Raw genomic sequence first — 143,715 nt, 5'->3', positions numbered from 1 at the left:
TTTGCAAACTGTGTATGGGGGGAGGGGAGTAGTTCAGAGCAATAGTTAAAACAAGAAGACATTCTCAGGAGCAAAAGGAAAAAAAGTAGTCCAGCCTGTGCATAGGCTGCCCTCTTTATTCTCTTTGTGCACACATGCATACACACGTACACACACACTCTGATGACAGGCCACCAGCACTCTATGCCCTACCTTCAGCCCTAAGGCAGATGTTCCCACAGGGGCTGCCCCCTAGGCAGTAAGGAGGTACCCCCAAGATTCCCCAGCTTTGGAAACAGACTCACATACTTTATTCATGGCAGGACATGTTCTCGTTGGCTGCCTGGGGCTGCTTTTTCTTCCTCCTCCCCCAGGTGAGGCAGCCAGCACCTCTCAGGAAGCCTCTCAGAGATGGTAAAAATCCATGCCTCTGAGTGGAAAGAGCTCTGCAGTCTTGTGATTTAGGTTTGAATTCACTGACTAGCTGTGTGATCTTAGGCAAGTCATTAAACCTCTTTGAACCCCAGTCTCCTCATCTCTAAAATGGGCAGAAAAAATTATTTGCCAATTGTTGACATGTGCAGTTCTTGGCACCTGGTAGGTACTAAAAGTGCTGTGCTAAGTCGTGTCAGTCGTGTCCAACTCTAAGACTCTATGGACTGTAGCCCACTAGACTCCTCTGCCCATGGGATTTCCCAGGCAAGAATACTGGAATGGGTTGCCATGCCCTCCTCCAGGGGATTTTCCCAACCCAGGGATTGAACTCCCATCTCTTGTGTCTCCTGCATTGGGAGGCATGTTTTTTACCACTAGCATTAGCCCATACCTAGTAGCTATTACTGTATCCACGTGATGAAGTGAGGGGAGTCTAGCCATTCTCCTCACTCTGCTTCTCCAGATGGGGTCCCCAAGCAAACAGCAGTAACTGTTAGCACATTAGGAAGACAGGTCTGCTGAGTTACACTTGGCACTAAACCAGATCCCCAGGTTCACTCTTCTGCATGTTAGCCTGTGGGAGAGCTACAGCCGTGGCTGGTCCAGCTGTGCTTAGTCTTGTGGGACCCCTACAGGCCTGTATCTCAAGTTGAGCATAGCCTCCTCTTTAGCCCCCTCCAGAATCCAGCCACATGACACACTGGCATGTGCTACAGGCTTCGTGTTTAATCTTCATGAGTCAGCTCATTTTACCTTCAAACAGTCCTAGGAAGGATTGCTGTTCTCTCCCATTTTCCAAATGGGAAAACCAACTCTATGAGATGAAAATATCTTCTCTGTCATCACCCAGCTCATCTGTCACAGAGGCAGGGTTGAAACCCAGGGTCATCTGAATCCAGAAGCATAACTGACAAAGAGCCTCTCCCTGACTAGACTCTTGCTAGGCTTCTCTAAGCACTCTTGCTGACTGGGCCTCATCCTCAGCCTACAAAAACTACAGGCTCTCAGTATGAATGATGTGGTCTACCCCCACCACATCTGAAGACCTGAACAGACACTAATAGTTTCTAGCAGCTCAAGGCCACATCCCTGTGATGGCTGGAGCCTGGCAAATGTGCCTGCCTGAGGAAACTCAAGGCTCCCAGAAGCTACTGCCAGTTTATTCCAGCCAGTGTTTCAAGATCGGACCCTGCCTTCCTGTCTCCGTGGGAGGCTAGGAGCCTAGCTTCTTTAAGCGCCAGTTAGCAAACCCAGATACATTTCATGTGGACTGGTGCCCTCCACCTTCCTACTTTCTGTTGATTTAGCAGGAATTTCCCTGTGTAAACCCTGCCACTGCCCCTCCCTGCTTTCATTCTCTCCCTAAGATGCCCCCTGTACAAATGGAAGCTGAGGTCAGTTCATGCTGGGCCCTCATTCTTACTGCAGTAGAGTATAACTAATTAATATTTGTCCTTAACACTTTAGTGTCTATGTTTTTCTGTGACAGCTCTTTACCACTAGGTTATCTATCTAATACTGATAAAAATTCCCTGAAATAATTTCTCTATTCAGCCATCTTGATTAAAAGAACTCTGCCCCCAGAGTTTTTGTCCAATAGATGGTCACAGGTTTGGACCCCTGTTTGCTGGAGCCTGGGACTCTCTGTCTTTCTGCTGTGACGCTTACCTGCATTGGCAAGTTCAGTGGTGGGGAGAGGGCTATAGCCTCATGGCACCATGGAGGGCAGGCCTATAAATACTGATTCAGAGATCCCAGAGAGGCTCAACCGAAGCTTCACCTCTGGGCTTGCCCTCCGTTTCCCTGTGACTACGGAGAGGCCAGCGGCAGCACAGCCCTGCCTCCCCAAGGCATCCCTGGGGAACTCAGAAGCTCTGGGTAGTGACAGGAGCCCCCTCTTAGACGAACACTGGGGACTCTGGAATGGGAATGCTGGCAGAGAATGCAGGAGCCTATTCTTTCAACATCACTTCCAGTGACATTCTCCTGAAGGGGCCCCAACCAGAGAAGTTCTCTGGAATCCAGTCTCTTTCTTACAGCCTTTCTAGGATTATTCTGGAATTATCTGATAGTATATGAAATCAGGGCTGGGAGGAACACAGGCAGCTGTGGATGCCAGGACCACACATAACTGCAGGGAGCATGAGGTGGGAGAGAATGGGAAAAGAGGGCTAGATGCCCCATCACAGCGGGCACTCTAGATGGAACCCTGAGCCCTGCAACTGTCATGGGGCTACTGGGGAGGGCTCACTCCAATGGGAATCTAGCCTCTGATGCCAAAAGATGAGCAGAGGAATCATGTGTTCAATTGCTTTGAGACAAAGTCGATGTGAGAAAAAATCATTGTATGTTATGATGACATTTTGTTCCCATACCCAAGACAGGCTAATAAGAAGGCAGACCCAGCCACATAGAGATTGTGGCAAGAGATTAAGTGTGCCACAAATAAAGCTGGTCAGGCACCTGCATCACCCGCCAAGCTTGTTCATGCCCAAGCATGCATCTACAACCATATACAGACTCCTACTGCAGCAAAGCAGAATGCTGTCACAGCACCACACTAGTTAGCACATTTGGCCAACCAGAAATGCCAACTGTTTGCTAAAGGTAGAGGAAAAAAGAGAGATAAAGACCAGGTTAAATTTCCTTTATTATTCAGACTTTTTGCTCATAACTTGTTAAGACCTCTGCCCCTCATCCTCCACCTTTCCTTTTTTTTTTTTTTTTTAATTTTAACTTTGTGGGTGTTTTTTTTTTTTTTTTGCAGCCCTCTGCAGCATTAGGGAACTTTGAACCAGCTCTAATCTTCCTTTATTTCTTCTTTATCCTGGTGAACTTTGGAGAGCAGAAGCAGCTTTTAAAAACTCAAAGTGTCACGCTAAGACCTAAACTTACTGTTTTGTCACATTTAGAATCAACACCAAACTCCCCACCAAAGGCCTCGAGGTCTCACATGGCCCAGCACCTTCTACCTTCTGGTATTCAACACCCAGACACACTGGACTGCCCTGCAGGGCCTCTGCATCTGCTGTTCCTTCTTCTGAAGCACCCTTGCCCATTCTTATCATGCAGGTCTTGCTCAAATGCCTCTTCTGGAATGAGTTTTCCCTTCCTGAGCCCCCGGCTCCCACCCTCCAGCAGTGCCTATTAGAGCACCCACATCACCCACCACCATCTCAGATACTCGCCACCATCCTCTACTTGAGAGAACACCCACCTAGGGCAGTTACAACCACACGCCTTCAGGGCACCAGGGAGTCAAGGGGCCAAGGGCCCCCTGGTGTCAGCAACTGGGCCAGTTTGTTCTGCACATTCCCCAGGGCCTAGACGAGTGCCCAGCTAAGAGGAAGGGTATAGTTGATGCGGTGAGTGGAATTATTTCACAGGCTGGGAGATCCTGGATGAGGGGCTGCTGGCGGTCGCATCTCTGTGAGTCACATCCTTTAAGCACGCTCACTGTCCCACCCAGGGCTTCCCCTTTCCCCACAGAACCTGAGGGGGACGTGCAGTTGCCCCACAGTTTCTATCTGCATCCCTGCAGCTGCACTAGTTAACAAGCAAGGTTAACTTCTGAGGCCATGAGAGAAACCTGAGGGTCACGTGATACACATGCCAGAGCACTTCCTTTTTCAAACCCCTCCTTACTAAGACTCAAAGCAAGAATTCAGGCTGCTAGAACCCTGCCACAGTTTTCAAAAGGTTGTTTGCCAGTGCAGCCGGTGTTGTGATAGCAATTCATTGTAGGGGAGGAGTTGAATTTAACTATCTTTGTGAACAACAAGCAGTAGAGGAGGGCTTGCCTCCCCAGACCACTAAGGCAAGGACATCTGAGGAGCATTTTCACAAGCCCCCCATGCCTCCCCGGTACCCTGAAGGCATGGGGTTGTAACTGCAGCAGGTGGGTGTTCTCTCTGGTAAAGCAGTTCCTTGAGGGGGCCAGGTCTGCAAGGCAGCAGACAGTGAAGGGTGATCCCTGCCCATGTGATCTGACCTGAAACAGGCAGCTGTTGGTCACATCATCCCAGATCATGAGATTAGCAGATCAGGCCCTAAGAGCCAATGGCTTATCTCCACCCACTGCCTGGGCTCATGGGCACCCATTCCTTGAACTCAGACCTCAAGTGATCAAGCATGTCCACCATTCTCTGTGGGAAAAGTACTGCTCTCTGGACTTTAATGGCATATTGCCCACCACCTCCTCTCCCCACAAATATTCTGACTACAGAGCAGATGGAGGATGGCCCTCACACACCAGAACGCCATGGTCTTTTGCTGACCTTTAGAGGAGTAGCATTGAGGTGGCTGATTTGGGACCTATGGGTCACTGCATCTCTGCCCTCCATGTGTACAGGTAGGCTGATGCACTGGGCAGGATCTTGTGTAAACTCAAATATGTGGAGGCAACTGACATCACTGAAACAGGGGTTGTAGTGATAGCCCTCATTCTCCATTATTTTTATACGATATAGAGCATTCATGATGTCTCTGAAGTATACATTCTTATTCTTTCACGTTTGCAAAATTTCTTTCTAAATTAACATTTCAGTGTTCTGTGTTTTGGATATTCAAAGAAAGAAAATCAGACGGCAGTGGCTTCATGATTTGGGTTTCATTCCTTTTTCCCAGGAGTTCTACCCCAGGTTTGTAGGCTGCAGCCATCAGCTGGGAGAAGCGGTGGGGAGGGACAGAGCAGCAGGCCCTGTACTGGGAGCAACCACAGGCCCAGCAGGTCTCCTGATACTCATGCCGATGCCCACAGCCTTTGCACACCACAGCCAGAGAGAAGGGGCCTGGCTGCCCATCCAGCTCCTGGCCTAAAGACCAGCTCTTCAGGCTCTGTGCCAAAACCCACTCAGCTCTTGGTTACTCCTCTTCCTCCTTGCCTGAAACAGGCAACTCCAGGCTTCTTACAGAAGTGTGTTCTGTGGGGACCCACCAAGGCTGAGTTCACAAGGGTCCCAGGACAGAGCTGCCAGGCAGGGTGCATGGAGCGCACACACCAGGCCTTTCAAAGCACGTCATTTAAACATTTGGGCACAACAAGCCTGGTGGGGATGATCTGGCTCCTGCAGGTCTAACTGCGGTGCTTCAGCTCCATCTTGGCCACCGCTGCTCGGTGCACCTCATCAGGGCCATCAGCAAAGCGCAGGGCTCGGGCCCCAGTGAAGAACTGAGCCAGTGGGTGGTCGCTGCTCAGCCCTGCTGCTCCAAAGGCCTGGCAGACACAGGGCAGGAGGGGAGGAAGCCCTGGGTGAGCCCTCATCCCTGAGAGCCCCACGAACAAGTGCCTGCTCCTAAGATGTGAGGACAGCTCAGAACAGCCACACTGCAAGGCTGTCCCCTGACACCTGTGTGACAACAGTGTTCTGGAAGACTCCAGATGGGGCCTCACTAGCCATCCCAGGGACACCAGGTTCCCCAGGTCTGCTCTGCTAGGTGACTTCTGCTGTTGGGAAGTCCCTCTCTAGGGGCCATGGATTGAGATTTGGGAAGGAGGCATCTCTATGTGGTTAGAAGGCTGGGCCTGGTGTAAGTAGGACCTAGGTTCCCCAAAATCTGAGCTCAGCTCCTTGCAAGCTGAGTGACCTTCGACAAATCACTTTCCTGTGCTTCTGCTTCCATGTATTCAAAATGGAAGCAGGAATAGGACCCCTCATAGGGTTGTATCTGAGGAGGAAAAGGACAGTCATGTATGGGGGTTGTGCAACAAAGGGCTGTTATTAGTTTATAGGAGGTTGGGCAGCTAAAGGAGAGGAATTCTGAATCTTATGAATGATTCAGAAGAACCAGCGATCCATCATCTGTGCTCACCTGAATAGCACGATCAATCACTCGGGAAGCCATGGATGGGGCCACCATTTTAATCATGGCAATATCCAGAGCTGCAGCCTACAAGGAAGAGGAACTACGGTGAGGAGGGCAAGACCCCAGGATGGAATGCGTGGAAGACTGATCAGTTTCACAGGGAGGAGTAGAAACAGCAGCTCCAAACAGAGATCTGAGCTCCTGGTGGACCACAAGCCTTGCCTGGTACATGGACCCTACCCAGCACCAACGGGTGGAGAGGCAGGGTGGGTGACAAGGAAAGTGACGTAGGATGCTGTGTGGTGTGGGAAACTGCCTTGTCAAGGAAAGACAAGGGGCATCTTCCCAGGTGACAGGCAGCATCACCACACACTCAGTGCAGAGTGGGGACTGGCCTGAGCCTCAACTGGGGTCACGACCAGCTCTGTCTCCAAAGGAAAGGTGGCATGAGGCCAGCCAGGACTCTGGGGAATTGAAGTACAAGCATCTTCCCTGAGTTTGGGATTTCAATCAAAGCCCCTGAGAGCCCTCATACCTGGCACTAGATGACCAACAAACCAGGAACTTGAGCCTGGGTCACCCCCTGCTACCAAGGCCTCTCAGCTAAGGGTTAGAGACCCAGTAGAGAGATGGAGAAGGCAGGGATTGACATGGCATCATGCCTGGTGTTAGGAGGCACTCAGAAAGAGCCATTTAAGGAATAATGTCACGTTGAAAATAAAGCTTTTCTGGTTAACTCCCTGGCTTATTCTCAGTTTGCCTGATGCCTGGAAGACCAGGCAGGTCTGTAGCTCAGGCCGGGGCCATATGGACCTGTCAGGCCTGCTGACAGATGGTCACTGGGTCAGTAAAACAGAAAGGTCAGTCCTCGTTATTGTACCTTTTCCGTTTTTGAAAAGCTGCCAGGCAGTTCCAAGGAGAACTGAAGCAAAGTTATTTATGTCAAGGAGCCAAGCGCTTTCTCTGTGGTTTGCTGAGTGGGGAGGGAAGAGTCAGCATCTAGATTTCCGGGCTGGCATCCCTCACCGTGTCCTCTGGACCTGTCCTCTGTGAGGTCCCTCGGCCTCCTACCTTATTTCCCGCCACATCCATGACGTGGGCAGCTTTCAGCACCAGCAGCCGGGCCTGCTCGATCTCCACACGGGACAGGGCAATGTCTGCGAGGACAGTGCCCTGCTCTACAAGGGGCTTCCCAAAGGCCACGCGGGACTTCGCCTGTGGACACAGGAGACAGGATGGGAGGCATGGATGGTGCTCTGCAGAGGAGAGGGTGGAAGCACAGCAGAGGGCGGGGGCGTGGGGGAAGCTAGACAATGTGGTGGCTGCACAGATTATCTCCAGGAACCCCTTTACTCCAGCCCTTCTGCCCCATCTGGGCAGGCCTGGCCTCCAAGCAGGACAGAGCTTGGTCTGAGTTGCCTGTGGCCCAGGGCTACTCTGGTAACCAGGCAGTGACTGTGGGTGCCTCACACAGGCCAGGAGGGCGCCCTCTGCTGACAGCAGGGCCTGCTTCACATCCTGAGGAACTCTCAGGGGCAAAGTCTGGGTGCCAGAGCCCTCTTGTGGACAACTGTTATTGCAATGGGGATTCTAGAGTCTGAAAACTACAATCAATCAGAAGAACTTAAGGGATCTTTTCTCTGCCCTACTTTTTAACTAAAAACAGATAATGACACCAATTATATTACTAATGGCATAAAAGTATACATTTTCAGACCAAAAAAAAGAAAAACCACAACACAAACAACATGGTATTCCATCATCTAGTCACACTTTAAATTTTGGATACTTCTCCGTATGCATAAACATACATATGCATTTTTTTAACAAAAAAATGGAATCATATCCTTTATAATGCTTTTGTAGCCTGCTTTTTTTTCATTAAGGGTTATCTCTTTACATATATTAAGAAACAGATTTCTACAGCATTGCTTTGGAATTTCACTGCATGCCCATAACCAGGGTTATCTGACCAAGCTCTACTTGTTAGCCTCACAGGTTGTTTCAAAGTATTATAATCATGGTTGTGGTGAAACTCCTAGTATCAAATCTAACTACTCCTTATGATCAGGTCCTATGAGTGGGATGGCCACATCAATACTTGGCACCTTCTAAGACTTCTGGCATGTACACTTAAGCTGCTGTGCAGGATGAGACTAGACACTATACCTGAGCCCTTAAAGGGAGCATTTTCTTTAAAAAAAAAAAAACAAAACTAAACTAAAAACAAAAACACAAAACAAAGAAATTGGACAGTAAAAGGGTGTGACTATCAGATTTGCTCAGTGACCTATGCACACATGACCATCTCTGTTCTTTGGACAGTATCTTGTGAGATATTTTGGGGGCTCAAAGATTCCTTCAGTTTTCTTTGCAAAATTGGTATCACTGATTTGAATTACCATTGCCAGCAAGAGCTTTCATTTGTGTGGACTTGCAACCTTCGAGGGGTCACAGAAGAATAAAGTTTTAAATGTGCTTTGGGAGGAGGATGGTGCAGGGCTGGATGCTAGAACCCCAAGTTCTCTCTATTACCTAATTTTTAAAGATGAACTAATAGAAGAAATGGTCATCAGTAGACCATGACCCTGTGGACTTGGAACCTTGCCCTCTGCTGTCACAGAGCTTGGCCTTTTCCTTCTGGTCACCTTGACAGGGCGAGGCGCATTCTTCTCTGAATTTGAAACTTTAGCAAAGTAAAAGAGGCAGAGCAAACACAAGGACACAGCTTCTTGTAAAGAACATCACCTTGCTTCACCTGCTAAGTCTGCTCTCAGAAAACAGTTAGGATTAGAAGTCTGAGAGGAAGACAGATGGGTCATTCTGATCCAGAGACAGGCACAAAGGGAAGTACTTACTCGGGCCTTCATGAGTGCCAGCGCCCTCTCTGAGCAGCCAATCAGCCGCATGCAGTGATGGATCCTGCCGGGACCCAGTCGGCCCTGGGCGATCTCAAAGCCCCGGCCGGGGCCCAGGATGATGTTCTCTTTGGGCACGCGCACCTGCTCAAACAGGACTTCACCGTGGCCACCTGAAAGACACAAAGGGTTCTCCGAGTGATCTGCCTACACATTTTTCTTGATGTATTTATCTCATCTGAGGCAATATTCCTGCCCTTTTGTAGTCTTAACAGGAACGTGGTTGAACAGTGAGGGAGAACAAAATGGAGCCTATTAAAAATAGAAAATAAGTCACTAATTTACATGATAACAAATGAATAGTTTGGCATTCCTTTTCTAAAACATAACTCTAGGGATTTCCTGGTGGTCTAGTGGTTAAGAATCCACCTGCCAAAACAGGGGACATGGGTTCAACCCCTTATCTGGGAAGATCCAAAATGCCTCGAGGCAACTACATCCATGCACCACAACTACTGAGTCTGCACTCTAGAGCCCAAATCACAACTATTGAAGCCTGTGCACCTAGAGCCTATACTCTACAATAAAAGAAGCCACCAAAATGAGAAGCCCACACACCATGATGAGGAGCAGCCTCTGCTCGCTGCCACTGAAGAAAGCCTGAAGGCAACTATGAAGACCAGGTACAACCAAAAATAAAGAAATCTTAAAAAAAAAAAAAGTAACTCTAACTAAAACTGGAACTCCCTAGCAGTATTGTGACTCTAACAGTGTATTGACCATATGGGAACTCTGAAGTCAAAATGTAGACAAAATCAGCAGAGAGAAAGAGCCCCTGTGAGAGGCCCTCCAAGCTGGGAAATCGGCTCTCCACACTGAGGTCTAGAAGAGAAGGTCTGGAGGCCACTTCCTGCCTCCATCCTCTGTGGCCTCCTTACCTCCTAGACTCCTGCTTGTCTTCTGTGATTAAAAGAGAAAAAAACAACAGATGAATGCCTGTCTGAACCTTGCCTACACAGTTGATACTCGTGAACTGAAATGCAGGAGCACGTGGCCTTCCAAATGTCCTCAGACTCATCCAGGTGTTACTTTTGCACTGGAGCAAGCGTTACCCAAAGCCTTTTCCCCAGACCCAGACCCACACAGAGAAGCAAGCTGTTCCCGAGGGGCCAACCTGGTGCGTCCTCCAGCCCATACACCGTCAGTGGCCGGATGATTTTTATCCCTGGAGTATCCATGGGAACCAAGAGTATGGACTGCTGCTGGTGGCGTGGGGCATGTGGGTCTGTTTTTCCCATAAACACGCAGAGCTGGCAGCGAGGATCCAGGATGCCTGCCAGGAAAGGATAGAGACAGACCCGCATCATCTGACACCAGGGCCATCAGCTCTGCTTAAACACTCACTCCTGGCCCAGAGAAGCTGAAATCAGCGAGCAGATGGGGCCCTTTAAGATGTCACGTGATCAGATGAGGACATGCAGCCCTTTGACCAGCAATAAGAGCAACTGGTTTCTGTCCCAGTGAGGAAGGAATCCAACATCCTAAGAACAGTTGATTTGTAAAGCACCACATCGGGTTGAAAATATAATTTGGAGACAAGAGTCTGAAAACTGCTGAAAACTGCTACTTTATCAGTGGCAGCCTGTTGTGCTTTGTTCCCACAGGAGGTGGAAACATGCTGGCTTTGGGCACAGGCTTCAGAGTCAGGCCAGCCTTGAACTCTGGGTGGTTCCCTACTTGCCAATAGGGGGGCTAGTACCTTGGGCAGTGACTCAAGTCACTTCTCCATCCTAGTTTCCTTCTCCGTGAAGTGGGGATAATACCACAGACCTTCTGGGGAAGGGTGGAGACTCAGTGAGGGGAGATCCCCACAGCATGTACCGCGGGCCCTGGAGAGTTAAAGCCTAGTGAACGATAGGATTATCACCAGCCCTTCTGCTATAACACAGCTGACCTCACAAGAGGGGGCACCATTGAGGAAGTGACCTCCAGCCTGTCTAAAGGGAGACACCCACAGCAGAATGAGCAGAGTGGGGAGTGGAGAAGAGATTCCTGGAACTGTCACATGTGGGGTCACCTGGAGTCCATGTAGAACCTTTGGTTCTCTCAGAGTTTGCTGCCTCTTCTGGAAACAGAGACAGAATCTCCTTTGTGTTAACTGGAAATGAAGCTAGTCCCGCCCACAGTTTCTCAGACAACAGCAGGGCAGAGAAGACATGCTTATCAGGCTAGACCCACATAAATGTGATTGAAAAATGAATTTTAGGCCAAATACCTGTGATCCACCACTTGTGACCATTGATGACGTAGAAGCCATCTTCCTCTTGGATGGAAGACTCAATGTTGGTGGCATCTGAGGAGGCGACCTGAGTGAGAGCACATTCTGATTAGAGCTGGCAAGGGTCCCGAGGTCCCTGATGGCAGACCCGATGGGGCTGGGTGAGGGTCTGGCCTGATGAGGAGCGCCTGTGGGTGACCCAAGGTAGGTACCTGGGGCTCAGTCATAGCGAAACAGGAGCGAGCCTTTCCCTCCAGCAATGGAACCAACCAGCGGGCCTTCTGCTCCTCGGTGCCGTATCGAACCAGAAGCTCCATGTTCCCTGTGTCTGGAGCAGAACAGTTAAAGATCTAGAACGAAGAAAAATCATAAGAGTGACTTTACCTTCCATATTTAAAATTCAAACATCTCAGAAGCATGGACTCTTTCATGTCATAGATCCTCTGACACCGTCAGGAAAGTCCTTCCTCTCCCAAGGAAATGCAAAGACCCACAACATTCTGAATACAGTAGCTCAGAGGCCTCTGAAGCTCAACTTCGGAGCTCCTTGGGGAGAGAAAGTAGATTGGAGCTGTTGGATTGAGGCTCCACAGAAGCCAGCTGCCAGGCTGTGTTCAGCCAGGCCCTAACTTCCTGAGAAGACACCACCCCGGCTCCTTTCCTGCTCAGGCTCCAGCCACCTGCCTGCAGTGTCTTTACTCATAAGAAGTCTGAGTTTGCGTCAGAGCTCCTGAGTCCAGTGCTGCTGCAGAGAACCCCGTCAGCCCAGGAGGATAAGTCTCTGGAGGACAAGGATTTTCTCCCATGCTGAGGAAGACGGTAAAGAAGGTACCTCGGGAGCATACAGAGACGTGCCCATGACCTCACACAAATGTGCGTACTCCATGTTGGTCAGCCCTGCTCCATATTTCTTCTCGGGATCAGTCTCCAGGGGTAGAAAAAGGTTCCAAAGTCCTTCGGCCTTGGCTTTCTCCTGTCATGGCAAAAAGAAATCAAGGATTCACACAGGGTGGCCTTCATTTTATTTTGGCCCATGAAAAATAATAAGTCCAAATCATCAGGCTGGATACAACCTTGCAGATCTGTGGGAGGAGAATGGGAAGTGTCCGGGGACAGCCCATTCCTAACAGGGATGGTGTAATCAGTTCACTTCCCCGTGTCTATATCCCAGATGGCCCACTAGCCCACTTCCATCACTGCTAGCATCACTACTGTCATCACAACACAGCTAGACCTCACATCATGAACACAAGAGAGTGAAGCTCCTTGAGCGAGTCTGCAGGGAACCAGCCCAGGAGATCTGGAGGCAGTCTCAGCGGCTTTGAGAATAATATAATGATGATGGGTGATGAGATACTTAAGGAGATGCCCTGTCCAGCTTTCTTCATGAGGCACAACTTTGTTCCTGGGGAAGTACCCCTAAGTTTCTGAACATAGCTCCTGACAGGGAAACCAGGGAGTCCAGCCTGGGTATCAGGAACCCAGGCCGTGAGTCAGACTGCCTGATTCAGACCCTGCCCCACCACACCTGCTGGGAGACCTTGGGCAAGATAGTGGAGCTCCCCGTGGCAGTTTCCTCATCCCTGACAGGGGACGTCACCAACCACCCTACCAGTCACAGCTACTGAGTGAGACTAGGAATGGAGGTGACTGACTGGAACAAGGATCCGAATGGGAAGATTATCAGGAGTTCAGGTTAGAGAAGGAGGCTCAAAAATGGATGGGAATCCAGGCAGCTTAGAGAATGGCAGCAGGACAAACACTCAGTAGTCCTGCTGTTCAGTGAGTGAGTGCCAGCTGTTTTCTCTATCGAAAACACTTCACTCTTCCGGTTCCAGGTAGGGACCTTGGGGCTGCCCTAGCTTGGCTCCATGTGCCCAGTTCCTGTCCGGGCATTGTGGGGTGGGTTGAGCTGGCACCTTGACTACAGTTCTGCCAGACTGTCCAAAGGCAGGGAGGGAGGCACCCAAATGACTAGGGTGCTACTACCCAAAGAAAGGAGAAGAGACACTAGGTAGCCAATCTATGTCCAAAACGCATCTCACTAGAATGTTGGAAAGATTAGTTAGGTAACACAGAGTGTTGGACTCAGAAGCTGGGGCTGCAATAAATATTAGTGATGATGCAAAGTCTTCCCACTGGGAGGGTACCACTTGGCTGGCTCTTCCATTACATGGGGGCTGCGCTCTAGAACATATACTTCTAGAATCAGCACATACACTCGTCTCATGACTATGTTAAGCTAATCAGCTGAGACTGCAGTGACCAAGGAGAGGAAGGACAGATTAACTGGAACAAATGAAGCAGGAACGGAAAGGAGAATTAGGAAAAGAAGCAAGGGAGTTCTGAGAAGAGGAAGAATAAGGAAGTGAATAGAATCATCTCCTTGTGGGAGGGCAAAACACATAGACTTGAGCCCAGAAGATCTGGATTGAGTCCAGGTGATACTATTTCTAATTGTTTCCCTGGACAAATTTGATTTCTTACCTTTAAATTGAGGTTCATAACGCTTACCTCATAGGATTTGTGAGATGTAGTATAAATACCAAATACTTCTCACTTATGCATAGTAATGACACTTTGGATAAAAGCTGTGAGCCATTCTTCCATTCTTTTACTACTCTCCCCAATAATCTTAGTTGTCCTTATGATTCCCATTCAGGTATGACCACAAGTAGAACATCCTCTAGGTTTTTCTTATACATTCACTTAGAAACTAGAGGTGTCCATGGCAATAATGTCTGCTTTTCCAACACTTCTGTGCATTGAACGGGTACATTTAATGAGTGAGGATTAAGTGTGCAGGTCAGCAGGTGGGGTATAGGACATTTCATAAGGTAATAGGAATATAGAATGGTATGCACCTTGCTGATAAAAAGGACCTAAAATGGTCTCATTCAGGAATTCCCTGGTAGTCCAGTGGTTAGGACACAGTGCTTTCACTGGGTGGGGGAAAGGCAGGCGGGGGGAGGGTGTCAGGTTCGATCCCTGGTAGGGGAACTAAGATCTCGTGTGCTGTGGGGCAACAAAGCCGGAAGGCTGCAACTAGAGAAGCCAGAGCACTTTAGGGTCCGTGCGCTCTAGAGACCATGAGCCACAACTACTGAGCCTGTGTAAGAGATACAACAAGAGGGAAAAAAAAGTCAACACATACCACTAGAGAAAGCCCATGCACCACAATGAAGACCCAGCCAGCCACAAGTTAAAAAAAAAAGACACTGTAGAAACAGTAAGTGGACACAGAAGCATTTAACAGCATTTGACGCGCCTGCCTGCACAGGATTCTTATTCTGGGCTGCTCTCACTGTAGAAATTTCACAGGCATCAACACGTGAGCATGGGACCTACACATGACTGGCTGAAAATTCCCACCACAATCTCGGTGTCCTGGGGAAGCATCCAGTGGAGACCTCCTGGCCATTGCCCTATGACAGCTGTGGCCACACTCCTGGCAGCCAGTATTCCCTTGGCTTCTACTGTCTTGTTCAGCTGGCTCTTTAGCCTCCCTGTCCATGTTAGCAGCTAGCTGCTCACTCTGCTGCTTTGGTGACCTGGAGTGACCTACACTGAGATCCCCACAGTGTCTCTCAGCCGGGGGCAGGGTAGCCAAATTACAGTGCATCCCCAATGTGGTCCCCTCGGGGATCCATCTCCAGGCACTGACATGGGATACATCATTAAATAACATAAGCCAGTGGGAGATTCAAATAATTGAATAAAACAGTTTCATTACAATAGGATGTGGAAATATATATATATATTTCTATATATATTATAGGAATAATATATATATTACTATGTACTAGAAGAATGGAACTGGAAGCCTATAAATGAAATTGTTGACAGTCACTATCTCAGAGGCCTGAGAATTTTATAGAACCCTTTCTATGTCATGAATTCTTTCTAATCTTGCCATGTTTGAACTCTGGTTAATTTGAAACAGGTTTGAAAGTAGAGATAATGCCAATTCATTTTAAAGTAGGTTGTATCACAGGTAGAATATGTGCTCCTGAAGACCTCAGATAACTTAAGAACTAACACAAGCCAAGACCAATCTTGAAAAAGTATAGCCGGTATTTCCATTATACACTAAACTGATGTCACTGTATGTCAGGAGCATAAATATAGTTTACAGTTGATGTGGCCCTTCAGGTTTAATGTTACGGATTCTTTAAAAAGAGCGTCATTTAACTGATGCACTTTATATCACTCAGTCTCAAATTTACATGATTCAGACATGTATAAAATGAGTCCACCTGCTTCAGAGTTATAAGCCACAGACTCGGCACTCCCCTGCCTGGGGTGAGTATCAGGCCGAGACATGGTCACACAGAAAGAGCAATGAAGTGAAACTGAGTGATCTGGGGCTGGCTCTTTCTGGTGGTGGCAAGCAGAGACCATCGAACTCAATCTTCCATCTCTTCACTGCCTAAGAAGGAACAGATATGGCCAGTGGACGAGCTGAGGTTGGGCTGTGCTAACGAAAGGCTGCTTTACCTTGAGATCTTCGACCAGAGGGGAGGGGGTCCACCTCTCGGCCGAGGCCTGGTGACGCTGTAGCTCCGGCTCAGCAGGGTACACATGTCGTTCCATAAACTCCTTCAGCCGCTGATACAGCTCCCTGACTCGGGGGGGTAGGTCTTCTGGAGAGAAGATCAGAGCTCCCTTTGAAGCATGAGCTAGAGAAGAGTCTGTGGAGGCAACATAACTCCTCGTGCTTGGGGTCCTCAGCAGGGACCATGTGTGGTGGGACCTCATTAATGGTTTGGTGGCCGGCATTTCCTTAAAAACCTGGAACCCCTCTTTGATTGCAAAATCCCATGCCAGGTTAGACATAAATTCTGTCAGCTTCCCAGTTTGTTTCGCAGTCGCTGAGCTTGCTTGCCCTACGCAGAAGCAAAGAAAACCAGTGAGAACCCCTTAAACAACCCTTAATAGTACTAATGTATAACAGTATTGTTGTTCCATCAGCAGCTACCACCATTGCTGAGCACTTGACATGTACCAGACTTAGTGCTGAGTGTCTGATGTGCAACTCACTGAATTCCTGGAGGTACATGACTGTTGTAATCCCCATTTTACAAAGATCAATAATCAGATTGATTACATTCTTTGTAGCCAAAGATGGAGAAGCTCTATACAGTCAGCAAAAATGAGACCAAGAGCTGACTGTGACTGAGATCATGAATTCCTTATTGCCAAATTCAGACTTAAACTGAAGAAAGTAGGGAAAATCACTAGACCACTGAGGTATGACCTAAATCAAATCCCTTACAATTATACAGTGGAAGTGACAAATAGATTTAAGGGACTAGATCTGATAGACAGAGTGCCTGATGAACTATGGATGGAGGTTCATGACTTTGTACAGGAGGCAGTGATCAAGACCATCCCCCAAGAAAAAGAAATGCAAAAAAGCAAAATGGCTGTCTGAGGAGGCATTACAAATAGCTGTGAAAAGAAGAGAAGCGAAAAGCAAAGGAGAAAAGGAAAGATTATACCCATTTGAATGCAGAGTTCTAAAGAATTAGCAAGGAGATGTAAGAAAACCTTAGTGGTCAGTGCAAAGAAATAAATAGAGGAAAACAACAGAATGGGAAAGACTAGAGATCTCTTCAAGAAAATTAGAGATACTAAGGGAACATTTCATGCAAAGATGGGTTCAATAAAGGACAGAAATGGTATGAACCTAACAGAAACAAAAGATATTAAGAAGAGATGACAAGAATACACAAAAAAACTGTACAAAAATGAGCTTCACGACCCAGATAATCACGATGGTGTGATCACTCACCTAGAGCCAGACATCCTGGAATGTGAAGTCAAGTGGGCCTTAGGAAGCATCACTACAAACAAAGCTAGTGGACGTGATGGAATTCCAGTTGAGCTATTTTAAATGCTAAAAGATGATGCTGTGAAAGTGCTGCACTCAATATGCCAGCAAATTTGGAAAACTCAGCAGTGGCCACAGGACTGGGAAAAGTCAGTTTTCATTCCAATCCCAAAGAAAGGCAATGCCAAAGAATGCTCAAACTACCACACACTTATACTCATCTCACATGCTAGTAAAGTAATGCTCAAAATTCTCCAAGCCAGGCTTCAGCAATATGTGAACCGTGAACTTCCAGATATTCAAGCTGGTTTTAGAAAAGGCAGAGGGAGCCAGAGCTCAAATTGCCAACATCCACTGGATCATGCGAAAAGCAAGAGTTCCAGAAAAACATTTTTTTCTGCTTTATTGACTATGCCAAAGCCTTTGTGTGGATCAAAATAAACTGTGGAAAATTCTGAAAGAGATGGGAATACCAGACCACCTGACCTGCCTCTTGAGAAATCTGTATGCAGGTCAGGAAGCAACAGTTAGAACTGGACATGGAACAACAGACTGGTTCCAAATAGGAAAAGGAACACGTCAAGGCTGTATATTGTCACCCTGCTTATTTAACTTATATGCAGAGTACATCATGAGAAACGCTGGGATGGATAAAGCACGAGCTAGAGTCAAGATTGCCGGGAGAAATAACAATAACCTCAGATATGCAGATGACATCACCCTTATGACAGAAAGTGAAGAAGAACTAAACAGCCTCTTCATGAAAGTAAAAGAGGAGAGTGAAAAAGTTGGCTTAAAGCTCAACTAAGATCATGGCAGAAAACTTAAGATCATGGCATCCGGCCCCATCACTTCATGGCAAATAGATGGGGAAACAGTGGAAACAGTGGCTGACTTTATTTTGGGGGGCTCCAAAATCACTGCAGATGGTGACTGCAACCATGAAATTAAAAGATGCTTGCTCCTTGGAAGGAAACTTATGACCAACCTAGATAGCATATTAAAAAACAGAGACATTACTTTGCCAACAAAGGTCTGTGTAGTCAAGGCTATGGTTTTTCCAGTAGTCATGTATGGATGTGAGAGTTGGACTATAAAGAAAGCTGAGCACCGAAGAATTGATGATTTTGAACTGTGCTGTTAGAGAAGACTCTTGAGAGTCCCTTGGACTGCAAGGAGATCTAACCAGTCCATCCTAAAGGAGATCAGTCCTGAGTGTTCATTGGAAGGACTGATGCTGAAGCTGAAACTCCAATACTTTAGCCACCTGATGCAAAGAGCTGGCTCAGTGGAAAAGACCCGGATGCTGGGACAGATTGAGGGCAGAGGTGAAGGGGATGACAAAGGATGAGATGGTTGGATGGCATCACTGACTCAATGGACATGAGTTTGGGTAAACTCTGGGAGTTGGTGATGCTGGTGTGCTGCAGTCCATGGGGTCACAAAGAGTCGGATACGACTGAGCGACTGAACTGAACTGAACAAAGATCCAAATCTTAGGAAGGAAATGGGCCCAAGCTTATATTAGGGAGTTGGGAGCCAGAAGTTGGACTCAGTCAGCCTGCTCCCTGCTCTTTATCTCTTTTCCTAAAGAATCTAAATTAAATCAGGAATTCTCCAAAGCACTTCTGCTGTCACCTTGGGCTACAGGAAGCCCTGCCATGAAACTGATAACAGTGTCACAGGGGATTGGATTAATGGCTAGTTTCTGCACGCCATTCTGTCTAGATCAACACCACTGTCAGCACTGCAGAATTCACTCTAGTCATGCTTTTTTTTTTACTTGCATGAAGGCTTTTTTGAAAAAATTGTTAAATTAAGATATAGTGTACATACATCCTCTTTATAAAGTGTACAATTCTTTAAGTTTAGTCAGGCAGCCAACAGTACCATCAGGATATAGTATATATATTCCCATCATCCCCAAATATCCACGGCGTCCGTTTGTAGTCAAGCCTTTACCCTTGCCCCTAGGGTATAACACTGATCTATATTCCTGTAGTTCATTTTTTCCAGAATGTCATATAGATTTGTACATCATATTCTTTTCAGTGTGGCTTCTTTCACTCACTCAGTGTATCTAGGATATATCCTTGTGTCTCCTTATACTGTGAATATTCCCTTTTTATAGTGGGCTTGGAGGCCTAGCATGCTGCAGTCCATGGGGTCGCAAGAGTCTGACATGACTGAGAGACTGAACTGAACTTTCATAGCCAGTTCTCCTGGATTATTTTTAGAATTTCTATGTTTTAAAGAGACTGTTTTCATCATTTACTTTGTATCAATAAATGGATCTTTGCAGAGGCCTGGACTTCCCTGGTGGCTCAGATGGTAAAGTGTTTGTCTACAATGTGGGAGACCTGGGTTTAATCCCTGGGTTGGGAAGATCCCCTGGAGAAGGAAATGGCAATCCACTCCAGTACTATTGCCTGAAAAATCCCATGGACAGAGGAGCCTGGTAGGCTACAGTCCATGGGGTCACAAAGAGTCGGACACGACTGAGCGACTTCACTTGCAGAGGCCTATTTTACTTCTGGCTCCTGCCATGGTCAAGTATTATTTCTCAAAAGAACCATTTGCATGCAGCTTTGGTTTTAAAGATATTAGGCTAGGCTATTCCTTACAAATTGAAAACCAGATCCATCTGCTACACAGCAGAAGATGCAGCCCACTGGACCTCAGCAAGTCTTTACTTAATCACCTTCTGGGTAATGAGTATGGACCCAGGCACTGGGGGCCAGTTGGAAAGCAGGCAGCCTCTTCCCTGGGTCATGGACTTACAGACTTTATTTTCCCCTCCTAACTCAGACTGTACATATCTCATTGAAAGAAAAGACAGCCCCCCACCTTGCATTCATTGTTATTCATAGTGATTTTCTTTTCTAACAGAAGGTACAAAGAATTTTTTTAACATTTTCATCCCCTTAATTGGATATTACTCTCACAGTACTGCTTTGTCTCTTTGAAAGTCATTTGTATGAGCTTGGATTGATTTAAAGTGATCATTTCTGATATATTTTCCTGAATGTAGTCCCAGAAGAAGAGACCACATCCATGGCATCTTCCTAAATTGCAGCCACCAGCACTTATCTTTCTAGAATTTTAGCATCCATCTATAAGAAATCTAAACCTCAGCATCCACTTATTAATGAAGGAAAATCATATGTGGGGTCGCCTGGTACAGACTATAAATCAATCCCTAGGCTCTGGTCATTGTTGTCCCCCTGCCAACCTAAGGATGAACCCAGATCTCCTGTGATGATATCACAGAGAGAATGCCTTTGAAACACATCCTTTTTCTCCAAAATCCACTTTCCCAGGGCAATACCAAGTATCTCTATAAGTGCTATTCACCTGAAGCTATCACAACATTGTTAACAGGCTCAACATTCAGAAAACTAAGATCATGGCATCCGGCCCCATCACTTCCTGGCAAACAGATGGGGAAACAGTGGAAACAGTGACAGACTTTATGTTTTTGGGCTCCAAAATCACTGCAGATGGTGACTGCAGCCATGAAATTAAAAGACGCTTGCTCCTTGGAAGAAAAGCTATGACCAACCTAGACAGCATATTAAAAAGCAAAGACATTACTTTGCCCACAAAGGTCTGTCTAGTCAAGGCTATGGTTTTTCCAGTAGTCATGTATGGATGTGAGAGCTGGACTATAAAGAAAGCTGCTGCTGTTGCTGCTAAATCACTTCAGTTGTGTCCAACTCTTAGCGACCCCATGGACTGCAGCCCACCAGGCTCCTCCGTCCATGGGATTTTCCAGGCAAGAGTACTGGAGTGGTTTGCCATTGCCTTCTCCGAAAGAAAGCTGAGCACCGAAGAATTGATGCTTTTGAACTGTGGTATTGGAGAAGACTCTTGAGAGTCCCTTGGACTGCAAGGAGATCCAATCAGTCTATCCTAAAGAAAATCAACTCTGAATATTCATTGGAAGGACTGATGGTGAAGCTGAAGCTCCAATACCTTGGCTACCTGACATAAAGACCTGACTGATTGGAAAAGACCCTGATGCTGAGAAAGGCTGAAGGCAGGACGAGAAGGGGACGACAGAGGACAAGATGGTTGGATGCCATCACCAACTGAATGGATATGAGCAAGCTCTGGGAGACGGTGAAGGACAAGGAGGCCTGGCGAGCAGTCCATGGGGTCGCAAAGAGTCAGACACAACTGAGCAACTGAACGACAACAGCAAGGTGTTGCTGGCATGGTGCCTGACCTAGCAGAGGCTCTTGGGAGTGAATGCATGATCAATTCCCCTACTGCAACTGCCTTTCTCAGAAGGTTTTGACACCCTGGCTGAGAGCAAAATGCTACCAGAAAGCCTTGGGTACTGATGAGCACAAAGCTAAGATGTCCCCATAGTACTAGCAAACCCACTGCTGGGCTTCTTTCTATTTGCCTTTTTAAGTTTTGATTTTGGAAAATTTCAAAGACAAACAAAACTAGAGAGAAGAATTTAATGTACCTACAGGTTTCTGCCACTCAGTTCAATAATCATCAAAGCATGGCCAATCCTGTTTCATCCTCTGCCTTTCCACCCCACTGCCCTGGATTTTGCTGCAGTAAATCCCAAACACCACATCTTTATATTTATATTCCATTTATATCTAAAAACAAAGACTTAAAAACATCCACACAATATCATTATCACACTTAAACAGCAGTTAACTATGACGCCTTAATATCCTCAACTATCCAGTCAGAATTAATTTTTCATTGATTGTCTCACAAAAATTTTTTTCAGAACATTTCTTTTTTCAAACAGGGATCTGAATAAGGTTCAAATACTGTTTTTGGCTAATGTATCTTTTAAGTCCCCGAGATAGTTACGACTGTCTCACAAAAATCTTTTTCACAACATTTCTTTTTTCAAACAGGGATCTGAATAAGGTCCAAATACTGATTTTGGCTAATATATCTTTTAAGTCTCAACATTGTATCACCTTTTTCATTTGTTGAAGAAACTGAATTGTTTCCCTGTGAAGTTTCCCAGAATCTGGATTTTTGTGAGTGGCTTTGTCTCAGTGGTGCTATTTAATGTGCTCCACTGAATCCTCTGTTCTGTGTAAGTTGGTGGCTGGCACTAGAGGCTTGGTCAGATCCAGGTTCAACTTTTGAGGGCAGCATCAGAAAGTATGTAATGTCTGGCTGCCTCTCTTGATGATTTTAGCACCATTAACACTTATTTTCCAGATGCATTCATGTACTGGGATGGCAAATTGATGCTATGCCAATTCTATCACTGGGTCCAGGATGGTTCTCTAAAGAAAAACTTCCTCATTAATCATTTGGTTAACATGACATCTAATTTGTATAGGAAAGGCAGGATAAGTGGTTGACTTTTTCCCCTTCATTTACCAATTATCAGAATAATGGGTTGCTTCCCTCTCAGCCTCCACAGTCACCAGTGAGACTTTTAGTATCACTCTTTACTCATGGATTTAAACATACTTGATGTGTGTCATCCATCCATTCCAGCTCTCATCCTTACTGGTGCTCAAAGTTTCCTGTCATTAGCAAGTGGGAGCCTATTCAAGTGGACTCCTGAGACAGTTAAATATGACCTTCTCAACAACCTCCTATCTTTCTGGTACAGGAAGATGTTCCAGATTCATCTTGTGGATATTGTTCCCTAGACCTAAAATCAGTCACTTCTCCAAGGTGCCCTGGTTCCTTTTGGTAAGAACGGAATTTAGAGATTATAATGTGGATGATTATGGGTACTTAATGCTACTGGCCTAGTCAGTATTGCTAAGTCTTTGGGGAAGTCTTTTGGGAGATTCTACCTTCCTGCTTTCTAATTGCTTTCCTTCTACATAGGAAACAAAATTTAAAATTTAATGTCTTTACACCTTCTTAAATAATTTAGGCTATGGCTCAGATGGTAAAGCGTCTGTCTACAATGCGGGAGACCTGGGTTCAATCCCTGGGTTGGGAAGATCCTTTGGAGAAGGAAATGGCACCCACTCCAGTACTATTGCCTGGAAAATCCCATGGACAGAGGAGCCTTGTAGGCTACAGTCCATGGGGTCACAGAGTCGGACACGACTGAGTGACTTCACATTCACATAGATTATTTCAGTTTCTACCCCTACAGAATTCAGAATGAAAACTAAATTGGCACAGTAACACTGTGCCATACTTGCATATATATAAACACTCCATAGGTGACACATGTATATATTGAACCATCAGTTCTAAGTAGCCAAACTTTTCTTCTCAAACGTTCAAAGATATAATCTAGATATATAAAGATATAATCTAGAAAACACTGGTTAAATATTTTCCCATATATGTAAGAGGATCATCAAAGAAAATACAGTAATCTTTTTTTCTTCTTCAACAATCCTCTCACTGGGCAATTTGGCAACATTTAAAAAATTTAAAATACACAAATTTTTAACCCAGAAATTCTAACTCTGGGAATTTATCCTTCAGATATATTCAAATATGAGTAAGAAAAGATGTCCACCAACCACTAAGTGACTGAAAATCTGCAGACGATCCAAAGATACATCAATAGGGTAACTGGTTAAATACATTACAGTATATCCATACCATGGAACGTACTATAGAAAGCAAAATGATGTCTATACATACTCACATGGAAAGGTCTCAGTGAAATACTTTTGTGTGGAAAAAAATAAGGAATTTGCCTTACATAGTTGTCAAATACATATATATGGCCATAATATATCAATGTCTATACATATACACACAATCAGTTCAGTTCAGTTGCTCAGTCATGTCCGACTCTTTGCAACCCCGTGAAGTGCAGCACACAGGCCTCCCTGTCCATCACCAACTCCCGGAAATCACCAAACTCATGCCCATTGAGTCGGTGATGCCATCCATAGTATTTCATAAAAATTCTTTGGGATAAAAAATTTTTATATCGAGGTACTAAAAAATAACATGTAAAATGATCACACTTTTATAAAACTTGCAGAGACAGACAGAGAGGAGAGACAACAGATAAACAGAAAAATTGGGGCCCAAAACCCTTAACAGTAGCTTCATCTTTGAGGAGTGATGCTGAAAAGAATGGAAAACGATTTTATATTCTTCTATATGATTGAGTTCTTATTATGTGTTTTTACTTTTAAAAAGTTTTGTACCTTATTTTAATAATTTAAAAAAATACTAAATATTTCTTAAAAATATATGATATACACTTGCTGACAAATGGTTGAATTAACTGAACTTTGTAGTTTGGTCATGAGAGGGTTTCAGGGAGAGAAGCCTTGGCTGTGACTCACACCCTGAGGCCGGCTCTCCTAGGCTCCCATTACCTGTGAGTGAGCGCTTGTAGACTCCCTGCAGGATTGCGGCGATGCGGAAGAAGGAGAAAGCCATGTAGAAGTTCCAGTTCTTAGTAGGAGGGATCCCCATATGAAGACAGTACATCCTGAAATACTCCTCTGCAGTAGGGATTCCCAGCTCAGTCAAATCACAGTCACTCAACCCTGAAGCGACAGAGCCAGGACTAGGCAATGACCTCATACTCCCCTGTGGCTCCCAATATTTGAATTCTGAAAGTCATTTTGTCCCTTGGAAATAAGTTTCACAACTAGTTCAAAGGGTTATAGGTCATCATTTTAAGATGTCTGGAATCCAAGCATGAAGCTGTTCTTCATAACCTGGTTGTTAAAAGTTCTGGACTAAATTGGCAGTAAAGGAAGTAATGAGGGGCCTCCAAGTTCCATCTGGATCACAGGTCAGGGTGGATGCATATTATTTTCTATCAGTCATTTGATAAAAAATGGTATTCAAAGAAATCTCACCAAATTATGAAAAAGATAACTGCAACAGATAAAAAATCTTACTGATTTTCTTCATTTGTAACATTTTCATGGTTCAGAAGCATATAATATATTCTGTTCCAAGAATTTATCCTAGGAGTATACCTTATATACAGGCAAAGATATTACTATGCCGATATTCACTGCCCTTTTTGTGGAAGCACAGGGAAGTTAGTAAGAATTAAAAAAAAAAAAACAACTAGAAACAAATACCCAAATAGAAATCAAAACAAATGCCTTGAATGAGTTAATTCTTTAACAATGAAATCCTATGCTGTCATTAAAAATGATATTGTAGAAGAAATACTAAATACCTGAACTTCATGAAGGAGCCCAATCACCAACTACTTCAGCTGAGTTTGCCCAAATCTTTGAGAATGGAAGAGACTCCATCCCTACTCCCCCAGCAGCAGTTCCTACCTGGCTGAATGGGAAAACCGGATGGCAGGTAGTGAGCCAGGCAGTTGTAGGCCACATCAGCAAGAGGGTCGCCTAAGGTAGACAGTTCCCAGTCCAGGACAGCAAGCACCTCGGCAGTTTCCGGATGGAATAGCAGGTTGTCCAGCCTGAAGGAGCCACAAGGAATGGAGACAGCACTAAGAAAACTGACCACTGGGGAGTGTTCCATGCTGAGTGTTTATTTTGTTGGCCCCTCCAAACACACTTCCCAGCCCTCTGTGCCCCATGTGCCCAGGAGCCTGCATGGGCTGCATCCACCAGCTCCCTTGCCCTCTGGCTCAGCCAATGGGGATACCAACAGGCAATGGGAAGGGGGCCTGCATATTAATTCCTCAGCCCCCTCTCAGCACAAGGCCAAGGGACAGCTGTGTTCCTCTCCCAAGGGCCACAGCTTTGGTGAGGCAGCCCTCGCCACATAGAGACAGTATCCAGGTTCTGGTAATTCTCTTTCCCTGAGATGGTTTTAAAACAGGTCTGCAATTTTTTGACATTCCTGCCACAAAAGGAAGAGTCTAATCCACCTTTGGAAGCATCTCACTTCTAACAATTATGATGCAGGTGGAAGTGGTGCTGAGTGACTTCCAAGACAAGGATAGAAAAGGTGATCAGCTCCCGCCTGGCCCTCTCCCTTCAGAATACACACCTTTGCAGCCCAGAGCTACCAGGTAAGAAGTCCAGCTACCCAGAGGCTACTCTACTGGAGAGTACGTGTGCGTGCAATCAGTCGCTCAGTCGTGTCCGACTCTTTGTGACTCCATGGACTGTAGCCCACCAGGCTCCTCTGTCCATAGAATTTCCCAGGCAAGAGTACAGAAGTGGGTTGCCATTTCCTCCTCTAGGACATCCCAACTCAGGGACTGAACCCACATCTCCTGCATTTCCTGCACTCGCATGAGATTCTTTACCATGAGTCACCTGGGAAGCCCCATACTGAAAAGACTAGTTGAGAAACCATAGATATATAGAGAGAGATTCAGGGAGCCCAGCTCTCCTCTGCCCCCGTGCAGATGTGTGAGTGAGCCATCAGGTGATTTCAGCCCCTGGCCTTAAAGTCACTCCAACAAGCCATCTTGTCCCCAGACTGTAGACTCATGAGTAAAATCATTGCTGTGGCTGTTGACAGCAATGCAGTTTTGTCCTGCAGTAGTTACAATTGGAGTCTGTGCTTGTGCCTTTGGACCTGGGGGTGGTACTAACTCTTGCTGTGGCAAAGGCCCCAAATGTCAATAGTGTCAAACCTGACAAACCCTTCCTTAAAGGCTATGCACAGGGAGATAATTGTGCATGGATAGTTGTCAGCAGTAAACTGGGGCAAGACCAGCTGCTTCTTTCCCCTTCAGATGCCCTTCCTATCACTTTCCACATCTGAATATCAACCCTCCTCATGCCGAGTCGACCTGAAGTCCCCGTGCACCACTGTGGTCCGCTGCTGCCTGGGAAGGTGGAGGGGCAGCCACTTGATGAGCCTCTCCATTGCTGGAATGGTGCTGGTTTCTGAGGCTCGATATTGCTTGATCCATGTTTGCACCTGACGTGTAAGATAGTCCCCTGAGGGAAAGAAGATTAGAATATGGTGTGCCATTTCAACAAACTCCAAAGGTTTCAGAAACCAACCACTGCGTGAAACCCTTTGTAATGTCTGAGGCATCTTCATCCCATGACTGGAGAATTTTCCACTTGATGCTCCTGCTCCCTCCACTTGGAAGCCACTGCTATTTTGTCTTGGCTGGATCTGTGTGATCTGGGCATTGTTCCCAGCCACACAGCCCTCTGAGCCTGATCTCTGGCCCTCTCGGAGATCCTATAAGCTTCCTAACAGCCTTTAATAAATCCTTTCTTAGCTAGAGGACAGTGCTTAGCTAAGAGCATGGACACTGGGATAGATGGTCTGAATTTGGTTCCCAGCCCTGCCATTCTCTGTGTGGTCTCAGGTAGGTTACTTTATGTCTCCATGCCCTTGTTCCTCATCAGTGAGATGCCCCTCATTAGAGTTGTTGGGAGGATAAAATATGTAAGGCCCCTGCACCTGTTCCCGGCATGTAGTAATACATGAGCATTTGCTATTACTCAGTTGTTTATTAAGAAACCCAGAGTTACCACAGTTGAGGAACTTGCAAGTTACGGGATCATAGACTAGAAGTGAGTTCTGGAGTTACCTGGCTCACAGTTAAGCTTTTCAAATGATTTAACCTTTCTAAGCCTCCATTTCTTCATCCGTACAATCAGTGTACTGATAACCTATATTCTCTAGAACCATTGTGAAGAACAAATGAAATCCATATATAACATGCTGAACACAGAAGGCTGCTCAATGAATAATGGCCATTATTACTGTCACCGTCACTGCTGTCAAATGACCGTTATTGTCACTATTAATAATAAACAACATACTAGGTCCGTGCTCTAAGTCAAGCCCTCACCCCTCATCTGAGAGAAAAACGTTTCCCAGGAGCGTGAGGACAAGGAAAGAGAGACTAGGCTCCTTCCGTGGAGTCAGCTGCACACTCGGAGCACCCATTCACCTGTCATTAGAATGATCCAGCAGAGCTGTAAGAGATGATCAAAACCCACAGGAATTCAACCCAAAACAAATCAAGCCTTGAGAACTAACTTTCAGTTTTCAGAATTATAGGAAGTAGAAGTCAGCAGTAAATGAAACCATAATTAAAATAAATCTATAATACACTTACCTAGTACCTTTAAAAACTCATTTAAAAAAATTGGTGAGGGAGTTGTTCTAGACTCCTCAATCAGATCCTGATTTGGAAAATAAACCGAAAAACCTCACTTATAAAAGATACAAGAGGAATAATGAGGAAATTGAATATGGACTGGGTCTTAGATATTCTGAGAAAATGGTAAATTTCCTTGGATGTGATAATGGTGCTGGGGGATGTTCTTATTATTAGGAAATGCATACTGAAGCACTTAGGAGTCAAGTATCAGGGTCTCTTAATCATGCAGACAGATAAATACAGAAAGAGATAAATGAATACAGCAAAAGTTAGTCATTCTTAAAATCAGTCACGGGCATATAGTTATTCACAGCACTACTGAATGTTTCTGTAAGTTTGAAAATTATCATAAGAAATCAAATACTAAAGCCTCCAGGAGCCGAACCTTTGTGGAAGGAGCCCCTCAGGTCAATATCCCATGTGGATTTAGGATGTCCCCCCGCCCGCCATGCACACACTAGCCCAGTGCTACGCACACTCCCTTCTCGTGGGAAGCAGGTGCAGCTGTCCTTGCGTTTCTGCTCTGTTGGCCACTGGCCTCAAGCAGGCCTGCCAAGGCACAAACACCCTTCCTCCCCAAAGCAGCCTGCCCTCTGGGATGAGAAAAGGGAATTATGCTCTCTACAGGTTCTTGGTGGAAAACTTCTTTATGATAACTAGATTGGACCTAAAGGGATCTTTGTCAAAAGTTCCTTTTCATCAGAAACCATGTTTATGTGCTTGTTTTCCCTTACAAATTTATATTTGTTCTCTTCAACAAATCATATATTCACCTGGTTCAAAATTAAAATGACAAAAAGGTGTACAATAAATCCCCAATCCCCTGCCCAGCCACTCAGCCCTTTTTCCCTAAAGGCAAACCATGTGACCAATTTCTTAGGCATGCTCTTGAGGATATTCTTCACATGTGCAAATAAATTAATTTTATTTAAATGTACCAATTTTACACAAATGGTGTATTAGCTATACACAGCCTGTGCCCTGCCCAGCAGCTGGATTCCTAATGTAACTTAAGAAATTACAGGATACTTAAAAGAATATCTGATGGCCCTGTAGCTGGACCAGTAAATGTAAAATCTGAGGAAGCTGCTTTATGTAATAAGCGTCAAGACATAGCCAGCGGCCCAGGAGCCTGACCCTGAATTATATGAAATCAGACCAGATTTCTGCTTCATTTCTTTGTCAACCTAGTAGGTCAGTGGAAAGTATATCAGAACGGTCCACTTTAAAACTAAAAGGCAAAGGATCCACTCAGTGCATAGAAGAGCCCTCCTTAAACTGTTCTCTCTTCACTGTGCAATAGGATGTCACACTGCCCACTGCTTCATGTGACAGAGGCTTTGTCCATTCACAGCACTGGAACAGGTGCCATTTCCTTTACTTGTCATATCAATGCTGTGAGAGGGGCAGGGCAGGGCTTTTTCACTCAACCTCTATTCTTGAGAAAACTATGATAAAGTAATGGGGCTTGCCCAAGGTCACCCCACAAATCAGCACCTATTCTGTTCCAGGGCTCTTTCCATCCTGAAACAATAGATCAAAAAAGGCAACATCTGTTGTCTTTGCCTACTGGCCCTTTTACTAGTAACTAATGGCAACCCATTCCAGTACTCTTGCCTGGAAAATCCCATGGGCGGAGGAGCCTGGTGGGCTGCAGTCCATGGGGTTGCAAAGAGTTGGACACGACTGAGCAACTTCACTTTCACTTTTCACTTTCATGCACTGGAGAAGGAAATGGCAACCCACTCCAGTGTTCTTGTCTGGAGAATCCCAGGGACAGGGGAGCCTGGTGGGCTGCCATCTATGGGGTCCCACAGAGTCGGACACGACTGAAGTGACTTAGCAGCAGCAGCAGCAGGGCTCCAGATGAAATATAAGATGCTCAGTTAAGTGAAATTCTGGATCAGTTCAGTTCAGTCGCTCAGTCGTGTCTGACTCTTTGCGACCCCATGAACCGCAGCACGCCAGGCCTCCCTGTCCATCACCAACTCCCGGAGTTTACCCAAACTCATGTCCACTGAGTTGGTGATGCCATCCAACCATCTCATCCTCTGTTGTCCCTTTCTCCTCCTGCCCTCAATCTTTCCCAGCATCAGGGAAAGATTTTCAAATGAGTCAGCTCTTTTGCATCAGGTGGCCAAAGTATTGGAGTTTCAGCTCCAACATCAGTCCTTCCAATGAACACCCAGGACTGATCTCCCTTAGGATGGACTGGTTGGATCTTCTTGTAGTCCAAGGGACTCTCAAGAGTCATCTCCAACAGTTCAAAATTTTGGATAGACAATAAATAAATTATTATAAATTTCTTCCAGTGAGACCATCAAGATGGAGGGGAACCCCACTAAATTGGTGATTCTGGTCAAAAGTTAGCATTTGATACAGATCTGGCTACAAGTGGAAAGGGTAGAGAACTCCCTTTATTGTGACTGGGAAGTCAGCAAGCCTGCTATGTGGTAGCAAAGTTTCTCAAAGGGTTAGTTTTGAGGCCTCACATCATGTGCCTACAGAGTGATAGAATTTTAGGAAACTTGGTAAAAATATGTCAGGAAGTTGATGTACATTGGATACATACTGAAGCATTTGATACAGTCCTAGAGGAATAGGCATGCTTTAGTTAAAAGCAGAGAAAGAACAAAATACAGCTTACTGAGATTCTTTTTAACCACGGTCAGGAATGCATTGAGAGTCAGATAATTTTGAATGCTGTAGGGAAAAGTGAAACTCTTTGGCTCATGCTAAAGTATCTGCATGCAAAAGCATGGAGATAGTTGTGGTGGTGGTTATAAAACTGTGTGCATTTGCCAAAATTCATAAAATGCTACCTTTCAATACAACTGACTTCAAAAAAAAAAAAAAAGGAAAAGGGAAATCCTGACAACACAAAGTGCTTACAAGGATGAGTAACAACTGGAGCTCTCAGACAATTAAAAAAAAAAAAAAGAAAGAAAAGAGCAGCAACAAATTATTCAAATACCTTGGTACAATGGCGTTTAAAAAAATTTATCCCTGTTGAAAAGAATATTTAGAGGAAATGGTAAAAAATGGAGAAGAAAATACCTTAATGGAGAAGAAAATATCTTAAGTACTTTAGGCCAGTCGGTATCAGAAAAAAAGAATACAGTGAGATAAAATTTGCAGGGAAAAGAGATTCTATAGTCCATGGATGGATTTATCTCAGGACAAAACATCTACGTAAACAACACCTCCACTAAAATGTAAGTGGATTTCCAAGTAGGATGCTAACAAGCCCACCTCACATTTACCAATGCTGCCTTAAAACCCTGGCACAATAGAAATCATGAAAGCAAGGGACCAATGAGGAAACATCAGCACAGAAGACAAGGGGCCCTGTGCTCACCGTGTTTCCCATAGTCTTCCAGGCCTGCAGCCTTGAGGTCCACACTGTGAATCTTGCACAAGACTCTGTTCATGGCAGTGTAGACGGCCCTCCTCTGGCTGGGCTCCAAGCCTGGCAGAGAGGGGTCTTTGTAGATGAGGCCTGGGCAGTATTCCATCAGATAGAAAGGGGTACCGACAACACTGGGAGGGACACAAACAGGGTGTTTCAGTGGGCTGTGGTGTGGTAGGCTGTTAGGGCACTGCTCTGTCCTGTGTGTAAGCTATAAGTGCTAGGTGGGAGTTCAGACCCAGAGTACTGGAAACTTCCTTTTTCCTCTGCATATAAGTGGAAGTTAGAAGTACTCCTTCCCCAAACTAAGCCACACACAAACATCCCTGTCTACACTTCCTTGCCAGCATGCCTCTCTTCTCTTTGGAATCTACTCGGAATGGGATTGTGATAATATAGGAAAGCAGCATGTTGGGTCAGGGGGTGGGGAGGTCAGGTCTGGAGTCACAAAGAACCAGGCTTAAGTCCCACCTCTGCCCTTCCTAGAACTGTGATCCTGAGGAACATATTAAACCTCTCTGAGCATTGTTTTTACTAAATCTATAAAGCTTCAAAGAATAGCTATAAGAATTAAGGGAGCAATATACAGGGAATGCCTGGCATATGTGTCTGGTTCCATGAGGGTTTGATAAATATCCCTTCTTGTTGTTGACGTTATTTTTATCATTGTTCAGTGAAATGAATGGCATACACAACACCCCAAAGTATTAAGGTGACACACCAAAATGTCATTAATCAATCTTTTTGTCACTACTAGAAATCAGTTTAGTACTCTGAAAAGTTGTTTTGAAAATTCTACTGTTATAAATATTCATCCTGGCTTGAAAATTTAAATTATTTTTAGTTTAAGTATAATACTGCTGCTGGAGTTATGAAAGAAAATGTCTTTATTCTTAGGAGATATATGCTGTCTGCAACTTACTTCAAAAGGTTCAGTGAATAATAATTACATACATATGAAATATATTTACTTACTTATAAAACAATTATATAATTATTTATCAAAACAGTAAATTAGAAAATGTTTATATAATTATTAACTATTTCTATAAAATTATTTTATCTATATCATACACTTACATATACACACATACATTATATATACATAGAAAGCAAATGTGGCAAAATGTTAACCAATGTTTTCATCTAGATGAAGTGTAAATGGATGCTCACTGTACTGTTTTTTCTTCTTTCAACTTCTGTGCATGTTTCAAATCTTTCATAATTAAAAAATCAGGAAAAAAGAGACTCAGAAAGTATATTATAACACAATTCAAAAACAGTTTAGAAAGCCCACAATAAAAAAAATTAATTAAAACAACATGAAGCTAGATGGACGTATGCTCTTTAAATGTTAGAAAAGATGGTTCCTACCAATTCTCACAAAAGCAGGCATTTATCTTTCAGGATAACTTAAACCTCTCTAGGGGAGGTTGCTATAAAATCTCTTTTCTACTTGAATTTTACTTGTCTTTACTCTAGCAAACTAGAATTTGAGTTAATATATGGACTTTTCTGTAGCTTGAATATACAATGGTAAAAATAAATCTGAACATTACCTTGAGTCTTCACAAAGGTCAAGAACTTTGGGGACAGGGACTCCAGCGTTTGCAAGGGCTTTCATTATCCTGGCAGAACAAAGATGAGAGACACTACTGAATAAGGTGATCAGATTTTCTTGAGATTATTCTTTGATTTTAAAATGGTACATGCAAAAATCAAAATCGAATGCTAAAATTTAAAAATTTCAATTGACCCAAGAAGGCAAAAAGGCAAGGAGAACAGAAGAGAAATGGGACAAAGATCTAATAGGAAAATCACAGACCTGAGTCAAATATATTGATAATTACATTAAATTTAATAGTGTAAGCATTCCAATTAAAAGACAAAAATTGTCCTACTGGATACAAAAGTGAGACAATATGCTTTAAATATAAAAACATAGAAAAAAATAAATAAAATATGAAAGGATGGAAAGGGAAGTTCCATGAAATTGGTGAGCATAAGAAAGCTAGTGTAACTATATTAATATCAGAAAAAGAGACTTAAAGAGAAATACTAGAGATAAAGAGAGACATTTCAGAACAATACAAGAGTTAATTTACCAGGAAGATATTATAATCATAAATGTGTATGTGCCTTAAATAACAAGGTTCTACTGTATAGCACAGGGAACTCTATTCAATATCCTGTGACAAACCACAATGGAAAAGAATATGGAAAACAATATATATATGTATGACTGAGTCACTCTGCTATATAGTAGAAATTAAACATAACATTAAATCAAATATACTTCAATTAAAAAAATAAAAAATAAATGTGTATGTGCCTAATAACAGAGCTTTAAAATACCTAAAGTAAAAATTTCATTATTAAAGACAGAAATGGACAAACTGACAATCATAACTGAGACTGCAGAATGCCTTTATCATTAACTGACTTCATCAGACTAACTAGAAGTAGTAAGATAAGAACACTACCAACCAACTTGATCTAATGGACAGTTCTACCACACTCACACAACATCCACAGGATGTACATTCTTTATGAGTGCAAACAGTACAGTCACCAAGATTTATCATGTAATGGTCCATAAAATAAGTCCTAATAAGTCTCCAAGTATCAAAATCTTAGTATTTCCAAGACCTTAATGGAATTAAAGGAACATTAAAAAACATTTCAAACTGTAATAATAATGCTGCTGCTGCTGCTGAGTCGCTTCAGTCGTGTCTGACTCTGTGCGACCCCAGAGACGGCAGCCCACCAGGCTCCTCCGTCCCTGGGATTCTCCAGGCAAGAACACTGGAATGGGTTGCCATTTCCTTCTCCAATGCATGAAAGTGAAAAGTGAAATAATAATAATAATGATACATGTCAAAACTTTTTGGATGCAGATGAGCTTAGAAAGTGATTCATAACTTTGAAAGCTCATGTTAGAAAAGAAGGAAAATGTAAATCATTTACATTTACAAAATGTAAGGTTATAGCTAAGAAGGTAAAAATACATCCACAGTAAGCAGATGGAAAGGAATAAAGCTCAGAGGAAAACTAAATGAAATAGAAAATAAACAGAAAAATTAATAAAACTAAGCATTTATACTCGTCAACACAATGATAAATCCTTAAGTAGACTGATGAAAGAGAGAGAGAAGATACAAATTATCAGTCAACTGCAGGAATCATAAAGAGGGGACATTACTAGAAATCCTACATACAGTAAAAGGACAGTAAGGGAATATTTTGAACAATAAATTTAATTGTTCATGTGAAATGGACATATATAACTTTATATATATTTATAACAATTTTATATATTTAAAAATATAAATGGACAATTCCTTGGAAACTACAACTTCCAAAGCTAAGGTAAGTTGAAATAAAAGACCCAAATAATCCAATATTTTTTGAATTGAACCCATAAGCAAAAACCTTTTCATAAAAAAACTCCAGGCCCAGATGAGTTTACTGGTAAATTTTATGAAACATGTAAGGAAGTTCATGGGTTTTTCCAGGCAAGAGTACTAGAGTGGGGTGCCACTGCCTTCTCCTAATGTTTCAATGTGTAAGTCTTTACAAAAAATAAAAAAAATAGTTAAGACATATATAGTTTGTATCTGTTTTTGCTACATTAAGATTTTATCACATATATTTTATTACAGGCATCCTTTTATTGGCAGCAATCACAGTATAATCATTAAGACTGGGCTATGGAATCCTACTACCCCTGGGTGTGAAGCCAGGCTCCATCCCTCACATACTAGTTATATATCACTAGGCATGTTGCTCGGTTTTTTTAAGCTTCCCTTTTCTATAAAACGGGGGTCATAATAGGACCATATCAGGGGGTTGCTGAGAATTATCTGAATTAATAATACATTCAAAGCATGTATTATAGTGCCTGACACATACTGAACACTCAATAAGTATTAGCTATTACTATTATTGTTCCAACAAATAGAAATACCAAGGTTTGCAAAATCATTTCTTGATTACTGCATCTATAGGTTATTTCCATTTTTTTTATTATAAATGACACTGCAGTCAGCATATTAATGCATAAAGGTTTTCTCCCTATTTAGAACTATTTTTTAAAGAGAGATCCTCTATTGGAATTATTAGGTATAAAAATATGACTACCCTGAGGTTTTTACAAATTGTGTTACACTGTTTTCCCAGCTTTCCAAATTTGATTTGGCATTTTATAAGCAGATACATGTTTCATCTTCAAGTACACATTTTATTCCTTTACTAAAATGGAAATTCTGTGCATTTTGGATTTTTGGATGTCCTTCGAACAGTCCAGAATTCCTTAGAACACTGGGAAGTTGGAGAGAGTCCCCAAGCAGAATGCATACATAGTGGTAGTTTCACATTTCAGGGTTTCTCTTCTGTAAGCACATACTATCACATGGGCACATATATAAATATAAATGCTCACAAATAGCTACTGGACTTCTGTGGGCTTCACAAATGAACCCCAAAGCCTTCATAAATGTCAGTCATCAGTAGCTGTAATACAGAGAGTCAGACACAAGGAACCAAAAAGCCAGAGGAGACACAGTAAATAATGAGAAAGAGGCCAAGAGCTAAAATCACATTTTCCTGAGTAGTTGCCGCAACCTTCCTCCTGCAGAACATGACAGGCTGCAAGGTGGAGGAGGAGGCAGAGAAAGTCTTCTGGGAGAGGAAGCTCCACTCTGGAGCCCAGCCATCATGCTGTCACTCACTGACCAAGGGTTTGGAGTGAGGGTTTTCAACCTACTATGTTTTATTTTGTTCTGTTTAATATTTATTTATTTTGTCTGTGCTGGGTCTCCATTGCTGTGCACAGGTTTCTCTAGTTGCAGAGAGTGGGTGCTACTCTTTAGGCTGGTGTGTATGTGGGCTTCTCATTGCAGGGGCTTCCCTTATGGAGCACCGGCTCTAGAGTGCTCAGGCTTCAGCAGTTGCAGCTCCCGGGCTCCAGAGAGGAGTCTCGGTAGCTGTGGCCTCAGGGTTAGTTGCTCCGAGGCATGTGGGATCTGCCCAGACCAGGGATCGAACTGGTGTCCCCTAACCAGTGTTCCCTGCATTGCAAGGGAGATTCTTGTCCACTGGACCACCAGGGAAGCCTCAACCTACTATGTTTAAATTTTCCTATTTATGAAGCAAGAGATTTTACTTGGGATGGGTTATAACACATTTATTGTTTTAAACATCTTATTATGAAAAATATCAAACATATACAGAAGTAGGAAGATTCACATACAGAATCCCAGGTTTCAACAACTATCAACTCATGGATAGTTTCAACAACTATCAACTCAACTCTTTGGGCAATAGCCCCATTTTGTAGAATCTCAAAAAGTCTTGTTTCCTACAAGTTTAGATAGAGAAAACTCCTAAAAAAAAGCTCCTAAAATTAAGTGACATGTTCTTATCTGAAATAATTATGGAGCATCATACTTATAATTTTAAATATCTCAAGACACTATGATGGGGTGCTGACTTGCCAGCCTAGGGGCTGGGCTGTGGAGGCTGGGGACAGCGAGCACAACTCTCACCCTGAAAATTTACCTGAACTCCCTCTCTACTGCATGCGCGGATGGAAGGAGTGTCCCAGGGGGTTTCTTCCTCAGAACCAGCTGATGATTAGCCAGCTTGACATAGTAGGTGGGATTTGACTGCCCATGATCAAACTGAAGGAGTTCCAATGGGCCTGTAAGTTTGAAAGCAAGGAAAACTCAAACCAGCTCTGGAGGACAGATGTGGACAGAGCCTCTTTCTTTCTAATAAGTACTGCACATGGACAAAGAGCATCCTGATTTGGAATGCACTGTAAGGAAAGCATCTCCTCCCTGTGTCTCAGACATGACTGGGTCAAATCTCCAATGTCACATTATAATGTAGCAAAGCCCACTGAATTTACATCACAACAATTTTCACTTTGTGCAGGGAGGTGTCCAGTTTGGCCTTCCTGCCTATTTCTGCTCCATGAAAAGAGCTTTATAGTTCTGTTTATCAACCACAAGCGCAGTCATGGCAACCCATCTTGCTAACTGGAATGCTTTAAGACAAGGACAAAAGGTGCCCTTGTGTGTCCCTCACCCCATGCTTGGGCACATCACACCTGATACTAGTGTGACAGCTGAAAGCAGCTATATAGAGGCCTGCTTTCAGGAGATGCAATTTCCCATTCCATCAAGCTAAACTGTGAGGCTCCCTTGCAGAAATAGTTTATATAGGGACTCTGCACTTCCGCTCCAGTATTCCTGCCTGAAGAATCCCCATGGACAGAGGAGCCTGGTGGGCTACAGGCCATGGGGTCCCACAGAGTCCGACGTGACTGAGCGACTAAGCACAGCACTTCCACTGCAGGGGCCACCAGAGGGGAAACTAAGATCCCACAGCCACAAAGCCAAACCAAAACAGCAACAGAAAGAAACAGCCTAATTAACTCTGGTCTTCCCAATGAGATGAACTTGACAGATAAAATTCAGAGTTGCCTGGTCTGGTCAGAAAGATTCCCTCAACTTTGTAATGGCTCGACGACAATCCATCAAGGGAAAAAAATCCTCACGTGAAGCTGCATACAAAGAGTACTTTCAAGGATCAAACTTTATCACCAGGTAGAAATTTCTTCAAAAGGTCATGAAACTATAATAAAAAAAATTTTTTAAAAAGTTATTGAAGCACCTGTTTTTCTGAGGGTGGAATATGAAAAAGAAGAGAGGGACCTTTGAAAGATGAAGACAAACTGTCTTATTTTAAACTCATGAGACTTTTTAAGTCATCTTCACAAAACAGGCTGTCATCTCAAAAATATCAGAAAGACCCAAACACCCTAGGCACATACTGCAAGTTCTTTTCCCCCAGGACAGCTGTTTGTAGGCAACTGCTGCCACGCCACAGCCTCACGTGGAACAAGGGCCAAGTACACTCTGGGGACCCATAGAAAAGGAGGTCAGTACTTCTTCCCAAGCAAAACAGAGCAGCACCCAGGTCTGCAGGGCCCAATGGCTATTTTCTTCACCACATGGCATCTTTATTTCCAGTATATTCCACTAGAAGAGAACGTGAGAACCAGACTGAAAGCCTAGCCTCTGCCAAAATGCAGAAACTTAACTACCTGTGGGTTGGGTCCCCAGTAAGTCTTTGAGGTACTTCTCCAAAGCGTCTTTGGGAATTTCCATTGTCTTTCTCACAGGGCGAGTGTTTGGAACAGCCATTCTCAATGGAAATCCCAAAAGAGTTTCCAATTCCTTTACTGCAGTCTCTGGGTGATCGACCTGGTTTCAAAGAGAATATTGAGCATGGATCCCCAGACAACCCTGACCTCTCCTCCTATCTGTTCTCTTAGAGGGTACATTTTTAGAGGGAAATATAAACAAAAGCCAGTTCTCTAAGCAAGGACTTTGGAACCAGCATAATCAGCTCATGAAAAAGCCTCAGAATGACTTTCCTCCCCCATTTAATTCCTAACCACATTAAACTCTTTTATCTGCTGGAGAGAGTGCCAGTTAAAAGTTCATTAATACTCCCTTGTGGCAGGAGGGCAAAATATTGTACTGGAGTATCCATTCTGCCCCTATAAGCCCATCAGCTAATAATGAAAACCTAAATGTAGAAAGCTGAACAGAGACCACCACCCGCTCCCTCAACACACACACACACAGCTTCTCCTGTTTCAAAGCACTGAAGCGGTCCAAGTAGCTGGTAGTTGAACAGCATCAACAGGCCAGCAGGACTGTCACCCAAAATGTCTTAAGCCTGCCGTTCACCTCCCTGCGTAACTCTTTTCTCAAAATGCCTTCTTACTTCCTACTGAAAATATAAGCTGCTAGTCAACTAGACCTCATAATTTAAAAAAAAAAAAGACTGTGGCAGCAAGGGCAAAAACCACCAGAGGCAACTCCAACTCTGAGTGTAAGAGGACTATACTGAAATACCTACACTAGTGTCTGAAGCACAAAGGGGTTCAAAAAACAGTGACCATTACCTTAATGGTATGAATACCAAGGCTGGCAGCTGCTTTTAGATTTGGTCCAAGATCATCAAGAAGGATGGACTCAGAAGGCTGCCGGCCAAGCCGCTCCAAGCACAGGTTGTATATCCTGGGGTCTGGCTTGCAGACACCTTCCAGGCAGGATTCCACGACCTGAGGGAGAGGCAGGAAGGAGAGATGAACATGCCTACAAGTGGTGTTCCCATGTTATACCCTGGTATGTTTTTTTGAAAAGAAGACCAGAGGGAGAGTGGAGATTTGTCATAACAGGTAACTTAAGAATGTCATAATATAAAATGATGTTGCTTTTTTAAGTGGAGTGATTTGGATATACTTATCAGGAAACTGGAAACACTGATAGCCATCTTACCCATCTTAACAGTAGCTGGGAAACTTAGTGAAACTGGAAGGTGTTCCAAAATGACACAGCATTCTGCTCATGTTAGGTATTGTGGCTGCATGGAACAGAAGAAAAGCTGCACATTTCAGTTTTAGGGTAAGTATTTCACCATGTTTTTAGAAAGAAAGGCAGTATTTACTGTTTTGAAAGAAACATGACTTTAATATCCATATTTAAGAAGTGAAAAAACGAAGAGCTATATTCAACCTAGACAGGAGGACTAACACCAGAGATACTGTCAGTGGCAAAGATAGGTTTCATGCAAAGAGCTTCCTCTATCCTGAGAGCCTTGCCTCAAACTCTATCTAGTCCAGAACTGGTGGGGGGCATCGGAGGGTTCAGGAGAACCCTGAAAAGCTGTCTCAGTGTCAGGCTACCTCTGATCCAGCAACCTCCGGAAGTCCTCTGACATTGACCCCAGGGCTGAATCTCCTGTGGGTAGGTCTAAAACAGCCATAGAGGCCTGTAACCAGTACTCTCTGGGTCTGTCCTAAGAACAGAACTAAATCCCTCTTTCACTCCTGAATTGACCCTTGCTCTCCAAGATCAAGGACAAATCTGAGGACCCCTCCCTCTCCTCCAAATTCCCACTGTTCAAGGTTGAAGGAGAACTGCCCTTTCAGGTAAATAAATGTTGAGTAACTTACTCTCTTACTTATCCTTCCCAGTCTCCTAAGGACCTGGATGAGCTAAAAGAAAACAGGGAAATTCCTTCTGAAGAAAACATCAACAGTGGGCAGTGGAGAAGCCAGATGTTTCAGACACCAATGAAGGCATCGCACGACAGGAAAGGAGCACATCTGGACAGCTGAGACAGGAGGTGGGAGGGGAGCAAACCCTGGGGATCTGGGCCCCATCTGGCAAGCAGACACCTCCTCTCAGGTGATTCTATCTGGGGAAGGGAAAAAATTCTTGAGATTTAAATTGGATAAGACCCCTGGCCTTTGCCTTATGTTCTGTTTTGCAAGATAAAAAATTTCTGGGGTTCTGTTTCACAAAAATGTGAATACAGCTAATATTCTTGTGCTATATTGTTAAAAACTGCTAGAATGGTAAATCTTAGATCACACGTTCTTTGACAATAAAATATAATGTAAACGTTTTTACTTAAACAAATTAGAGGACCAAAATTTAAAAGCCACATTCACCTCAGCAGGAACAGAGTCCTATAATATTATTGAAAAGTTTAGGAACAGCTTCCAAAGATGATGGGGATCAAAGGAATGGTTATATTAGCTTTGCGTGCAAGCTAAGTTGCTTCAGTCATGTCCAACTCTTTGTGACCCCATGGACTGTAGCCCGCCAGGCTCCTCTGTCCATGGGATTCTCCCGGCAAGAATATTGGAGTAGATTACCATGCCCTCCTCCAGGGGATCTGCCTGACCCAGGGACTGAACCCACGTCTCTTATCTCTCCTGCATTGGCAGGTGGGTTCTTTACCACTAGCACCACTTGGGAAGCCCAGCTTTACTTCTATCAAAATAAATATTTTTCCTCATAGCTTTAGAGGATAAAAACGTACACTCTTGCTCTTGAGGAAATAGATTTTCAACACTCCAGGTCGCCTGCAGACCTAACATATGAAAATGGATCAGAAAAAGCTGCCTGAAAGCACCTATCAGAGAGTCTGTGAAGTCTGCATAAATGAGTCCATCATGTTAAAGAAGCTCACAAGTCCTTAAACACTTGAAGGGCCCAGTGTGAGCCTGGCAAACTTATTTTGTCCAGATCAAGATAATAATCTCCATTGCCGCACTGGAGGGAAGGAATCTCTGAAAATAATCTGCCAGGCACTCTGTAAAGTGCTTTGTATGTACTATAGTCTGCGATCCACACAGCCACCCTAAGGTTAGAAAAAACTGCTGCTCCTGAACCACAGGTAAGGAAACTGCGGTTCAGGGAATCAGAGCTACTGCCCACAGCAAGCTGCAGGCAGGATCCCAATATGGCTGAGGTCCCTGAGCCCCCAAAGGGGAGGATGCTTGGAGAAAGGCTGTGCTGTGGACAAGCCAGGAGACCAAGAATCAAAGTGGGTAAGGAGCCAGGCAAGGGTACAGAGGGAAGAGAACTCTTATCTTGACAGGCTTTGTATAAGGATGAATGAGGAGGTCGGAGGTGAAGAGAGCATTAGGCTGGGTGGTTAATTTCCCATATTTGAACTCTGAATATCCGCTCGTCTGTTTCACTATTTGTGTGTGTGTGTGTGTGGCCATGTTGTATGGAATGCAGGGTATTAGTTCACTGAAGAGGGATCGAACCTGCCCCCTGCAGTGGAAGCAGAGTAGGGGACTACCAGAGAAGTCCCCTGATTACATTTTATGTTCTAAAATATCACTATCCAATAGAAATTTCTACAATGATAGAAATGCTATATTGCCCAGTCTGACACAGTAGCCACTAGTCACTTGTGGCAGCTGACCACCTGATATGTGGTGAATGCATATTCCTGACGGCAGGACTTCTGTCAGCTGCATTGAACACAGTAGCCCTTCATGCCTAGCCGGTGCCCAGTACACAGCCACTGCTGTGAAAGAATGTGTTTTCTGACTGAAGTTTAAGTTAGTCATCTGTCAATAATTTCTATCTGTCCCAGGATAATGATAATATACTTCCTTTGAGGAAAATGGGGAGTCTTTCACAGAAGTAACATCCTGGCACAGAAGACCATCTCTTGACTTAGAATCTTCTCAGGTCCTTTGATAGTCTAGCCCTTCACACACTGTCCCATACGGCAGCCCCTAGTCATTTGTGATGATATACATTTCAGTTGAAATAGAATTTAGTTGCTCAGTGCCACTAGTCACATTTCAAGTGTTTAACAGCCATGTGTGTGACTAGTAGCAACTATATTAGACACTTCCTTTCCTGCAGTAAGTTTGTTTGCTCAGCAATGGTCTAAGGATTAATGCCATAGAAATAGAGGGCAAGGGGGTTGGTCTTTGAAAAGATCAAAGGGCCCATTAAAAGGTGAGGGCTGATCAAAGTACATATGTTATCTGATGCTGTTGTTGTGTGAGTTCAATTGTGTGCAACTTTTCAACCCCATAAGCTGTAAGCTGTCAGGCTCTCTGTCCATGAAATTTTCCAGGAAAGAATATTGGAATGGGTTGCCATTTCCTACTCCAGGGGCTCTTCCCGACCCAGGGATTGAACCTGCAGCCCTTGTGTCTCCTGCACTAGCAGGCAGATTCTTTACTAACTGTGCCACCTGGGAATCCTTGATATCTGATGACTAAGGTTCAAGTCCAGATGAAAGGGAGTCTCTGAAGCTGAGGTTTCACCCAGTTATCAAAGCCCATAAATAACCCTGCTCACAGCTCAGTGATACTTTGCAAGTCCTCTTTCCCACCTATCATGTCTAATCCTAACTCAGTCAACTGTGTGAATAAACAAACCCATCCACTCAAGACCTACTGAGAGGCAGCGTTAATGCTGCATCCTAAAGTAAAGACAGAGTTGATTCAGATTGTTCTGGGTGCCTGTCAGCTTACCACATCAAACTGTTTCCGGTCCAGGGGCAAAAAGCTCTTCCCATTGGGAAGATAAAAATTATTGCTCAAGACTGCAGTCTGAAGGCCTTTAGCCCGAATCTGAGCTATGGCCTCAGTCATCACTGGGAACTGCCTCGCCACTTGCTCTCCGGTCAGCAGAGAGAAAAAGGAGTCCACGGGCACGGAGGTCTTTGACTAAGATTGGAGGTAGGGAGAGAAGAGAACCGGTCATCATTAAGAGTAAGAACAGCTTATCACCAACACAGAAAAACACATATTGCAGGCCTCTGGCTTGCTGCCAAAAGGAATTCTCTCTTTCAGCCCTGGTGCAGAACTTTGCATATAAGGTTGTAAAAAGTTGCTTAGAATTAGAATTATAGTGGTTAGGGAATGGAGCAATTTATATCAATATTCCAGTTAAATGAATTCTTTATTTCACTCATTCATTGTCAATTTCAAAAAGATTCTGAAGACTCTAAGAGGATACATGAAACCCTAAAAGTGAATTAAGCAGATGTAATTTAATTTTTAATGACCCAGAGATTTGATGATTCTGCATTGTCTCAGCTTCAGCATGACAAACTGAATGTCAGTTTCTGATCAATTTTTGTGATTTTAAATTCAGTCTCTGTGGGTTTTAAAACCTCTTATTTTATCATGTTTCAAAATTTGCAATGGCAAGCCTGCTATTTTATACACACACACTTATTTTACAACAGCTTTATTGAAATACAATTCATATATCACACAAGTGACCCATTTAAACTGTAAAATTCAGTGCTTTTTAATATATTCACAAAGGTGTAAAACCTTTAAGACAGTTTTAGAACATTTACGTCATCCAAAAAAGAAACATCATACCTATTAGCAGTCACTACCCATTCCTCTGCCTCCCTGCCCCCAATTCCCCAATACTCCCAGTCCTAGAAAATAACAACTCTATTTTCTACTTCTATAGATTTATCTGTTCTGGGTATTTCATATAAGTGGAATCGTACAATATGTAGTCTTTGGGGCTGGCTTTCTATGACTTAGCAGAATGGTTTCTATATATATATATATATATATAAATATTTATTCATTTACTTAAAATTGTGGTAAGAGCACATAACATCATATTCACTGTTTTAACCAGTTTGGATAACATTAAGTACATTCATTGTTATCTAACCAAAACCACCATCCATCCACAGAACTTCACTATATTTTAAATTATATTTTAGCAATTATATTGTGATGGTATGAGAGTTAATATAAATAAAGAGCTTAGAACAATGCATAGTCCAGAGAAAGGCTCAATGTTATCACTGCGTTAAACAAGCTTTCTGATCAAAGCCATTATGCAACAATTCCAGTTTCACATAAACAATAGCTAATATACATAATATTTTTACTTTTCATTCATGCAGTTAAAATTGAGTACCGGGGGATGGAAGAAATAACTTAAAATCTTATAATGGGTTATTAGGTTTTCCCTTCTTCATTTTTAGTTTAACCAATTTAATGGATGAGTGTTGCATCCACTATTCTAGACAAAAGAATATTGAAATTCAAGTGTGTTTATCACTTACAATTTCAGAGCAAAGTCTCCCAAATTCTTGTAAGAAATCTTCTGTTGTTATCTCTGCTCTCATAAATTTCATCCAGAGCCCATTTTCGCCACCTGAGATCAAGGCCTTCACTATAGTTCCAGAAGGGATATGATTCTGTACCTCCCACTCTACCAAAAGTAAAGCACATGGTAAGTGAAACGATACATGGACAAACAGCTCAAGTTTGGGGAGCAGGGTAGTTACCACACAGGTTCTGTGGCATCACTGTGGTGCCAGGTGGGTTCTATCAGGAATTCAGAGAAATTCAGGAAATGGAAAATCTAAGCTTTAGACCTCCTAGGGAACAGCAGTAACAATATGTGTGACTGAGGGGACACTGCTGCCAAGCATCAGTCCACGCCACCAGCTTGAGTTGACGCCAGACACTACATTATGAATTTTCTTCCCTGGTCTCTCATTAGCTGGTTCACATGTATTAGGTCAGGCTTCCCAGGTAGTTCAGAGGTAAAGAATCCACCTACCAATGCAGGAGATGCATTTCATCCTCAGGTTGGCAAGATTCCCTGGAGAAGGGAATGGCAATCCACTCTAGTATTCTTGCCTGGGAAAATTCCATGGACAGAGGAACCTGGCCAGCTATAGTTCATGGGCTCTCAAAAGAGCTGGACATGACTTAGCAACTAACCAACAACAGCAACAATATATTAGGTCACTCACATGGTCCTGGCACGTGGTATGGAAGTACATGAGGGAATAAATCAGATTCTGACAACATTCCAAAACAAACCCTTCATTTTGTAAACTGAAGTAATCCTTCAGGGCAGTGTAGCTGGTACACTGAAACATTCGAATGGAGGATGGTGCCTTTGAAAAATAACAAAATTCTGTCTGTAAAGAGCCAAAGCAGTGGATGGATTACTATTGTGTACTTGGGGAAACACTGGGATAGTGGATAATTTTTCCTGTACAAGAGGGTTTTCTCTTTCTATAATATATCTGCTTACAGGGCAAAAACATGTAGCATCCATAATTATATCTAAGATATAAGACACTTAACACAAAGTTTTTGTTTAATGTAGTGGCTGTGCACTGGAAATATTTCAGACAACACAGAAAGGTATAAAAAAGAAAACAGAATGACAAAGCAATCTCATTCTTCAGAAATCACCAACAGGACCAACTCAGTATGTCTTCTGAGAACAGCAGGTCTTTTAAAACTTAACCCAAATAATACCTCTTTAATTTTAGAACTAAGGTTAGAACAATTTTTAGGATCTTAAGAGTTGGTAAGCATGCAAGGAAAGGCTCTCTCTCCTACGCTGCTGATGGGGGTGTAAATAAGCACAACCTCTCTGGAGTGCAACATGTTAAATGCACATTTACAATTGATGTAGCAATTCTGCTTCCAGGAATTTCTCCCAAAGATATATTTATAAATGTAAGCAAAGATTATGTATACCACTGTTGGGCAGACTGCTTACAGTGAAAACTAGAAACTTACATGTATGTTAATAAAGGGCTTGTTAAAGCGACCATGGTACATTCATATAATGAAATGCCACATAGATGTTAAAAATGTGTAAACTAGGTCACAGGTCAGCAAATTATGGCCTGGGGGCCAAATCTGTCTCCCATCTACTTTTGTGGATAAAGTTTTACTGTAACATAATCACACCTACTTGTTGACTATTGCTATGGCTGCTGCTGGCTCCAACAGTAGAGCTGAATAGTACCCCCGACAGAAAAAGTTTGCTAATTCCTGAACTAGATTTATGCCTGCTGTTGTTGTTGGTTAGTCACTAAGTGGTGTCTGACTCTTTGCAACCCAATGGACTGTAGCCTGCCAGGCTCCTCTGTCCATGGGATTCTCCAGACAAGAATACTGGAGTGAGTTGCCATTTCCTTCTCCAGAGGATCTTCTCAACCCAGAGACTGAACCTGAGTCTCCTGCATTGGCAGGCGGATTCTTTCCCACTGAGCTACCTGGGAAGCCCATGCCTACTGATGTAGAAAATTTGGCAAGGTATTTTACTAGGTCAGAAAAAAAAGAAAGGTACATCTAACAGTTTGTATGAAAAGTGAGAGTGGTAGTCACTCAGTTGTGTCCAACTCTGTGATCCCATGGACTGTAGCTCGCCAGGCTCCTCTGTCCATGGAATTTTCCAGGCAATAATACTGGAGTGGGTAGTCATTCCCTTTTCCAGGGGATCTTTCCAACCCAGGGACTGAACCCAAGTCTCCTGCATTGCAGGCAGATTCTTTACCATCTGAGTCACCAGGGAAGCCCAAACAGTGTAGACACAGTACACACACACACACACACACACACACACACACACACGTTCCTGTGTATATATTGGGAATTTTTGGAAGGATAAACCAATTTTTCACAATGATACCCAATGAAGGCTAGAACTGCAGGGAAGGGATGGAGGTGACAATAAGAAATTGGCCTTTGTATTTTTTTAAATCCAAAGTATTAAATATACTTTTAGTACCAACTATTTAATAAATATGGTTGGCATAAGTGAGTTTCTGAATAGAACAAAATTAATTAAATCTCTATTTCTCACAATTACAAAAATGAATTCTGAAAAGACAAAATACCCAAATCAGGAAAGAAAACAAACAAAACAAAAAATCCTCTAAATGTTATAAAACAATATACAACATCTTTATGAATGTCAAGGAAAGAAAGACTTCCTTAGCCTAGACACTTTACACGCAAGCCATAAAGAAAAACACAGATGATTTTTATGACAAGAAAAATGAAAATCCTGGTATTGCAAAAACGTTATAAGATAAAAACACACGTCAATAACAACCACAAGCCTTACTAAGTGCTCAAAAGATTCCGGGCACTGCTGAATAACATACCATTTAAAAGTATGAGCAGGATTTGAAAAGGCAGAGGAAGCAAGGAAGGGTAGCTTCAAGCAGAGGGAACAGAACCTGCAAAGGCACAGGAGTATAAACACATTTGGCAATTTTAAAGAGCATCAAGTAATTGAAGGTAGCTGAAATGTGGGTGTACCTGGCAAACGGTGTGAAAAAAGGACATGAGAGCTGTTTGTGAGAGGCCCTGGAACCAGGCAAAGCTTCCGGTCTTGAAGGGAAAAAAATTGCAGGCAGTCCAGGATTTGAAGCAGGAGAGGGAAGGGAGAAGATGTGATGTGTGTTTTAGAAGGGCAGTTCTAGGGGCTGTGTGGAGGGGGTGTAAAACCCAGAGGCGAGAGGTAGAGTTAGCAGTTAGCAGGCTGCTGTGATCAAGCAGGTGGGAGAATTTAGGGATATAACGTGTAGAGGCAGTAGCAGTGGAAAGAAGAGAATAGCTTCTCAAGGTATTCTGGAAAGAGTTGAGAAAATTCCTGCCAAGTGATCTTTATGTTCGCTGTAAAAGCAGAGATTCAGCTATCTGCCAAGGTTTGGTCTGAAGAAGTTTGATGGCTCCGAGGGGAGTGTGGAACAGCCCTGTAGTAAGTTCAAGAGGAATATCAGTTGAGGAATAGAGAGCCTGAGGGCTCACTTGCAGCTGAGCTAAAAAACAAAACAAAACAAAACAAAAAATAGCTCAACCAGTTAGCAAAGCTCAGTAATTTTTCAACCAGCGGCACAGAAAACCTAACCTTGGGTTGATTTAGCATACAAAACTGCCCAATCAGCAAACACAGTCTGTTAAAAGAACAGAGACCTCTGGTCCTTCCTGGTGGCTAGAATGCACATGTGATGGCAGAAAGTGAAGCAGCCAAACCTGATCCATGAGGTGAGAGTGGAAATGGGGTGTGCTCACAGCAGAGCAACACAAGGAAAACAGCCCAGGGCCCTGATACCACAGAACAACACACTAGCCCAAGACACACAGCTGGACTTTCACATAAAAAACACATTTAACTTCAATCTTGTTTCAGTCAGTGTTTTGTTAGGTTTTCTAACACTTCAAGCCAAACAAATCAAACTTAAGTCAGTTCAACTGAGTGCATAAAAAGGTAATACCAAAAAGGGCTGAAAAAGGAAGGATCAGAGCCTAGAGGTTTGTCTTGTAACAAAAGCAGGTGTAGAGGGAGGTTAATGGAAGAGGAAAGGTTGTGATCACAGGGGGGAAGGCGGCAGATTTCAGCATTCACAAGTAGTTCTCGGGGAAAGGTAGTTAAATTCTACCTATAACATTGACAATAACAATGGCAGCTTGTCATTTTTTGAGAATTTCAGATGAGCCAAGCACTCATTCTGCTAATCAAGTGCTTTCCATGAATAATCTCACTTAACCATTTCCTACCACCAAAGATGAACAGACCATTAGCCCTAATTTAATGATGAGGAAACTAAGACTCAGAGAAGTGAAATCACTTGCCCAAGATCCTCAGCAGCACTAACTGTTGCTTGGAATTTGATTCAAGAGCAAGAATAGCACCCACTGAGACACACTGTCATCTCCCCTCACCACCCTCCTTTCCCCCACCCCCACGCACCCCAGTCTCCCAAGGTGAAGGAGAATGAAGAGCTCACCTGCAGCCACTCTCCCTGGAGAAGGAAGCAGAACTCCACCCATGTCAAAAATCACTGCTCTGTACGGGCCGCCTCCAGAATGTGTCCATCTCCAGGCTCCCGGGTGCCTGCCCTGGACGTGTTTCAGGAAGGCCACCCTCCAAGCCCGCTGGAGCTGGGAGGACTGCAGAAGCTGCCTTAGGCACATGTTGGGGCCAAGGCTGTGAAGCAGAAACAGGACATGATTAGCCTTCACTGCCTCCAAGTCGACCTCCGTCCTGGCACTCAGGGTGCCACCTGCACGTCTACTCTGACTTCCAACCAGCATTTCAGACACAACCAGAGCTGAACTCAGTGTCTCTGCCCTCCATGACAACTCCTCAGTCTTCCAGCCAGACACCTCCATTCTGGTGCTCGCTGTGACTGGTCTTTCCTCCCAAAGCTCTCCATCTACTCTCTTCACTCCCACTGCATGATCTCACTCACAGACCTTTGCAGCAGCCTCCTAAGTGGTCCCCTTGCCTCTTCATTCAAAATTGCAAATTTGATCATGTCCTACCCCCATTTAAAATCTCCAGTGCCTCTCCACTGTCCTCAAGATAAACTCTCAGCCCCTTAAGCCGCCTGAAAAGGCCCTCTGAGAACTTCTCCTCCCCTCTGGGCAGCAGCTCTCCTTTGTACTTCACCTTAGCCTGGATGATCTCGACACTCACGTCCACAGCTTCACTGAACACATGATGCCCTCCTCCTGTGGCCAGGCCTTAGCATATGCTGTTTCCCTGGCCTGAATGCTCCCTTCCATCCATTACCTGGAAAACTGACCATTGTCCCTCAGGTTGTAGTTTGCCTGTCACTTCCTTCATGAAACCTCTTCTGGCCACCAGAAGAGGCAGATGAGCAGTCTCTCCTGTACTCTCTCAGGGTGCCCCATACTCACCTCCTCCTGGCACTCACGATGACACCACACTATCATCCCTCCTACAGAGCAGGGCCATGACCTCCTGATCTTCACTGCCTCTTTTCTAAACTTACTTTCAACAAGTTTGGGGAAAAAAATAACATACACACAACAGATACATTTATATATAGATACATAAACATTTTCACATGAATAGACATATAAATGTGGCAAAATGTTAATAATTAGCAAAAGGCACATGATGAGAGGTATATGAGAGATTATTGTACTATTGTTTCAATTTTTTATAGATCTTAAAACCTGGGAAAACAACAACAACAACAACAACAACAAAATTCTACTCGCAGCCAGTTCCACTTGAAAATCTTGAAGTTTCTCATGTGATGTGTTTCTCATATGATATCTAAGAAGCCAGTAAGACCAAAACACGTTGGTAAGTCAGCCTGCATGTTCATGGGAGTCACCTCAGTGCCACCATAAGGACTAAATAAAGTATAAAAATCTAAAGAAAGAATTCTTAGGAAGTAAATGTTCAAGATGATACAGTGTGTTTCTGATGTAATTGGAAATTTGCTGGATTGGGGCATGAATGCTGAAATGAAAAATGTAGAGATTGATTTGCATTTTGGGTTTTACTTATGTTCTTATGCCAAGGCCAAAGTTAATGATGGAAGGAGAAATTTATTTATAGGCTCCAAAAAGTGTCAACATGTTCTGTGTGAGGGCTTAACAGAGATGAAAAGGGTGTCTGGACCTGAAAGGTTGTCTTTCATTCTCATTGAGGACACTGTCCTCATCATGAAAGTGAAAGTCGCTCAGTCGTGTCCGACACTTTGCAACCCCATGGACTATATAGTCCATGGAATTCTCCAGGCCAGAATACTGGAGTGGGTAGCAGTTTCTCCGCCTCATACTCCTCCTAATGGATAATTCGGCAACTCTCCCATCACTGGCTTCCTTCTTCCTTCCAACTAAAGATGACGCTTCAGTTCTAGCCACGTAATGATTGTGGCTCATTTCATCATCACAGCTGTACAAAGATGCTAAGTCAAGTTTACACAAAACTTAAACTCAAGGTCACGAAACTGGTGATCAGGGTCTATTCCATAATCACCAACGTATCTCTACAGCCGCAACAGAGCCTGGGCTCTCAGTAAACTTTAAGAGATTAGTTAAGAGATTAGTCCGGGAGGGGGGCCCAGATGGATCTCCAGTTCAGGGCACTTAACCAGCCCACCGTCCTACCTTAACAGAATCAGGAACACTGCAACTAGTGCCAACTCCCCAGGCGGATTCAGCTCTCTGAGCCTCAGCGCACCTATCTGTAAAGCGTGGCTGACACAAAGCAACTCTGCCTACAGCTGGAGCGAGATCAAACACGACAAAAAGAGACCAGAGCTCGGGTCTCTGCAGGGAGCGGGTTCCTCGAACAATCGGAGACCTAGCGGAGCCAGAGACTCCTCGCCGTCAGATAAGGCGGGCTGAGGGCACGTCCCCTCAGGCCTGGGAGCAAAACCCACCGATCCTCCTAAATAGTGTCCAAGTGCCCATGAACCCTGTGACGTGCCTCCTCCAAGTCCTCCTGGAGATCCTGACCAGTGGGCGCGGGTTCACCTCGGAGCAAACACGGCCGTCACGTGGGCGCATCCAATCAGCGAGCCCGCTGATCCGCGCTTGCGTAACCTCAAGGGTCAGCGACGGTGGCCGGCAAGCGGCAGTGACGGTTTTGGCTGTCAGCATTGCACGTAGAGCCGGTGGCGCTGAGGTGGCACCGGCGGTGGCGCTACCTGCTCCGGGCCGCTCATCCTCAAGGCTCCCCTCCCAGCCTCGCCTGAGCCCTCCGGGGCCTGCGCCGGCCTGCGCCGGCCTGCGCCTGCCCTATGAGCGGTTGTCATCCACCCGGAGCTCCCAGAACACTCGCGGGTCCCCGCCGACTTCAGCTTCAGCGGTGAGTCCGCGACCTCGCCGCCTCCCCGGTAGCCCGCGCCTGGGCCCCGGGGCTCGGCCTCTCAGAGTCTGAGTCCGGGCAGGAGCCTCGGCGAGGGCTTTCGCCTGAGGAGGAAGCCGAGCAGTGGTTGGGATCCCTCTCATTTACCCCATCCTTAGGAGGACTGGAAGTCCTCCTTCCTGGTGCCTTCCCACCGGGACTCTGTTTATATTTGGCGCGGCGCTCTCTCCAACCAGGTTGAGAGCCTAGTTGCGCGAGTTGATTTCCTCTTGGCTTTATGAAGACGAAATACCCAGCACTCTGATGGCTCCTGGGAAGGTTTAATTAAATCTTTCCTCTTTGGAAAACTTTCCATTAAGGGGCCCTGTAGCAGTAGTTACAACTAAAATGTCTACGCGTTCTGTATCTGAGCAATGTACTAAGTACTTCCTGGGCACTGTTTCCTCTAATTGTCTTCATTCAACCCTACTAGTTAGAGGGGGTGTGAGCCTTCTACAAACTAGGAAACTGAAGTCCTGGGATTAAGCGCCTTGCCCAGGATCATCTGTCCGATGGAATTCTACCTCAGAGAGCTGGACTTGAAAGTCTGAGCACTTCATTCCTAGTCTGTGTAGCCTCCTCAGGGGAAAGGCAGATATGGCTCTGTTCCTTGACCCTCCATCAGTTATCTAACAATAGTTCAGTTCAGTCGCTCAGTCGTGTCCAACTCTTTGCGATCCCATGAATCGCAGCACGCCAGGCCTACCTGTCCATCACCAACTCCCGGAGTTCACTCAGACTCGCGTCCATCAAGTCAGTGATGCCATCCAGCCATCTCATCCTCTGTCATCCCCTTCTTCTCCTGCCTCCAATCCCTCCCAGCATCAGAGTCTTTTCCAATGAGTCAGCTCTTCGCATGAGGTGGCCAAAGTACTGGAGTTTCAGCTTTAGCATCATTCCTTCCAAAGAAATCCCAGGGTTGATCTCCTTCAGAATGGACTGGTTGGATCTCCTTGCAGTCCAAGGGACTCTCAAGAGTCTTCTCCAACACCACAGTTCAAAAGCATCAATTCTTTGGCGCTCAGCTTTCTTTATAGTCCAACTCTCACATCCATACATGACTACTGGAAAAACCAGAACCTTGACTAGATGGACCTTTGTTGGCAAAGTAATGTCTCTGTTTTTTAGTATGCTGTCAAGGTTGGTTATAACTTTCCTTCCAAGAGTGAGCATCTTTTAATTTCATGGCTGCAGTCACCATCTACAGTGATTTTGGAGCCCAAAAAATTAAAGTCTGCCACCATTTCCCCATCTATGTGCCATGAAGTGAAGGGACCAGATGCCATGATCTTACTTTTCTGAATGTTGAGCTTTAAGCTAACTTTTCCACTCTCCTCTTTCACTTTCATCAAGAGGCTCTTTAGTTCTTCTTCGCTTTCTGCCATAAGGGTGGTGTCATCTGCATATCTGAGGTGGTTGATATTTCTCCTGGCAATCTTAATTCTAGCTTGTGCTTCATCCAGCCTGGCATTTCACACAATGTACTCTTCCACTTTGACATGTTTTAAAGACTCAACTGAGTAGCTCTGTGTTTTCAGAGCTCTTTCTCTTTGTGACTAGTGTTCCACTGTGTGGATGAACATCATTTATTATTCATTGATTTATTGGAAGTTTGGGTTTCCGATTTTGGCTGTTATGAATAAAACTGTTATCAGCATTTGTGTAAAAGTAAAAAAAAAAAAAGAAATACTTTTTGAGAACCCACTCTCTGTTGGAGTTTTAGTTGTGTGTGGAAAGGGATGCCTTGCTTTAATGGCACCAGCAGTTCACTCAAGTTCATGGAGACGAATGAAATAAACATTTACAGAATAAATGTAGAACTGCAGCTATGACAAATGTGGTGAAGGAAGGGAAGATAGTTTTTAGACAGCTGTTACGAGAGGATGTGTTTGATTTGGGGAGGGGCCCTGGGCCTGGTGATGTGGGGAACTTCCCTGAGTGTGTGAATTTTGGAGCCATTAATTAAAAGACTGAATATGATTTAATAGGCTACTGAGTTTTGAAAGTCAACTAAGTTGACGTAAGCCACATATACATTTCTACATGGGTCAGTCATTGATTCATTAATTTATTCAACAAATCTTTATAAATAGCTTCCAATATGTGCTAGGCACTGTGATGTAAGTGCTGAGGATACAGTGCTGGGCAAAACAGACATGATCTCCACTCTGATAAAGCCTATAATCACAGATTTAGGGTGTGATGGCATAACGCTAACCCAGGGTGTTTAAGAAGACTACTCTAAAAGTTTTTTAAAGTTTCTATTATTAGTGGACTTTAGCCTTCATTTGGGGTCCAACACAGAGTGTCACTCTACAAGTGCTACTGAAATGTTGGTTCATCTGAGCATGATCACTGTCAAAGCTCTTATCTCCTTCATTTGCTATAAAGTCCATGATTTTCACTAGAACTGCCCTGCATTTCTGAGTTTCTTGCCCTGGGCATTAATTGACTGTCAGGTACAGCCAGAGCCCCAGAGGTGAGTGAGAGGACTACTGCAAAGGCATCTTACAGTCTTGAGGGAGGGCAGCAGAGAGAAAAGGGAAACCTGTGGATGGATACATTGAGAGTGGATTTATCAGGTATTAATCATTCATGTGTTCTTTAGTCAGAGAAATGTCTGAAGAGGAGATCGAAAAGAAGACACTAGCTTCAGCTGTAGCCTGTTTAGAAGGGAAGTCACCAGGGGAGAAAGCAGCAATCATACATCAGCATCTTGGTCATTGAGAAATGACAGATGTGATCATTTTTCTGTAAGGTAAACCCATGGTAGCTTATGTTGGAGTGGTGGTCAGTGAGCCTGTGATTAAGACCTCTAGCATACTTTAGCTTTTACTGCCTATGTTCCTTACATGAGGCTTTCAGGCTGCATTTCAGTTTCTCTAAATATTTCTTCTAAATTACTCATAACAAGCTAGGTTGACAACTCTACTCAGTGAGGAGAGCTACTTAGCATGTAGGTCTGTGGCGATTCATGTGGAATCCAGATAGGCACGGTGTGACTCCTCGCCCCCGACCCCCTCCCCAGCTCACTCCATCCAGGGGAATGGATGTGTATTGCATCTCCAGTGTGAAGAACTGGTAGGTTTGGTTTTCAAACTTAATAGCCCTGAATATTTGTCTCACTTAGGAGTGTATGATAGAAGACACCTGCTTTCTTATGGTATTTCTAAACATAAAAGCCATCTCTGCATTTGAGGGTGTCAATGAGGTTTTTTTATGGGGCAGAGACCACTTTTAAATTGAGATTCCCCCATAACTCCACTGTTTTGTGAATATAGTTCTTAACATAAGAAATCTGGGTCCACAGTGAAGGTGAACACCACTCCCATTTTCTAATTTGGATTCTTTTCTGTGTGAGAACATCTCCGTCAGAGCTCCTTTACTTTCTCTCACAGCTTAAAATCTTCCTGACAGCTGTGGCAAACTCCAGTTCTCATTGTGTCCCGTAGGGTGGTTTCCTATGGATGGCCTGAATTGCACAGGATAAAGAGAGTTAATACTTAAATTTCTGCCCTCTCACTCTTTTTTAAAATTCAAGTGATTTAAACCACTTAAAGAAATATTGCAAGGCATTTAATTTGGATCTGTGGAAAAAAAAATTTTTGTCCAAGTTAAAGGCTTATGGAGACCTTTTTCATTCTGAAGAACCATGCATTGGTTGACTTATTCTTTTTTTTAGATAATTATGTCCACTGACTGGTTGCAAGTAAAACAGATGGAAAACTAGTACAGTATGAGGGTGATAGTTGCCCAAAGGAGAAAATAGATACCTTATAGTTAAAGGTAAGATATTTTACTAGTAATTACTAAATACCTATATCTACTGCTTTTTACTTTCCAACTGTCCATCAACTGGATAAAGACAAATGGATAAAGAGGGTATGGTGTTTGTGTGTGTGCATGTGCATGTACACACACACACACACACAGTGGAATATTACTCAGCCATAAAAAGAATGAAATATTGCATTTGCAGCAACACAAATGGACCTAGAGATTATCATACTAAGTGAACTAAGTCAGAAAAAGACAAATATATATCACTCATATGTGGAATCTAAAAAAGTAATACAGGTGAATTTATTTACAAAACAGAAACAGATAGACATAGAAAACAAACGTATGGTGCAAACTACAACACTGTCCCAATTGTGGATATGTGTCATGATGTAAAATGTATGAAAAATGAATTTGCCTAATGGAAGAGATCTCGTGTGACAAGAATAAAACCATTTTTTTTCTGTTGAAATCCAAATAGGATGCCATGTACTTACTAGAAAAATGAGGAGAAAAAGGTGGCCTGTCATGAGTATCCATGGTGACATGAGTCAACAGGAATGTGACTAGGTTGTAAATGCATTTAAACATGGAAGAACTCCTATTCCAATTGCTACAAATGTGGCCTCCAGAAGGCTAGATGTGGAAGATGTGAAATTTGACATCAATTTTAACTACCCTAACTCCTCAGAGAACTACCTTCATCGAATTGGAAGAACACTCACAGTACCAAAACAGGCACAGCATACACTTACATAACATAAAGCAAGTGAGTGACCTTATCTCTGTGCTCCTTGAAGCTAATCAAGCAGTTAATCCCAAGTTGGTTCAGTTAGTCAGAAACAGTTTCAGATCATTTCAGAGGCAGGGGAGACATGCAGGCTGAGTGTCACAACAGATACTCTGGGGGCAAAACAGATTGACTAAATCCCTTTAGAGACAGAGAAAATTATGAAAGGGGTTACACTAGCCTGCTTAAGAGAGATTTGGGAGCAGAAACTCAGAATGTGGTTTATATTTGCTACGAATTACACCAGCGGGAGCTTTGGAAGTGATTTTGTGCCTGCTGGTACACAGACCAGTTTTAGAACCAGTAATCCAACAGGGACTTACCAGAATGGTTATGATACCATTCAGCAATATGGGAGTAATATTCCATATATGCACCAATGTGTGAACCAGCAAGTATTTGCATATCCAGCTACTGCAGCTGAGCCTATATTTGGTCATCCAGTGCAAACAGGATATTCTCAACAAGACTTCAGGAGTATGTGTAAACATTTGTTTTTCATAATTGCTCTTTATATTATATGTTATCAGGCAAGATCGTTATTTAAGAAAAGAAACATGGGAACTGTAGAAATGACTGCACTGCAGCAGTAATTATGATGCACTTTTTTGCTATTTAAGTTGGATATTTCTCTACATTCCTAAAACAGTTTTTAGGGGGGTTTTGTACTAAAAAGGGCAAGCAGTGTTTTCCCCAAAGTTAAGTGTACAGTGATTTGAAATACAATAAATGAAGGCAATGTGTGACATTCCAATAAAAAATATTTGAAGATTAAAAAATATTTTTCTCTATCAAACTTTATTCTTCTGACTCAGTTTTCATCTAATTGGAATCCTGCTAATTTTTAGTTTCTGAAAGATGAGCTGGAAGCTACAATGGAAGAAAGTCTTCAGAAGTATCCCTCATTGCACCGAGAAGTAAAGATCAAAGTAAAGAAGGTGTAAACGCTGCTCCTGATTCTCCATCCAGGCAGCTTCCAGAACAGATTTCCTTCTTCAGTGGAAACCTCTCATTTGAAACAGTTCACAGTATTATGCATCTATTCAAGACAAGGTGAGAAAAACACTGTTTCCTTTTGAGTTTGCCTATTTTTTGACATTGGGCAGAGAAAGTGCTCTTGCCCTGAAGGGAAGTGGATATTTTAAGCTTCAGAGGAATAGAACAATATTTTTTATGTTAAAGAATTCCCTGGTGTTTATATTTAGCTAAATCTTGTAGATTGGCTCAAAGCTTCTTACAAAAGTGACATAGATACACCTGAGAAAATACCTGGAAAAATACTCTATGAGAAGTTAGGCATGCAGGTGATTGGGAAGTTGAAGCAATATAGGAGATAGATGGGCTCCAGGTTAGACATTTACAGCTAGCCTCCCGTTTGCATTTCATGGGGCACGAAGAAGTGGGCTTCAAGCTGGATACTTAAAACTGTTAGCATTTTGTGAGACAAGAGATAGGTGGTCTCCAGTTAAGTTATTTACTATCAGCCTCTTGTTTGCCCTTTGAAATGGAAGTAACAACAGAAACAGGGTAAATAGTCAGTTTCTCTCTTGTAAACACCTTAAGGTAATATTCCTGGCTACACCTATAGTCAAGGTTATAATCATGACAAGGACAAAGAGGGGCAAAACCTTGTTTGAGTAAAGGATTAAGCGATCTCCCTCCCTCCCTCTTTTGAGACAAGGGAGACACTACACATGCCAGAAAGGCTCCTTGTGGGTCAGAAGTCAGGGGACAGTGCCAGGCCATAATGAGTCTTGCTCCTCCCAGATGCCTTCACTTTGAGATCCTTCTTGGCTGAAGGGTATGAGTGTACCCCTAAGGGAGTGTCCCAGGTTAGGTCACGTGTGGAAAAAGAAACCAGATAATTGACCTGGAGGAAGACAAAGACCTGGAAGAACTGACCTATATAAATGACTTAACCACCGCTTTATTGCTCTCGTCCTCACTGGGGGGATGCGCACACCCTTCCTCTCTGGGTGTGCATCTCTGCCTTGCTTCTGTCTTAACTAAGCAAACAATCTCTCTGTATGCTCTCCCACTTGTTGTACTATGTCTCTAATAAACTTTGTATCTACGTTTATGGTTTCTGCCTCTGTGATAAATGCACTGGGGGCAAAGATCCAGGGAAAAATTGCTTCTAGCCTGTAGCCCTTGCTGGTCTGATAGCTAGGATTCCTGGTTTTCATCCAGGCTACCCAGGTTCAATACCTGGGCAAGGAATTAAGGTCTCACTTCACGCCACTGCTTACTGCTGCCTTGCTGAGACCAGAAGAAAGATAAAAGAAAAATTATAAGTGATCCATACATCGTTGTAGTCTCATATTCCCACCACGTCTTTACTAAAGAAGCTTGTAGGTCAGTTAATTGATTGCAGTTTCGTCATTTCTTTAAACTCCTTTCTGTGGTCCAAACAAGGCTTGCTGGAGGCCAAAGGAAAGGAAGAGTTTGGCTTGGTTATCAATAAGCTGGGCCACCAGCTCCTTGGATATTGGTAGCTGACCTCTTTAAAAGTCTTTAAAGAGGACAGTCCTTGTCCTACCTTGTTTGCTCGGTCCCCACTGGGACACAGAATACTCAGGTAGCCATTTTGGATCACAGCTGTTGAAGTGAGTTTGCAGCATTTCAAAAGCAAATTGCATTGTAGGGGGCTTTTCTTTCCCCTCTATTCCAGCTATTCCAACCCAGCAACACTTTCTGTAATCTTCAGAGTCACATCCTCAAGATTCAGAATTCTCTTTCTTATACTTAATTTTCAGAGAAGGCAGTGGCAGCCCACTCCAGTACTCTTGCCTGGAAAATCCCATGGACGAAGGAGCCTGGTAGGCTGCAGTCCATGGGGTCGCTAAGAGTCAGACACGACTGAGCGACTTCCCTTTCACTTTTTACTTTCATGCATTGGAGAAGGAAATGGCAACCCACTCCAGTGTTCTTGCCTGGAGAATCCCAGGGACGGGGGAGCCTGGTGGGCTGCCGTCTATGGGGTCGCACAGAGTTGGACACGACTGAAGCGACTTAGCAGCAGCAGCATACTTAATTTTAGAACACAGATCATGTGTTTTTATGTAACTAATTGAGGTCTTACCTCCTTCCCGGCAGAACCTTTGGATTTGTTTAATATGTGGCCACATAGGATGTGGACGATACGTGAGCCGACATGCCTGTAAGCACTTAGAGGAGACCAGCACACGTATGCCACGCAGCCCACCAACCATCGAGTCTGGGACCACGCTGGCGGTGAACACCACTCTCATTTTCTAATTTGGATTCATTATGTCTGAAAACACCTCCCTCAGAACTTTCTCTCAACCTTCTCACAGCTTGAAACCTTCCTAGCAGCTGTGGCAACCTCCAGTCCTCATGGTGCCCCATAGAGTGCTGTTTCCTATGGAGGGCCTGCATTACACAGGAGAGAGGGTTAATGCTTACACTCCTGCCCGCTCACTTTTTTAAATTCAAATGATTTAGACCACTTTTTAAAGAAATATTGCATGGCATTTAATTTGGATCTGTAAAAACAAAAATTTTGTTCAAGTTAAAGGCGTAATTATGGAGACTTTTCCTTCTGAAGAAACACACCTTGGTTGACCCATTCTTTTCTTTGGATAATTATTTCTGTTGACTGGTTTCAAGTAAAACGGATAGAAAAATAGTACAGTATGAACGTGAGGGTGACACTTGGCAGGAGGAGAAAATAGATGCCTTACAGTCAGAGGTAAGATATTTAATTAGTAATTACTAAATACCTACGTCTACTGGTTTTTATTGTTCTAACTTGGAAGGTTGTTTGGGCTTTTCATTTTGCCATTTGCCCTGCATGTTAGGTTTTGTTTTTAAGATCTATATTGCTCTGAAGGATTATTAAAATATTTTTATTCCATCTCATTTTCATCTTTGAAAGTCTAGGTTTCACTGAGTCTTACTACTTTCAGTGTCACGTTCCTAGTTGTTTCAAGTTCAGCATTAGGGTTGCCCTCTGTAGCTGTGATAAAACTGGAGGTAAGAATCTTCCTGTTGGCATCACAGTAGCAGTTGGAAATTGAGCAGACTTGGTCAGGATGAGGAATCTCCAAAACATCTTTCCATCCTGAGAAGCTTTTTCACATATATTGGGCTGGAGTTTATGAACTGGACCCTTATACAGATGTAATCATTTGGGGGTATTCATATAATTAAACAACAAAATTAGCAGTCTGCTTTTTCTCACTGAAGTAATTCCCATCTACTATAAAATTGATGTGTAAATGTTATGTTAAGGGAGGAATAGTTTAAAATGAGGCCTATTTTATATAAATTTCAGAATGATGGTTTTAAAACCAAATACCTTAAACATAGGAAGAAGTGGACATTTGAAATTTGATCATCTCCAGACTTTTAAGGTCAGTGGAATGGCCTAAAATATAAAATAGGGTTGTTGTTACCATTAATAAACTGTATTAATTTGAAAAAGTTCAAATCTTTAACGTTAAAGTTTTTAGACTAAGTAACTATAACATATTAAGTATGTTTATCAGTGAATATTTATTGAGAGTTATTCTCCATGTGCTGGGAATTCAACATTGAATAGACTCCGTGCTGTCACAGAGTGTACATTCTAGTGACACGCGCACATTTTCCCAATTGTCCTTTCTTTCTGTTACCCTTTCATTCTCTTCTCCAGCCTGCAAACATGATTACATCGCTTCTAGTCTCCTGGAACAGTTTCCAGAATGCAGATGTGACTTATTATCTCTCATAGTCACGTCCATTGATTGAGCTCAGCTACACAGGGCTTGCTCGTGTTGCACAGTAAAGGCACCTGGGGCCACAGGTTCAAGGTGGCTTCTTCACTCATATGTCTGACACCACATAGTTGCTTGGGTTTCCTGACTGTATGGCAGGCTCAGGCTAGTCTGACCTCTCACGTGACAGCTGGTTTCCTCAGAGAGTTCCACAATACCAGGGAGAAGACATGTAAGACTTCTAAGATCTAGCTTTAGATTTTGCCACCAAATTCCATTGATCAGCATGAGTCACAGGCCCCATCCAGGTTCACAGAGAGGAAGGAGAGCCTCCACCCCTGCCTGAGAGGAGCAGCAAAGAATTAGCAGCCACCTTTCCTCTACCACACTACTGTCATGATTGTTGTAACAACCAAGTTAGATTATTCTTTCAACCATTCAACAGATTTTTAGTGAACACCTGCGATGGGCCAGGTACTTTTCTAGGGCTGAGGACACAGTGGGAACCAAACTCAGTAAAGATCTATCTCTCATGGAACTGGTATTCTGGTGGGCATAGAAGATCAGTCAGATACACAAGACAACCTCAGACTGCCGTCGTAAGTGCAAATGAGAAAAACAGGATCCAGAGAGTACCGAAGAGGGGGAAGATAGAGAAGGCCAGCTCTGTGCTGTTGTGAGGAGGAACAGCTCCTGCCTCCGGGGAGAGACTGATGCTGGTTTAATGAAGCCAGTATCAGGGATGCACAGGCCTCTCCATTCACTCGGAAAGAGTCCTTAAGCAAAGCCACTATTCTCCCGTCAGAGTCTCTGCTCCCAAAGCCAAGCAGTGGCCTCAGGGGAGTACAGAGGGGAAATTTCCCCTGAGGTTAAGGAAGTTGGTCTCTCAGGGAGGGGGCTGAGGTCACTTTAGTCACTTCAACCAAGGTGAAGGTGAAGGCAAGGAAACCTGTCCAAGCTCTTCCTTGCCCAAGAGCTGTCCCAATATGGCTTGACCCTGGCTTAGGACTCCAGTCACTCTGGGCCAGGGTCTGGGACCTCAGACAAGATCAAGGCATGAAGCAAAGCCCAGAACTTAGTTGATGCCAGGGCCTGAGATATCAGGGCAGCAGGGCCCAGGGAGGGCTGGCTCGGCTCAGTGGCCAGGGGTTGAGACAAGAATCAGGATGAATCTGGATCTTTTAATCACATTGCCCCATTTGTGTCACGTGGGACAAAGGACTTTACCTGCCCACACCTTCATTTCCTTATCTGTTGAGCAGGAATCACTGTCATACCCCTCACAGAGGGGCACGTGAGAGGCTTCCCGCTGTTGCCTTGAGCCTCACGGAGCGAGCATGCAAGGCAGTGACCATAATGGTAGTGCCTGGGTGACACCAGAAGAACCGGGCAGTCTGGGTCCACTAGGGGTCACTTTCTTAGGCTCAAATTTGGCATTTCAGCAGAGTGCCTCACCAACCATCACGGCAGAATCTGAGCTGTGCACCTGCAGTAAAATGCTCCGGGCCTTCGGGAGGAGAGTGTGGGTGGACATCAGCCAGGTTAGTTCGTTGATCATCAGTCTGGAGGGGAAAGACACATCTGTTTCTTCTTGCAGGAGGGCTGGGAAGTGGGTGACAGGTAGTTTCCAATGGTGGGAACAGGTGTGGCAGGAAGAGTTCAGGCTGGAAACCAGGTAGACCCCAGTTCAAGCTGGACTGGGCCACACCCTGCCCACATGCTCCCCTCTCTGAGAATCGACCTTGCCTCCTGCTGAACGTGGAGAGAGTGAAGCCCATGGGGAGAAGCAGAGATAACACCCATGGAGGAGGGAGGAGGGCCTGGCCCACAGTCTGTGACCACCCTGAGCATCTGTTCCATTGCCACCTGGAGTGCAGGTTCAGGATTCACAGCTTCACACGCACAGCTTCCCTGAAGCACTTGAAGGGAGAGGTCAGCTACAGAGAGAAGCAGGCTGCGGTGGTGGGGTGAGCCTGGCTAACCTTGTGCTGTTTCCTTCTCCTGACCAGGATGTCAGCACCTGGTCCCCAGAGGATGACCCACCCAAATCTGTGTTGGTATGTCCTCAACACAGACAGTTGAGTATTTCTGAACTACATTCTAGTCATAGGCCAGTATGATGCTGTTGTGACCACAGTAGATTTCTTGTCAGTCTTAATCTTGTGTACTATCGTTTCTCTTCACCAAGGTCTTTAAGTTTGGGAGTGATGAGTTTCCATGTATGCTTTTGAGGGGTCCCTCTAGGGACAGCATGGAAAATCGGTCCTAGAGAGGAGGACAGGCTGCAACAGCAGAGAGCTGACGTGAGAAATGATGAGGGCCTGAGTAGAAGCAACAGGGCTGGCTGGGAGGGAGAGCATGGAGGCAGATTTGACAGGTCGCTGGGTGGAGACGAGGGAGAGGAGGAATGAAAGACGTGTAAGGATGCAGCTGACATACTGCGTCAGGCTAAAGTGTAAGCTTTTGTTCTCCATTCCTTGTGTATGACAGAATGTTCACAAAGTCTCTGAGACATATTTTCTTCTTCTTTGTTCCCAAAACTCATTTCCAAAATAACATTTTAGTAATCTGTGTTTCGGATATTGAAACAAAGAAATTACCTAGCAATGGCTTCACAATTTGGGTTTATTTCCATTCTCCCAGAGCACTCCTGCCCTGGCTCTGTAGGCTGGGGGCGGTGGGGGACACAGAACAGGAGGCCACTGTATCACCCTCAGATTGGGAGCAACCACAGGCACAGGACCCTGGCAGGACTCATGCAGAGTCCCACAGCCAGAGAGAAGGGGCCTGGCCGCCCATCTGGCACCTGGACTAAAGATCACCTCTCCAGGCTCTTCATTACTCCCCTTCCCCCTTGCCTGAAACAGACAACTCCAGGCTTCTTACACAGGAGTGTGTTCTGTAGGGACCCATCAAGGCTAGGTTCACAACAAGGATCCCAGGACAGAGCTGCCGGGAGGGGTGCAAGGAGCACACATACCAGGCCTTTGAAAGCACATCATTTAAAGATTTGGGCAGGGATGATCTGGCTCCTGCAGGTCTAACTGCGTTGCTTCAGCTCCATCTTGGCCACTGACCTCTGGTGCACCTGATCAGCAAGGTGCAGTACTCGGGCCCCCACGAAGAACTGAGCCAGTGGGTGGTTGTTGCTCAGCCCTGCTGCTCCGAAGACCTGGCAGACACAGGGCAGAAGGGGAGGAAGCCGTGGGTGAGCCCTCATCCCTGAGAACCCCAGGAACAAGTGCCTGCTCCTAAGATGTGAGGACAGCTCAGAGCAGCCACATTGCAAGGATGTCCCCTGACACCTGTGTGACAACAGTGTTCTGGAAGATTCCAAGTAGGGCCTCACTAGCCATCCCACGGACACCATACTCCTCAGATCTCCTCCACTAGGTGACTTCTGCTGTTGGGAAGACCCTCTCTAGGGGCCATGGATTGAGATTTGAGAAGGAGGCATCTTTACATGGTTAGGAGGCTGGGCCTGGCATAAGAAGGACCTATGTTCTCCTTCATCTAAGCTCAGCTCCTTGCAAGCTGAGTGACCTTGGACAAATCACTTTCCTGTGCTTCTGTTTCCATGTATTCAAAATGGAAGCAGGAATAGGACACCTCATAGGGTTCTGAGGAGGAAAAGGACAGTCATGTATGGGGGGTGTGCAACAAAGGGCGGCTATTAGTTTACAGGAGGTTGGGCAGCTGAAGGAGAGGAATTTTGAATCTTGTAAATGATTCAGTTCAGAAGAACCAGCGATCCATCATCTGTGCTCACCTGAATAGCACGATCAATCACTCGAGGAGCCATGGATGGGGCTACCATTTTAATCATGGCAATATCCAGAGCTGCAGCCTGCAAGGAGGAGGAGCTGTGGTGAGGAGGGCAGACCCCAGGGCGGAACATGTGGAAGACCGATCAGTTTCACAGGGAGGAGTAGAAACAATAGCTCAGAACAGAGACCTCAGGTCCCTCCCGCTGGACCACAAGCCTTGCCTGGTGCATGGACCCTGCCCAGCACCAACAGGGGTGGAGGGGCAGTGGGGGTGACGAGGCAGGTGACTTGGGATGCTGTGTGGTGTGGGCAGCTGCTGCTCAAGGACAAGGGGCATCTTCCCAGGCAGCATCACCAGCACACAGGCAGTGCAGATTGGGGACTGGCCTGAGCTTCCTTCAGGGTCATGATCAGCTCTGTATTCAAAGGGAAAGGTGGAATGAGGCCAGCCAAGACTCGGGGATTTAGGTTCAAGAATCCTCTCTGTGTCTGGGATTTGGATCAAAGCCCCTGAGAGCCCTCATACCGCCAATAGAGAGCCAAGAAACCAGAATTTGAGCCTGGATCACCCCCTGCTACCAAGGGCTCTCAGCTAAGGGGTGGAGACCCGTGGAGAAATGGAGAAAGCAGGGGTTGGCCTGGCATCATGCCTGGCACTAGAGGCACTCAGAGCTGTTTAAGTGATAATGTCACGTTGAAAATGAAGCTTCTCCTCTAACTCCCTGGCTTACTCTCAGTTTGCCTGATGCCTGTAAGATCAGGTGGGGCTGTAGCTCAGGCTGGGGCCATGTGGCCCTGCTCTCTTGAACCCATAAGGTCACGGGTCAGTAAAACAGAAAGGTCAGTCCTCTTTATTGTACCTTTTCTGTTTTTCAGAAGCTGCCCAGGTAGTTCCAAGGAGAATTGAAGCAAAGTTATTTATGTTAAGGAGCCAAGCACTTTGTGGTTTGCTGAGTGGGGAGGGAAGAGTCAGCATCTATTAATAGATTTCCGGGCTGGCATCCCTCACCGTGTCCTCAGGACCTGTCCTCTGTGAGGTCCCTTGGCCTCCTACCTTATTTCCCGCCACATCCGTAATGTGGGCAGCTTTCAGCACCAGCAGCCGGGCCTGCTCGATCTCCACGCGGGACAGGGCAATGTCTGCCAAGACCGTGCCCTCCTCTATCAGGGGCTTCCCGAAGGCCACGCGGGACTTCGCCTGTGGACACAGGAAACAGGACGGGAGGCATGGACGGTGCCCTGCAAAGGAGAGGATGGAAGCACAGGAGAGGGCAGCGGGGTAAGCTAGACACATGGTAGCTGCACAAATTATCTGCACAACTCCTCTACTCCAGCCCTTCTGCCCCATCTGGGCAGGCCTGGTCTCCAGGCAGGACAGAGCTTGGTCTGAGTCGCCTGTGGCCCAGGGCTACTCTGGTAACCAGGCAGTGACTGTGGGTGCCTCACACAGGCCAGGAGGGCGCCCTCTGCTGACAGCAGGGCCTGCTTCACATCCTGAGGAACTCTAGGGGCAAAGTCGGTGCCAGAGCTCTCCTGTGGGCAACTGTTGCTGCAACAGAGATTGAGTAGAGTGTTCAAAAGCTACAAGCAATCAGAAAAGGTGATAAGGGGTCCTTCTTCCACCTTATTTTTAAAAATTAAAAACAATTACAACACACATGAATAGCTCATGGCAGAAAAGAGTATACATTTTCAGACAAAATATAAACACTCAGCACCCCATTATCTAGTAAATTATACTTGCTATTTGGTGCATACCCTTCTAGACTTTTTGTATATGCATATACATACATCTGCTTTTCTTTAAGTCATTCTCTGTATTACTTTATAGCCTTTTTTTTTCCATTTAGCATATAGCGAATGTATCTCTAGTTAACAAATAGATATCTACAGCATCATTTTGGAATTTCACTGCACGCCCATAGCAGGGTTATCTAACCAGACCCCAATAGCTAGCCTTATAGGTGTTTCCTAACATAATCATGGCTGTGGTGAACCTCCTAGTATCAGATTTTTTGTAGATTCCTGGTTACTCCCTTTCGACCAAGTCCAATGAGTAGCACGGCTACATCAATACTATAGCATCTTCTAAGATTTCTGACACATTAGGTCAGATTGATCTGCAGGATGAGAATGGAGACTATATCTGAGTCCTTAGAGAGGAGTATTTTCTTTTAAGCTGGCTGGTTTCAACTAAAAAGGGTTTGAATCACAACTTTGCTCAGTAATGCGATACCCTGAACTGTTGCTATTCTTCATTAAGACTATCTTGTGAGACATCTGTTCAGTCTGAAGTTTCATTCTGAAATCACTTCAGAGTGAAACTGATTTCACTGATTTGAACCTCTGTTCACAGTAATAACACTCTTGTATAGGCTTGCAACCTTCGAGGGGTCACAGAAGAATAAAGTTTTGGACGTGCTGGGGGAGGAGGACGGTGCAGGGCTGGCTGCTGGCACCCCAGGCTCTCCCTGTTGCCTGAGGTTAAAGGTGAGCTGGTGGCAGGAATAGTCATCAGTGGACCCTGACCCTGTGGACCTGGAGCCTTGCCCCCTGCTGCCACAGAGCCCACAGAGCCCAGACGCCTTCTGGCCCCTCAGCAGAGGGAGGCGCATTCTGCTCTGGATTTGAAACTTTAGCAAAGTAAAAGAGGCAGAGCAAACACAAGGACACGGCTTCTCGTAAAGAACATCACCTTGCTTCACCTGCCAAGTCTGCTCTCAGGAAACAGGATTTGAAGTCTGAGAGGAAGACAGATGGGTCTTTCTGGTCGAGACAGGCGCAAAAGGAAGTACTTACTCGGGCCTTCTGAGCAGCCAATCAGCCGCATGCAGTGATGGATCCTGCCAGAACCTAGTCGGCCTAGGAGGATCTCAAAGCCCCGGCCGGGGCCCAGGATGATGTTCTCTTTGGGCACACGCACCTGCTCAAACAGGACTTCACCGTGGCCACCTGAAAAAACCCATAGAGTACCCCTAAGCAATTTGCTTTCCTGTTTTCTCTGGATCCATTTATCTCATCTGCTGACAATATCCCTGCCCTTTTGTAGACTTCTAACTGGAACATGATTGAAGGAGGATGGAAGGCAGGAACAAGACTTTTGCAGATGGAAGGTAAATTGGTAATTTAAAATGTCAAATGAATAGTTTGGCATTCCTTTTATAAAACGTGATTCTAACTTAAACTGGAACTCCTAGTAGTCTGTGACTCTCACAGTGTAGTGACCCTAGGGAAACTCTGAAGTCAAAATGTGGACACCATCAGCAGAGAGAAAGAGCCCCTGTGAGAGGACCTCCAGGCCAGGAGATAGGCTGTCCACTCTGTGGTCTACGAGAAAAGTCTGGAGGGCATTTCCTGCCTCCTGCTCCATCCTCTGTGGCTTCCTTACCTCCTAGAGTCCTGCTTGTCTTCTGTGATTAGAAGAGAAAAAAAAAACACAGATGAATGCCTGTCTGAAGCTTGCCTGGTTGATATTCATGGATGGAACTGAAATGCAGGAGCACGTGGCCTTCCAAATGTCCTCAGACTCTTACAGGTGTTACTTCTGCACTGGAGCAACTGCTGTCCAAAGCCTTTTCCCTAGATCCAGACCCACACAGAGAAGTGAGCTGCTCCCCAGGGACAAACCTGGTGCATCCTCTAGCCCATACACTGTCAGAGGCCGGATGATTTTTATCCCTGGAGTATCCATGGGAACCAAGAGTATGGACTGCTGCTGGTGGCGTGGGGCATGTGGGTCTGTTTTTCCCATAAACACGCAGAGCTGGCAGCGAGGATCCAGGATGCCTGCCAGGAAAGGATAGAGACAGACCCGCATCATCTGACACCAGGGCCATCAGCCCTGCTTAAACACTCCCTCCTGGCCCAGAGAAGCTGAAGTCAGCGAGCAGATGGGGCCCTTTAAGATGTCACGTGATCAGATGAAGACATGCAGCCCTTTGACCAGCAATAAGAGCAACTGGTTTCTGTCCCAGTGAGGAAGGAATCCAACATCCTAAGAACAGTTGATTTGTAAAGCACCACATTGGGTTGAAAATATAATTTGGAGACAAGAGTCTGAAAACTGCTGAAAACTGCTACTTTATCAGTGGCAGCCTGTTGTGCTTTGTTCCCACAGGAGGTGGAAACATGCTGGCTTTGGGCACAGGCTTCAGAGTCAGGCCAGCCTTGAACTCTGGGTGGTTCCCTACTTGCCAATAGGGGGGCTAGTACCTTGGGCAGTGACTCAAGTCACTTCTCCATCCTAGTTTCCTTCTCCGTGAAGTGGGGATAATACCACAGACCTTCTGGGGAAGGGTGGAGACTCAGTGAGGGGAGGTCCCCACAGCATGTACCGCGGGCCCTGGAGAGTTAAAGCCTAGTGAACGATAGGATTATCACCAGCCCTTCTGCTGTAACACAGCTGACCTCACAAGAGGGGGCACCACTGAGGAAGTGACCTCCAGCCTGTCTAAAGGGAGACACCCACAGCAGAATGAGGAGAGTGGGGAGTGGAGAAGAGATTCCTGGAACTGTCACATGTGGGGTCACCTGGAGTCCATGTAGAACCTTTGGTTCTCTCAGAGTTTGCTGCCTCTTCTGGAAACAGAGACAGAATCTCCTTTGTGTTAACTGGAAATGAAGCTAGTCCCGCCCACAGTTTCTCAGACAACAGCAGGGCAGAGAAGACATGCTTATCAGGCTAGACCCACATAAATGTGATTGAAAAATGAATTTTAGGCCAAATACCTGTGATCCAGCACTTGTGACCATTGATGACGTAGAAGCCATCTTCCTCTTGGATGGAAGACTCAATGTTGGTGGCATCTGAGGAGGTGACCTGAGTGAGAGCACATTCTGATTAGAGCTGGCAAGGGTCCCGAGGTCCCTGATGGAAGAGCCCGATGGGGCTGGGTGAGGGTCTGGCCTGATGAGGAGCACCTGTGGGTGACCCAAGGTAGGTACCTGGGGCTCAGTCATAGTGAAATAGGAACGAGCCTTTCCCTCCAGCAATGGAACCAACCAGCGGGCCTTCTGCTCCTCGGTGCCATATCGAACCAGAAGCTCCATGTTCCCTGTGTCTGGAGCAGAACAGTTAAAGATCTGAAAAGGAGAAAAAGCACAAAGGTGACTGCCTTATCATATTCAAAACTTCAAATTCCCCAGAAGCATGGACCGGGGCTCCTTCCAAGATACATGCCCTCTGACACCCTTATGAAAGTCCTTCCTCTCCCCAAAGATGCAGAGACCAAGGACATTGTGAGTACAGCAGCTCAGAGTACCTAAGCTCAACCACAGAGCTTGTTGGGAGAGAAGGAGGAGAGGAGAGCTGAGGGACTGAGGCTCCACGGAAGCCAGCCAGGCTGTACTCACTTGAGATTTCTCGAGAAGATGCCCACCCCGTGCTCCTTTCCTGCTCTTGCTCCAGCCACCTGCCTGCAGTATCTTCACTCATAAGAAGTCTGAGTTTGTGTCAGAGCTCCTGAGTCCAGTGCTGCTGCAGGGAACCCTGTCAGCCCAGGAGGATAGCTGAACTCTCTGGAGGACAAGGATTTTCTCCCATGCTGAGGAATATGGTAAAGGTACCTCGGGAGCATACAGAGACAGGCCCATGACCTCACACAAATGTGCGTACTCCACGTTGGTCAGCCCTGTTCCATATTTCTTCTCGGGATCAGTCTCCAGGGGTAGGAAAAGGTTCCAGAGTCCTTTGGCCTTGGCTTTCTCCTGTCACAGCAAAAAAAAAAAAAATCAGGGATCCACATAGGGTGATTGTCATACTATCTTGGCCCATGGGAAATAATGAGTAAGTCCACACTACCAGGCTGGATACAACCCCACAGATCTGTGGGAGGAGAGTAGGAAGAGTCTGAGGACAGCCCATTCCTAAAAGGGACGGTGGCAATCAGTTCACTTCCTTGTGTCTGTACCCCAGATGCCCCACCTACCCCACCCCCTCACTGTTAGCATTATTACTGTCATCACGATGCAGCATAAAACTCGCTCCATAACACAGAGAATAAAGGGTCCTTCAGTGAGCCTGCAGGGAACCGGCCAGGACATCTGGCAGCAGCCTCAGCTGCTCTGATGAGGTGCCCAAGGAGATCCCCTGATCCAGCTTTCTTCATGAGGCACAACTTTGTTCCTGGGGAAGTAACTCTGGGTTTCTGAACGTAGCTCCTGACAGGAAAACCAGGAAGTCTAGCCTGGGGGTCAGGAACCCAGGCCCTGAATCAGACTGCCTGGTTCAGGCCCTGCCACACCTGATGGGAGACCTTGGGCAAGATGGTGAGCTCCCTGTGGCAGTTTCCTCATCTGTTGTATTAGGGCAGTCACCACTCACCCTACCAGTCACAGCTACTGAGCAAGCAAGAGTAGGAATGGAAGTGACTGACTCACTGGAAAAAGCATCCAAGTGGGAAAATTAGCAGGAGCTCAGATTAAGAGAAGGAGGCTCAGAAATGGACAGAAACCAAGGCAGCGTAAAGAATGGCAGCAGGACAGACATTCTGCAGTCCAGCTGTACAGTGAGTGAGTGCCAGCTATTTTCCCCCTCGAAAACATTTCACTCTTCCGGTTCCAGGTAGTGACAGAATATAGTGTGCCAGAAGCTGGGGCAGCACTAAATATTAGTGATGATGGAAATTCTTCCCACTGGGAGAGCACCACCTGGCTGATTTTCCTATCACATTGGGACTGCCCTCTAGGACACATACTACTAGAATCAGCACATATACTTGTTTCATGGCTGTGTTATGCTAATTAGCTGAGGCTGCAGTGACCAAGGAGAAGGACAGATTAATTGGAACAAATGAAGCAGGAAAGGAGGGGAGAATAGGAAGGGAAGCAAGGGAGTTCTGAGAAGAGGAAGAATAAGGAAATGAATCATCTTGTGGGAGGGAAAAACATATAGATCTGAGCCCAGAAGATCTGGATTGAGTCCAGGTGTTATTATTTCTAGCTGTGTCCCTGGCAAACTTGATTCCTTATCTTTAAATTGAGGTTCATGATGCTTACCTCATAGGATTTGTGAGATGCAGTGTAAATGCCAAACATTCTTATTTATTGGTAGTAACAACACTGAATAAAACCCATGAGCCATAACGTCACCACTCTCCCCTAAAATCTTAGTTGTCATGATTCCCATTCAGGTATGACCGCATGCAGAATGTTCTCTAAAGCAGATTTTTCATATGCATTCATTTCTGAGTCTAAAAATGTTCACAGCATGAGTGTCTGCTTTTCCAACACTTCCTTGCATGAGATGGGTACATCTAATGGGTGAGGATTAAGTGTGCAGGTTAGCAGGTGGGGGATAGAACATTTCACAAGGTAACAATGGGAGCATAGAATGGCAGCTTTCTGAAATATATTTGGCAGTATTTGTCAAAACTTAAAATGGTCTCATTCAGGAATTCCCTGGCAGTCCAGTGGTTAGGACTCGCTCATACTGCAGGGGCCCAGGTTTGATCCCTATTCAGGGAACTAAGATCCCAAAAGTCATGTGGTACAGTTCAACAAAACCAACCAAACAAACAAACCCAAAGCAAACAACAACTAAAAATGTTCTCATCCTTGGACCAGAATTTTTACTTCAAAAAATTCATGCTGGGACTTCCCTGGTACCAGTGGTTAAGAATCTGCCTTCCAATGCAGGGGACGCAGGTTCAGTCCCTAGTCGGGGAAATAAGATCCCATGTGCTGTGGGGCAACAAAGCCGGCAGGCTGCAACTAGAGAAGCCTGAGCACTCTAAGGCCCATGTACTCTAGAGACCATGGGCCACAACTACTGAGACTATGCGCTGCAACAAGAGGGAAAAACGTCTATGTGCACAACTAGAGACAGTCTGCGCACCATAAAGACCCAGAGCAACAAAAATTTTTTTTTAACTGACACTGTAGAAACAGTAAGTGAACACAGAAGTATGTAACAGCACTCGATATCCTTTGCTTGCACAGGATCCAAACCCCTTCTTATTCTGGGGTGCTCTCTCACCGTAGACATTTCAGTGGCATGAAGATGTGAGCATGGGACCTACACGTGACTGGCTGAAAATTCCCACCTCAATCTTGGAGTCCTGAGAAAGCATCTGGACACTGCCTAGTGACAGTCATGGCCAGGCTCCCCACAGCCGGCCTTCCCTTGGCGTCTACTGTCTCCTTCAGCTGGCTCTTCAGCTTCGCTGTCCATGTTAGCAACCAGCTGCTCACTCTGCTGCTTCAGTGACCTGGAATGACCCAGACTGAAATCCCCACAGTGTCACTCAGGCAGGGGCAGGGTAGATGTATTACGGTGCACCCCCAATGTGGTCCCAGTGCCTGGGTTCATCTCCAGGCACTGACATAGGACACATCATGAAATAACATAAAACAACTGGAAGATTCAAATGCATAAAACATTTTCATTACAACAGGAATAATAATAATATGTATTATTATGTACCAGAAGAAAGGAGCCGGGAGCCTATAAATCAAATTGTTGACAGTCATTATCTCAGAGGCCTGAGAATTTTAGAGAATTCTTTCCAGGTCATGAACTCTTTCTACTCTTGCCATGTTTGAGCTCTCGTTACCTTGCAATAGGTTTATAACTATGAACAAAATTCAATGCCGTTTCTTTTTAATGTAGGTGATGGTTGCATCATAGGCAGAATATGTGCTCCTGAAGACCTCAGATAACTTAAGAACTAACACAAGCCAAGACCAATCCTGAAAAAGAACAGCAGGTATTTCCATTATACACTAAACTGATGTCACTGTATGTCAGGAGCATAAACAGAGTTTACAGTTGATGTGGCCCTTCAGGTTTGATGTTACGGATTCTTTTAAGAGAGAGTCATTTAACTGATGCAATTTATATCACTCAGTCTCAAATTTACGTGATTCAGACATGTATAAAATGAGTCCACCTGTCTCAGAGTTATAAGCCACAGACTCGGCACTCCCCTGCCTGGGGTGAGTATCAGGCCGAGACATGGTCACACAGAAAGAGCAATGAAGTGAAACTGAGTGATCTGGGGCTGGCTCTTTCTGGTGGTGGCAAGCAGAGACCATCGAACTGAACTCTTCCATCTCTTCACTGCCTAAGAAGGAACAGATATGGCCAGTGGACGAGCTGAGGTTGGGCTGTGCTAACGAAAGGCTGCTTTACCTTGAGATCTTCGACCAGAGGGGAGGGGGTCCACCTCTCGGCCGAGGCCTGGTGACGCTGTAGCTCCGGCTCAGCGGGGTACACATGTCGTTCCATAAACTCCTTCAGCCGCTGATACAGCTCCCTGACTCGGGGGGAAAGGCCTTCTGGAGAGAAGATCAGAGCTCCCTTTGAGGCAAGAGCTGGGGAAGAGTCTGTGGAGGTGACATAACTCCTCATGCCTGGGGTCCTCAGCAGGGACTGTGGCCTGGACCATGAGTGGTGGGACTCCATTAACGGTTTGGTGGCCAGCATCTCCTTGAAAATCTGGAACCCTTCTTTGACTGGAAAATCCCATGCCAGGTTACACATAAACTCAGTCAGCTTTCCAGTTTGTTTCACAGACACCGAGCTTGCTTGCCCTAAGCAGAGGCAAAGAAAACCAGTGAGAACCACCCCCCCAAACAATCCTTAATAGTACTAATGTAATAACAGTATTGTTGTTCCATCAGTAGCTACTACCACTGCTGAGCACTTGACATGTATCAGACTTGGTGTTAAGGGCCTAACATGTTATTATTGCTCACTGAATTCCTGGAGCTACACACGAGTGTTTTAATCCCCACTTTACAGACAAGGATCTGGGTCATAGGGAGGAGATGGGTCCAAGCTTATATTCCATGGGCTGGAAGCCAGAAGTTTGACTCAGCTGGCCTGCTTCCTGCTGTTTATCTCTTCTTTTCCTAAATAAACTAATCAGGAATTCCCCAAAGCACTTCTGCTGTCATACTGGGCTATAGGGAGCCCTGCCATGATGTTGATAACAGTGTCACAGGGGATTGGATAAATGGCTAGTTTCTGGGCACCATTTTGTCTAGATCAACACATTTATCATCATCACATAACTCACTCTAGACATGATCTGTTTTCTTTTTTTTTTAATCTTTAAAAAATATATTTATTTATTTATTTATTTGGCTGTCCCAGGTCTTAGTTGTGGCATGGAAGATTTTCCATCTTCGGTGTGGCAGGGTGGATCTTTTATCATGGAATGTGGGATTTGTAGTTGTTGCATGTGAACTCTCAGTTGCCACACATGGGATCTAGTTTCCTAACCAGTGATGGAACAAGGACCCCCTTCACTGGGAGAGTGGAGTCTTAGACAGTGGACCACCAGGGAACTCCCATGCTCTGTTTTCTTTATTTAACACATGCATCAAGCCTTTTTTAAAAATGATGTTTGAAAAAAATTTAAGGTATAGTGGACATACATCCTCTTTGTAAAGTATACAATTCTGAGTTTAGTCAGGCAGCCACCTCTGCACTCAAGAAATGGTATATTTACTTCTATCATCCCCAAAGTTACACGGGCCCTTTGGAATCAAATCTTTCTCCTTTCCTCTGGGGGACAACACAGATCTATTCCTGTAGTTTATCTTTTCTGGAATGCCACATAAATACATACTTTCTACTCTAGAGTTGCCTGGTTCATAGACAAGCTGTTCAGTTGGTTTAGCCTCTCTAAGCTGCCACTGACTCATCAACACTATTAGTGTACTGACACCTGTATCCCCTGTGAAGGCCATAGGAGATCCATATTATAACGTGCCAGACACAGCACTGACACAGAAGGCTTCTCAATGAATTGTGGGTGTTACTACTGTGACTGCCATTGTTGTCAGATGCCAATTACTATCACTATTAATAAACAACATATCAGGTCCAGGGCTCTAAGCCAAGCCCTCACTCCTCCTCTGAGAGAATAATGTTCCCCAGAAGCTTGAAGACAAGGATAGAGGGACTGGTCTCCTTCTCTGGAGTGAACTGCACACTCAGAGTACTCAGTCACCATCCTTTGGAGAATCCAGCAGGGCTGTTTTTTTTTTCTTTTTTTTAATTGTAATGAGTAATCTTTTAAGAACCACTTCATTTATTTAATTTGTTTGTTTATGGCTGTGCTGGGTCTTCGTTGCTCTGTGTGGGCTTTCTCTACTTGTGGCAAGCAGGGACCGCTCTTTGTTGCAGTGCTTGGGCTTCTCATTGCAGTGGCTGCTCATGGCAGACCTTGGGCTCCAGGCACTCGGGCTTAGTAGTTGAGGTTCTTGGGCTCTAGAGCACAGGCTCAGTAGCTGGGCACATGGGCTCAGCTGCTCTGAGGCACATGGGATCTTCCTGGACAGGGGTCAAACCTGTGGGCCCTGCATTTGCAGGTGGATTCTTAACCACTGGACCACCAGGGAACTCCCTATGAAAGGTTTTAACTCAAAATAAAATCAAGCCTTTAGAACTAGAGTTCAATTTTGGGAATTACAAGAAGTCCAAAGTAGTAAATGAAACCATAAGGTAATAATCAAGACAAATCATAAGACAACTGACTTGGTCCCTTTAAAAATTCATTAAAAAAAAAAGAGGGGGTACTGTTCTAGGTTCCTTGATCAGATCCTGACTTAAAAAACAAACCAAAAACAAACCCACCTCACTTATAAAAGATATAAGGAGGAAAATGAGGAAATCTGAATATGGACTGGATCTTAGATACTGGGGAAAACGATGAGTTTTCTTGGGTATGAAATGGTACTGTGAAATGTTCTTGTTATTAGGAAAGGCATACTGAAGCACTTAGAAGTCAAGTGTTAGGGTCTGTACCCCTTTGTTAATCGTGCAAATAGATAGATGCAGAAAGAGAAAGATAAACAGACATGGCAAAAGTTAATCATTGTTAAAATCAGTCATGGGCATATAGTTATTCACAGCACTATTGACTGTTTTTGTAAGTTTGAAAATTATCATAAGAAATCAAATAGTAAAGCCACCAGGAGCTGAACCTTTGTGGAAGGAGCCCCTCAGGTTAATCTCCTACATGGATTTAGGATGTCCCCCCGCCCGCCCATGCACATACCACCCCAGCGCTGTGAACACTCCCTTCTCGTGGGAAGCAGGTGCAGCTGTCCCTGTGTCTCTGCTCTGTTGGAGACTGGTTCTGAGCAAGCCTGCCAAGCACTAATGCCCTTCCTCCCCAAAGCAGCCTGCCCTCTGGGATGAGAAAAGGGAATTATGCTGTCTGCAGGTCCTTGGTGGAAAGGTTCTTTGTGATAACTAGATTGGACCTAAAGCATCTTTGTCAAAAGTCCCTTTGGATTAGATCATTTCATGTGCCTAAAAAAATTTAAATGTGTTCTCTTGAACAACTGATACATTCACATGCCTTGAAATTACAATGACAAAAGGGGGTGTGGGCAAGGCTCTCCCACCCCTTTGCTCAGCCACTCAGCTCATTTCCCCAAAGGCAACCAACATGACCAGTCTTAGGTGTCCTTTCAGAGATTTTTTTAACTTCAGCAAACAAACAGTTATATTTATTCAAATTTTAAGTATACTCATTTTACACAGATGGCAGATTAGCTATATATAGCCAACGCCCTGCCCAGCAGCTGGGCTCCTGATGTAACTCTAGAAATTGCAGGATTCTTGAAAAGGAAGATCTCATGCCCCTTTAGCTGGATCAGTGAATGTGAAATCTGAGGAAGCTGCTTGATGCTGTCAGGCTGAAAACACAGCCTGGGAGGCTGGTCCTGAGTCACAAAAAATGACACTATATTTCTGCTTTGTCTCTTTGTCACACTAATAGGTCACTGTAAAAAGCACTTTAAAACTAAAAGGCAAAGGATCCACTTAGCACATGAGAGAACCCTCCTTAAACTGTTCTCTTTCCATTGCAGGATGCGATGTCACACTGCCCATTGCTTCATGTGACAGGCTTTATCTGCATTCACAGCACTGGGACAGCTGCCATCTCCTTTGCTTTTCACATCATCACTGTGAGGGGGCAGGGCAGGGCTTTTTTATATAACCTCTACTCTTGAGAAAACTATGACAAAATAATGGGGCTTGCCCAAGGTCACCCCACAAATCAGCACCTGACTTCTTGTCCAGGGCTCTTTCCATCCTGAAATAAAGGATCAATATAGGCAACATCTTTTGTCTTTGCCTACTGGCCATTTTACTAGTAACTAGGGCTCTAGACAGAGGATGAGATGGCTGGATGGCATCACCGACTTGATGGACATGAGTTTGGGTGAACTCCAGGAGTTGGTGGTGGACACGGAGGCCTAGCGTGGTGCAGTTCATGGGGTCGCAAAGAGTCAGACACAACTGAGTGACTGAACTGAACTGAGGGCTCCTAGATAAAATACAGGATACTCAGTTAAATTTGAATTTCAGATAAATAATAAAAAAAGTTTTATTGTAAATATTTTCCATTGAGACCACCAAACAGAGGCAACACTGACAGAGTTTGTAACTCTGATCAACAGGTTAAAATATGGGAGGATGATATGGGTCTGGATGTACTTGGAAGGTGTGGAGAACCTCAGCTGGGGCTGGAAGTTGGCAAGCCTGCTTTGTGGTAGCAAAGTGTCTCAAATTGTCAGTTTTGAGGATTCAGATCATGTGTCTATGGAGTGAAAGAATTTTAGGTAAGTTGGTAGAAGTATGTCAGGAAATTGATGTACACTGAACACATACTGCAGCCCTTGATATGATCCTACAGAAAACATAGGTGTTTTGGTTAAAAGCACAGAAAGAAAATACAGCTTAGCTGAGAGATTCTTTTTGACCACAGCTAGGAATGCATGGGCTTCCCAGGTCGTTCAGTGGTAAAGAATCCTGAATGCAGAAGACACAGGGGACACAGGTTCAATCCCTGGGGTCAGGAAGATCCCCTGGAGAAGGAAATGGCAACCCACTCCAGTACTCTTGCCTGAAAAATCCCATGGACAGAGGAGCCTGGCAGGCTACAGTCCATGGGGTTGCAAAGAGTCGGACACGCCTGAGCAGTTACCCATAGCCACAGGAATACAAACTGGTCAAGAGTTAGATAATCTTGAACTCTGCAGGGCAGAGGTACAATTTTTTGGCTCACACTAAAGATTCAACATGCAAAAGCGTGGGGACAGTTGTGATGTCGATTATCAACTATGTGTGTTAGTGGGGGATTTCCTTGCACTTCGGTGGTTAGGACTCCAGGCTTCCACTGCAGGGGAGAGGGATTCAATCCCTGGTCAGCGAACTAAGATTCTCTATGCTACTCGATGCAGCCAAAAACAAACAAACCTACAAATCGTGTCCATTTGTCAAAATTCATAAAATGCTACACTTCAATAACTCTGATTTTTTTAAAAAGAAAGCAAAAAACCCGATGATAACAAATACTCACAGGAATGAGCAGGAACTCAAACTGAGATACAAAAAAAGAAAAGAAAAAAGTAGAAGCAAATTATATAAACAAATATTTGGCACAATGGCGTTTTTAAAATCTATCCCTGTTAAAAAGAATATTTATGGGAAAGGGCAGAAAATGAAGAAAGTAGATATCTTAACTACCTTTGGGCAGTATCAGAAAAAAAGAAAGGTTTAAAGATATAGTGAGATAAAAATTGCAGGGAGGAGAGATACTGTAGTTCATGAAGTTATTTATCCCTGGACAAAATGTCTAGGTAAGCAACACCTCCATAAAATGAAACGGGCTTTCCAAGTAGGAAACTAAGAAGCCCAACTCACAATTAGCAACGGTTGATGCGTTAATACCTTGATACCATCCAAATCCAGAAAGCAGAGGACCAGTGAGGAAACATCAGCACAGAAGACAAGAGGCCCTGTGCTCACCGTGTTTCCCATTGTCTTCCAGGCCCGCAGCCTTGAGGTCCATACTGTGAATCTTGCACAAGACTCTCTTCATGGCAGTGTAGATGGCCCGCCTCTGGTTGGGCTCCAAGCCTGGTGGAGAGGGGTCTTTGTTGATGAGGCCTGGGCAGTATTCCATCAGATAGAAGGCGTCGCCGACAATGCTGGGAGGGACACAAACGGTATGTCAGTAGCCTGTGATGTGGCAGGCTGTTAGTCAGGGCACTGCTCTGTCCTGTGTGTAAGCTCTGAATGCTGGGTGGGAGTACTGGAAACTTCCTTTTTCTTCTGCATACAAGCAGAGGTTAGAAGTATTCCCTCTCCAAACCAATCCACACACACACACACATCCCTGTTTACACTCCCTTGCCAGCATGCCTCTCTTCTCTTTGGTCCACTTGTAGAAGGTATCAGAATGGGATTAAGTGTGATAATATAGGAAAGCAGCTGTTGAGAGGGGGTCAGAGCACACAGAACCAGGCTTAAGTCCCACCTCTGCCTTTCCTAGCAGTGTGATCCTGAGGAACATAGTAAACCTCTCTGAGCTTGTTTTTCTTAATCTTCAAGGGGCAGTTATAAGAATTAAGAGAGAAAATTTATATATGGAGCGTCTGGAATGTGTCTGGCTCCAGTGAAGATTCCATAAGTATCCCTTCCCGTTAGATATAATTTCATCATTATTCAGTGGTTTGAATGGCATACAAAATGTAATTAATCCGTCTCTTCATCATTCCTAGAAATCAGCTTAGTACTCTAAAAAGTTGTTTTGAAAAGTCTACCATTAGGACTGTTTATCCTGACTTGAACATGGACAAGATATTAAGTTATACAATTCTTTTAAATTATCTTATATGTAATACTGCTATGAAAGAAAATATCTTTATTTTTAGGAGATATATGCTGCCTGCAGCTTACTTCTAAAGTTCAATCTTATTTATATACATTTATTAAAAAGATACTTGATGGTCCAGTGATTAAAAGTCCATGCTCCTAATGCAGGGGGCACAGGTCTGATCCCTGGTCAGGGAACTAAGATCTCACATGCCATACAGCAGAGCAAAAAAATTAAATATATATAAAAACAAAAATTAAAAAAATATGTATATATATATATACATACATATATATATTTGTTTACAAAACAATCCTTTATAATTATTTAACAAAATTATTAAATGTTATAAGACAATGTTATTTTATAAAATTGTTATATAATTATTACTATTTCTATAATATTTTATATATATAAAATATACATACATACATACACATATATAGAAAGCAAATATAGCAAAATGTTAACAATGTTTCCATCTAGCTGAAGTATAAGTGGGTGCTTATTATGCTATTTTTTTCTTCTTTCAACTACTCTGTAAGTTTCACATTTTTCATAATTTAAAAATTGAGAAAAAAGACACAGACTTAAAAAACATATTACAGGGACTTCCCTCGTGGTGCAGTGGTTAAGAATCTGCCTGCCAATGAAGGGGAGATGGGTTTGACCCCTGGTCCTGAAAGATGCCACATGCCATGGAGCAATCAAGCCCGTGTACTATAACTACTGAAGCTCACATGCTCTGGGGCCTGAGAGACCCAACTACTGAAGCTGGCTCCCTAGACCCTGTGGTCCACAACAAGAGAAGACATCACAATGAGAAGCCTGTGTACCACAACTAGAGAGCAGCTCCTGCTCTCCGCAACTAAAGAAAGACCAAGTGCAGCAACAAAGACCCTGTGCAGCCAAAAATCAATCAATAAAATTATTTTTAAAAGCATATTACAAAGCAACTTTAGAAGTTTAGAAAGCCACAATAAAAAAAAAAAAACTAAGAAAAACAAACACACACCTTGATGGAAATTATTTCTAGAATGTTTAAAAAAAAAAAAAAGATGTTTTCTACCAAATAGGTGCTTATAAAATCTCTTTTCTCTTCTACCCAAATTTTATTTTTCTTTACTCTAGAAAACTGAAATTAGAGTTATTATATGGGCTTTTCTCTTCTGTACCTTGAGTATACAACATAAAAAGTAAATCTGGACATTACCTCGAATCTTTACAGAGGTGAAGAACTTTGGGCACATGGGCTCCAGCATTTACAAGGGCTTCCATCATCCTGCCAAGAAAAATGAATGAACTTCTGGCTGAAGTGATGAAATTTTCTTGAAGTTATTTTTCTGATTTAAAAGTTAATAAATGTATAAATTAAAATGGAACTCTTAAAAAAATTCAGTTGACCAAAGAAGGCAAGGGGAACAAAAAAACAAACGAGACAAACAAAAAATGGTTCATTTACAGACCTAAGTCAAACATACCAATAATTACATTAAATTTAATAGAGTAAACATTCTGATTAAAAGATGAAAATTGTCCTACCAGATAGAAACACAAGACCTAATAGGTACTGTTTATAAGAGACATCCTTTAGGAATTTGCCTAGTGGTCCAGTGGTTAAGAATCTGCCTGCCAACTCAGGGAACAGGGGTTCCATCCCTGGTCCAAGAACTAAGATCTCAGATGCCTCAGAGTAATTAGACCCACACCCCAGAACTACTGAAGCTCACATGCCCTAGATAGAGCTCATGCTCTGCAACAGAAGAAGCCACTGCAATGAAGAGCCCGTGTGCCACAATGAAGACCCAGTACAGCCAAAAATAATAAAATAAGTAAATAAACTGCATAAAAAATACCTCTTTGTGTGTGTGTATACACTGAATAACTGAATCACTTTGCTGTACACCAAAAACTAGCAAGTAAATCAACTGCAATTTTTTTAAAAAAGTAGAGGTATTCACATAATGAATCCCCCAGTTTCAATAACTATCAATTAAAAACCATGCTTCTTTGGGCTAAACCCACTAACAGAATTCCAAAAATTCCTAGCCTCCTAGTGGTTTAGACAGAGAAAAGAAAAAACAATCTCCTGAATAAAATTAGGTGACATGTTCTTATCTAAAATAATTTGGGAAGTCATACTTGTAATTTTAAATGTCTCAAGGCACTTTGATGGGGCACTGACTTGCCAGCCCAGGGGTGGGGCTGTGGAGGCTGGAGACAGAGAGCACGCCCCACCCCCCACACAAACCCTGAGAATTTACCTGAACTCCCTCTCTGCTGCATGCACGGATGGAAGAAGTGTCCCTGGGGGTTCCTTCCTCAGAATCAGCTGATGACTAGCCAGCTTGACATAGTAGGTGGGATTTGACTGCCCGTGATCAAACTGAAGGAGTTCCAATGGGCCTGTAAGTTTGAAAGGAAGGAAAACTCAAACCAGCTCTGGAGGACAGATGTGGACAGAGATTCTTTCTTTCTAAGGAGTACTGCACATGGACACAGAGCATCCTGATTTGGAATGCACTGTAAGGAAAGCACCTCCTCCCTGGGTCCCAGACATGACTGCATCCCAGGCATACCCCCCACCCCAGCTTCGGTCCAGAATGTCATGCTGCAGTGTGACAAAGGCCACTGGATTTACACCACAGCAATTTTCACTTTCACAGGTATCCAGTTTTGTCCGTCTTGCCAACTCCTGCACCATAAAGAAAAGCTTTATAGTTCTGTTTATCAACCACAAGCACAGTCACGGCAACCCATCTTGCTAACTGGAATGCTTTAAGCCAAGGATGAAAAGTGCCCTTGTGTGTCCCTCAGCCCGTACTCGGCCTCACCACACCTGAGACTGGTTGTGACGGCTGAAAGGAGCCGTGCAGGGGCCTGCAGCTCAAACCAAAGCGGCTCTGGGGAGGTGTGATTTACCGCCACAAAGGTTAAACTCTGCGGCTCCCTTGCAGAAACCGCCTAATTAACCCTAGTCTTACAATGATAGGAACTCTACACACAGATTCGGTTCACTTGGTCAAAGGAGCAGGAAATGGGAGTTTGTCTGAACTGGCTCAGTTCAGTCGCTCAGTTCAGTCTGACTCTTTGTGACCCCATGGACTGCAGCACGCCAGGCCTCCCTGTCCATCACCAACTCCCGGAGTTTACCCAAACTCTGGTCTGATTCAAAATGGTCCCTCAGCTCTGTAGAGGCTCTAGGAACAATCCGATCACCAGAAAACATCCTCACATGAAGCTACATGCAAAGAAAGAAAACTTTCAAGGATCAAACAGGGGAGGCCAAATTTTATGCCCAGGTAGGAGTTTCTTCAGAAGCTCATGAATCACCTGTTTTCCTGAGGGTGGAATGTGAAAAATGAGAGAGCAACCTATGAAGAGATGGAGACACATTTTCTCATTTTAAACTCCTGCAACTTCTAAGTCACCTTCACAAAACAAGCTGTCATCTCAAAAATATCAGAAAGACCCAAACACCCTAGGCACATACTGCAAGTTCTTCTCCCCCAGGACAGCTGTTTGCAGGCAACTGCTGCCACGCCACAGCCTCACGTGGAACAAGGGCCAAGTACACTCTGGGGACCCATCGAAAAGGACGTCAGTGCTTCTTCCCAAGCAAAACAGAGCAGCACCCGGGTCTGCAGAGCCCAATAGCTATTTTCTTCACCACATGGCATCTTTATCTCCAGCATATTCCACCAGGATAGAAAATGAGAGCCAGACTGAAAGCCTAGCCTCTACCAAAATGCAGAGACTTAACTACCTGTGACTTGGGTCCCCAGTAAGTCTTTGAGGTACTTCTCCAAGGAGTCTTTGGGAATTTCCATCATCTTTCTCACAAGGCGAATGTTTGGAACAGCCATGCTCAATGGAAATCCCAAAAGAGTTTCCAATTCCTTTACTGCAGTCTCTGGGTGATCGACCTGGTTTCAAAGAGAATATTGAGCATGGATCCCCAGACAACCCTGACCTCTCCTCCTACCTGTTCTCTAAGAGGGTACTTTTTTAGAGAGAAATATTTTTTAATAGCCTGAGCAAAGACTTGGGAGCCAGAAAGTCAGCTGATGAGAAAGCCTCAGAATGGGTTTCCTCCTTCCATTTACTACCTAACCACATTCATCTTTCTTATCTGCTGGGAAGAGTGACGGTTAAATGTCCATGATACTCCCTTTTGCCAGGAGGACAGAATATTGTACTGTAGTGTCCACTCTGTCCCTATGGACCAGTTAATCATGAAAACCCAAATGTAGAAAGCTGGATGGAGACCCCTTCTCACATGGTTTCTCCTGCTTCAAAGCACTGGGGTGGTCCGGGTGCTGGTAGCTTCTTGGGTCCCCACCCAAAACAGCATCACCAGATCAACCTGTCACCTGAACCATCTTAAGTCTGCCATTCACCTCCCTGTGTGACTTTTTCTTGACTGCCTTCTTAGTATGTGTGTGTCTTACTTCTTATTGAAAATACAAGTGACTAATCACCTAAATTTCATAATTAAAAGGTAAAAAGACTGTGGCAGCAAGGGCAAAAACCACCAGAGGCAACTCTGACTCTTGAGTGTAAGAGGACTGCACAGAAATGCTTACACTAGGACTCCCTGGCGGTACGATGGGTAAGAATCTGCCTGCCAATACAGGGGACACAGGTTCGATCCCTGGTCTGGGAGGATTCCACATGCCTTAGAGCAACTAAGCCAGTGCAGCATAACTACTGAGCTTGTGTTCTAGAGCTGGGGAGCCACAACTACTGAGCCCACATGCTGTAGCTACCAAAGCCTGTGTGCCTAGAGCCCATGCTCCACAACAGAAGAAGCCACAGCAATCAGAAGCCCCTGCGTGGCAATGAAGATTAGCCCCTTCTCACGGCAACTAGAGAAAGCCCACATACAGCAACAAAGACTCAGCACAGCCAAAAATAAATAAATTTTTTAAAAAAGAAATACTTACACAACTGTCTGAAGCATACTTACACTAGTGCCTGAAGCACAAAGGGGTTCAAAAAACAGTCACCATTACCTTAATGGTGTGAATACCAAGGCCGGCAGCTGCTTTTAGATTTGGTCCAAGATCGTCAAGAAAGATGGACTCAGAAGCCTGCCGGCAGAGCTGCTCCAAGCACAGCTTATACATCCTGGGATCTGGCTTGCAGACACCTTCCAGGAAGGATTCTACTACCTGAGGGAGGGGCAGGAAGGAGAGATAAATGTCCCTAAAAGTGGTGTTCGTGTGTATACCCTGGTATGTTTTTTGAAAAGAAGAGCAGAAAAAAGACAGTGGAGCTTTGTTATAACAAATAAGAGTGTCATGATATAAAATGATGTGGTTTTTTTAACTGGAGTGATTTGGAAATACTGGGATGCAACCTGAGGGAAGACTCGGAAAACGAAAGTTCTGGTTCAGACATGGTGAGTGACCTTGTACCAGCATTGAGGCCATGAGGGACTGCAGGTTCATTATCAGGAAACTGGAAACACTGATAGCCATCTTACCCATCTTAACGGTGGCTCAGACAGTAAAGCGTCTGCCTACAATGCGGGAGACCCGGGTTCGATCCCTGGGTCGGGAAGATCCCCTGGAGAAGGAAATGGCAACCCACTCCAGTATTCTTGCCTGGAAAATCCCATGGACGGAGGAGCTTGGTTGGCTCCTGTCCATGGGGTCGCAAAGAGTTGGACACGACTGAGTGACTTCACTTAAGCAACTTAAGACCCATCTTAACAGTAGCTGGGAAACTTAGTGAAACTGGAATGTGTTCCAAAACTAGGTATTGTGGCTGCACAGGACAAAAGACAAGCTGCACATTTCAGATTTAGGGAAAGTATTTTACGGTTTTTTCAAAAAGAAAGCAGTGTTTACTGTTATAAAAGAAGACTTTAATGTGCATATTTCAGAAGTAAAAAACAAACAGCTGTACTCAACCTAGACAGATAAATTCCACAGAAGGGCTGACACCAAAGAGATCCTCAATGGCAGAAACATGGTTCCTTTCTTTCTTTTTTAAAGAACTTTTTAAAAAGACTTTTTTGATGTGGACCATTTTTTAAGTCTTTATTGAATTTGTTACAACATTGCTTCTATTTTATGTTCTGGTTTGTGGACCAAGAGGCATGTTGGATCTTAGCTCCCTGACCAGGGATAGAAGTCATACCTCCTACATTGGAAGGCAAAGTCTTAACCACTGGACTTCCAGGGAAGTCCCAACACAGTTCCTTTCATGCAAAGAGCCTCCTCTATCCGGACAGTCTTGCCTCAAACTGTATCCAGTCCAGAACTGGTGAGCAGCAGCTGAGGGTTCAGGAGAACTCTGAAAAGCTGTTTCAATGTCAGGCTACCTCTGATCCAGCAACCCCCAGAAGTCCTCTGACATTGTCCCTAGGGCTTGATCTTCTGTAAGCAGGTCTAAAACAGCCATAGAGGCCTGTAACCAATACCCTCTGGGTCTGTCCTAAGAATAGAACTAAATCCCTCACTCACTCCGGAATTGACCCTTGCTCTCCAAGATCAAGGACAAACTTGAGGGCCCCTCCCTCTCCTTCAAATTCCCACTGGTCAAAGTTGGAGAACTGCTCTTTCAAGTAAATAAATGTCCTGAAAAAACTGGACCTCTCTACTTACCCTTCCCCGTCTCCTTATAACTTGAATGACAAAAAAAAAAAAAAAAAGACAAAGACCGCTCCTTCTAAAGAAAATGTCCACCATGGGCCATGGAGAAGCCAAGTGTTTCTAATCAACAGATGACCTGGCAGGAAAGGAGCACAGCTGTACCAGCTGAGAGAAGAGGAGAAAGGGTAGCAAATGCAGGGGCTCTGGGCCATGTCTGAGGAACAGACACCTCTTCCCATAGGTGATTACATGTGGGGAAGTGAAAAAAAACTCTTGAGGTTTAAATTGGAGGAGATCCCTGGCCTTCTCTGTGTTCTGTTTTGCAAGATGAAAAAGTTCTGGAGATGAGTTTCATCACAATGCGAATATACTTAACACTAATTGAACTCTACAGTTAAAAATTGCTAGGATGGTAAATCTTATGTTCTTTCACAATTAAAAAATGTTGAATTTTAAAAAATATTTATTTTTATTTATTTCTTTGGCTGTACCGGGTCTTACCTGCGGCACCCAGGATCTTTTTTTTTTTTGCAGCTGTGGCATATGAACTCTTAGTTGTGGCAATGAGGGATCTGGTTCCATGACCAGAAATCCAGCCCAGGCCCCCTGCATTGGGAGGGTGGAATCTTAGCCACTGGACCACGAGGGAAGTCCCCCTCAATTTTTTTAATTTAAAAAAAATGGCGGGGGGCAGAAAATGGGGCTTCCCTGGTGGCTCAGTGGTATAGAATCCACTTGTCAATGCTGGAGACATGGATTCGATCCCTGGTCTGGGATGATCCCATGTGCCCCAGAGAAGCTAAGCCCTGTGCCACAGCCCTAGCACCCATGCTCCACAACAAAAGAAGCCACCGCAATGAGAACCAGCAGCAGCACCACCACCCGCTCCCTGGACCTCAAGTAGCACCCCCCACCCCAGTCATAACTGGAGAAAAGACCTCATGGCAACAAAGACCCAGCACAGCCAAAAAATAAATAACATTATATTTTTTTTAAAAAAGAAAGAAAATGGATGAAAACATTTTTGAATGTCATATACGCCTCAGCAGAGCTATAGATATATATTCCTATAAAATTGAAGAGGTCAGGAACAGCCCCCAGTGGTGACACAGATCATAGGAGTGGTCACACTATCTTTACCCTCATCAAAAAAAATTCTTTTTCGTCTTATAGCTTTAGAAAATAAAAACATAAACCATGCTCTTGAGAAAAAGGATTTTCAACACTCTAGGTCTCTTGCAGAACAAAATTATGAAAACTCATCAGAAAAGCTGCTGGAAAGCACATGCCAGGGAGTCTGTAAAGTCTGAATGAAGTCCATTGTGTTTAAAGAAGCTCACAAGTCCTTAAATAGTAGAATGGCCCTGTGTGAGCCTGGCCAAGTTATTTATCCCCATAGCTGCACTGGAGGGGAGCAATCTCTGAAAATAATCACAGTGTATTGAATACTTACCTATCTACCAGGCACTCTGTAAAGTGCTTTGCATGTATTATGCTGTGGGATCCACACAGCAACCCTAAACAAAACTGCTGTTTATGAACTACAGATGAAGAAACTACAGTTCAGGGAATCAAAGCTACTGCCCATATAAAGCTGCAGAGACAGGGTTCAAATCTGGCTGAGGTCCCTGAGCCCCTAAAGGGAAGGGTGATTGTAGGAGGGTTGTGCTATATACAAGCCAGGAAACCAAGAATTGAAGTGGGTAAGGAGCCAGGCAAGGATGTACAGGGAAAAGACTCTATTTCAGTAGTCTGTGCACAAGGAGGAATGAGGAAGTGGGAGGTGAAAAAGTATTAGGTTGGGTGCTTAATTTCCCATATTTATGCCTGTCATCCGACTAGATGTCATGTTCTAAAATAGCACTATCCAACAGAACTTTCTATAATCACGGAAATGCGATACTGCCCAGTCCGACATAGTAGCCACTAGCCACATGTGGCAACTGACCACCTAAAATGTGGCAAACGTATATTCCAGAGGGCAGGGCTCATGTCAGTCACATTGAACACAGTAGCCCTTCACACCTGTGTGCCCGGCACACAGCCACTGCTGTGTAAGAATGTGTTTTCTGACTGAATAAAGTTTAAGCCAGTCATCTATCAATAATTCCTATTTGTCCCAGAATAATCATATACTTCCTTTTAGGAAAATGGAGAGTCTTTCGCAGAAGTAACCTCCTGGCACAGAAGACCATCTCCTGACTCACAGTCTTCTCAGGTACTTTGATATTCACTGTCCCATATGGTGGGATAATTTACATTTGAGTTGCAATGAAATACAATTCAGCTCCTCAGGGCCACTAGCCACATTTCAAGCATTTAACAGTCATGTATGATAATAGCAACCGTACTAGACACTTCCTTTTCTGCAGTAAGTTTGTTTGCACAGCACTGGTCTAAGGATTAATGCCATAGAAATAGAGGGCAAGGGGGTTGGTCTTTGAAAAGGTCAAAGGGTGAGGGCTGATAAAGTGCATGTGTTATCTAATGACTAAGGTTCAAGTCCAGATGAAAGGGAGTCTCTGAAGCTGAGGTTTCACCCAGTTATCAAAGCCCATAAATAACCCTGCTCACAGCTCAGTGATACTTTGCAAGTCCTCTTTCCCACCTATCATGTCTAATCCTAACTCAGTCAACTGTGTGAATAACCATCCCATCCACTCAAGACCTACTGAGAGGCAGCGTTAATGCTGCATCCTAAAGTAAAGACAGAGTTGATTCAGATTGTTCTGGGTGCCTGTCAGCTTACCACATCAAACTGTTTCCGGTCCAGGGGCAAAAAGCTCTTCCCATTGGGAAGATAAAAATTATTGCTCAAGACTGCAGTCTGAAGGCCTTTAGCCCGAATCTGAGCTATGGCCTCAGTCATCACTGAGAACTGCTTCGCCACTTGCTCTCTGGTCAGCAGAGAGAAAAAGGAGTCCACAGGCACGGAGGTCTTTGACTAAGATTGGAGGTAGGGAGAGAAGAGAACCGGCCATCATTAAGAGTAAGAACAGCTTATCACCAACACAGAAAAACACATATTCCAGGCCTCTGGCTTGCTGCCAAAAGGAATTCTCTCTTTCAGCCCTGGTGCAGAACTTTGCATATAAGGTTGTAAAACATGAGTCATTAGGGAATGCAGCTATTTACATCAACATTCCAGTTAAATGAGTTTTGTAAAATAAGTATTTATTTGGCTGCATCGAGTCTAGTTGTGGGCTGTGGGCTTAATTCCCCTGCAGCATGTGGAATCTCTTCTGGGACCAGGGATTGAACCTGCATCACATGTTGCTAGGCAGATTCCCTATTACTGGGCCATCAGCTGCTGCTGCTGCTGCTGCTGCTAAGTCGCTTCAGTCGTGTCCAACTCTGTGCGATCCCATAGACCACAGCCCACCAGGCTCCCCCCGTCCCTGGGATTCTCCAGGCAAGAACACTGGAGTGGGTTGCCATTTCCTTCTCCAATGCATGAAAGTGAAAAGTGAAAGTCAAGTTGCTCAGTCGTATCCGACTCTTAGCGACCCCATGGACTGCAGCCTATCAGGGAAGTCCCTAAATGAGTTCTTCATTTCACTCACTCACTGTCAATTTTTAAAAAGATTCAGAAGACTCTAAGAAGATACATTAAACTCTAAAAGTGAATCAAGCAGATGTAATTTAATTTTTATTTGATTCCTTTTGGTAATTCAGAAGACATTTGATGATTCTGCATTGTGTGAGCTTCACCATTATGCACTGAAGGTCAATTTCTGATCACTTTTTGTGTGTCCAAATTCTATCTGTTTGGGTTTTGAAAACTCTTACTTTAACATATTTCAAAATCTGCAGTGGCAAGTCTGCTATATTATACACAGACAAACACACACATTTCACAACAGTTTCATGTTGTTAAGTTACTCAGTCATATCCAATTCTCTGTGACCCCATGGACTGCAGCATGCCAGGTTTTCCTATCCTTTACTATCCCCCAGAGTTTGCTCAAACTCACGTCCATTGAGGCAGTGATGCCATCCAACCATCTTAACCTCTGTCGTCCCCTTCTCCTCCTGTCCTCATCTTTCCCAACAGCTTTATTGAAATATAATTCACATATCACACAGCTGAGCCACTTAAACTGGAAAATTCAGTGCTTCTTAATATATTCATAAAGTTATACAACCATCACCACAGTCAGTTTTAGAACATTTTCATCACCCTAAAAAGAAACCCATATCCATTAGCAGTCAGTACCCATTTGGCACCCCCACCACCCCAATACTCCTAGGCCTAGAAAATAACAACTTTACTTTCTGTTTCTAAAGATTTACCCGTTCTGGATACTTCATATAAGTAGAACTGTATATTATGTGGTCTTTTTGTACTTGCTTCATTCTATCACTTAGCATAAGGTTTTCTATGTATATTTATATATTTAAACACAAGCTTATTTAAATATTTAAATTGTAAAAACACATAACATCAGATTTACTATTTTAAGCCCTCTGGGTGACATTAAGTACATTCACTGTTGTGAAATCAAACCCACCATCCATCCACAGAATTTGACTATATTTTAAATTATATTTTAGCAGGGTTATTGTGAAGGTATGTGAGTTAATATAAATAAAGACCTTAGAACGATGCATAGTCCAGAGAAAGGCTCAATGTTATCACTGCGTTAAATGAGCTTTCTGATCAAAGCCATTATGTAACAATTCCAGCTTCACATGAACAATAGCTTATGGAGGGGCTGAGTATATAATATTTTTATTTTTCATTCATGTAGTTAAAATTGAGTACCTAGGGATGGAAGAAATAGCTTAAAATCTTATAAGGGGTTATCAGGTTTTCTCTTCTTTATTTTTAGTTAAACCAATTTAATGGATGAGTGTTGCATCCACTATTCTAGACAAAAAGAATATGGAAAGTATGTTTATCACTCACAGTTTCAGAGCAAAGTCTCCCAAATTCTTGTAAGAAATCTTCTGTTGTTATCTCTGCTCTCATAAATTTCATCCAGAGCCCATTTTCGCCACCTGAGATCAAGGCCTTCACTATAGTTCCAGAAGGGATATGATTTTGTACCTCCCACTCTACCAAAAGTAAAGCACATGGTAAGTGAAACGATACATGGACAAACAGCTCAAGTTTGGGGAGCAGGGTAGTTACCACACAGGTTCTGTGGCATCACTGTGGTGCCAGGTGGGTTCTACTGGGAATTCAGAGAAATTCAGGAAATGGAAAATCTCAGCTTTAGACCTCCTAGGGAACAGCAGTAACAATATGTGTGACTGAGGGGACACTGCTGCCAAGCATCAGTCCACGCCACCAGCTTGAGTTGACGCCAGACACTACATTATGAATTTTCTTCCCTGGTCTCTTATTAGCTGGTTCATATATATTAGGTCACTCACATGATCCTGGCACACGGTTAGGAAGTACATGAGGGAATAAACCAGATTTTGACAGCACTCCAAAACAAGTCCTTCATTTTGTACGCTGTAGTAATCCTTCAGGGCAGTGTAGCCGGTACATTGAAACATTCACTTGGGGCTGGTGTTTTTTAGAATAAAGAAGAAAATTTTGGTCCACAGACAGCTAAAGCAGTGGATGGTGGATCAGTATTGTTTCTACTGTGAGCATTTGTATAGGAGTTGCTTTTTTTTTTTTTAACAAAGATGTTTCTTTCTACAATACAGCTGCTATGGGGCAAAAGTATATATAGCATTCATAATGATATCTAAGACCTAGGGATGGAAGAAAGAGCATACTTTATAGTATACTTTATACATTTTCTTTCGATAAAGCAGTGCCTTGCATTGAAAATATTTCAGACAATATAGAAAGGTTTCAAAAAGAAAGTAAAATGACGAAGTAATCCCATTCTTCAGAAATCACCAATGTCACCAACTCAGAATGTCTTTTGAGAACAGCAAAACTTATAAAACTCAATCCAAATAATAATGCCTCTTTAATTTTAGAACTAAAGTTAGAGCAATTTTTAGGATCTTAAGAGTTGGCAAGCGTGCAAGGAAAGGGGCACTCTCCTGTGCTGCTGACGGGGGTGTAAATAAGCACAGCCTCTATGGAGTGTAACATTTTATCTTACTTTAAAATATTTATTTATTCATTTGGCTACGCCAGGTCTTAATTGTGGCACACAGGATCTTCATTGTGGCAGGTAGGATCTTTAATTTTAACAGGCCAACTCTTAGTTGTGGCATATGGGATCTACTTCTCTGACCAGGGATCCAACCTGGGTCCCCTGCATTTGGAGCGCAGAGTCTTAGCCACCAGACCACCAGGGAAGTCCCGAATACAATATTTTAAATGTACATTTACATTTTATGTGGTAATTCTGCTTTCAGGAATTTCTCCCACAGATGTATTTATAAAAGTAAGCAAAAATTATGTACATGGCTATTGGGCAGAACTGCTCATAACAAAAACTAGAAACTTACATGTATGTTAATAAAGGGCTGGTTAAATCAACCATGGTACACCGAAATAATGGAAGACCACATAAATGTTAAAATGTATAAACTAGGCCAAAGGTCAGAAAATTATGACCTGGGGGCCAAATCTGTCTCCCATCTGTTTTTTTGTAAATAAAGTTTTATTGGAACACAACTACACCTACTTGTTTACTACTGTCCAGGGCTGTTTCTGGTTCTAACACTAGAGCTGAATAGTTGTGATAGAGCCATTATGGGCCTGAAAGTCTATCTAGTCCTTGACAGAAAGAGTTTGCTAATCCCTGAACTAGACCTATGCCTACTGATGTGGAAAAGCTGCAAAGATATTATACTGAGTCAAAAAAAAAAAGTACCCAACAGTTTGTACAGTATGATTCAGTTTTGGTATGCACATTTTCCACACACACACACAAACACACACACACCCATTCTCAAATACATAGATGAAATTTTTTGAAATATAAACAATAAACTTTTCACAGTGATAATGAATGAAGTCTGGAACTGACTGAAAAGTAGTGGAGGAGCAAGCAGGAAATTAATCTTCATAGTTTGTATACTTTTAGAACTGACTATTCAATAAATGAGACTGTCATAATGAGTTTCTATAAGGAAAAAAATTTAATTAAATATCTTTTTCCTTCCACCACAAAAATTCCCAATAGATTAAATACCCAAATCAGAAAAAACTCCAAAACAATACAGAACATCTTCATTTGAATAGATTTCCTTAGCCAAGGCTCATAAAACTCAAGACATAGAAAAAAACACAGATGATTTTCTTGATATCAAAAATGAAAACTCTTGTACAGCAAAAACATTATCATAAAATAAAAGAGAAGCCCCAGAATAGAGAAATATATGCATGTGATATGACAAAAGTTTATTATTGCAAATCAATAATAAAAATGAACAATTCACAGAAAGGGAAAACTGACCAATTAATATACAAAAAAAGCATTCAACCTGAATATTAAAATAACATACAGAGGGAGAAAAACACACAGAGATAGCCTTTTATCCATCACACTGACAGAAATTAAGCAGTCTGATCATATGACATTCCCTGAATGCTATGCTAAAATGTTTGGGCTGTACTCTTAATTTTTTGTGTACACTGATTTTATAGTAAACTAATAGCTGAAATCAGGGCCTTGCACACTTTCTGAGAAGGGTCACAGATGGACACTATGTAAATGAATGAACATGGCTGTGTTCCAATACAACTTCATTTTTATGGATACTGAAATTAGAATTTTGTATAATTTCCACATGCCACAGAATAATATTCTAGTTTTGACATTTTTAATTATTTCAGAACATAAAAACCATTCTTGGCTGATGAACTATATAAAACCATACAACAGGCCAGATTTGGTCCACAGGCTGTAGCTGACTGACTGACCTCTGGCTTAAATGTAAAAAAAGTGTGCCATTAGAGGTGATCTGAATTCTAGTACTTGCTGCTCCAGTGACCCTTGATATGGGTCATTTTGTTTTATCTGGGATGGCAGTTTTTAAATATTTATTTATTATTGACTGCATCATGTCTTACTTGCGGCAGGCGGATCTCTGTTGCGGCACTTTGCCCTGAGGCATGTGGGGTCTTAGTTCCCCGACTGAGATCAAACACAAATCTCCTGCATTGTAAGGCAGATTATTAACTACCACTGACCACCAGGAAAGTCCCATAGGTCTTTTTAATGAATAAATAACATTAGGAGTTCCAGTCAAGAAAAACAAGAAGAAAGTAGAAGGTATTATTATTTCCTTCTTTATCCATCCAACAAACCTTTACTGAATGAACACCTGAACCAGCTCTGAGCTGACACTGGAAAAGTGAAGTTAACACATCCCAGACCCATGGTCCCCAATTTTAACTGCCCCGCAGAGGAGATAGGAACACATCCCATAGCCAGCTAAAACACTCCTTGGTGTTAAGCTGAATTGGAAAGCTGCTATCCAGGGACATTCTGCCAGGGAAGGAGGTCAGAGGAGTCTTGACAGAAGAGAAGTCAATAATAACAACCATCATCTGATTTACAGGCACCATGCTGAACACCATACCATTTAACTTGTCATTAAAGTATAGGTAGGATTTGAGCACACAGAGGAGGCAGGGAAGGGTAGCTGCCAGCAGGTGGAACAGAACTTGCAAAGGTGCAGGGGTGCAGATGTGTTTAAAGAACATCAAGTGATTGAAATGTGGGCACATGTGGGAAGTTGTGTGGCACAAGGGTATGTGGGCTAATTGTAAGAGGCCCCTAATGCCAGACAAAAGCTTCCCAACTTAATCTAAGAGACAGAGTGCAGGCACTCAAGGATTTGAAGCAGGAGAGTGAAGGGGTAAGATGTGTGTATGTGTGACGTTTTTTTTTGGCATCATGTGGGATCTTGGTTCCCCGACCAGGGATCAAACTCTCACCCCTGCAGTGAAAGAATGGAGTCCTAACCACTGGACAGCGAGGGAAGTCCCAGATGTGTGTTTTAGAAAACTAATTCTGGGGGCTGTGTGGAGGGTGGTGCAAAAAAGCCAAAGGACCAGAGTCACTGAGAGGACGCAGGTGGCTGATATGACTTCAAAGGTAGAACAAGTCGGGGATTTAAACTTGGGCAGAGGCCATGGGAGTGGAGAGAAGCAAGTAGCTTCTCAAGATATTCTGGAGAAGATTAAGAAAACTCCTGCCCAGTGATCTTTATGTTTCCAAGCAGAAAGGATTGGGGTAGGGGAGTACGATGACTCAGGGAGTGTGGAACAGGCCCGGGGTAAATGCAAGAGGAATATGAGTGGAGGAAAAGAAAAGCTGAGGGCTCAGTTCAGAGCTGAAGCAATTAAAAGGAAACAAAAAAGGCTCACCTCAGCAGTTTGTATACCCAGGTAATTTTTTGACCAAGGTCACAAAAAAACTGAACTTAAGTTGACTTAGCATGGAGAACTGCCCAATCAGCCAGCAGTACAGGTCAAAAAGAAAGGTCCTCCTCCATTCCTGCTGGCTGTAATGATAATGTGACAGCAAGAGATGAAGCAGCCAGCAGAGACCATAAGGTAAGACTGGAAATGAACAATACCCATAGCAGAATGACACTATAGAAAGAGCCCACAGCTCTGATAACACATAGCAACATACTAGCCGAGACCACATACCTAGCTTTCATATACAAAATAAATCAACTTCTGCCTTCTTCAGTCACTGTTCTGTTAGAAAGGACAGATAAAGAAAAGATCAGAACCTATAGGTTTGATTTTATAGTAACAAAAGCAGATGTAGAGGGAGGTTGGTGGAAGAGGAAAGACTGCAATCAAAGCAGGGAGGGGAGATTACAGCATTCAGAAGCAGTTCTCAGGGAAAGGTAATTAAATTCTACCCATAACAATAACAATGACAGTTCGTCATTTATTGAGAATTTCAGATGAGCCAAGCACTCATTCTGCTAATCAAGTGCTTTCCATGAATGATCTCACATAATGCTCCCCAAACTCCAAAGAGGTATGTACTATCATTAGCATTAATCTAATAATGAGGAAACTGACTCAGAAAAGTGAAATCACTCGCCCAAGATCCTCAGCAGCACTAACTGTTGCTTGGAATTTGATTCAAGAGCAAGAATAGCACCCACTGAGACACACTGTCATCTCCCCTCACCACCCTCCTTTCCCCCACCCCCACGCACCCCAGTCTCCCAAGGTGAAGGAGAATGAAGAGCTCACCTGCAGCCACTCTCCCTGGAGAAGGAAGCAGAACTCCGCCCATGTCAAAAATCACTGCTCTGTACGGGCCGCCTCCAGAATGTGTCCATCTCCAGGCTCCCGGGTGCCTGCCCTGGACGTGTTTCAGGAAGGCCACCCTCCAAGCCCGCTGGAGCTGGGAGGACTGCAGAAGCTGCCTTAGGCACATGTTGGGGCCAAGGCTGTGAAGCAGAAACAGGACATGATTAGCCTTCACTGCCTCCAAGTCGACCTCCGTCCTGGCACTCAGGGTGCCACCTGCACGTCTACTCTGACTTCCAACCAGCATTTCAGACACAACCAGAGCTGAACTCAGTGTCTCTGCCCTCCATGACAACTCCTCAGTCTTCCAGCCAGACACCTCCATTCTGGTGCTCGCTGTGACTGGTCTTTCCTCCCAAAGCTCTCCATCTACTCTCTTCACTCCCACTGCATGATCTCACTCACAGACCTTTGCAGCAGCCTCCTAAGTGGTCCCCTTGCCTCTTCATTCAAAATTGCAAATTTGATCATGTCCTACCCCCATTTAAAATCTCCAGTGACTCCCCATCGTCCTCACAATAAACTCTCAACTCCTTAAGCTGCCTGAAAAGGCCCTCTGAGAACTTCTTCTCCCCTCTGGGCAGCAGCTCTCCTTTGTACTTCACCTTAGCCTGGGTGATCTCGACACTAATGTCCACAGCAGCTTCACTGAACACGATACCCTCCTCCTGTGGCCAGGCCTTAGCATATGCTGTTTTCCTGGCCTGAATGCTCCCTTCCATCCATTACCTGGATAACTGCCCATTGTCCCTCAGGTTGTAGTTTGCCTGTCACTTCCTTCATGAAACCTCTTCTGGCTATCAGAAGAGGCAGATGAGCAGTCTCTCCTGTACTCTCTCAGGGTGCCCTGTACTCACCTCCTCCACCACACTATCATCCCTCCTACAGAGCAGGGCGACGACCTCCTGATCTTCACTGTCTCTTTTCTAAACTTACTTTCAACAAATTCAGGGGAAACAAAAACATACGTACAACAGGTACATGTATATATAGATACACAAACATTTTCACATGAATAGACATAAATGTGGCAAAATGTTAATTAGTCTCAGTGAAGAGTGTGTGATGAAAGGTATATGAGAGATCATTGTACTATTCTTTCCATTTTTTTAGGTCTGAAATAAAAACCTGGGAAAAAGAACAACAACGACAAAAAAATTCTTTCAGTCAGTTCCACTTGAAAATCTTGAAGTTTCTCATGATATCTATGGTTAAAAAACTAAGAAGCCAGTTAGAGCAAAACAGGTTGGTAAGACAGCCTGCATGTTCATGGGAGTCACCTCAGTGCCACCATAAGGACTAAATAAAGTATGTAAGAATCTAAAGAAAGAATTCTTAGGAAGTAAATGTTCAAGATGATATAACGTGTTTCTTATGTAATTGGAAATTTGCTGGATTGGGGCATGAATGCTGAAATGAAAAAGGTAGATTGATTTGCATTTTGGGTTTTACTTACGTTCCTGTGCCAAGGCCAAAGTCAATGACAGAAGGAGAAATTTATTTATAGGCTCCAAAAGTGTTAACAAGTTCTGTATGAGGGCTTAACAGAGATGAAAAGGGCTGACTTTCATACTGAAGGGGTGACTTTTATTCTCATTGAAGACACTGTCCTCCTCATACTCAGCTATGGATGAGTGGGCTCCCACAACTAGCTGCTTCTTCCTTCCAACTAGAGATGATGGTCTGTTCTCACTTCCCAGTGCTCTCTTCAGAGCAGGAAAAGGTTGTGATTTCTCATACCATTCATCCTGATAACTCCGTGGTAACTGCCCACTGACTGGAACGCCTCTGCCTGGTTTGTGTGTGTGTTAATTGCTCAGTTGTGTCCGACTCTTTGTGACCCCATGGACTGTAGAGCCTGTCAGGCTCCTTTGTCTGTGGAATTCTCCAGGCCAGAATATTAGAGTGGGTTGCCATTCTCTTCTCCAGAGGAACTTCCCAACCCAGGGATCGAACCCTGGTCTCCTGCATCGCAGGCAGATTCACCATTTGAGCTACAGGGAAGTCTGCTTTATTTGCTAGTAAATTTCCACTCATTTTTACATCACAGCATCAGCTTTATCTCCTCTAGAGAGGCTAGTCTTTCTTTTTCCTGGAAGACTCTGATACTAATATTTTTTTCCACTTTCACTGTTTCTTATCCATACCTTCAGTAGACGACTTACCCCATCATAGTTCTTCTTTTTGACTCTATCTACTCCTCTACATGTAAACTTGTTAAGGAAAGGCCTTATTTCATTTTCATGTCTATCCATCCCCTAGGACCTGGCACAATATCTAGACATGTAGCAGGTGCTCAGTAAAAACACGAGTTGGAGGAGTTCCCTTGGCTTCCCTAGTGGCTCAGACAGTAAAGAATCCGCCTGCAATGCAGGAGATCTGAGTTCAATCCCTGGGTTGGGGAGATCCCTTAGAGAAGGGAATGGCTACCCACTCCAGTATTCTTGCCTGGAGAATTCCATGGTCAGTGGAGCCTGGTAGGCTATAATCCATAGGGTTGCAAAGAGTCAGAGAAGACTAAACCAATAACACTTCCTTTCACTTCCTGGGTGCCTAATAGTTAGGATTCCCGGCTTTCACTGCTGTGGCCTTGGTTCAATCCCTGGTCAAGGAACAGAGATCCTGCAAGGTGTGTGGCAAGGCCAAAAATCAGAAAAGAAATATGAGTTGGAAGGATGAATAAACTGGATGAATCAGAAAACAGGGGAACACAGGTGGCAGGCATAGTATTTGGCAGCTACAGAGTACTGTAACAAGCCCATTTTGCCCATCTCTAGTGAATAATTCTAGTTCTCTGGAACTGGCATCTTCCTTCTCCACCGTAAACAATATTCATCTTCTCTCTCTCCGCCTCTCAGAATGAGATCAGTATGTGTAATGTAGATGTGCTACCTAAATTATACTTTCATAAACATGCACACAGTGTGAAAAAGTGAAAGTGTTAGTTGCTCAGTTGTGTCTGATTCTTTGCAACCCCATGGACCAGGCTCCTAAGTCCATGGGATTCTCCAGGCAAGAATACTAGAGTGGGTTGCCATTCCTTTCTCCAAGGAATCTTCCCAACCCAGGGATTGAACCCATGCCTCCTGCACTGCAGGCAGATTCTTTACCATCTGAGTCACCAGAGAAGGCCAGTTCCTGCATATTAAAGAGATGGTTTAGTAGAGATTGAGTGTTGGCTCTGGAATCAGATTCCCTGAATTCAAAGTCTAGCTCTGCCGCTTATTTATGTGTGAGATCCTGAGCAAGTGACTCTCTGAGCCTCAGGTTCCTCCTCCATAAAATGGGAAAAATATAGTACCTGTCTCATGAACTTGTTCTTATTACTACATAAAGTATGTATTAATAAAGCACTCAAGTTAGTACCTGGCACACCATTAAATGTCATCTGTTACTGTAATATACTATAAAAAAGTTCACATGAGATATCATATATTATATACATATAGTGGGATGCATATGGCATATACAGTTCCACAAAAATCAGCAACTGCCACTGCAGGGAATTTTGGCCCCAAGGGGACATCTGGGAATGTCTGGAGACATTTTGGTGGTCAGCAGTTAGAGGTGCTACTGGTAGCTAGTAGGTCAGGCCAGGGATGGTGCTAACTATTCCATTAAGTGTAGGATATACACACAACCCAAAGGCTTAGTGAATCCAATCATGTTAACAGTGCAGAGGTTGAGAAATCATGATATAAAGTGTACACTGAAACTAATTCATACTGTGCAGTCATAAGGTATAAACGTCAGGTGGTCATGATACGGATTTGTAGTCCACACACCTATGTATGTCCAGGACAGTGTGTGCTATGACACACTTACATGTCATAACATATACCTATGTAGCATCTTGTCACATATATGCTATATATGTATTGATTGTGGCTCTCCATGTTCACGTGCCAAAGGCAAGTCTGTTGTTCAGCCGCTAAGTCCTTTAGGACTCCTTGCGACGCCATGGACTGCAGGATACCAGGTTTCCCTTTCCTTCACTATCTCCGAGTTTGCTCAAACTCATGTCCGCTAGGTCGGTGATGCATCCAACCCTCTCATCCTCTGTCGCCCCCTTCTCCTCCTGTCCTCAATCTCAAGTCTGGGGTATTGAAAAGAATGCGGACTCTCAGAAAAATTAATGTAAACAGAGTCACAGCCTCTACTTGCTTCATCCTCATAGCTGTATAAGGCTATCACACAATTTTATGAAAAACTTCGCTCAAGGTCACACAACTAGGGACAAGGTCAAATCCATAAGAACAGGAACTGGGTGTTCATCTTATTTACCAATGTATCCCCACCAACCCAACAGTCCCTACTCCCTATTGGCCCTCAGAGAAAGAAGCCGATTCATCGTATGCCTCAGGGCACCGATGTGTAAAGCGTGGCTGATACAAAGCAACCCTGCCTACAGCTGGAACGAGAGATCAAACAGGACAAGAAGAGGCTAGAGATCTCTGCAGGGTGCGGGTGGCTCGGACAATTGGGAGACCTCGCGGAGTCAGAGACCCTTCGCCGTCAGATAAGCTGGGCTGAGAACGAGGTCTCTCACGTAGGCTAACTCAGGTGTGGGCGCAAACCCACCAATCCGCCTAATGAAAGACCAGCTCCCGAGATTCCCGTGACGTGCCTCCTCCACGATTTCCTCCAGATTCCGTACGCAGAGTGCAGGCTCACCTCAGTGAAAACACACCAGTCACGTGGCTATTGCCACACCCAATCAAAGAGCGCGCTGGCCCGCGCATGCGTAACCTCATAGGACAACGACGGCGGCCGGGAGGCGGAAGTGGAGCTTGTTGTGGCTCAAAGGGTTGCTCGAGGAGGTTCTACTACTGCTGAGGCGGTGGCGGCGGCGCTGAGGCGGTGGCGGCGCTGCCTGCCCCGGGCCTCTCTACCTCTAGGCTCGTCTCCCACCCTCGCCTGAGCCCGCCGGGGCCTTCGCCGGCCAGCGGCTGCCCTATGAGTGTGTCACTAGTTGTCATCCGCCTGGAGCTCGCAGAACACTCGCCGGTCCCCGCCGGCTTCGGCTTCAGCGCTGCCGGTGAGTCCGCGGCCTCGCCGCCTCTTCCGTGGCCCGCGCCTGGGCCCCGGGGCGCGTCCCCTCAGACTCTGGGTCCGGGCAAGGGCCTCCGCTTCAGGAGGAGGCCGAGAAGTGGTTGGGATCCCTCTTATCCCGCCACCATCCTTGGAAGTCTCTTCCCAGGTGTCACCTGTGGGAAGTCTTTCCCGGTCCCTCCTTCCTGGTGCCTTCCCACCGGGACTTCGTTTATATTTGGCGCGTCGCTCTCTCCAACCTGGGTGAGAGCCTAGTTGTGCGAATTGATTTTCTCTAGGCTGCTGTCTCTGGGGTCGCACAGAGTCGGACACGACTGAAGCGACTTAGCAGCAGCAGCAGCAGCAGCAACAGGCTTTGTGAAGGCAGACAGGGAATCCCCAGCACGCTGACGGCTTCTGGTTTAATTAAATTCTTCCTTTTTGAAAAACCATCCATTTGGGCGCCCTGTAGCAGTAGTTAGAATTGTAACTGAAAATGTGTACACTTCTGTATCCAAGCACTGTACTAAACCCCTCGTGTGCACACTTTTCTGTATCTTCATACAACCCAATTAATTTTATGGGTGTATGAGGCTTTTACAAACTGGAACTGAAGCCCTGGGATTAAGTGCCTTACCCAGGATTATCTCTCCGTGGCAAAACTGGAATTCTACCTCAAAGAGCTGGACTTGAGAGTCTGAACTCTTCATTCCCAGTCGCACAGCCTCCTCCTGGGAAATGCAGGTATGGCTCTGTTCCTTGAACCGCCAGCAACGCATCATTCATTCAAGGAATACTTCATGAGTGCTCACTCTCTGTTGGGCTTTAGTTTTGTGCGGAAAGAGAAATGGTCCCTGCTTTAAGGGCACCAGCAATTCACTTCAGTTCATGGAGATAGATTAGGTAAATAATTACAGGATAAATGTAGAATACAGCTGTGACAAATGTACAGTAAGGGAAGGTAGAAAGCTGGAAAGGAATTTGGAAAGCTATCATGAGAGCATGTATTTAGTTTGGGGAAGAGGCCTGGGGCTGGTAGGGATGGTCTTGTGGGAAACTTCCCTGAGTGTGTGAATTTTTGAGCTGCAAACTAAAGACTGAATATAATTAAATAGGCTACTGAGTTCTGAAAGTTGAATTAATTGACATAAGCGACATATACATTTTTACATGGTTCAGTCATTGCGTCATTAATTTATTCAGCAAATCTTTAAAGAGCTTCTAGTGTGTGCTAGGCACTGTGATGTAAGTACTGAGGATACAGTGATGGGCAAAACAGGCTTGATCTCTCTTCACATAAAGCTTATATTAAGGATATTTCTGTCAAATCTCCGAATTCATTTTTCATTTTTGTGTGTTTTAGTGATTTAAGAAAATGATCACAGTTTTTCAGGACAAGGTGGCATTAGGCTAACCCAGGTTGTTTAAGAAGACTCACCTCAAAGTTTTGTTGATTAGTGGACTTGATGCCCTCATTTGGGGTCCAACACAATTTCATTGTACAGGTGTTACTGAAATGTTGGTTCATCTGAGCAGGATCACTATCAAAGCTCTTATCTCCTTCATTTGCTTTAAAATGCACGATTTCCATTAGGACCACCCTGCATTTCTGAGTTTATTGCCCTGGGCATTAACTGACTGTACTGCAGGAGCCCCAGAGATGAGTGAGAAGGACCCTGCAAAAGGTATCTTATAGTCTTGAGGGAAGGCAGCAGAGAGAAAAAGGAAACCTGTGGATGGATACATTGAGAGTGGAAAGAGGCTTATTTTATTATCAGATATTAATTATTCATGTATTTTTTAGTCGGGGAAATGTCTGATGAGGAGATCCAAAAGAAGACACTAGCTTCAGCTGTAGCCTGTTTAGAAGGGAAGTCACCAGGGGAGAAAGCAGCAATCATACATCAGCATCTTGGTCGTCGAGAAATGACAGATGTGATCATTGAGACCATGAAGGCCAACCCAGGTATGCTTTCCAAAACGCTAGGCTATCTTCTGTAAGGTAAATCCATGGTTGCTTATGTTGGAATGGTGTTCAGTGAGCCTGTGATTAAGACCTCTAGCATACTTTAGCTTTTACTGCCTATGTTCCTTACATGAAGCTGTCAGGGTGGATTTCAGTTTCTCTAAATATTTCTTCTAAATTACTCATAACAAGCTAGGTTGACAACTCTCCTCGGTGAGGAGAGCTACTTATCATGTAGGTCTGCGGCGGTTCATGTTGAATCCAGATAAGCACGTTGTGACTCCCCCTGCTCTGCCAGCTCGCTCCATCCAGGGGGGTGGATGTGTATTGCATCTCCAGTGTGGAGAACTGGTAGGTTGGTTTTCAAACTTCCAAATAGCCCTGAATATTTGTCCCACTTAGGAGTGCATAGCTCAGTTGGTAAAGAATCCGCCTTCAATGCAGGAGATCCTGGTTCGATTCCCACGTTGGGAAGATCCACTGGAGAAGGGATAGGCTACCTACTCCAGGATTCTTGGGTTTCCCTTGTGGCTCAGTTGGTAAAGAATCTGCCTGCAATGCAGGAGACCCTGGTTCAGTTCCCGTGTTGGGAAGATCCCCTGGAGAAGGGAGAGGCTACCCACTCCAGTATTCTGGCCTGGAGAATTCTATGGACTGTATAGTCCATAGGGTTGCAAAGAGTCAGACACAAATGAGTGACTTACACTTTCAGGAGTGCATGATGGAAGACACCTGCCTTATTATGGTACTTCTCAATGTAAAGTCCACGTCCTTCAGTTTCTGAGGGTGTTAATGACATGGGGGGCAAAGAGTACTTTCAAGTTGTGATGTCCCCAAAACTCTGCTGTTCTGTGAATGCAATTCTTAATGCAATTTCTCTTTCAAAGTTTATTCTTCTGACTTAAAATTCTCATCTAATTGGAATCCTTCCACATATTTCATATCAGTTTATAATCTATTAACTTTTTGGTTTGTGAAAGATGAGCCAGAAGCTACAGTGAAAGAAAGGAAATCTTCAGAAGCATCCCCCACTGCACAGAGAAGTAAAGATCCAAGTAAAGAAGGTGTAAATGCTGCTCTTGATTCTCCATCCAAGCAGCTTCCAGATCAGATTTCCTTCTTCAGTGGAAACCCCTCAGTTGAAATAGTTCATGGTATTATGCATCTATACAAGACAAAGTAAGAAAATCCTTTTCTCTTTTGAGTTTGTCTGTTATTTGCCATAGGGTAGAGAAAATGTTCTTGCCCTGAAGAGAAGGATTATTTTAAGCTTTGTTCAAAGGGTTAGTACTTTCATATATTGTGTGTTAAATTCTTAGATATTTTCTTAAGAAATCTCATAAATTGGGTAAAGAGCCTTATGAATGAATCATGTAGATTCACTTGAGAGAACACCCAGGAAAATATTCCCTGAGAAGGTAGGCATGCAGGTGATTGGAAAATTGAAAGGAAGGAAGATAAAAGAAAAATTCTAAGTGATCTATAACATAGTTGTAGTCTCTTATTCCCACCAAGTCTTTACTAAACAAGCTGCTAAGAAGTCACTTAATGGGTTGCCATTTCATCATATCTTTGAACTTTTTGTGGTCCAAACAAGGCTTTCTGGAGGCCAAAGGAAAGGAAGATTGTGCTATATAATCAACATAGCTGGGCCACCAGTTCCTTGGATAATTAGTTGCTGATTTCTTTAAAGACTGTCCTTGTCCTAAATTGTTTGCTCAGTCCCCACTGGGAAACAGAATACTCAGGTAGCCATTTTGGATTGCAGCTGTTGAAGTGAGTTTACAGCATTTCAAAAGCAAATTGCTCACCTGAAACTACCACAACATTCTTAACTGGCTATACCCCAATACAAAATAAAAAGTTTAAAGTTTGAAGGAAAAAGCAAATTGTATTGTGGGCGGTTTTCCTTTCCCTTCTTTTAGCTATTCCAATCCAATAACACTTCCTGTAATCTTCAGAGTCACATCTTCATGGTTCAGAATTCTTCTTCTTATATTTAGAGGTCTTTTCTCTTGAAAAACCTTCAAGAGAAGTCCATAGTTAGAGTTGTTCTTCTATTGTTATCTAAGGATGGTGATTATTAAAAAAACGAATGACAGCAACACACTGCAAATTTGCCTAATGAGGTTTATAGGCTCCGTTAGGGATAGTTATTATCTAAGGATAGTTATTATTAAAAAACGAATGAGAGCAAAACACTGCAAATTTGCCTGATGGAGATTTATAACCATTAAAAGCCTTTAACTGAAGATTAAAAAATATCAGTGGTGGGTATCATGTAGAACATTTCAAAGGTTACCTTAAACTCCATTGCAGATGTGTTTAAGGGGTTCTCCATTTACCCAGGTGTATATTTTCCAGTAAGATAACAAACTGTTTAAATTGATTTATAAAGTATTACATTTTGTTTTTCCTTGGACATAAAAGTTGTCTGATTAGTGTTGCTTGAACTAACCATTCCTCATCTATTCAAGACAGTCTAATTATTGTCTTATTAGTAAGATGACCTCCTTAAAAGAAGATGTGAGGCGTAGTGCCATGCTGTGTATTCTCACAGTCCCTGCTACAATGACCAGTCATGACCTTATGAAGTTTGTCGCCCCATTTAATGAAGTAATTGAACAAATGAAAATCATCAGAGACTCTACTCCAAATCAATATATGGTGCTGATAAAGTTTAGTGCACAGGTAAAAGTTAAGATACTAAAAATCTGTTTGCCACAAAAACTGTGTTTTTGAAAGTGTTTGATACTAGCCATGTTTAATTTACTACATCTTGCATTTAGAAGTCTTGGTATCTTCTAGAGTATTAACGTAATTCTAGAAATATTGCTGAATTCATCAAGCACACAATTCTAATTCATAGCTGTTATTTTTTATAAATCAAATTGAGTGTGAAATCTAGGGTTGTGTGTGTTTATCCAGTAGTAACTATTCTAGTAGAACAGTAATTCCCAACCTTTCTTAACCCTTTATGGTTATTTACCATTATAAAACTGTGCCCCTGCTTCTATCATTCTCTTTTTAGTAGATATTCTTGGGCATATTCTAGAAAATCAAATAAAAAATTTTTTTGATGACGAGGGGTTTTGTGATATTCCTTGAATTATTAAAGATGCTTTTGAGTTCTTACTGGAAATCGCTGCAATAGAGAGACAAACTCTGAAAGAAGGGTGATATTTTCAGCTTTTAAAAGTATACTGTGCGTTGTAACCATCTCTAAGAAGGTTTGGCCATCCAGTCCATTTCCTTTTTTGCGTTAAGTGTAACTTTGCATGTGCTTCAGTTCTAAAGATGTTAGATATTCTCTTGGTCTTATATTTTCCTTCTTAGGAGTCTGTGTGTTTCTATGTGAATATAAAAATGAGGTAAGCTTTAGGTATTATGCAGGTTAATAGAGGACTACCTTGTCCGTAGGTTTTCTTTAATTTGTTTGTATTTTTTAATACCTGTTACATTTTGAAATTTCATTAGGTTGTGAAATGCAGCTTTGTCAAAGTTAGTTCTTTCACACTTCACTGATAAATAGCCTTTCTGAGTTTGCCCTAGATAAGCAGTTCCAACTTGCAGATTGGCAAAGAAATGAATGTGCCCGTAAGGTCATTTGTCATTGCGTCTGACCAATCACCAAGATCTGTGGATAATAGAAGCTCATGACACAATGCCCATTTGTCACCTCCTCATGATGAAAAGCTAGAATTGACAGCAGTAGTGGCCATTCATTGGTTGTAGGTAGAGAATTAAGAGAAATAAGAGTTGAATTGAATTGTATTTGTACCTCTTTAGTGGGCCACCAGAAAACAAAAAAAAAAAAAACAAAAACTTAGTGTGGATTTCCGAGTCCAAGAGAGTACACAGTTATCTTTAACCTTTACAAAGCACCGCACCTTTGAGGGAGACTTTTAAAAAGTATTTCAATGGCCCTGTGAGCTTAAACTTCACAAGTTGACACTGAGAACTGAAAAGCACCTAACAGCTGCTTTCACTGACTGTCAGAACACCATCTAAGGTCACTGAGACACTTTGCGAATAGTGGGCAAGTGGTATATTAAATCTTTTACATGTAATAATGAGGATAGTGATAACACACAACCTTTATTGACTGCTTATTCTGTACCATTCACTCTGCTAAGTGCTTAATGGGCACTAGCTGATGTAAGCCTTAGACAGGTACTGTTGTTACCCTAGTTTTACAAATGAGGAAACCAGCTGCAGAGAGAGGTTAGTGATTTGGCCATGGTTATACAGCTAGAAATAAGTGACTAAGCTGGGAATTAAGCCCTCACTTTTAATCCCTAGGATGTAGTCCTTGTCCAGCAGGAGCAGGATGTGGGCAAGGGAAGATACTGTTCGCAAAGAATTGTGTCATGACAGTATTTCACTTACAGCTTCTACTGAATGGGCAAGGGTGGTAAGCAAGTAACACAGATAACGTCATAGAAAGGGACTGGGAAAAAAATGTTTGAGAATATATTAGGCTTTTTATTTAGTCTGAAGTGTATTAACCCAACACTAACTTGTCTAAAAACCCCATAAACGTCTCTGTAGCACATGCCACCCTTTGCAGTCTGGAGATGATTCTGTGGAAATTTTCTGCTACTCTTAATGGATTTTCTTTGTAAGATTTTATGGAAAAATCCAAATGAACTTTTTGACCAATCCAATACTTGTTTTTCCACCTCTGCCTTTTGGCCACATGTAAGTTGCTTAAGTTGACAGATGTTTTCTAGGACTGTAATACAGCTTTCTTAGTGCTCTCTGAAGATAGAACCCTTGACCTTGGTATCATGAGTTGTATTTTTAATGCTAGATCTTAAGGTGTAAGGCTCATTCTATCAGGGATTTTCTAAGGCCTAAAACTACCCTCCTAGTATAGGTCTCCGGAGAAGGCAATGGCACCCCACTCCAGTACGCCTGCCTGGAAAATCCCCTGGACGGAGAAGCCTGGAAGGCTGCAGTCCATGGGGTCACTGAGGGTCAGACACGACTGAGCGACTTCACTTTCACTTTTCACTTCCACGCATTGGAGAAGGAAATGGCAACCCACTCCAGTGTTCTTGCCTGGAGAATCCCAGGGACGGAGGAGCCTGGTGGGCTGCCGTCTATGGGGTCACACAGAGTCAGACACGACTGAAGAGATTTAGCAGCAGCAGCAGTATAGGTCTCAAAGATGTTAAATTAATATTGGGCTCCAATGAGAGTAGACTCAGTAGGCACCAACTCTGGATCACTTACCAGATGCAGGTTATTGGCTTTGCATACATTAGCTCCTTGAGTCCTCTCAGATATGTCATGAGCTAGGTGTCATTATTTTCATATTTTATAATTGAGGAAACATACATGAGTGAGTCAGTTGCCCAAGGGTACACAGCTAGTGTCAAAGAGTTATGATTCAAACACAGGCAGCCTGACTCCATGGCCTGGGCAGGTAACTATATTCTTATTCCTTTATGTTTCTCACCAGAGAATTTTTATTGAGAACTAACAGGCCTATATTACGTCTTTTATCATTTTTTGAATCTCTGTTGGCCTTATCTTTCTTTATGCTGGAGGTATCAGATATGCCTACAAAGTTGTACTGTGCCCTTTGATGAATTAATTTATAATTCAAAGTACAGGGAGGCAGAAGGGGGTTCACTTTTGTAGTTCTTTGGAACAGAACCTCTCAATGGAGTATGGTGGCTCATTATCACTTGTAGGCTCAGGCCAGCCTACTTTCTTTTGAGAAGTAAAAAATACGTTCTTAGCACTAGTTGATCACTGTAACAGTAAAGAAACATTGATTATAATAGATTTTTCTTTTTCTAAGTTAATCCTGAGAAGAGAACAATCAAATCAAAGGACTAGAAAAAAACAGAAGCTGGGTTTCATTCAATTTGGGGCTCTATACAGTACAGGGATTTTAAATGAGTTGTTTCTTCTGTGTTTTTGCAGTTAGCTTCAGGCTTTTGTTCAGTGCATCTCAGTGCTGGGTTGAAGCAGGAACCACATGGATTTTGCTCCCTGCTCTTGTCCTTTGCATATACAGTACCTGGCATGCATTGGGTGCTCAGTAAATATCCCAGCCAGTGGAGCTACATTTCCAATACCAAGATTTTAAAGAAGAGAGCAGTGTGTTCAAAAAGTATACACCTTTGGTCCAGGTAACTCCCCCAAGAAAGAAAGGCTTTATCTGGGATTGAGTAGATTTTGTCACATTCCCAGCATCACACACCTTGTCCCTTCCCCTGAGGAGGCTTGGGCGCTTAGGAAGCAATCTCCAGAGCTGGAGGTCTTTGGCCGGGTCTGCTGTTCTCGGCAGCCACATCTGCAGCAGTTCTGGTGGTGACAGCGGCCCTGAAGAGCCGGCCATGGCCCACTGGCCCTTGGTGCGTGAGTCCAGCGGCTCACTGTGCTGGTTATTCATCCAAAAGCATTTCAAGGCAAAGCCACTGCTCTTGAAAAATGGGAGAAGCCATTTGGGGCTGCTGCTTCTTAGTGTTAAAGACATTTATTATCCAAGAACTGACTTTTAACATTTTGAATTTCAAATACCCTTTACCCAATATACAAGTTATTTCCCAAAGGAAAAGCCTTCCCTTCTCCACCAAAAAGTCCTTGCAGAATCTTTGTTCAGAACTGGTCATCCTTCCTTAGTGGCTTAGCTCGCTTGGTCATGTTAAGATAGCATAGGTAGTACAAGAATCCACACTTGAATTACATCATCCGAGTGCAGACTCAATGGACATGGATTTGGGTGGACTCTGGGAGTTGGTAATAGACAGGGAGGCCTGGCGTGCTGCATTTCATGGGGTTGCAGAGTCGGACACAACTGAGCATCTGAACTGAACTGAGTGCAGTGAAAAACTACTGAAAAGCTTACAGTGGCTGTAAGATTCAAGACCCCATGAGGGTAGACAGCCAGGACTGTTTTAGCCTGATAGAACTCAAATCTCGACCTCAAGGTTTGATGGTGCGGCATTTCCTTTTGCAGAACACACTTCCTCTCTTCAGGCAGCTTGCCTGTACTGGCAGGGCCAGAGCACTTCTCTAATGCCTGGGCCTAATGCCTGTGTGGGAGTGAAATCCACACAAGCCACAGCCTCTCAGCTGCCTCTAGAAATTGCTGAGCTTTAAAAGCTGGAATTGTCTCTTTGTTACTTCCTACTGAGGCTAGACTGGAAGATTTGATTTATTTGTGTTCTTATCCACAAATGCACATGTGCTTTCTGCAAGGGACTGATTTCCCCTGGTTTTATCTGTCTTCCACTCCAAGGGAACAAGCCTGTTAGAATTTTAAAGGTACTTCATCTTGGACCTCTTGACCATGGCCAGGAGTTTTGCTTTTGGTATTATACACTAGGTTGTTAAAACCTCCTGACAGGATCCTGGTATAACTATCATGTACTAATTACTGTTATTATTTGGGTTATTGAAAAAAAGGAATTGGTTTCTCACTCCCTACTGGTTCCACTGGTCCTCTTATTTTTTCTCACCTCTTAGATGCTGACATTTGTTTTAAAAAACTTCTCCATAGGGAATTAATCCCCTAGCAGTTCATTGGTTAAGACTCAGCACTTTCACTGCTGGTGGGCCCAGGTTCAATCCCTGGTTTGGAAACTAAGATCCTGCAAGCCCCAAGGTGCAGCCAGAAAGGAAAAAAAAAAAAAAAAAACTCACCCATTTACAGTCATCAGTTATGATTTGGTTCCAAATAGAACTGACCTCAGCTGCTGTGAAAGTGCTGACTAGAGGCAAAAGGGGAAAAAAATGATTATCAAGGGAAACATTGACCATTGTTGGTTGACTATGTATTAAAATTGTAGTAGCCATCAGTTTATTGCACTTCAGTAGCTTCTGATTATTCAAATAAAACTACCACATAAATCAGAAAAAATTGTAGAGTAGGATATTGACCTGCAGGGTTCACTTAGCCTGTGAACCTCCTACCACAGATGTTACTTTTGGCAGTTGTTCTCTCTCCTAAGTATAACTTTTAAAATCTGATGAAGAGAATAACTGACGCCATCTTGAATAGAAAGCACATTACCACGACCGCTCTCTTAATTTTTTCCCTTTCCCCCCTGGTTTACCTAGGCTGATGCAGATAGTTTTTACATGGCATGCAATGGCCGCCAGTTCAACTCAATAGAAGATGATGTTTGCCAGCTGGTCTATGTGGAGAGGGCAGAAGTATTGAAATCTGAGGATGTAAGTGCAAATAATTCCTATATTTGAAATAAATTTATCAGAATGGTATAAAATTGAAAGTTAAGATACCTGTGGAAATGTCCAGAATTGGCCAGTCCATAGAGACTGAAAATAAGTTAGTTGCCAGAGACTAGGCGGGGAGAGAAGTGAGAAGTGACAACAAGCACATGGTTTCTTTTGGGGGTGACAGAAATGTTCTAGAATTAGTGGTGTGACGATTGTACAACTTTGAGAATATACTAAAAATCACTTTAAAATGGCAAATTTTATATATGTGAATTTTATCTCAACTTTTAAAAATTGTCCAAAATGTTTTTTTAAATAAAGAATATTATTTATGTTATTAAAGTTGAGTATGTATCTATTCCAGATGGATGAAACTGTGCCTGGAGCCCCAAAATGAATATTTTTGTTTTAAATATTAACCCTTAATCCTTATCCTGATACTTAATTCCCTTTTGATAGCAATTTGTATCAGTAATTGCTCTGATCTCCCACCCTCCACGGGAAGCATTCCTGTAACATGTGCTCATTTGAATAAAGTAGTAGATCCAGCTCTTTTACACTTTTAATATTTCCTCTTTTAAAGTATCCCTAAAGGTCTTTTCACCTTGAATTCCACTTGATAGGAATAAATTCAGATTAGATTGTTCTGTCATTAGATTAGGTAAAATAAAAATCAGCAAAGGGGACTTTCTCTGGTGGTCCAGTGGTTAAGACTCTGCTCCCAATGCAGGGGATCCTTGGTTGGGAAGCTAAGATCTCACAGGCTCAGTGGCATGGGCCAAAAAAAAAAAAATCAGTCTGCTCTTGCCAGGTGCTGTGCAAGGCCTCAGTTTTAGGAATTCCTTTCTCTAAATGAACATGGCTTCTTGAGAAATTTTCGAATATCTACTCTTCAGGGACCGTAGATGAATGTGACTTTTCTCGGTGTGTTTTTATTTATATGCCTCAATAGTCCCCTAGTTGGCAGGGCTTGGGTCAGACATTGCTGTGTTAGAGGTGTTTTTTTTTGACCACCTAGATCCTTATGCCCTTCATACTCTGTTCTTTCACAGCCATTGGTAATTACAACCATTTTATAAGCATTGGTAATTAACAGTTTTTAAAAGTTTCAAGTTTTGGGGGACTGCCCTGGTGGTCCAGTAGCTACGACTGTGTACTTCCAGTGCAGGAGCCCTGAGTTTGATCCCTGGTCAGGGAACTAGATCCCACATGCCACAACTAAAACCTGCCGTGGCCAAATAAATAAATAAATATTTTAAAAAATAATAATAAATGAAAAATTTGAATTTTGTATCTCTCTCTACTAGAGGTTAAGCTCTGTGAGGAAAGGGAGAGATTTTGTGTTTTGCAACTTAACTGAATCCGTTTTTGCTCACCGTAGTCCCACACCTAGAACAGTGTCTAGCTCACAAAGCAGGGACTTAATAAGTATGTACTAAATAAATAAAAATCACTGTTGTTGATACTATTATCATACAGTGGAAAGTGTTGAGTTTTAATTTACTCTGTGGAAAATCATTCAGATACACTGCTGCTTTTTTTCCTTTGTGTTCTCTTATGGTCATGGCCATTTAGAGTTAGAGCAAGGAGTCTGGTAACATGAGATTCTGGCAGCAGCCTCCCTTCCTCCAGTGTCAGCACTGCGAGGGCAGGGATCTTCATCTGCTTTGTTCCCTTTGGTATTCGTAGTGCTTAGCACAGTCCTGGGACTCTAGGAGGCAACCAATTAATATTTGTTGCATGGATGAAAACCTCACCAAATTAGGTTGTTTTCGCAAAGCAATAATATTGAGAACATCCTACCAGGAGTCAAAGAGTATCAGGAAAACTATTGCCTTAAAAAAGAAAAATTAGAACCTGTGGATGACAAGTGAGGCTCATTCAAGGTGTCTCCCTGTAGGGCGCCAGCCTCCCTGTGATGGACCTGACAGAGCTGCCCAAGTGCACGGTGTGTCTGGAGCGCATGGATGAGTCCGTGAACGGCATCCTCACCACCTTATGTAACCACAGCTTCCACAGCCAGTGTCTGCAGCGCTGGGACGACACAACGTGAGTGCAGGAGCTCATCCCCGCCTCCCTGTCAGAGCTCGTTATTACTCTTTCCCAGAATTAAGAACAGCCACCCCCCAGAAAGAACCACTCCAAGTATTTGATTTTATAAACTTGGGTACCACAGTGGTGAGGAGGTCACATGGAAGGGCCTTCTGTATTTCTTCTTTGCTTTTCCTCAGTTCACATGGGGTCAGCATCTGTAGACCAATTCCTTTTTAATATGCTGACTAATATCCTTGTGGAATGTCCCAAAGCAGCATGAATCGTTCTCTCCTTCCAAGAGCCAGAGAATGAAAGGAGTGGGGGGTGGGGGAGTAAAGCTTAGCTTTTAGGCTTCTCTACTTAAAGGGCATCTAGGTCTAAAATCTTGTTTATCACTTGTACTTTATGTCTACCCTTGACTTTGGCTTTCTTATCAGAGTGCCGGGCTATACCCATCTGACGTTTTAGATTTATCATTATCGATGGCTTGGTGGCCAGTAGTAACAACAGTCACTAAGTATGAGGCACACACACACCTATGGTCTCCTGTTTCCTAATGCAGCACAGACCCTGTTTGTATGAAAGGGAGCACTGTGCAAAGAACTGAGGTGTAACCTGTACTTTTATTTCCTCTAGTCAAAAGTTGCTGCTCCCTTTGCAGACTGCATTGTGAGTCTTAGCTAGAAAGGTAGATTGGACGCTGGCCACAAGGGTTTCCCAGTAGAGAAGAAGATGCAGAACCAAATAATCACACAGATAAACGAGGTTACCAAGGAACAACGTTGCAGCACCGTGACTAGAGAATAGGGCCCTGACCCCGCCAGGCTTGTCCGAGAGGCAGCTCTCGGGGAAGAGGAATAGGAGTTAGCCAGGTGGCCGGTGGAACCCAAGAGAAGATGGTGTGGGGGAGGGGTGTACCCAGAAAGCCAAAGGTCATGTTCCAAAGCCCAGGAATGAGGAGGGGTGAAAGTCCACAGGAGTCTCAGTTCTTTGTCCCCATGTGGCCAGCTCTCCAGAGCAGGGACCTTGTCTGGCTGTTCTCTGCTGTGCCCTCCATACTTAGGGGGAGACATAGTGTGTAGGAGGAGCTCAGTAAATATCTCTGAGCAAATATGTAGACCCTGGCTTTCCTGTGGCTTATTTAACCAGAAGATAACTTTGCCCTGGTTCTGTAGAGTCTTTGGTCAATTCTGTGGTATCATTTAGGAGTTCTTCAGAGAATTGTCCAGGTTTAAATTTGCCTGGAATAAAGCCACTCTGAGATGTGTGCGTTCCATAGAGTGTTAGTCTGTATCTTGTGTCCATCTGCTACCCCGTTTAAGTTCTGGATACTTCTTTGTTTCCCACCACTCCAATTTTACTCTCAGTAGACATTAACTTTTTTTTGTTTGCAGTGGGTCTTTGTTGCTGCATGCGGGCTTCTCATTGCGGTGGCTTCTCTTATTGGAGAGCACAGGCTCTAGGCATGTAGGTTTCAGTAGTTGTGGCACCCAGGCTTAGTTGTTCTGTGGCTTGTGGGATCCACCTGGACTAGGGATTGAACCTGTGTCCCCTTCATTGGCAAGCGGAGTTTTATCCACTGTGCCATCAGAAAGTCCCACATTAATTTTTGTAAAACCATAGCATTTTCACGTTTCCTCAGGGACCATCTCATCCAACCTCCTCGTTACTTTTAGAGGAGGAGACTAAGGCCCAGAGGTGATGATCGGCATGCTTAGAGTGTCAGGACAGAGAATGCCAGAACTGGGACCAGAATTCAACCCACTGGGCAACTGCCTTCCAAACCATACAGTGCCTTCAGCAAGTGGGTTTTAAGCCTCTCTATAGACGGCTGGATGGCATCACTGACTCGATGGACGTGAGTCTGAGTGAACTCTGGGAGTTGGTGATGGACAGGGAGTTGTGGCGTGCTGCGATTCATGGGGTCACAAAGAGTCGGACACGACTGAGCGACTGAATTGAACTGAACTGATATGCACAGTGCTGAGAGGCAGAGAATCAAAACACAGATCCTCTTTAAGGACATTGAGGCTCCTAAGGGAGAATCACACATGTATGTGTACAATTCAAGGTAGAGATGAGAGATCGAGCTGGTTCCTCCTCTGGGTTGGTCTGGAAGGGCTGCTTACAGAAGACAGTATTGGTACCAGGCCTTGAAGGGTACTTTTTTGTCAGGGAATGACATTCTGAGAGAGTTTCCCCAAATATCTCCTCAGGAAAATAAGATAACAACTCATAATTATTTTTGAAGGGAAAGCAGGGAGAATTAATGAACTGTTATTTTTTAATAGACAGATGGGATGATATATCATGGAGTGCTAATTGTATGGTACAAATAAGTTAATTTTTGTAATTTCCCCTCTTTTCTCCTTTTTGATTCTCAGGATCATACATTTCAAAAGATCATTCTGGCACAGCGTTTAAAGTTAGATTTCAGAATTCATTTGTTGTTGTTGTTGTTGTTTTAAATTATATTGGTTTTTGACTGTGCTGGGTCTCCATTGCCACGTGGACTTTTCTTTAGTAAGGCACGGGCTCTAGGGCACACGGGCTTCAGTGGTTTCAGCGTGTGGACTCAATGCTTGCGGCCCCTGAGCTCTGGAGCAGAGGCTCAGTAGTTGTGGTGCGTGGGATTAGTTGCTCCAAGGCATGTGGGATCTTCCTGGATCAGGGACCGAACCTGTGTCTCCTGCAATGGCAGGTGGGTTCTTTTACTACTGAGCCACCAGGGAAGCCCCAGTTGTTGATTTCTTATCCCACAACTACTAACAGCCACCACATGGACCGAAGGGATGACACAGAGCTAGTTCCTACCTTTGACAAGACCGCTTGCGAGATCCTACCTGCAACTTTTATTATTTTTTCAAATTTCTCCTGTCTTCTCTTTTGATCCTAAAAAAAGAAACAGACTAAATCCTTTAGTATTCTCTTGACAAACATAGTCCTTATCTGTGACAAGAACTTAATGTTCTTCCTGCATATTTCCTTTCCTTGATTTTATTTATTCAGTTGAGTAACAGATTGATTCTAGTTATATATTGAGCATTGGTGGTGCTAGTTCACTTAGCCTCAGCTGTAACCCTCTTTCTATCAGGTTTGCCCATCAGACATAAATATTCATGGCTGGCACTTAGTATTACTTTGTCTTGAGTTGAGGGTTAATATTAATAGATTTTTTTCAAAAATGTTTTTAGTTTTATTGAAGTATAATTAACAGTCAAAATTGTATATATTTCTTCTTTTCTAGTCTGGATTCCTTTTATTTCTTCCAAAACTATGTTGAATAATAGTGGTGAGAGTGGGCACCCTTGTCTTGTTCCTGATTTTAGAAGAAATGCTTTCAGTTTTTCACCACTTAGGATAATGTTTGCTGTGGGTTTGTCATATATGGCCTTTCTTATGTTGAGGTATGTTCCTTTTGTGCCTACTTTCTGGAGAGTTTCTATCATAAATGGGTGTTGAATTTTGTCAAAGGCTTTCTCTGCATCTATTGAGATGATCATATGATTTTTATCTTTCAATTTATTAATGTGGTGTATCACATTGACTGATTTACATATATTGAAGAACCTTTGCATCCCTGGGATAAAGACCAATTGATCATGATGTATGATCTTTATAATGTGGTGTTGGATTCCGTTTGCTGGAATTTTGCTAGAATTTTGAGGATTTTTGTATCTATGTTCATCAGTGATACTGGCCTGTAATTTTCTTTTTTTGTGGTATCATTGTCTGGTTTTGGTATCAGGGCGATGGTAGCCTTGTAGAATGAGTTTGGGAATTTTCCTTCCTTTTCAATTTTTTGGAAGAGTTATAGCAACATAGTTGTTAGCTCTTCTCCAAACTTTTGGTAGAATTTGCCTGTGAAGCCATCTGGCTCTAGGCTTTTGTTCATTGGGAGATTTTTTATTATAGTTTCTATTTCCATGCTTGTGATTGGATTTGTTCGTATTTTCTATTTCTTCCTGGTTCAGTTTTTCTAAGAATTTGTCCATTTCTTCCAACTTGTCCCAATTTATTGCCAGTTTTTCATAGTAGTCTCTTATGATCCTTTGTATTTCTGTGTTGTCCACTGTAACTTCTCCTTTTTCATTTCTAATTTTATTGATTTGAGTCTTCTCCCTTTTTTCTTGGTGAGTCTGGTTACTGGTTTGTCAGTTTTATCTTCTCAAAGAACCAGCTTTTAGTTTTACTGATCTTATATGAAGTCTAGAAAGATAGTACTGATGATCCTACGTGCAGGGCAGCAGAGGAGACACAGATGTAGAGAACGGACTTTTGGACACAATGGGCTAAAGAGAAGGTGGGATGATTTTAGACAACAGCATTGAAACATACACATTTTCATATGTAAAAAAGATAGCTAGTGGGAGTTTGCTCTGTGTCGCAGGGAAACCAAAGCCAGTGCTCTGTGATAGCAGGTGGGCTGGGGGGCACGAAGAGCGGGGACAGTTGTATACCTACGACCAATTCATGTTAATGTATGGCAGAAACCGTCACAATATTGTAATTAGCCTACAATTAAAAACAAAATATAAATAATTTAAAAACTGTATGTATTTAAGGTGTACAACTGGATGACCTGATATACGTCAACATTGTCAAATACACGTCACAACCAAGCAAGTCAGCATATCCGTCACTTCACACCTTTACCATTTTACATTTTTTTTTCTTTTTTACTTTTCTTTCTATTTTTATTTTATGGTGAGACCATGCTCCGCCCTCTAGTAAATTTCAGGAACACAATATAATATTGTCAGTTACAGTCAATATTGATGTACACCAGTTCTCCAGAACTTACTCATCTTGCATAACTGAAAGCTTGTAACTCTTGACCAGTGTTTCCCCCCCTTTTCCCAGCCCCTGGTAGCCACCTTTCCTCTCTGTATATCTATGAGTTTGGCTTCTGTGCCATGTTTATTGGCTTTTTGTAAATTGAAACGGTACTCACAAAGCGCTGATACCTTCTTCCAGGTGAACTTCATTGTATGATAAAATGTCATATGCATTTCATGAGTACATTAACATTTTTGTTTTAATTTAGTGAAATTTACTACAGAATTTAATTTCAACTCTTAGGAGCAACCTTGAGAGGACAAGGGTACATATTGGATGATTTAAAACTTTAGGAAGTGGAGATAAGGTTGATTGCAAGTAAAAATACATTATGGGTAACCAGACATGAAAAAAATAACTTGTCTCAAGTCTCTAATTGTAACCTGTAAATATTTAGTTCTTTGATTACCTAAGCTTTAGGCAGAAGAGTGGAAAAAGATATGGGGCATATCAAGATTTCTCCCTTTTCTTCAGCTTTATCAAGATCTTTTTTTTTTTTTTTTTTCATTTTGTTTGAGAATAGCTTGGAAGTGTTTGTCTTTTGAATGATAGCCTTAGTTGTTATAAAAAATATTATGTAAGAGAGGGAGTATATAAAATTGAACTTTTGACTTTGGGGTTCTGTAACAGCTGTCTTTTACATTTAGTCTGTGTCATTATTTTTTTGGTGCTCTTTATAGATGTCCTGTTTGCCGATACTGTCAAACGCCAGAGCCAGTAGAAGAAAATAAGTGTTTCGAGTGTGGTGTTCAGGAAGTAAGTAACAAGTGGTGGAAAAGAATAATGTACACAGCTTTAATTGTCTGGGATTTTCTTCTGCCCATTGTGACTTAAATTCTTTTCAGTTCTTTTTGAGACAGATTTTTTTTTTCTCTCTCTGTTGAGGATCAGGCAAAAAAAAAAAATAAAAATACACAAACTATTTTACTCCTACACAAAATACTTTATGCTTTCATTCTTTGGTGTTGGAAAAGGCTGAGATTTTTGTTGATAAATTATTTTTCCTTGTTGTTTACATAGAGTTCCTTAGAATCCAGAGTGAAAAACTTAATTGACCCATAAAAGCGCCTTTGCGGTTTTTAAAAAATATTTATTTATTTGGCTACACTGGGTCTTAGTTGCGGCTCTCAGGCTTAGTTATTAGTTACTCAGAGACATGTGGGATCTTAGTTCTGTGACCAAGGATCCAGCCTGAGGACCCTGCATTGGAAGGTGGATTCTTAACCACTAGACCACCAGGGAAGTCCCCTGGTTTGAATAAGGGGACTTATTTGAATTTGAAATAATTTGAATAAGTCTCCTTATTCAGAACTCCTGTAGAAACCATCTCTAAATCTCATCCTGCGTCAGGCCCCTCATACACCCCAGTGTCAGACACCTCATACACCAGGTCATGTAATTTTACATCACTAATGAAGACCTTACCTCCTTCCCGGCAGAACCTTTGGATTTGTTTAATATGTGGCCACATAGGATGTGGACGATATGTGAGTCGACATGCCTATAAGCACTTTGAGGAGACCCAGCACACGTATGCCATGCAGCTCACCAACCATCGAGTCTGGGACTATGCTGGAGGTGAACACCACCCCTGTTTTCTAGTTTGGACTCATTCTATCTAAAAACATCTCTGTCAGAACCTCTCCACTTCCTTTCTCACAGCTTGAAATCTTCCTGACAGCTATGGCAAACTCCAGTTCTTATGGTGGCCCCTAGAGCCCTGTTTCATATGTGAATGGCCTGCGTTGCCCAGGTTAAAGAGAGTTAATACTTACACTCCTGCCCTCTCACTCTTTTTTTAAAAATTCAAGTGATTTAAACCACTTTTAAAGAAGTATTGCACAGCATTTAATTTGGATCTGTGAAAACAAAAATTTTGTCCAAGTTAAAGGTTTATGGAGACCCTTTTCATTCTGAAAAACCATGCCTTGGTTGACTTATTCTTTTCTTTAGATAATTATGTCCATCGACTGGTTGCAAGTAAAACAGATGGAAAGCTAGTACAGTATGAATGTGAGGGTGATACTTGCCAGGAGGAGAAAATAGATGCCTTACAGTTAGAGGTAAGATATTATTAATCACTAAATACCTACGTCTGCTGCTTTTTTACTATTCTAACTTGAAAGGTTGTTTGGGCTTTAATTTTGCCATTTTCCTGCTGTGTTAGCTTTTGTTTTAAATATCTATATTGCTCTGAAGGATTCTTAAAATACTTTTATTTCATCTGATTTTCTTCTTTGGAAATCTGAAGTTTCATTGAGCCTTATAATTTTCAACATTATATTCCTAGTTTTCTCAGATTCAGTATTAGGGTTATCCTCTGTAGCTGTGATAAAACTAGAAGTTAAGAATCTTCCTGTTGGCATCACAGTAGCAGTCGGAAATGGAGCAAACTTGGTCAGGATGAGGGGTCCCCAGTAGCATCTTTCCATGCCAGAAAGCTTTTTTGTATATGTTGAGTTGACATTTACTAATTGGATAAAGATAAAGCCTTATATAGATAAAACCATTTTTGGATATTCACATAAGTGAAGAAACAACAAAATTTGCACAGTTGGTGGTTTTTCTCATAGCAGTAAACTTTATATAACTATAAACTTGATGTAAATTTTATATTAAGGAAGGAAAAGTTTAACATGAGTCCTATTTTATATAAATTTCAAAACAACTACTTTAAAAACAAATACCTGAACCATTGGAGTAAGTGGACATTTGAAAACTTGCTCATCTCCAGTTGTTTAAAGTCAGTGAAATGGCCTAAAATAGAGCTGAAGTTGTTACCATTAATATATTGTATGGACATGAAAAAAGTTCCAATCTTTAGTGTTAAGTTTTTAGTAACTCTTACAAATTAAGTATGTTCATTCAGTGAATACCTATAGAGGGTTGCTGTCTGTCAGCTACTCTTCCATGTGCTACTCTTCCATTTAGCTTAGCATTAAATGGACTCCCTGCCCTCCTGGAGCATACATTCTAGTGACATACATTCTCCCAAATTGTCCCTTCTTTCTGTGGCTCTTTCATTCTCTTCTGTGGCCTGCAAACATGAGTAGATCTCCAGTCTTCTGGAATGATCTTTTCCAGAATACCAAATGTGATCTTGCCGCTCTTTGGCTCACATTTCTAGATGTGATACCCCAGAACTCTGCATAGGCCCCAGCTCACCACACCCTACACTCCAGCCTCACTGGCCTTACTTCATGGCTGCGATAATCCTAAACGTCCACAGCATCACATTTCTCTGGAATCTTTCTGCCTCCTCCTCCTGTCTGTCTGTCAAGGTGTCAAGGGTCCTCTCAAATCTCATCTTCTGTCAGAAATCCTACTGGACCCTACTGTCCTAAGCCATCTGTCCTTTCTCTGTAGTTACACAACACTGTTCATTCATTCATGCACTTGGGTAGGAAACTTTTCTTGACATCCAGGATGTGCCAGGCACCAATGGCACAAAAATAAAGATATAGCCTTGCTTTCAAAGAGTTCACAGTCCAGTCAAGGAGAGACCCTGGTAAAAGGCTGATTAAGTGCTAACGTCTTAAGTGTTATTAATGATAGGCACAATGGGAGCCAAGAGGGGCAATTAACCCAAGGCTGGAAGTGATAGGGACAGCTTCCTGAAGGGGTAGCTGGATTAGCTGATTTGAATTATACTCGATTTAAAACCATGTGGTTCTTCTTGAAGTCAGCTTGAACAGAAACAAGGGTTTTTTAAATTGTACATTTCTCTGTTTGTCCCTAACTAGATTGATTGTAAGCCCCCAGAGGGGACTGAAGTGTAATTGTCATCTCTGTGTTCCCCTAATTTATTGAGTAGAGTGGAACCAAGGTGTAATATACATTCTGAATGTTCCTCTTACTCTTCTTCATGTCATTAAAAATCAGGTTTTAATTGACTTTCAGAGACTGACAACAGTAACTTATGTTTTGGTGTCCATTCTCTGTGTTTTTGTAGTATTCATATTTACTAACAAGCCAGCTGGAGTCACAACGAATCTACTGGGAAAACAAGATAGTCCGGATAGAGAAGGACACAGCAGAGGAAGTAAGTTTCTCATTTGATGACTGCTGAAATGCCACATGCCAGGAGAGCCTGCTGTTGGGTGGGAGAAGGCAGAGTACAGGGGAAAAGGGATCTTATAATCTTTCTTTTTAGTCTCATCTATAGGTAGAGAGCTGGTTTACCTCTAAAAAAGAAACCTTTGTTTTATGTCAGTTAAATCTCAACAAAGGTGGAGGCTAGTAAGGGTAGAAAAAAGAAAAGATATGGAATTGCTTGGCTCACTCCAGTGACCTAACTTGATCAAGGTTCCAGTAAACACCTGACTTGCCATTATACTGGAGACTTAGCCTCAGAAGGCTGTATAAGGAAACAACTTCCAGACATCAATGAGAGTGAAATTAGTCAAAAAGAGGAAAAGGAAGAAGAGACAAAAATACACTTACTGCAAATGTAATCAACTAAGCATAATTGAAGAGAAGGGAAGTGGACATATATTCTCACCTAGGATTAGTAAATCAAGATTTTATTGTGTACTGAGCCCTATTCTATACTAAGTTAAGGAAGAAATCAGACACTTGGTATGTACTTTAAAAAAAAAAAAAAGAAACCTTGGATTTAAAGCCTTAAGTTGAGGTTGGGATGTTGTTTGTTTGTACTCAGTCAGGTTTTCTAGTGGCTTGTGCAATTCCATTTAAAAAATAGAAGTATGTGCATGAGAGTTTGTAATTTGAGTCAGCCAAGTGGTTTGTCAACTTGGGAACAGCTGCTTTGGGGAGCTGAATATGGGCTCCTAAGGCAACAAGATGGTGCTTTAAAATTGAAGGGAATAAAATTAGGCAGAGATGCTAGAGTGGTCAGCATGGCACCTTGTTGGTCTCAGGCAGTGGTCTTGAAAATTTAACAAGATAATCCTTTAAAGAAGAGGCCATTCACTATTCCAGTGGGTAGAAGAGAAGAGTGATGTGATTTGGCAGAAGCCCAGCCCAGAGTGGCCCAGAGCTCCACCAACTTGGTTTTCCCTTTGTCTCCAGCATGTATAAGGAAACCTGAGGGTACCAGAGAAAGGAGTTTGAAAACCATTGAGCACCTGAGTGTTCATGTATAACTGGGGCTCTGGGAACCATTCTCCGGATCTAGGGACAATGATTCCCTTAGTCTTAAATAAAGGCTTTTAAATTTAAATCATTGATTTAAATGGTTATTTTAAAAATGCTTATTTTAGTAACTTTGTGAATCTCCACCAGTAACTGGGTCTTCAGATGGGGAACTACAGAGCCAGATATGGGGCTCACTTCTGTGGTAGCTGGTATTATCCTAGAGCTTAGCAGGCAGGGCCAACCTGTCACTTTATGCCAGGCTCAAGGGTCCCAGTTTCTGAACATGCGTACAAATGAGAAGAAATCAGGTCTCTTTCATTAAGGCATAGTGTGTGCGTGCTCAGTCGTGTCTGAGTCTTTGCAACCTCATGGACTGTAGCCCACCAGGATCCTCTATCCATGGAACTTTCCAGGCAAGGATACTGGAATGGGTTGCCATTTCCTTTGCCAGAGGATCTTCCCAATACAGGGATTGAACCTGCATCTCCTGTGTCTCCTGCACTGGCAGGCAGATTCTTTACCCACACCAGCACTTGGGATGCCCCCAGCTTTATAATAATCTCTCTCAAAAAGTTCATGATGCAGTTCTTACAAGAACCTTCTAAGCAATGGCAGTGCCTTTCTAGAGGGGCTTGATTGGAGTCCACATGGGAAGGAGTTACCTCTGACAGCACTTGAGAGGCAGAGCAGGGGTCGCTGCCACTCGGTGTGAAGTTTGGGTCTCCCCAGGAGGAGCACCAGCAATGCCATGCAGCCTCACTAATGAGTTTTTCCATGGGCTGTCCCAGTGTGACCACCTAAAGTGCTTTGTACAGACCCTTGAGAACTTAGCTCACGATCCTCTCTGTCTTTTAAGATTCTTGAGGATTAACTGCATTCCCTAACACATGCCCATGGAAAGCAAATCAGAGGGCAGGAAAACTAAAAATGTGAAACTGTGTTTACTTCTAGGTAGGGATAAGGTGGCGGTCAAGGCAGCCCTAAATACAAAGCTTGGAAAGGATATTTTGTGTTCTAGTAAAAGAGGTCAGTTAATGGGTGATGTAAGCCTTTTGTTCCTGCCGCTGTCCTCCTTCTGACCAGTCCTCTGTCCGTTGGCACATCCAACCATGGTGCACGTGCAAAGGAGAAACAGTGATTGTGAGTTTCACGGGCAGAGATTCTTGGTCATGGGATTCATAGAAAGTTAATGTAGGGGAGCAGAGGGGCTGAAGATTGAGATTCACTGTGGACTTCTATAATACTATTCCAGTCCCTCGCTGCCTTATGTAGTGCAGTTATTACAGCGTGAACAGTTTGTTCTGGAGAATGAAGCTCATACCCATTTGAAGGTTCCTAGTTTTAGTGGGCCATGTATGAAGAGCATAGAGTAGGTCATCTATACAGGTGAATTCTCCTAGATACCACTTTTTTTCTGGAATTCCTTTAAGTGGTCCAGTGGTTAGGACTCTGCAGTTTCACTGACAAAGGGGATGGGTTTAATCCCTGGTTGGGGAACTGAAATCCCACAAGTTGCATGACACAGTTTAGAAAAAAAAAGATAAATCTTTTCTTTTAAGCCTCTAGCTCCATATATAAATTGCTGTTTTCCAGTTGTAGATTGTGAACTAAGTTTGGTGGGCCACAGCTGGTATTTTTATTAAACAGCATGGGATAGATATCAGAGTGAATCATATTTAATATTACTTTGTGAAACTTCTGTTTCAGGAGTGTGTGTGTGTTTGTACAAAGTGTTTCTTACTGCAGGCTAATGGTCAGAAATGTTTTTTAAATCACTAGTTTAAACCATCATAACATTTGTCTCTAGCAATATTAAAAACCTTTTTGAGGTCACTTAGTATTTTTCATCTTGATTTAAATGTGTTTGGCTTATTGTCTTTAGTCACCAAAACATTGGTTTGGTTTCTTTTGATGGTTATTTCTGTCCTTTCCAGTTTCCCTGAACTGATTGGAGTAACTTTAAGAGCAAAAGGTCAAAAGGATCTCATGGTCTTATTTTAAAAACAGTATTGAGGAGAAAATTAATACCGAATAGAATCAGAGTAAAATTTGAAAGCTATTTTTATTTTTATGACATAGCAGAACTTTTAGAAATCTCCTTTTAATTGCATGTTCTTCCAACTTAATAATGTTGGCTCTAAAGTTAATTACTACAAAGCAGTTATTCTTATTTTTTAAAAAAAGAGGGAGCAGTGCAGTTAGAGACCTGCTAGGCAGGCCATATGGCAAATGTTGAAAAAGAAAGCATTAAAAGTAGTGACCTTTTTTCTGGCATGATGGATGTTGCATGAGTATATGCTGAGAGTTTAGATCTTGCCCAGAGGTCACTTTTCCTTTGTTATTGAGCTTTGGCCCATTGTCTGGTGCAGAGAGAGTTTTAGAACTTGGTTTTGAACCCAGACTTGGGGTCCAGTCCTGGACTCACATCACTCTAGCTGGGTGACCTTGGGGTGTATTGCCTCACTTTTCTCAAGCCTCAGTTTCTGTAAAAAGTTTATACACCTAAGTCATAGGCTTGTAATAAAGAATAAGTGGAAAAAAAGAGAATAAATGAGATACTACCTATAAGACACCTAGCCAATGCCTGAGCCATAGGATTTAAACTCTCAGTCACTTCCATTTCCTATTATTAATACCCCATGACCCACCTATCTTCTTCCTGTCTTTAGACCAGTGGTGTTGAGGCATACATTTTTAAGACAGTGTAATATGAATTCTTTCTGTAAATTGCCTTTATATAAACTCAATAAAATAAGAACTGCTTATGTTGCATGTGACTTCAGAGTACATGAGAATATTAATAATGAGTTTGGAGGGGAAAGAATACCAAACAGCTAGAATCACCTGTTACAAGTACCTTTGGATTATTTGGATAATACAGTTGACCCTTAAATAGCATGGGTTTGAACTGCACTTACATGTGGATTTTTTTCAATGGATGCCTACTATAGTATTACAGGAGCCACAAATGGTTGGATCTACAGATGAGAACCTCAGATACAGAGCACTGATGATAAAGTTATACTTGAATTTTCGACTTCGAGGAGGGTTGAGTTCCCTAACCCCACGTCATTCAAGGGTCAAGTGTAATTTTAGAATATGATCTCAAGAGGTAAAAAACAGTAGTGAGTTAAGAATGGGAGAGTCTTGTCCTCCTACACTATTGATAGGAAAGTAAAAAAATTAAAAATAGAGCTACCATATGATCCTGCAATCCCACTCTTGGACATATATCTGAAAAAGACATAAACTCTAATCAGAAAAGATAAATGCACCCTAGTGTTCATAGCAGCACTATTTATAATAGCCAACACAAATAGAAGAAACCTAAATGTCCATCAACAGATAAATAGATGAAGATGTGGTACATATATACAATGGAATACTACTCAGCCATAAAAAAGAGTGAAATAATGCCATTTGCAGTAGTATGAATGGACCTAGAGATTATCATATTAAATAAAGTAAGTCAAAGAAAGACAAATATTATATGATTACCAGTTACATCGAAATCTTAAAAAATAATACAAATGAATCTATTTACAAAAAAGAAACAGGCTCACAGATATGGAAAATAAGTTTATATTTACCAAAGAGGATGGGAAGGGGAGTGTGGAATTAACTGATAGACACTACTATATTTGAAATAGATAAGCAACAAGGATGTACTATATAACACAGGGAATCATATTCAATATCTTATAATCTATAATGGAAAATAATCTGAAAAATATATATGTATAACTGGATCAGTTTGCTGTACACATGAAACTACCACAATATTACAAATCAGCTACATTTCAATTAAAAGAAAAAAAAGAATGGGAGGTTCTGGTCTGACTTCTGACAAAACCATCTCCTGCTCTGTAGCCTGAAGCTCTTTACCTTCTAGTAGTTTCACTCAACATTCAGTAGCTTTTGATCCCTCTTCATCCTGGTTGAGAGAAATGGTAAGAAAAAAGAGAGTCCTCAAAATATTTAGTCCTGTTGCAGAAATTCTTTCAGATAATGGTCTCACCTTTTCTAAGTTTGGTTTGTCAAAGACAAGTAGTCGGGAGATGAAAATTGTAAAGTTAGCCCCAAAGGCCACACAGCTTTATCTTTGAAATAAAACTGATCTCTGTTTACTATTTCAGATTAACAACATGAAGACCAAATTTAAAGAAACAATTGAGAAATGTGATAATCTGGAGCACAGACTAAATGATCTCCTGAAAGAAAAGCAGTCTGTGGAAAGAAAGTAGGTATAACTGACCTGTTCTCTTAATTAGCTGTTTTATTCTAACAGGCTCCATAAACAGAGAATCTCCTTTATTCCCATGGACATACACTCATTATTGTCAAGTGTATGTGTATGACCAAGTTTTCAAGGGTCTCCCTATATATGGAGCAGACCTACTGTGACTTCCTATTTACGAAAAAATTCAGTGTTTCATGCCAGATGGATGCCGTGTGGAATACAGGGCTCTCCCCTGATGACAGTGCTTATGCTTGCACAAGTGTCTCCTGTTTTTGCCTGTAGAAAGCTATCTCCCTTTGCCCAGAGCTGCTCTGAACCGTGGTGACTGAGAAATGGCAGTTAGGAAAGACACATCTAAGCTGGAGATGGTGTGTCTTCTGGCTTTGCTTGGGAATTAAAGGCCAAAGATACTGACTATGGAGCGAAAAGCTCATCAACAACATGGCAAGAACATTCTCTACTACTATTATTTGGGAAGATAATTGCTATTAAATGAAACTACTTTTCTAGCTTAAGTTAGACTCACAAAAATAATTGGATTTTTTGCCTCCAGACAAATGGATAAAAAATAAAGGGGATAATTGTCCCTTAAGAAGGTTTTTGGTTTGTGTTTTTTTAATCTTTTATTTTGGAATAAATTTAAGGTTTAAAAAAAGGTTGCAATGATAGTTCTAAGAATTTCCATACACTTTTCACCTGTTTTCCCCCATAGCAAATAACTGGATATTTTTAGTAGTGTGGGGGTGTGTGTATGTGGTAAAATCTGTGTTACATAGATTTTGCCATATTAATCATTTTAAGTATACCAGTCGGTGACATGAAGTGTCTTCACAGTGTGCAACTATGATTCTAGAATTTTTCATCACTCCAACAGAAACTCTTCACCAAAGGGGTTAACTGTTGTGAAAACAACACTATAAACATAAATAGAAATAAAAATAAAAAAGTCTCTTATACTTTCAGTGCCCTAACTAATTGAACTGTTGCAAAGAATTTAAAAGTTAAAACTGAAAAGTTTTCTTTCACTCCCAGCCTCTAGGATCTAATGCCTGATGATCTGAGGTAGAGCTGATATAATAATAATACAAAAAGTGCACAATAAATGTAATGCATTTGAAACATCCTGAAACAGTCCCCCCTGTCCCCCCTCACTTCCTGGTCCATGGAAGAACTGTCTTCCATGAAATCAGTCCCTGGTGCCAAAAAGGTTGGGGACCACTGATCTAGAGGTTCTTAATGGCACCAGTGAATACTTCTTGTTCCAGCTCTTTTACTGTACCTGTATAAACACCTCACATATATCTTTTTTCTACAAAAATTGAATAATATTAGGTATTCTGTTTGGTAAAATATTCTGTTTGGGAGTTTTTTTTGTTTTTTTTCCTTTGGACTGGCACACCTAGATCTATACCTTGTAACATGTATGAAAATCATAATAATTTTAACCAGTTCCCCTTGATGGACATGTTTTACTACTATAAACAATGTTGCAATAAGCACCTTTCTCCATATGTCATTTAGTGCAACCCTGAATATTTTATAGGATAAATTCTTAGAAGTAGAATAGCTATGTCAGAGGGTGGGTGAAATTTTAATTTTCATAGATGTTGCCAAGTTGACTTCCATTGAGTGTGTATCAGTTCACACTCTATTGCCACCATGTGGGAGTGCCCCTTTTTCCCACATCTGAGCTCTCTGGCATTCTGATACATAAAAATGGTATCTCAAGTGGTGTTTTAATTTGTCATTCTTTACTTGTAAGATTGAGCATCATATAAGGCACTCCCTTTTCTTGAAGACTCTTCTCCAGCAAATGCAGTGAGGTCAGAGCACTTGACTCTTTAAGAATGTCACTTTTCCTCATAACTTCTTTATCACAATTACCATCTCTAGGCCACTCATGTAAACAATACAGAGAAGCAGTAGACATTTTAGCATGAAACACAAAATAGTTTCTGCTATTGAAAAATCTCTGATCCTTAAATATTGTCCTGAAGCTACACTTGAGGTAACCGAAGCAGAATTCTGATTTCAGGTGGCTGTTGCAATGCCAGCAGACCCCTTGGCGATGGGAGGGAGGGGTCTGCCGTAAGTGGATTCTGAGGTCATGTTCTCTGTTCAGTCCCAGAGCAGAAAGGGGACTCTGTCAGCAAATGGAAAACGTGCATTGTCTCCCTTTGTTTTTGTGAAAGGTGCACTCAGCTAAACACTAAAGTGGCCAAACTCACCACGGAGCTCAGAGAGGAGCAGGAAATGAACAAGTGTTTGCGAGCCAATCAAGTCCTCCTGCAGAACAGGCTGAAGGAGGAGGAGAGGGTGTTAAAAGAGACCTGCGACCAGAAGGACCTGCAGATCACCGAGATCCAGGAGCAGCTGCGGGATGTCATGTTCTACCTGGAGACGCAGCAGAAAATCAACCACCTGCCCGCTGAGACCCGGCAGGAAATCCAGGAGGGACAGATCAACATTGCCATGGCCTCAGCCTCCAGCCCCCCATCTTCTGCGGGCAGTGGGAAGCTGTCCTCCAGGAAGGGCCGCAGCAAGAGGGGCAAGTGATCTTCAGAGAAGTACACTTCCCCAGGACTGTTCTCCCTGGCACAGTGAGGGCGTACTGGGGCCTTCAGCTAACTATGAGTGTGGACCCTGCGTAAGTATAAGTCAGGATCAAGCCACAGTTGTTCAGATCTTTCATTTGCTAGTGTATGGTGTAACAACCGTAGAGGGCTGATGACCAGGAGAGTTGAGGGAAACAGGCAGTGTTTTCAAAGGTGGCTGCTTTTCTCAACCATGATAGTTCACTAACCTCAGACATTCTGATGACCATTTTGCCTTCCTACTTGATAGATGCTCCAACGCTGCTGTGCATTTTTCCGTTGTATTTATTGAGTTGGTGTATTTGACTTTCAGTTCTGGGGTCAGTTTAAGAGCTCGGATTTTTTTGTGTCCCCTGAAAGGTAATATTACCTAAGGCACCAAACCTGCCAGAAGTCACAGCAGTTGCTTGATAGAGAGGCTCCTGTTGCCCACTAAGGATTTATGAAAACGCCCTAGCATTAGTCTCATGTCATTGGCATCACTTCTTGCCTCTGGGGAATTGAAGAAATAGTTAAATGTTACATGAAAAGAGGCTAGGTCTGTAAACCCAGTACTGGCTTGTCACCAGCAGCCATCTCCTCTTGCTCTAGGCCTCGCCAGGAAAAACAAACAGCCCCTGGGCAGACTGAGTGGACCCAGTGTAGGAAAAATGGTGACGTCCCCACTTTGTTTATTTTTGATGCCTCCACAGCTCATTATGAACCTCAGAGAAGGAGGCTTAATTTTTGCTTTAAGACTCAAATCTCAGTGGATTTCCTAGCATCCAGCAAGAATAAACAGGCAGATTTATCATCCATGTGAAAAGGTATGAGCAAGGCCTCTGACTGGATGACTGTATTTTGTTGGGATCAGTATTTTCTGAGTGTTTACAAAAAACTGGGCTGCGTGTTTAGGTTGTGACTAGAAGGAGCTTGGGCAGATCTGCAGTTACGCTTTCAAGATATATCCAAAAGGCTGTTGCTAAATTCAAAAATTAGAATTTTAACAGAGGCCCCTTTAAAACAGTCATGTGAATGCTTATATGGGCCAACAGAGGATCTGTGTACTTTTTCTAGAAACAGAAATGTCAAAAAAAAAAAAAAAATCTCACAATATGTGGTAATTAAACAAAATTAAAGTAAGACCTGTGTTGGAATCTAGCTTCCAAAAGAGGTAGCTGTATAGGTTAACAAGACACACTGTTAAATGATGGATTTTCTTTTCTGTTTTTATAATTAGACAAAGTTTTCAAATGATCACACTTCAGAACTTGTTTTTAGCCTATGATTAGGCCTCATCCTCCAAAAGTCTTCATGTCACCTGTTCACACACCAACTGTATGGCTAACCACCATGTGTTTCTGTGGGGTCTGCCACAGCATTTCCCAAAGAACCTTCTCTGTAACTCTGCAACATGAATGTACTCAGACATTCTCAATTTTTTCTTAGGGCAAACCAATTCTGCAAGTCCCCCTTGGACATATATATATATGTGTGTGTGTGTGTGTGTATATATATATATATATATATATATATATATATCACACAGGTATCTTAAAGCAAAAGTGGGAATGGGAAACTAACCTAATTCTCTTTCCTATAGAGATTCTATTTTATTTAAAATCTATTTTTACACTAGTTAGAATCCTGCTTTTTTGGCCAAGTACTTGTCGTGCATGTCTGACCTTGCAGAAGCTGGGGTGGATCATAGCATACTAATTAAGAGAATTAGAAGTAGTTGACAAGCTTGCTTGCTCCTCATTTCTTTGTGATCACCTCTTGTCAAGCAGCTCTACTACCACTGGGAGAACAGAGATTTTTCTCAGTAAAGGTGAGATAAACACTCTGAAAGGCTGTGCCCAGAGGAAGGAGCAAATAGGCAAATGTTTTCAAACTACTTGAAGGTTTAAAAAAAAAAAATGTTCCAGAAAGAAATCTTGTCAAGCTATGTAAAGAAAATGTTTAAAAAAAAAACAGTCAATGAGTCATGTTTGAATTTGACAAAATTACATAAGGTAGAAACTCTTAGTGTTTTTTGCAGGATGGAAATGAACCACTTAACATATCCATACTACCTTGAACAATGAAACTGCATTAAAATAACCAAACTTGGAAATGATTCTGCCACGTGTGAAATCTTTGTCTCTCTGGTGGTTATTTTGCGTGGGGGCTTGTACCTGAATCATCTAAGAAAAAGTAACTGAACCAGATAGAGAAGAAGGTTGTCTGAATTGGGAGGCTTGGGTTAAGAGAAGACCCAGGCGCACCATTCTCTTGCAAACTATGGTTAAAAAAAAAAAAAAAAACAGTCAATTTCTACACCCAAGACTTTTTTCCAGGCCCTCTACAGAGCTAGGGTGGTTTTGTTTTTGAAAACTGTCATAAATGTGACTTGTTCAGGATCCACCGTGTACGATAAAGCACTGAAGCGACTCCCCGCTCCCTGATTGCTCAGTGAAGTTGCTCTCGGCTGAAAAAGGGATTTAAAGAGCCAGTCAGTAAGAATGTGGAGAACTTGGCAAATCACAAATGAACAACCTTCTGTCACTACTTGGAAACCCCTCTCCTGGTGCAGTCAGGGTACATAAGCTACAAATACTACCCATAAGATTTGGCTGCCATGTATGATGCCACATTGCTTGGGCTGGTGGCAGATTTTGGCCCATTGTGATAAAGTCCATGGGCTAATCTGGAAAAGAAAAGTCACTCTTAAAACATTTGAGGAAAGCTATTTTGTTTCCTCCAGAATAAAGCTGATTTAACTCTGTTGCAGTGATTCTGCTGTGTTACTTCCCTCTTGGCAGCAGAAGGGAAAATTTTCAGGAACTTTTCTTGAGATCTAGCTCCTGTTCTTTAATGGCGCTGGGGGGTACATCTAAACCACCCAGAGACCTGGCCAGCATCTGAAGCAAGTTTAGGAAGCCACCGAGTGTTCTCTGGCAGGCCTCTGCTGCTGGCCAGTCTTCATTCTTGCCTGTGAAAATTCCTGAAATGGGAGTCCTAGAATACTCTGTAGTGGCTACACCAACAGACGCAGCTTTTAAAGTTAAGATTTTTAAATGACAGAGTAAAGTCATAATAGCCTGTCCTCTGAGGAACCCTGAGTTCTACCCCAGAGCCAAAGCCCAATCTCCTCTGCGATGTGAAGTTATCTCTCCCCAAGGCAGTACTGTGGTCAGCCGGCAGCAGGCAAAAAGCATGCTTTGCATTTGTGCATTAGGGCACTTCAGGGAAGTTATATAAGACTTTCTATTTTTTGGGGGGCGAGGGGAAAGAGTGTGGTCTCTTTATCCTCATTAATGTCATAACTTCTTTACACCCTCTTCTCATTTTCTGAAGGTAGTGGTAACCATTTACCACCTGATGGTAACCCTTTTTCTTGCTTCCCTGAAACTTACGTGCCCTCCCCAGAATGCTGTCATTTAGGACAACAGTTTCTATCAGACATGAATTTTGAAAGCTGGACTTCCAGAGGCGAAAACTATTTCAAAACCATTTTAGCTAGTGTACCTTTCCTGGACATTGAGCAGCCTCTCACTGTAATTGTGGAAGCTTATAAGAGCCTGAAAGGTGATCTGCAGTTGGTTTTTAATCTGGATTTTGAATTCTTTCTGCCTTAAGGCCAGGAAGAGATGAACAGTCTGTCGGGTTATACACAATGACTGTGGCCTTGGGGGCCTAATATTGAACTTCTTTGGGGCAGAAACTTCTCACTGGAATCAGCAGCAAAATGTGGTTTTGGCACCAGGCACGGAGCTGCGCTAGTGCAGACATTTGTTACTCTGAGGCTAATTACTGTTTCCGTAGTGTAGTGGTTATCAAGTTCACCTCACAAGGCTAATTACCAAGCACACAATGTGAACTAAATCAGCTTTGCTTCTTTTCAGACTGTGTTCTAAATCCTCGACCCAAAACTCCTTTCAGATCCAACAGATCTTGAAATAAATGAAGAGAGGTTTGTCTGGGGCTGGGGAAAGGGAGGGTCTATCAAAGGGTGAAATCACCAGCAAGATCTTGGACCATGAAGGTGTTTGACACCTAGGATGAATCTACCCTAGCACAACACGACTGACTCTAAAAAAAAATCAAAGTGAGGGACTTCCCTGGTGGTCCAGTGGCCAAAACTCTGTGCTCTCAATGCAGGGGGCCTGGGTTTGATCCCTAGTCAGGGAACTAGGTCCCACAAGCCACAACTAAAAGATAACGCTTGCTGCAACAAGTTCCTATGCAGGCGAAAAAAAAAAAAAAGTGAGACTAGGCACTGAATCGGAAAAACAGTTCTGACTTGCCCTCTGTGGAGACGTCTTTTGCCATCTTCTGCTGGGAAGAAGCTGCAAGTCTCAGAACAAACCTACTTGATTTGTTTCCTCATTTAAAAAGAACAACTGAGATCCCTCCAGCTATATGGATTCCTGATTCTAAATTCTTCATTCTTTGGTTGTGGCCCAATGGGCTACAAGTTCAGACTTTTCCCTGGAGGGCCGAGAGAAGGCAAGTGCCATTAAGAGAAGGTGTTTCCACCACTTGAGAAACTTGGCTTGTATCACTTACGTCATTACTGTTGTGCTTAAAACCAGTAGGCTAAGGTGCTAAATGGAAAAGAAGGAACGCAAACTCATTTCTGGGCAGAAGAACAGATCACGGAGAGAGACCTAGAAGTGAAGAAGAAGAAACGGAAAATTTCAGAAGGAATCAAGAGAGTTGCTGGCTTGGAGACACTCCAGCGGACAGCAAATTGGAACTTATCACACAAAGCCAGCGGGTCCTGCAGCAGCATTCTCCTGGAATTATCCTTTGTGAAGAACCTAGCCCTCATCGTAGCTGTGCCCACTCACACATCCTGATTAGTTTATGCATGCTTGGAAACTCTGAGCCCCAAACCACTCGCCAAAGTGACCGCAACAGAAGAGCCACATCATGACTCCCCCACCTCCCCACTCCACCTGTCCTTGGGGAAACAAATGAAAAGCCTGCTTTCGAAACGCACGCCTTAGGAAAACAGCCTTTCGGTTGCATTTGTTTCTATGCTGCGCAAAATCAACACTGACTGGCTTTGATCCCAAACAGGGCCAACTGCGGACATTGAGATTTCTGCAGCCTCTGGCAGCTCTCCCCACCCCCAGCACATTCAACTTCAATTACGTGGGAACGGGCCCGGGGCCGGGGGCTGCCGCCAGATTCTCCTGGCCCAGCCTAGGAGGCCCCGTGCTGTGGCCCAGAATCTTTCCTAAAAGTCTCCGCAGGATCGCTTGGTCACTGCCAATCCTGCACTTTCTGTTTGGCCAGATTCCTGGCTCTGTTTGACCAGATTCAGGCGAAGGCTCTCTCCTGCTCCTTTTCCTCCTGTATGCCAGGATCTCCTCTCCCTGCAACCCCATGGCCTCTCAGTTTTATGTAAATAAAGACATCCTGCTGCTTTTCAGAACCAGAATAATCCCCCAAAGATAACCCACACCACACAGTCTTCAGGAAAGGGCTGCCTTTTTGGTGAACTCTGTTCAAACACTTTTCACCTGCTGAGATAATATTCTTGTACAAAGGGAGGTAATTAATGTCAAAGAATCCTGATTGGATTATTGTTGGCTCCTGTGAACCCAAGTAGACAGGGGACAACATAAAACACCCCCCTGAGAGACCTCTTTTCCAGCCCTGGTTACCCCAAGCAGACAATCCAGAAGGGCAGACCCCGAATCTGTTTTCCTTGGTAGGACCCAGAGCTGACAGAGTCAACTTGCTCTTGCCAAGAATTAGAAGCGGAAGAAAGTCCTGTCTTTGCTGAGGTGTTTGTTTCCGAGGCAAGCTCGCATTTGTTGAATTCCAAACCACGTACCAAATTACAGTTGCTGTGTCGAGTGCCTTCCATGTACTCAGCGCCTGCCTGTAAGGTAGGTAGTTACCCCATTTTACAAATCAGGAAACCAGGGCTCAGCGGGGGACATTTCAGCATTGACATGAGGTCACATAGCTGATACACGTGATAAGGGCAGCTCCCCATCTCAGCACTGTTTGACCCCAAATCTGGGCTCCTTGCCACCCCTCTCCACTGCTCCCCTAATGTTGGAACTTGGGGACAAAGGACACGGCCCCCGATTCCTGTTTTGTGGTTGCCTTGGGAAAAGAGCAGAGTATTGACTTAAGACTACTTTTGTGTGAGGACTTGTTCTGTCCGCCCACCCTCTGCAAGCCTTGCCCTCTCCTCATGGAACTGACTTCTCTCTGGCTCTCTCCCACTCAGGCCGGGCCTGAGCCAGAGCTGATAAAGGAGAGAGAAAACTTCGCCAGTACTTCCCCCCATTCCACCCAAGGGCAGACTCTGGGAAATTGCCTCTTGTGGCCCTCTTCATTCAGGGGGCTCAGGGCCCAGGCCACACCAAGCAAGTAAGCTGACATCTCAGTTCATTTACATGGAGCTTCCCTAGCTGGAAAAGTTGCTTCCGGAACAAAACTATCTAGACCCTAAGGAGTCCTTTCTTTGAGCGTGTAGACTCAGTTACTGTCCCCAAAGGCACAGTCAGACAGGCATAAACAGGCTAACTGGAAACTTTAGATTCTGGAGGGATCAGCTTAATTTGTGGCTTCAATTTATTATAGAATAAATAGGAGAGAGAGAAAACCTAGAACAAGATTTTTATAAACTACTGAGGGATATAATAAAGCAGTGTTAATTTGGTAGGTATAGACTGATGTGTGTACAAATGTCTTCCAAAAGCTTTTTCTGTTTTTTTTTTTAATTGAAATACAGTTGATTTACCATGGTGTGTTAATTTCTGCTGTTCAGCAAAGTGATTCAGTTATATATATATGCATTTTTTAATATTCTTTTCCATTATGGTTTATCTCAAGGTATTAAATATAGTTCCCTGTGCAATACTATACAATAGGACCTTGTTGTTTATTCTATATCCAACTTTATTTCTTCTTTTATATTATCACAAGTCAAATTTAATTTGAGAGATTCAATACCAATTTTTGTTATGTAACTCACATCTTCACTTATTTCTACTTATCCTATTTACAATTATGTATTCTAAGTGCTATAAAACAATAGTAAGAGCTTTCTCTTTTAAAATACACAAGTAGGGGACTTCCCTAGTTGTCCAGTGGCTAAGACTCTGTGCTCCCAATGTAGGGGGTGCAAGTTCAATCCCTGTTCAGGGAACTAGATCCCATATGTTGCAACTAAGACCCAAGGCAGCCAAATAAATAAAAGTAAAAACTAAATATTTTTTAAAAAGGAAGATGAATTGGGAAGGGCAATAAGAAGGCACAGAAATGCCATGGGATTCAGAAGAGGGCAGGATAACTGACTGGGCATGGAGAGGCTGCAGGGACAAGGCCTTAGTTGAGATGGACCTTGCCTACCCTGCACCCTCTGTCTTTGGAGCTCTAAGACCAGTGTGGAAAGTGTTGTCTTGAGCAAATTCTGCCTGAGTTAGAGGAGAATGAGGATGCCTCCAGCTACAAGTAATAGAATCTCAACTCAAAATGGCTTACACAATAAGAGATTAATTATTTCACAAAACAAGGATGGAGGCAGGTCAAGTTCTGGATTGGTTAATAAGCCAACAACCTCACCAAAGAACTGGTACAGAAGCCCTCCCAAGAGACTCCCCCATACTCCTTGAGGACAGTCATGATTTACCTCCCAAGATTGGGGGTAGGCCTCACCAGCCCAGAAACTCAAACAAGGTGAATATCTGGATAACTGTACTGCTCTCTTAGCAAAGAGATGAATCATGATTGCTCCTGGTTGATGGTATCGATCCTATTCCCCTGTGCAAGAGGTTGGTCAGAGATGGTCATGGGACTTGATTTTGGCCAGTGAGATGGAGAAGGAAATTTGCTGGAGATTTCTGGAAAAGATTTTACCCTCTGAAGTGAAAAGCATGAAAACGAGAAAGCTGTTTTTGCTCCTGCCCTCTTCCTTCTTTTCTTCCTTTATTCCTTCCTTCCTTCTGAGAATGCCTGTGTGTGAGGATATGATACTTGGTTTCACAGCAGCCAGTTTGTGACCCAGAGGGACAATGTTGCTGACATGCTGAGGATGGCAGAGCAGAAAGAGAGAAAGAACCTGGGCCCCTAGCATGCAAGGAGAACCAATCTTGGAATTACTTATCTTTAGACAGCTAATACATGCAATAAACAAACCTTGATCTTTTAAGTCCCACTAGTAGGGTGTTCTATTACTTATAGACTAATGCATTTCTAATAGATAAGAGTCTCCAACTCTCTGTCTAAACTTACTGCCCTCTATATATCACACATTCCTTCTTTGCTGGTAATAAATACATTTGGGGCTGGTGGTGCCCGTCTTTTCTTCCATGTGGAAAGAGACCACGTGAGAATAAAATCAATGCAGAAAAAAGCAAAGGGGAGAGAGAGAGAGGGGCCAGTCCCTGATGTCATTGTCTGAGCCTCTGGATTAGCTGTGCCTGAAGTCAGCCCTACTCCTGGACTTCAGAGTTACATAAGCCAATAAATTCCATTCCCTTATTTATCTATTCTCTCAATCCAGGTTCTCTTGATTTTCTGTTACTGAAAGAGTCTTGATATACAGTGCCCTGAAGTGGCACTTCAGGGCCTTCCCTCACATCACAGATGATCATAAAGTATTTGTCAGGGAGATGAATTCACTACTTTCTCTCCTCATCCCTGCTTTCCAGAATTCTGAATGCTACCCCCATCAGTATCATCGGTATCACCTCCTCAAAAGTAGGGCAGGAGAGCTAGAAGGAGGAGATGCCTGGCACTTCAGGGCAGTGAGAAGTCACCTTGCTGGGTTTCCACAGCATGAGGAGTGTTACATCATGACGCCTTACAGAGGCAAAACCAGCATGGAAAAGCATTAGCTGCTCAGTCGTGTCCAACTCTTTGTGACCCCATGGACTGTAGCCCACCGGGCTCCTCTGTCCATGGGATTCACCAGGCAAGAATACTGGAATGGGTTGCCATTCCCTTCTCCAGCAGATATTCCCAACCCAAGGATTGAACCCAGGTCTTCCGCACTGCAGGCAGATTCTTTACCATCAGAGCCACCAGGGAAGCCCAAGGCCAAGTTCAGGGATGGACTTTTGGGACTGTGGTTCCACAACTACCATCTCACTAACTGCCCAGGGCTTTCTGCCTATAGGTGGGCTTCTTCCAGGTGGAGGGGGATGGGAGCCCCAGGGCCCCAGAGAGCCCCAGGCGCTGCTCACACCAACTCTTGGGCGCCTTCTCTCTCCAGCCTCCATGAAAAATCCCAGGATTTCATTCTCTTTAGCCTGGGCTGGACCACACGCCCCTATCTGCGATGACCACTCTGGCTCTGACTGGCCAGACCTACGCCATGTGCCAGGGTGCTGTGGTCTGTGGGGCACTGTCACCACCTTGTGTGGGGAAAGGGAGCTTCCCAAAGGAAGGCTGGCTGGGAGCTGTTATGCAAACAAAGGGGTCAGGAATGTCCACTGGGTAGATGAAAACAGCTGACATCCATCGTAAAGCCATCCCTCTACAAACTGGAACTTAAGAAATCTTAATGCATTTCACTAGCAGTTGTTGGATTCAGCAAATATTATTTTTTGCACTCTATTAAATGCCACAAGTTATGTGTTAGGAGTCTGGGGCAATAAAAGTGATCAAACAAAAGTCTTCAAAGACTTCAAGTGATCAGATCAAGTGATCAAACAAGTGATCTGATAATGTAAACCAGCTACTGTGATTCACTGTCATAAAATGCTATGCTCTGGGGACAGGAACAAAGGGTGTGCTTCATTCTACTTGGTTTGGGGGTGAAGAGAAGCTACAAAAAAGAAGTGCAATTTGAGACAAGCCTTGACATTAAAGTGCACAGATTGGCAGGTGGAAAGGGGTAGGCTGGGGTCCTTCAGCAGAGAGCAAAGTGCCTGGTAGATCCTGAGAACAGCAGGGGATGCCTAGCTGCCATAGAGTAGGGGTGCCATGTGCTTGGATGACATGTAGACTAGTGGGCCCTCAAAGATGTCCATAATCTAACCCTCTGAACCTGTGTAAGTTACCTTATTTGTTAGGGACTGTTATCATCTCCATCTTATAGATGAGGTAACTGAGAAGTAGAAGAGTGAGGAGCTCCCTCTCAGTGGTCCAATGGTTAAGACTGGTGCTTCCCATCCAGTGGGCATGGGTTAGATCCCTGGTCAGGGAACTAGATCCCACATGCCACATAGTGGGGTCAAAAATATATAATAAAAATGAGATAATTTGTCCCTGATCACCTGGCTATCAAAGAGTAAAACTGGCATTCAACCCAGGCAACCTGGACTTGGGAGTGAAGTGATGCTGGCCAAGAGGACTTGAAGGTCTGAAGGTTCTGTAGGAATTCTAGTGGAAATGAGTGGCAGGCAGCTGATGGGATGAGTCCTGAGCTCAGAGAAGGAAAGATTTGGGGATTCCTCACTGTACATGTGTGGCCAAAGCTATGGGTATAAAACTGTGGTGTTAGAGAAGACTCTTGAGACTCCCTTGGACCACAAGGAGATCAAACCAGTCAACCCTAAAGGATATCAACCCTGAATGTTCTTTGGAAGGACTGATGCTGAAACTGAAGCTCCAATACTTTGGCCACCTGATAAGAAGAGCTGACTCATTGGAAAAGACCCTGATGCTGGGAAAGAGTGAAGGCGAGAGGAGAAGGGGACGACAGAGGATGAGATGGTTGGATGGCATCACTGACTCAATGGACATGAGTTTGAGCAAGCTCGGGGAGATGGTGAAGAACAGGGAAGCCTGGCATTTTGCAGTCCATGGGGTCGCAAACAGTCAGACACAACTGAACGACTGAACCACCACCACAATGGGTGTAAAAAAGAATCCCCGGAAGAGAATGTAGATGTGAGATGACATGAAGGCTTAAGACAGAGCCTGGATAACAGTGGCAGTTGGGCAGGAGTGAAAGAAACAGGAAAAGAAGATCCTGAGAGATCAGAAGAGGCCAGTTGGGTAGATGTCCAGAAAGCACTCTTACCAGGGGAACAGGAAATGGTGGTCAGTGGTATAGTGTGTAGGCAAGAGGCCAAAAAGTATAGGGACAGAAGGAAGGCCACTACACTGGATATTGGGGCATTGATGGCCACTGGAACCCTTTGAGTGGACTGGCAGGGCTGGAGGCTTGGTTATCCAGGACTGAGGAGGGTATAAAAAGTCAGGAAGTGGAGTAGGCCGTGTAGACTAGAATTCTGGCAACCAGAGGAAGGAGAGTGATCTGCAGAAGCTCAAGGGAGATGAGAATATTTTGTCGTGTTTGTAGGTTGGAGGAGACTTGGACATGTTTATGGGAAGCAGCAAGAGAGGGAAGTTAGGTGGAGATATGTTGCTTTCACTTTCTTCTCCTAAGTGCAATTTTCCTTTGGGGAACTGTATTTCCCTCACTTCTTGATCCACAGCCTGCTCCTACTCTGGAAGTAGTCATGTGACTCAGGCCTGGCCAGTCAGAATGTTCTAATCCCCCAGCCACAGTGATAGGTTCACGAAAGAACACGTGACTCAGTTCTGCCTAATGAGCACTGGCCGCAGGACTTTTTAAATTACTTTTTTTATTGAAGGATAATCACTTTACAGAATTTTGTTGCTTTCTGTCAAACTTCAACATGAATCAGCCATAGGTATACATATATGTCCTCCCTTTTGAACTTCCCTCCCATCTCCCTCCCCATCCCACCCCTCTAGGTTGATACAGAGCCCCTGTTTGAGTTTCCTGAGCCATACAGCAAATTCCCATTGGCTATCTATTGCACATGTGGTAATGTAAGTTTCCATACATCTCACTGTCTCTTCCCCTCTCCCCATGTCCGTAAGTCCATTCGC

The 143,715-nt window shown here is 43.4% G+C and overlaps 3 protein-coding genes and 2 long non-coding RNA genes across 10 annotated transcripts in view; 2 read left to right on the top strand and 3 right to left on the bottom strand.

Annotated features, from left to right (window-relative positions):
• LOC120871029 (acyl-CoA dehydrogenase family member 10) overlaps positions 1–52,098 on the bottom strand; it is a 57,408-nt gene extending 5,310 nt beyond the window's left edge. The window contains exons 1-21 of one of the 5 annotated variants that reach the window (XM_040250648.1): positions 51,759–52,098; positions 49,543–49,742; positions 45,055–45,203; positions 43,484–43,678; positions 39,587–39,745; positions 38,717–38,876; positions 37,165–37,306; positions 33,165–33,233; positions 31,555–31,736; positions 26,859–27,009; positions 25,423–25,568; positions 24,493–24,666; positions 15,853–16,241; positions 12,188–12,328; positions 11,568–11,705; positions 11,353–11,443; positions 10,252–10,410; positions 9,078–9,250; positions 7,291–7,434; positions 6,226–6,303; positions 3,945–5,629 (exon numbers count right to left, since the gene is read on the bottom strand). In XM_040250648.1, coding sequence (XP_040106582.1) covers positions 5,489–5,629; positions 6,226–6,303; positions 7,291–7,434; positions 9,078–9,250; positions 10,252–10,410; positions 11,353–11,443; positions 11,568–11,705; positions 12,188–12,328; positions 15,853–16,241; positions 24,493–24,666; positions 25,423–25,568; positions 26,859–27,009; positions 31,555–31,736; positions 33,165–33,233; positions 37,165–37,306; positions 38,717–38,876; positions 39,587–39,745; positions 43,484–43,678; positions 45,055–45,203; positions 49,543–49,729 — 3,168 coding nt within the window. In that variant the 5' untranslated portion in view covers positions 49,730–49,742; positions 51,759–52,098 and the 3' untranslated portion in view covers positions 3,945–5,488. Of the gene's footprint in view, positions 1–3,206; positions 5,630–6,225; positions 6,304–7,290; positions 7,435–9,077; positions 9,251–10,251; positions 10,411–11,352; positions 11,444–11,567; positions 11,706–12,187; positions 12,329–15,852; positions 16,242–24,492; positions 24,667–25,422; positions 25,569–26,858; positions 27,010–31,554; positions 31,737–33,164; positions 33,234–37,164; positions 37,307–38,716; positions 38,877–39,586; positions 39,746–43,483; positions 43,679–45,054; positions 45,204–49,542; positions 51,059–51,685 lie in introns of those variants that run through there. The other 4 variants (XM_040250649.1, XM_040250650.1, XM_040250646.1 and 1 more) reach the window with 4 other exon arrangements.
• A 58-nt stretch (positions 52,099–52,156) lies between these two features.
• On the top strand, positions 52,157–61,443 carry LOC120871098. 2 transcript variants are annotated; one of them, XR_005722943.1, is made up of 3 exons: positions 52,157–52,388; positions 55,036–58,050; positions 60,094–61,443. It is a non-coding gene; the product is annotated as an uncharacterized LOC120871098 (long non-coding RNA). The 2 variants fall into 2 exon arrangements; XR_005722944.1 differs by lacking the exon at positions 52,157–52,388 and having other exon boundaries at positions 55,570–56,213; positions 57,846–58,050.
• Positions 61,444–64,322: 2,879 nt separating this feature from the next.
• LOC120871388 (acyl-CoA dehydrogenase family member 10-like) lies at positions 64,323–102,622 on the bottom strand. Its single transcript, XM_040251287.1, is given in 18 exon segments — positions 64,323–64,887; positions 65,485–65,562; positions 66,537–66,680; positions 67,827–67,846; positions 68,282–68,434; positions 69,110–69,268; positions 70,211–70,301; positions 70,427–70,564; positions 71,048–71,188; positions 74,613–75,013; positions 80,256–80,437; positions 83,370–83,511; positions 84,872–85,031; positions 86,121–86,279; positions 90,457–90,651; positions 92,616–92,764; positions 97,857–98,056; positions 102,498–102,622. Coding segments are annotated over 17 exon segments (2,631 nt in total). The 5' UTR covers positions 98,044–98,056; positions 102,498–102,622; the 3' UTR covers positions 64,323–64,755.
• A 53-nt stretch (positions 102,623–102,675) lies between these two features.
• Positions 102,676–138,701, top strand: LOC120871045 (BRCA1 associated protein). The gene is made up of 13 exons (XM_040250680.1): positions 102,676–102,954; positions 104,752–104,913; positions 105,894–106,092; positions 107,415–107,604; positions 112,993–113,106; positions 115,013–115,161; positions 120,666–120,741; positions 121,425–121,563; positions 121,939–122,048; positions 123,938–124,027; positions 129,219–129,322; positions 131,515–133,389; positions 138,687–138,701. The coding sequence occupies exons 1-12, from the start codon at positions 102,873–102,875 to the stop codon at positions 131,876–131,878; spliced, it is 1,779 nt and encodes a 592-aa protein (XP_040106614.1). The 5' UTR covers positions 102,676–102,872; the 3' UTR covers positions 131,879–133,389; positions 138,687–138,701.
• On the bottom strand, positions 133,570–136,609 carry LOC120871106. The gene is made up of 2 exons (XR_005722953.1): positions 136,447–136,609; positions 133,570–134,365 (listed from the first exon to the last, which is right to left on the bottom strand). It is a non-coding gene; the product is annotated as an uncharacterized LOC120871106 (long non-coding RNA).
• Positions 138,702–143,715: the final 5,014 nt, after the last annotated feature.

The sequence above is a fragment of the Oryx dammah genome, unplaced genomic scaffold (genome assembly GCF_014754425.2).
Source record: "Oryx dammah isolate SB20612 unplaced genomic scaffold, SCBI_Odam_1.1 HiC_scaffold_12, whole genome shotgun sequence".
Lineage (NCBI taxonomy): Eukaryota > Metazoa > Chordata > Mammalia > Artiodactyla > Bovidae > Oryx > Oryx dammah.
This window is presented reverse-complemented; position numbering and strand designations above follow the sequence as displayed.

What these genes read in the sequence shown, in the direction of transcription:
- LOC120871045 (XM_040250680.1), top strand. Translation starts at nt 102,873, where the DNA reads ATGAGTGTGTCACTAGTTGTCATCCGCCTGGAGCTCGCAGAACACTCG. An exon ending in AAGTATTGAAATCTGAGGAT is followed by an intron (nt 113,107 to 115,012) that starts GTAAGTGCAAAT and finishes GTCTCCCTGTAG; the next exon opens with GGCGCCAGCCTCCCTGTGAT. An exon ending in TAGATGCCTTACAGTTAGAG is followed by an intron (nt 122,049 to 123,937) that starts GTAAGATATTAT and finishes GTGTTTTTGTAG; the next exon opens with TATTCATATTTACTAACAAG.